This window comes from Vulpes lagopus, chromosome 7, assembly GCF_018345385.1.
Source record: "Vulpes lagopus strain Blue_001 chromosome 7, ASM1834538v1, whole genome shotgun sequence".
Taxonomy (NCBI): domain Eukaryota; kingdom Metazoa; phylum Chordata; class Mammalia; order Carnivora; family Canidae; genus Vulpes; species Vulpes lagopus.
Window position 1 is genome coordinate 57606534 of NC_054830.1, and position 141357 is coordinate 57747890.

A 141357-nucleotide genomic window follows, 5' to 3' on the forward strand; every position below is an offset into this window, starting at 1 on the left:
AATATTCATCAACAGTTGAATGGATAAAGAAGATATGATACACACACACACAAAATGAAATATTACTTGGCCATAAAAAAGAATGACATCTTGCCATTTGCAATGACATGGGTGGAATTAGAGGGTATTATACTAAGTAAGCCAGAGAAAGATAAATACCATATGATTTCACTCATGTGGAATTTAAGAAACAGAAAAAAGAGATGAACAAGAGACTGGACTCTTAAATACAGAGAACAAATTAGTGGTTATGAGAGGGGAGGGATGGGTGAAATAGGTGAAAGCAATTAAGAGTACACTTATTTTGATGAGCACTGAGTAATGTTTAAAATTGTTGAATCACTCACTATATTGTGCACTGGAAACTAATATAATACTGTATGTTAATTACACTGGAATTAAAATAAAACAACAAAAAACAAATCCCAGTCATGATCTAAAACAAAAGCAAATAGGGGATGCCTGGGTGGCTCAGCGGTTGAGCGTCTGCCTTCAGCTCAGGGTGTGGTCCTGGAGTTCCAGCATCGAGTCCCACATTGGGCTCCCTGCACGCAGCCTGCTTTTCTCCCTCTGCCTCTCTCTGTGTGTCTCTTGTGAATAAACAAAAATCTTAAAAAAAAAAAAAAAGCAAATAGTGCCAACAGAAAAGAAGTACTAAGTGAAGGTGCTTTTCCCCACCTCACTTTAGAAGTAGTCACAAGTACTAGCAGTGCCTTGTGTATATTTCTAGAAACTTTCTAAGGATATGCAAGCATGTGAACATAGGTATAGTTTTCTCTCCTTATACAAATGGGATCCTTCTAAACAATGTTTGACAATGATTTTTCCCAACAATACATTTTTAGCAGAGCCAATCAGAACATAATCAGAACTATTTTATTTATTTATTTTTTTTATTTTTTATTTTTTTAATCAGAACTATTTTAAAGTGTACAAGTCAGTGGTTTTTAGTATAGTCAACTGTCTTACATACCCATCACCATTGTCTGATTCCAGGGCATTTCCATCATGCCAAAAAGAAACACTGTAGTGCATTGCCATGATTTCCAGTTTCCCCTCCCTTTCTGTCCCCTGGCAACTACTAATCTACTTTCTGGCTCTATGGATTTACCTTTTCTGGGCATACCAGTGGAACCCTATAGTACATGGTGTTTTATGTCTGGCATTTTCCCCTTTGCATGTTTTAAAGGTTCACTCACGTTGTAGCCTGTATCAGTACTTCATTCCTATTTATGGCTGAATAATATTCCATTGTGTGCATTCCGTCTACCCATTTGTCTGTTGATGGACACTTGGTTGTTTCCACTTTCTATTATGCAGCATTACGAATGATGCCACTATGACCATTCACAAACAAGTTGTTGTGTGAATGTCTTTTCATTCTTTTTGGGCATATGCTTAGGAGTGGAATTGCTGGGTCACATGAAAATTCTATATTTAACTTTTTGAGGAGCTGCCAAGCTTCCTTGCACACTGGCTTCATAGTTTTAAATTTCCAGCAGAAATGTATGAGAGTTCCAACTTTTCATTTTCACACTTCTCTTTCATTAAAAAAAAAATTGTTCTTACAGGATAAGGAATGTTATCTCCTTGTGGTTTTGATATGCATTTCCGTAATGAGTAATGCTGTTGAGCATCTTCTCATGTACTTATTGGCCATTTGTACGTGTCTATTTGAATAGACATTTGAGAGATGTGCATTCAAATCCTTTGTTTTTAAAGTGGGTGGTGTTTTTGCTGTTGAATCGTGGGTTTTTAAAAAGATATTCTATGCAGTAGCTGCTTATCAGATATATGATTTGCAGTTTTCTCCTATCCTGTGGGTTGCTTTTCATTTTCTTTCTGCTGTTCTTTGACTTAAAGGAGTTTCCAGTATTGACAAAGCCCACTTTATTTCCTTCATTGCGTGTGTTTAGTTTCATATCTAGGCTATCATCCCATAGTCCTAGGTCACACACACTGTTTCCTTCCAATAGTTTTTAGTTTTCTCTCTTACATTTAGGTCCTTGATCCATTTTGAGTTACTTTTTGTGTCTTCACCTGTGGATATCCATCCACTTGTCCTAGGACCCTTTGTGCAAAAGATCATTCTTTCGTCCAATATTGAATGGTCTATATTCTGGGACATGGATTCATACATAGATCTTGTATTCAAAGCACTTCTAATGACAAAGCATTCGTCAGTATTCACTGAGGTCTTTGCTGCTGGCTTCTGGGTGTACAGCTGTGAACGAGGTGGGCGCCGTTCCGGTCCGGGGCGAGTCCACACGGACAATGACTTCGCCAGGAAAGGGGCAAAGAGAACAGCAGCAACGGAGCGAGAGGGGTAACGGGCGGGGGCGCGGCCAGCCAGGCTGGGAGGGCGGGGCGGGGGCGGGGCGGGGGCGGGGGCGCGGCCAGCCAGGCTGGGAGGGCGGGGCGGGGCGGGGGCGGGGCCAGCCAGGCTGGGAGGGCGGGGCGGGGGCGCGGCCAGCCAGGCTGGGAGGGCGGGGCGGGGCGGGGCGGGGCGGGGCGGGGGCGGGTGCGCGGCCAGCCAGGCTGGGAGGGCGGGGCGGGGCGGGGCGGGGGCGCGGCCAGCCAGGCTGGGAAGGCAGGGCGGGGCGGGGCGGGGCGGGGCGGGGCGGGGCGGGGCGGGGGCGCGGCCTGCCAGGCTGGGAGGGCAGGGCAGGGCAGGGCGGGGCGGGGCGGGGCGGGGCGGGGCGGGGCGGGGCGGGGGCGCGCGAGCGGGGCACAGCTGACGCGCGCCCGTGGAAGGCCAGAGGCCAGGCTGGGCCGAAGGGTGGGGCGGGCCGGGACCAGGGCGGCGTCCCCGAGAGGAGGGCCGCGAAGCCGGTTCGGATCCGCGGCCGGCGCTGGGAGGCAGGGCGGAGGGGCTGCGGGCGGAGTCCGCGGAGGGGCGGGGCGGGGCCTCAGGCAGCAAGGGACGAGGCTGGGGCGGTGCGGGGTTCAGTGGGGGCGCAGGGGGAGGAGTGCGGGCGGGGGGGCGGGGGGGGCGCGCACCGGGTCCGTCCTGGCTGTGGCCTCGGGCACGACACCCAGGCTGCCTGCGCCTCAGCGTCTCCACACCCGAGAGGGTGAAGGCAGTCGGCCGCTGCGACTAACCCATTACCAGGCGGCAGACACGCGGGGTGCGGCCAGCGAGCGTCGCGCCCCGCGGACGGAGGACGAGCGCAGCCCGCGGGAGCCGGATTGGCGGAAGCGCCCCCGCCCCCGCCCCCGCCCGGCAGGAGCCGCGGACGCGCCTGCGCGGCGCAGACCCTTCCCAGCCCGGCAGGCCTCGCGCGGCGCCCCGCGCCTTACGCGCACGCGCAGCTCGGGCCCCGACTCCCGCCGCGCTCCGCACCCGGCCTTGGCGTCGCCCCGTCGCGGCGTCGCGCACGGCTGGGCGGGGCGGACCGCGCTTCCTCCGAGGCGGCGGCGGGACGCCGCGGCTGGGCCCGAGATGGACCTCCCGAAGCTGCTCGCCGCGCCGGCCGCGCGCGGGGCCCAACATGGCGGCGGCGGCGGCCCCGGTAGACTCCGCCGCGGCCCGGGGCCCCCGCCCGGCGCGGGCCCCGCGCGCCGCCGCCTGCTCCTGCTGCGGGGCCCGGAAGATGGCGGGCCGGGGCCGCTGCGCGGGGAGGCGGGGGCGGCGGCGGCGGGCCCCGGGCCGAGCCCCCCGCCCCTCGAGGACGGCGGCGACTCCTTCGTGGTGCTGCTGGAGGTGGCGCGCGGGGCGGCGGCCGAGGCCCCCGGGGGGCGGGCGGGCGGGCCCGGCGCTGGCGCGAGTCCCCCCGGCCGCCCTCAGCAGGGCCCCAGCGGCGCGGGCGCGGGCGCGGCCGCCGCCCCCGGCTCCGGCGCGGGCCTCGCGGGCACCGTCACCATCAACAGCCAGGACCTGCTGGTGCGCTTGGATCACGGCGTGTTCACGCTGGCCGCCGCGCCGCCGCAGCCCGGCCCGCCGCCCCGGGGCCCGTCCGCGCCGCCGGGAGAGGAGGCCGCGAGCCCGGCCGAGGGCCGCCGCGGCCCCCAGGGACCCGGCCCCGGCGCCCCGGGGTACCGCTGCCCCGAGCCGCAGTGCGCGCTCTCCTTCGCCAAGAAGCACCAGCTCAAGGTGCACCTGCTGACGCACGGCAGCAGCCAGGGCCGGCGGCCCTTCAAGTGCCCCCTGGACGGCTGCGGCTGGGCCTTCACTACCTCCTACAAGCTCAAGCGGCACCTGCAGTCGCACGACAAGCTGCGGCCCTTCGGCTGCCCGGTGGGCGGCTGCGGCAAGAAGTTCACCACCGTGTACAACCTCAAGGCGCACATGAAAGGGCACGAGCAGGAGAACTTGTTCAAGTGCGAGGTGTGCTCCGAGCGCTTTCCCACGCACGCCAAACTCAGCTCCCATCAGCGCAGCCACTTCGAACCTGAGAGGCCCTACAAGTGTGACTTTCCCGGTAACTGCGCGCCGCGGGCTTCGGGGGGCTCCCGGGGCCCCAAGCTGCAGACTCGGTCGCGCAGGGCGGGTGCGGCGTCCGCCCGCCCCCGGCTGCTCGGTGGGGCAGGATTTACATTCCGTGGGCCAGAGTGAGGGGCGGGAGCGGAGCCCTGTGGTGTCTGTGTCCCAGTTCTCTCCAGGTGATTTCGGTTTGACACTTCCACCCCGCATTACCATGGGGACTCAGGAGCCAGGGAGCGCCAGTAATTACAGCCTGCCTTCCCCTCGGTGGGGGCAGCAGGCCCCTCCTAAGGTGCTTCAGGTTAATGAGGGCGATGAAGCATCTTCCTAGAGGTTTGCCTTAGGAGTCAGGTGTCTGTGTTCTGGGATCTTTCAAGAGTGGAGTTCAGTTAGCAGGTATTTACGTGGCACACGCTCCAGTGTGGGAGGGACACAGATGACTCTGGCCAGATGCAACACCCTAAGGCCCTAAGGGAATAGTCACAGGTGTGTGGTGCAGTGCAGTTTTCTGGCACTTTATGCTTTTATTTCCTTTGGACTTCACGGTCTTGGGAAGTTTTAAAAATTAGCCTCGTTTTATAAATGAGCGGTGTGAGGCCCCGCAATGTGGATAAAATCCAGTGGAGGGTGCCTTCCTCTCTGTCCTTGTCTATACCTGCAGGCTCGGAAAGCGTGAACTCCACCAAGATAGGTTCAGCTGGTCTAAGAGGGAGTGTGTGCCTCCCCAGGAGGAAAAGAAGATTCCTGCCTGGGAAGGAGTTGTCTTGTGGCCTCTGGCTGGGGTGGAAGGCAGTGCTGGTGGGTGACACTGCAAAGCCAAGGCAGGGAATGTGGGCCACCATAGTGGTGTGAGGTGGGGATTAAAGTTGGAAGGGTGTGCTTCATTAAAACAAAACCTCACCTATGTGTCTAGCATGCACCCTGCGTGTGTATTGATGTATTAAATATGTGCAGTGCTCTTACAGTAACGCGTATGTTATAAAATACGCTTAAATATAAGGATATAAGGATTTTGAAAAGAAATGAAAAACACGTATCAGTGGGTCCTAATATTTTTTTCTTACATACTTTTGGATGGTATTGTTCATCCCTCTTCATGGAGAATATTGATTTGGAGCACTGTTTCGGAGCCTTTCTCATTTATACGCTGAATGTCAATGGCTTATACTGCGCTCCCTAATAAAATGCACAAAGAGCATCATTCCAAGTATAATGCTAGGAAGATTAGGGATCTAGCTTGCTTTAGGGTGAGAAGTCCCCCTGAGAGTTTTGGGTTGGATGATCAATGGTGTTCAACATGGGTGGGTTCAGGGGAGGGACCAGTGAAGCCCCATTCAATGTTCTAGACCAGAGTTCACTGAGGCAGTGGGAATGGTGGGGGGGGGTTCCATGTAGGAAGGATTGCAGGGGCAGGATCAAAGTACTTGACTATTGATTGCAGGGAGGGCGGTTCTTGCTAAGGCAGAGAAATTTACTTCTTGGGAGAACGTGAGTACACCAAAGCCCAAATAGAGTAGGGAGGGAGGGCAGATTTATGCTGAGGAAGAGGAGGATTTTAGGGCATTTAGGAAGTTAAGCATTTCCCAGTGAAATGTTGGCAGGGAAAGTAGGGTTCCTGGGACTAGCGCTTTGAGGCAGTGATGTGCAGCATATATCTGCTTGGCACAGTGGTAGCATGTTAAAGGCTCTGGAAAGAGCTGCCGCAAAGCTACCTGGTCAGCATCTTGCAACCTGGTATTTTCTATTCTATTTAAGCACTGAACCTTTTTGTCAAAGGAGAGCCAATTGATGGGGGAAGTCTGGGGATTGCTGAGGTAGGCTCCTTTCTGGTGGCTCAGCTGGGGTTGAAGATGGGAGTGAAAGAAATGGTCATTATGAATGAAGATGACCCTGGTAGCCTCCTTTGATGTCAGGGAATCCTGGTGAAATAGGCAAAAGGAGAAGCAAGGTGACAGCAGGAGCTGCTGTCGTGTACACAGGATGTCAGGGAGCGCATTTGTAATTGTAGAGGACACAGGCTCACCTGTGGAGGCGGACGAGTCTCAGAACAATGGTTTGTGGCCCTTCCAAGTTTAACCCTCCCAGATAGTTTCCTTGTTCCTTAGTATCTAATTTCTCTCCTTGGCTTTTCTTTGGCCTCACACAGACAGCGTTGACATTTGAGTTCAAAAAATGTGAGAAAGATCCATGCTATGGAAATGGGAGCACGTGGCTGTGATTGGAGGACTTTCCTTTGATCGCTTGCTTCATATCCAAGTCACATCACAACACGCAGGTGGCCTGCGTGTGCTTATTGGCTGCCCTTAGTCACTATTACAAAGCCAGATGTCAGTGGTTGTAACAGTTATTGTAACTTTCTGGAAGTGCTTCTGATTCATTTTCTCTCATCTGCTTCAGTGTGAATAGTGTCCTGGAGCGGTAACTAGTTTAGCTGTGTTATGTGATTTTTTTGTCACACCAGTGAGCAGGGTTTGTTTTCTCTTCGTTTAGGCTGCGAGAAGACATTCATCACAGTGAGTGCTCTGTTTTCCCATAACCGAGCCCACTTTAGGGAACAAGAACTCTTTTCTTGTTCTTTTCCTGGGTGCAGCAAACAATATGACAAAGCCTGTCGCCTGAAAATTCACCTGAGAAGTCATACAGGTAATGAGCTAGAGAATACATTATTTGCACCTAAGATTTGTCTTTGTGGTAGCTTGCATTTATGCTTATGTGGTGTAATTTTTTCTTTTCTAAGGTGAAAGACCTTTTATTTGTGACTCTGACAGTTGTGGCTGGACCTTCACCAGCATGTCTAAACTCCTACGGCACAAAAGGTAATCTTTATGTTTTGGTTGAATTACCAGTAAAGACAACGAATGAGTTGTTAGTAGTAGAAGTCTATGGATTAAATATCTGTCTTTTTTTTTTTTTTTTAAGTTATAAGAAATGGAGCCCATTGTAGATAGTTTAGAAAGTTCAGAAAGCTATGAAAAGAAAACCGCTCAGAATCTGATCACCTAAATGTCAGTTTTTCTACATATGCTGCTTTTTAAATGTAGTTTATGTGCTTTCTATCTCATTCGATGTGTAAAACAAGTTAACATTGTGGAAGAAACTTTTCTGATGTCATTACAAACTTTCCGTGCTGGTAACGATGCTCTTGGGGGGCTTTCCCTGCTTGCAGGTGATGTTCAGCACTTTACAGATGTGTCTCCTTTAACCTTCACAAAAACTCTACCTTCGATGTTCTTATTCTCCCTGGTTTGCTTTGGGACAGAGATTGGGTTGTCTGTCTGTGCTTGCACAGCTGCGGCAGATTTGAGGGGTTTCAGTACAGCAACATTACTTAGGAAAGGACAATGTTTATGCATGGACTTGAGGGGGTCCTTTTAACATTGCAGTTGTTTTCTGTGCATCCTTCTCTTTGCCCTCTGTAGCTTGGAAACCACGTTTGTTATCAGGATTTCTAAACATTAGAAGTAGCTTCAGCAATACATTTGGGACCCAGCTGCTCCTAGATGGAGCAGCGCTAATTGTTGTGTTTGACTTTCCCATCAGCCTTGTCATTAAAGTCAAATTTCTGATTACAGGGTTAGCTAAATTGCAAACCTTCCCACATGGGCTGTATAGAATTAAGATTTTCTCTGAAATGTAATGGATCATTTTCTTTAAATGCTAAGAATTTGTAATTTGCAGAATTTTAAACAAAGAATCACCTCTGAGGTCTGGTGTTTCCACGTTGTGTTGTAATCACCGTTCCCTGTTTTTCTTTTCTGGCAGGAAACATGATGATGACCGGAGGTTTACCTGCCCCGTTGAAGGCTGTGGGAAGTCTTTCACCAGAGCAGAGCACCTGAAAGGCCATAGCATCACCCACCTGGGTACAAAGCCATTTGAGTGTCCCGTGGAAGGTACATTTTAATATATTATTTTGAGCTATAAACTAGTACATGTCCTTGTTTTTGTAAGTTTAAGTTGATTAAAGGTAAGTTTTAGACAAGGTGAGTATAAGTTGCAGCATTTGATTTAAGTGGCCAGTTTTTTTTTTTTTTTTTTTTTAATTTTTTTTTAATTTTTTATTTATTTATGATAGTCACAGAGAGACAGAGAGAGAGAGAGGGGCAGAGACACAGGCGGAGGGAGAAGCAGGCTCCATGCACCGGGAGCCTGATGTGGGATTCGATCCCGGGTCTCCAGGATCGCGCCCTGGGCCAAAGGCAGGCGCCAAACCGCTGCGCCACCCAGGGATCCCAAGTGGCCAGTTTTTATTTAATTACTCTCTCTTGGGAACAGTGTGTTGAAAAGAACAGACTTTAGAATCCAGTCTGGTTTGACTCTTGGTTCTGAGGTGCTCTCACTAGATCTGTGGCTCTAGTTATTACCGGTTTAACTTGGTGGTTGTGAGGATTAGGTGAAATAACATGTGAAAAATGGCTGTTTTGGCATCTGGCACCTATCACAGATTCAGTAAGTGGTAGCTATGTGATTGGACAGCAGTCAAGTTAGTCTAGCTTTTAAGAAAAGCATTAGGATTTTAATGCTTTTTAAGAAAAGCATTGCCTCTGCTCTTTTTTTTTTCCTCTGAAACATGGAAGGCACGATTCATTGGCCAGAAGTCAGCTCTGTGGCTTGGCTTCTCTGTGCTGGCCCTAGTGTAAGTGCTGCAGATGTGCTAGAGGGGCAGAGCAGGTCAGTGTATGGTTGTGAATCTGATTCCTGGCTCCTCCTGCCCTAAGTTGATGATACCAGGCTAGCTTCTATTTTCCTTATCTGGAAAAGACCAATTTGAAGCTAAGACCAGTTCCTAGAATAACGTGAAGATAATACAGGTAGTTTAATAAAGACACAGTTCCCCCTGTATCGGAGCTCCAGTTGGGGCACACCAGGTAGGCCAGTAGTTATAGGGTGCTGTGGGACCACAAAGGTTCCTAGGGTGGGGGCATGGGAATGGTCTCCCAGTCAGCTGCAAAAGGAGGCAGAGCTAGCTAGGGGTAGAGGAGGCAGGAGAGGCCAGTGTAGGGTGTCTCCCAGAGTGATGAGAGCAGCAGGCTGGGTGCTCGGGGCAGGGGTGTGATGGGACCGTGTTTGAGCTCAGGCTGCATCTGGTTTCCTGAGGAGATGGCCGGTGCCCGCCATGGAGCTTGGCAGTGGGAAGGTAGAGCAGGCACAGGTGGGAGAGATGGGAGTTAGGCAGTGTACCAGCAGTACCTGGTAATGGATTTGGGAGGAGGGCTTGAGGGTGAGGCAGTAGTTGGGGCCAGCATCTCACTGGAGGTGGACACACAGGGCCCATGGTTGGAGGAGCACAATGTGCTGCATGCATTTTAGGTGCCCACAGGCTTTCCAGCTTCACATACTCAGGAGGCAGGGATACACTGCTTGCTGAACTTGGTGAGGAGGTGGGCTGGGAGTGCGGCAGGCAGCATGTAGTGATGATTTAAGCCACAGAAGTAGATGCAGTGCTCAAGGATCGCTGTAGGCTGAAGAGAGGCAGTGTGGTGTGGTGATTGAGGACCTGAGGCTTCCCGGACTCCAATACCAGGCCTGCTACTTAGGGTGTTCTGTGACCTCTGACAAGCAGCTCCAGCGCTCTCTGCCTCTTTTCCTCATCTTTGAAGTGATCATAAAACCACACAGGGTGTCGTGAGAGGGCCCTGCTAGGTCACAGGTTTAATCAAGGCATATAGAAAACAGCAAATGTCACCTATTGTGATTGTTATCACTGCTATTTAATAAAAAAGGCGTAGGACAAAAACTCTGGGGACCGCCACAAATTCAGGTGGAAAAGAAGAAGGGGAACCATGGGAGGGGCTTAAGAACCAATGGGAAGAGTGGTAGCATTAGCAGCACTGAAGCCAAGAGAGGAGGATGTTTGGGAAAGGGGAGGAGTCAGTCCTGAGTGCTGAGGTGCGACAACTCGGTGAAGACCCTGGGCTCCTCTGGCAGAGTCCGTGGGGTCTTGCAGGGTGAGGGTTGAGGTTCAAGGTTCAGTGGAGAAGCTTACACAGAACCCTGCTCCAGTGCCCTGAGCGGTGGAGTAGGGTAAAGCAGGAGGTAGTCTGTGACGGAGGGAAAGAGGAAGGGTGCTAGATGGCTACAGAAGAAGGGGTGGCTTCTGCCTTTCAGTAGCTGTGTCCTGGAGAGCTTTGAGCAGGTGGAGGCAGGTGCAGAGGGGGTGACCAGTGGTGCTTGATTGAAGAGTGCTCTCCTCCTGGGGGAGGAGGTGAGGGCCGGAGTCCTGGGAAAGGATCCTAGAACCTTTTCTTGGATCGGCTGAGAGTTCTTGAACCTGGATGACTAGACCATTCTTTCTGTTTTTGAAATGTTTGAAATGTTTCATAATAGAAGTTTAAAAACAATAAAAAGTCAGAAAACCACCACCACCCATCTTTCATAGTAACATAGGAGACAGGGTAGGGTTACACAGCAGGGAGTGTGTATGAGGGAGGGCGGGATGGCTGACTGAGGATGGCGCAAGCGTGCGTGGGGGCGGTGGCAGCGGCCTCTCTAGTACGTGTGGCGCTGCGTATAGAGTCAAGGTTGGGAGGTGTGAGTTGAGGAGATTCCCATGGCATTTGTCATTGAGGGCCACTTCTGCCCCTCCTTGGGGTGGGGATAACTTGGTATAAGTGTGGAGTACTGGGTATTAATAGCTTTGATTTATTAAGAATAGATAAAAATCTTGGTAGATAATGTTGCAGTTAGGAAAAGACAGCCATTAACACACAGGGAGAAATGGTCACATTCCTGGCCACCAAAGGATATACAAGTGAAAATGAAGTATATTTTGTTTCCTATTGAGTTAGCAAATATTTTTAAAAATGGAAACCACAGGCACACCTCCTTGTTGTGGTTGATCCCTGTCCTTGGCAAAGTAGATTGGTAGCAAGTGTTTTTGGTGCCTCTGCTCTATGACGTGCCTCCCTAAGCCTGTGTTGAGGAGTCCCAGCTGGACAAGGGGGGGCGAGGGACACTGTGTGTACAGAGTATTCCTGGGGACTGTGTGGAGCAAAGTACACATTGCCAGCAGTGTACCTCAGGGTGAGACTGGAGGCGTCTGCTCTCTTGTGTGTTTTCCAAATGTTCTCATGAGCCTGACCTGGAAACAAGCTGGAGGTTGCCTTTGAAAATGAAGTAAGTTCAAAACTCCTTTCAGAGGCAGCCAAAATCTTTAGTCATCTGGCTGTATTCTATCTTCATAGCCTCTTTTCCTAAAATAGGCCTCTCCCAGGCCCTAGACTCCAGCAGCTCCACCTCGCCATCCCAGGAAGGTGCTACAAGTGCTGTGATGCTTGTTCCATTTTCTTGGACACTGTGCGAGCACTCTGTAGGTTGGCATTGTTTACATGTAGTCTTTATAGCCCTTGTGAGGCAAGTGCCATTCCTGCTTTACAGAAAACAAAAAGATCCAGGAAGAATAAATAAGGCCACATGGCCAGTAGGGGCCGAGCTAGAGTTGGGCTCCAGAATCCAAGCTCTACCCACCCTACTTTGTGGCCTCCACACCTCAGCAGCTCCCTTGGCCCACACACCCTCCTGCTCTGCTGTGTGTCCCCTTATCATTTGTCAAGTTCTAGTCACCTCAAATGCTGCCTACCTCTTCAAACCTTTTTTTCTCTCAAGAGGTATGCTGTTTCTTCTGCTGCTAGAACACTTTATGCATGAGCACTGGTTTTATTTTGCCCTTTGTTAGGACAGTTGGGTGTTTATATGTCCATACCACGCCACAGGCTTGTAGCTACCAAGAACTGTGCTTCCCAACTCTGTGTGTACTCGTACAGAGCTCCAGCAGTGGGAGGTAAGGGGAAGGTGTTGTTTTTAATTTGTCTTGTTTTCCTTCTGACACACGCGCCGGTCTGTGGTCTTCCTGACTGGCTAAGCTGTTGAGTAGTCAGCAAGGCAGTTCCCCCTCGAGGCTCCACTTGTGCTCCTGATTTAGGGTCATTTGCTTCATCCCTTTGGGCATCAGTTTTTCAGTGGTAAAATAAGAGGAAGTGGCTTTGGTGATCTGTTGTAAGATGGTTTCCAACTCTAAATAGGGTTCCAGTTTTTACAGTAGTAGCTAAATACAGATGACTGATACAAATTTTTAGCAGTTGAACGTTTAAGTGGTTGTTTGACATGTAATTTGACTGACTTTCCCCGGCAGCCTACGTCATGGGTGAAGAAACAGGTCTAGAGTTGGCTTGTCAAGGTTATGTGTCTTCTACACAACTGATGGAGAAAATTTTCCTTTTAAATACAGTTTGCTTTCAAATTTAATTCCTTGTGTCAGGGAGGAAGAATTTTCTTCTGCTATTCAAAGTTGTTCTAGGTGGACTAAATTAAACCAATGTGAGCCGATTAACAGAAAATAAAATTTAATTTCATGTGTGTGGAAAACCCACACAGACATGAGATTCCAAAGACAGGCAAAATGAAGTATATATGTCATCCTGAGCTAAAGAGAAGGGTGGGTAGGGATCTGGGACTTTAAAAGGGAAGGTAAGCATTTCACAGGAAAATGAAAACTAGTAAATTTTTGGTGAACAAGTGCTTGCTGGGCCCACAGAAACAGTGGGACGCAGAGAAGCCTTTATCAAATGGGCCTTGCTGGGTCCTCCCTGTCCACCTAGTTGGTGTCATAATGTAGTTCTCTGTGGTGGTAGCTGGAGCAAGTTCTCCATCTAAATGCTTTTAGGCAGTAGGCAGAGAGATGTCAAAATGTATTTCTGAGTCTTTTGGGCCTTGATTGTTCCTAGCTGGCATAATCTGCATGCCAGGGAGGCCCAGCTTGGGGCAGCCTGCCTTGTCCCTTATGTTTGTGATGCTGCCCCAAGGGGTATTGTGTGTCTTTCCCTGGCCAGTGGCCAGAGCTTGGACATACCATTGTCTTAGGACTGTGTTGGGAGGAAATGTCAGCACCAGTTCCTTAGGAATCTTCACTTTTACCACTCATCGTTCTTTTCGTTCCAGGGTGCTGTGCCAGGTTCTCTGCCCGTAGCAGCCTCTACATTCACTCTAAGAAACACCTGCAGGACGTGGGTGCTCCAAAAAGCCGTTGCCCAGTCTCCAGCTGTAACAGACTCTTCACCTCCAAGCACAGCATGAAGGCACACGTTGTCCGACAGCATAGCCAGCGCCCAGGTCTGCTCGGTTTACTTCCCTCTTTGGGCTCTGCAAAGATGTGTATGCTTGACATATGTCAGTGGAGCCAAAGCTTGTCCTTCCGTCCTTCGCCCCTTCCAGAAGTTGCGTGGTTAGAGTTAAAGTAATTGAGCACGGTGAAATCTGAACTAGTCCATGGACCATGGCTGTGAAGCCTAGTGGCATTGGCATCTTTTGGGGTCTCTCCTGCCACTTGCCTCTGACCCTTAATCCCTCCCTTGTTTCTGAAGTGCTTCCCTTGAGGAGCATTCAGTCTTCTACTTGTGTGTGTATCTATCTATCTATCTATCTATCTATCTATCTATCTATCGGGGAAATATTTATGTATATGTATTTTTATTTTCAGTGTTTTACTTGGTTTGCTTTTCCTAGCACGTCTTCTAAAACTGTTTCCCTCTGTGAGTTTTGAGCCTGAATTCTGAGCATTCCCGTCCCCTGTTTCTCTTCACTCCTTTCTCCCTGTCCTACTATGCTCTCTGAACACTTCCGTCTCCTCTCCACCATGGTGAGGAAAAGTTCTGGAAGGCCAGAGTGGTGTTGCACCTTGTGAGCAGGGGGCCGAGCTTGAGCGCCTGCGGAGGAGAGGGCAGAGAGGGAACCACAGCAGTAGTCGTAGTCAGGGGATTCTGGGCCCCTGAAGGCCTAGTCATCTAGCCACAGGCTGAGTGGGACTGACAGTCTGCCTCTTGTGACTGCACACACAACCCCTTGAGCAGGACTCTGAGGGGTCTGGGCAGCTGTGCGCTGCCTCTGCCCCGGAACTCCAACTATCTTGCCCCCCTGGGGCGTGGTAGGGTTGCTGTTCCTGGCAGGGAAGGTGCTGGCTGGCCTTACAGTTACTTGAGCCTGCTGCCTCCCTGCCACCTGTGTGACAGGCAGCACTAGCCTTAGGGCATAGCCACTTCCTAGCCGTGTGATCCAAGCCAGGGCACAGGCCCTCAAGCCTCAGTCCCCTCGTCTATAAAACAGAAGAGAATTTGCCTAGTTCTCCAAAGGAAATGTCCTTCGTCTGGCTTCTTCCCATCCTGTTTAGATGTGGTCACTTCATTCCTTTGGCTTTAATAGTAATTGCCATTCTGCCTGGGATTTAAAGAAGCTGCCCTTCTAAACTCTAGGTGTTGGGAGGACTCCTGTCAGAGGCTGTCACCTCACTCACAGAATCCTCAAGAGCCTAAGGTTGGCGTTGAGAGGCCCTCAGTGGTCGGGTTGTTGCTGCTGACTCTGAGCTGGCACTATGGCATACCTGGCCTCTTTGCTCCTGGACTTGTGCAGTCAGCGACAGCATGACTTATCCCACATGAGCTTCCTTAGGCTCTGTGTCCACATGAGAACCTCTTAGGGGCTCTGTAGTGCCTCTGTTGCCCAGGCTGAATTCATAATGTGCCATCGACTGACTTGTGTGTCGTTCTTCCTTGCCATGGTCAGGGAAGATAACGAGGTGGTGTCCCGGGGCCAGCCTGGTGAGAAGCGTGTGCTTGGGAACACCTGCTGTTGTGGATGCTGCCAGGGGCTTTGTCAAGCGCTGGACGGGCTGCTGCAGTCCCCCTTCATGGCAGTCCCAGGGCAGGGGCATCTTCACTGCTCTGTCCCTGATGAAGCTGAGCTGGAAAGGAGAGGGACTTGTCTGGGGTCACGTAGACCGAGAAGTGCTGGAGCGAGTCTGGACCATTGTAACCTTGGTCTAGATGATCTGTAAGAATTAACGTTTACTAATTTCTAAACATCGGGGCCTTGTAATAGCAGATGTCTAGTAAATATCTGGATTTCAGTGCTAAATAGGAAATTTTTGAACAAATTAATGTCTCTTTACACTGAGATGATTATTTTTTCGTCCTTATGAAATCCTGAAGATGGGAATTTTTGGAAAGTTTTGAAAAAGTTTTCCATTTTTAATTTTCTAAAGAATGTCTGCCATTGTTTTAAAGCTTTATTGGTACTGAGATACTTAGTAAAGAAGCAATATACATTTATCAGTACTATTTTTAAACTTTGAAGTATGATAAGTTAAGAAGGTATATTTGGGATTTGGTGATTAATTTATTTTGGGAGGGTTTGTATTTCTTTCATAGGTTTACATCAGAACTCTAATAGGCACTCTGAGCTGGTGTCCACAGCTGGCAAGTAGGAGTTTGGGATCAGCTAACAGTTGGGGTAGGAGGAATACAGCCGGAGCACTGAGAGAACCTTTTCCCTCTGGCCAGGCACTGGCATGTTCTAGAAGCTTCAGGTAGAAATTTCTTGGGAAGGGTTAACTTCGGGGCCCTGTTTGGTTCCTTTACCCAAATACTTTGTTCTCCCATATTCTTCTTTGCTTGGTGCTTGAAGAGTCCTAGGATATGGGATGATTGATTGGGTGTACTGGTGTATAAATCCCTGACTTGAATATTCACTGGAAGTTTTTAGATTTTATTTTTAAGTAGTTTCTACACCCAACGTGGGCTTGAACTCACAACCCTGACCAAAATCAAGAGTCACAGGCTCCACCAACTGAGCCAGCCTGGCGCCCCTCAATTAAATTTTGCGAAAGTATGCCAATGCTCATTATTTCTCTAAGGGTAGTCTGACTGTTTAAGTTACTTAATTGAATAACAAATACTTGTAGAGTGAATTGATCAACAACTGAGGCTGAATGAACAAATAAGACTAAAGAGGTATTTACTAGAATTATTTTTTGCTGTAATCATTAAGTACTGCTTGGAGACCAGTTGCCAGTGCCTGGTGCTGAAGGGACAGTATGGATCAGATAGACTCCCTATCCTCAGGATGATTGTGGCCTAGGGGGAGGAAGGAGTGTCAGAGGTTGGAAATACAGTGGTAGGGGGTGAAGGGGAGCCCCTCAGAAGAAGTTCCATGGAGAGGACATAGCTCCAGAGTGCCTGGGGGGCTGATGTCTTAGTTCTCTGTAATCCCTAGGGTTGGGACCTTGAGCTAGGGCCTTGATCCCAGAGCACACCAGACGGGATAGTTTTTTTTTCCGCCCCCAGATGACTCAAATTTGTTTTGGAATGATAGTTGTGGAGTGAAGCACAGATTTTTGATGAGATGTGAGCTGATCAAGCTGATTCCAAAAATATCCCAGAGTCAGAGTTTAGCTTGTGTCTGGCTTCTGAAGATTTGTGTTCTGTGGCAGGTTTTACAGGCTTCCGAGGGCAGTTCTTGTCATGTAGCAGAAAGAGCATAGGCTTTGGAGCCAGAAAGACATGGATTCAAGTCTTGCCTCTTCCTGTTACAGTTGATTTGACTTTAGGAAATGTTATTTAGACACTCAGGTCATTTCCTGTCTGGAGAAATCCCTGTCAGCTCAGGGATTTGAGACAATGTGTATAAAATGCCCGATAGGTTTTAAGGCAGTGCTTTTCTTCAGCATGTGGCCATTTTGGATGCAGCAGGTATGGGAGGGGTAGATGTTACCTTGATGGGTTGCTTGCTAGCATAACATCTCAAGCACAAATGAAACTTCCAGGTCTGCTGAAGGACATAAAACACCTGGTATTCATTTCGCTTTCAGATCTCTTCCCTCAGCTTGGAGTTCCGAGTTCTCTCAAGCACAGCAGCGATCTTGGCAGCCCAGGCCAAAGTGAGCTCAACAACATAGACCTGGCAGCGCTCTTCTCTGATGCACCAGGTGATGGTGGTGTTGCGGCCGGGGCCTCCGACGAGGCGCTGAACTCTGGCATCTTGACTATTGATGTTACGTCTGTGAGCACCTCGCTTGGAGGGAACCTTCCTGCTAACAGTAGTTCCTTGGGGCCCATGGACCCTCTGGTGTTGGTGGCGCACAGTGATATTCCTCCAAGCCTGGATAGCCCTCTCGTTCTGGGGACAGCAGCTACGGTTCTTCAGCAGAGCAGCTTTAGTATGGATGATGTGCAGACTGTAAGTGCAGGGGCATTAGGCTGCCTGGTGGCTCTGCCTGTGAAGAACCTGAGTCCGGACCCACAGGCTTTGACCTCAGGTGGTCATTTAGCAGACAGCACCAGCACACTGACCTCACCAAGCCCTCCGCCTGGAAAGACCAACAGCCCGGAACTGCTGACTCCAATTAAAGTGGAATTGGACTCGCCTCCCGGCCCCGACACTGTCAGGCAGCAAGAACGGAGCCGAGGGACGCCCCGGTCGGTGTTCTGCAGCCCTGCAGGAAAGCACAGTCCTCAGAAAGACACGGGGCTCGGTGCGGGGACCGGCAACTTCTATTTGGTATGAAGTGCTCTATTCAGTCACCACCGCATAACTCGCTTCTCTCACACTCAGTTTTGAGGATGTTCTGGATTAATCGTTCATGTGCAGACATTTCTTAATGGTTTGCGAAAAGACGGAGCCCTGGACTACAAGTCTGGAAATCCAAGTCTGGAATTCTGATCTTGAGTCTGGAACTGACTAGGTTTTACGACCTTGAGGAAATCACTTATCCTGTCTGAGCCTAAAATTCTCATTTATTTCTAAAATGAGGGATTTGGGCTAGATGATTTCTAAGGTCCTTTTGAGTTCTATGATTCTGTGATGATGTTTTTTTTTTTTTTTTTTCCCTTGGAAAAAGAAAGGGGGGTATTTCATTATGTTGAAATGTTCTGCCTTTGTGCTTTTTCCGGAATAACAGGTCCTTAGACTTACTAATGGCCAGAGGAAGAGGAATCATGACATCAGGTTTAATAGAAACTTTAAAACCATGCAAAAAGTTCTTAAAAAATATTAGAATTAAAAAAGGGAGTGGTTGTGATCTTTTTTTCTGGAGGGCTATAAGAGTACTCCAATTTTGAGGCTCTACAGTTAATATACTTTATATTTATGTCAATTAATACATTTAATATAATTTAATTTAAAATAATTTAATTAAAGATTCTTTGGGGAGAGTATTTTCTCAGTCTCAGATGGGAATGATCAAATAAGTTTTTTCTTTGTGGCATAGGTTAAATTTGATGGTGATATTTATATTGTTTAAAATGTTAAATCTTACCACAGTTTTTTAAAAAAAGTTGAATCCTTTGAATTAGAATCAGTTGTGAGGGATGTGGTAACCCATCTACCATGAGCCTTTCAGTCTGAGAGAAGCACCTTTTCTGACGGCTCTCCCTTGTTTGTGGCAGAGCTGTCCTCACCAGCCTTTGCTTAGGTGGCCAGAGCAGTAGCTAAGCCACCCAGGAGACTTGGCCAGGATGGGAGATGACCGAGGCTCCGAGGTCAGTGGGGAGGTAGGGCCTGTGTGGAGGGCCTTGGTACCTCGGGAGACCGTGGTTCTTGGTGCCGCTGCATCTCCAGAGCCGTAACAGTGGGTGGAGGCAGGAGGAGCCACCATGACCTTGATCCTGACCCCTTGTTCATTTTCTCGCTAGCTGTGTGACGTTGGGCTGCCTCGATTCTCTGAGCACAGATGGTGTGTGGTGAATGGGTTACAGGTATGCCACAAGCTGTTGAGGGCTATTCTTTTTCTTTTTGTAGTGATGAGGGTTAAACTGCTTTTCTTACCAAACATTCACAAATTTACAGACGTGAAGTTCCATTTGAATACTGTTTGGCGCCCTCAGTAACTGTCCTGAATTCAGTCATGTAGTTATTGTTTTGGTGTATATAAAATTTTTTGAGTCCAGCACCTGCCACCAGAGCGGCCTCTATAGTGGGTATTTGAAGTAGTACCTCCCGTACAAGTGTTGTGTGGCATGTTCTGGAAAATGTTGAGAAGTGCTACAGTTAATTAGCCCTGAACCACCAAGGGAAGGCTGGTTGTTTCAGACAGCAGAGAAGTGTGTAACTCCTTTTATAACAGTTTCTGTGTAAAGTATTTTAATATGTTTAGATTTTGGAGGAATAAACTTTGCTTCTCTGGATAATAAAATTATGTATATTGTTCCAACTCTTACTCTGTTCAGTTGTTACTATAATTGCATGTAGCATTTGATTCTCCTTGAACCTGCTGGAGATCCTCAGAGATTATTGGACTCTACTCTGTTCTGGAGGCAGACTTAGTGCATTTCCGTAGTTCCCTTGCTACCCCTCCTTTACCATGTGGCATGAGTGACTGACACCCTTTTCTTTGGTCTCAGGAAAGTGGGGGCTCAGCAAGAACTGATTCCCGAGCCATTCAACTAGCCAAGAAAAAAAAGCAGAGAGGAACTGGGAGCAATGCAGGTGAGGCTGTGTGTGCTGGGGGACTGAGGGGTCTGGATCACCCAAGGCCTTCGTTAAAGACAGGAGAAACACACAGAATAGGTGTTTCTGTGTTCGTTGTGTTACCTTTATGTTCACAATGTCCTTTATCAACTCTTTAGTTTTATGTGAACTTTAAGAAAAAATTACCAGCAGAAGTTCCAGCATCAGCATGGACATGTTTAATTTATCCCTAAGAAGCTGTGCCGTTAGTGGTCGCAGATGCCAGTGTCTGCTGCCTAGCAGGGTGCTGAGGTAAATAACAGGCCAGGTGTCAGAAGAGCAGAGGTGCGAACCCGATGCTAATTGGTCATTGGCCCCTGACCTTGGTTGGCTCTGGGGAGAGCCTGGGGACAGGGCTGCTGCTGTCCCAGGAGCAGGGTTCCATGGAGCCAGCCCTTGGGTGGCACGTAGTGTGATGGATACCCAGTTCAGACATACGTTGAAATCTTGTCATTTTAAAATGTCAGTGATATTTTTGAATTTTTAAAAAACACTCTGGACCAAACCAGACCTGCTAGTTTCTGTGACCTCATGCATCTATCCATCCATCTGTCCGTCCATCCAGAAAGTGGAATAGTGGGATGCAGTTCTTAAACTGGTAAATCCTTTTGTAAAGGTAACTGATTTCTTCTAATACCATTATCTGCAGATTTTCTATGTCTCTTCATCTAGAATTTGTTTTTTAGAATACTAAAAGGTAGGGGCGCCTGGGTGACTCAGTTAAGCATCCAGCTCTTGGTTTGTGCTCAGGTCCTGATCTCATGGGTTGTGGGATCAAGCCTTGTGTTGGGCTCTGTGCCCAGAGGGGAGTCTGCTGGAGATCCCTCTGCCCCTCCTCCCACATGCATGTGCGCATACTCTCTCTGAAATAAATCTTTAAAAACAATATCAAAAGGTATGTAGTATTAGCAATATAGGTTTATATTCTGTTCTTAACGTCATGGCTTCTTTAACTGTTTTGTGTTAATCAGTTTTCTTAAAAGCAGATATAGCCCTATAATGGATGTTGTTCATGTCTGTATTCACTGTGACTTGAGAAGGCTGAAGTGTGCAGATGGCACTTGTACAGATAATAAAGAAGGTGTGTGGCGGGGGGCGGTGCGGGGAAGAGGTCTGTAGAGTGAAAGAATTCAGCACGGACTAAGCGAAAGGAGCCAGTTCCCTTTAACTTGATAGATCTCCGTTCGAAGGAAAAAGAACACTGGGCATTCAGGTATCTGGTACATGTTACACTGATTTCAGTGCTTTGCTTTTGGGGTGACATCTGCAGAGATGGTTTTATTTATTTTTAATTGTTGTTATAAATATTTCAGCATTTTTAAATCAGAAGGACACTTAAAAAACATAGTTGCATACTATTATCACTTTAAAAATAAGAGTATTTCATTAATATCTATCTAGCAAGTGTTCACCTTTTCAGTTTTGTTGGATGCTGTAAATGGTTTTTATTATAACTATTTGCTTAAATCAGAAGCCAAGTAAGTCTCATATTACTATTGGTGGATATGTTTCTTAAGTTTCTTTAACATCTGTAGGTTTCTCCCTTCATTTCTCTCCCATGTATTTGTGGAAGAAACTGGATGGTTGGTCTTTCAAGTTGGTGAGTCTAGATTTGGCTGATTGCAGTAGTTTGACAGGTTCCTGTGTCTTCTCTGTTCCCCAAATGTCAGTAGTTACAGGCCTGATTGAACTTTGATCTGGTGGGTCAGCTGTTGGGAGTTGACACAACTCCTTTGCCAAGTGGTGGGGTGCTCTTCCAGAGGTACCTGACATCTGGTGGTCAGTCTGTCCTGCGGCACAGGTTGGCAGCCTCTGATGACCAGTGACTGGATTTAATAATTCCTGAGGGTTTGCAAAAGGTATTTCTCATTCCTTTCTTGTTACTAGCTGGAATATTTCTGTAAAGAGTACCTTCTCATCCATTCTTTACCTTGAAGTACAGTCCTAATGAAATGTCAGTATAAATGTCTGAATCTCTTTTTTCATCAGTTTTCAAAATGATGAACTGTTTTCTTTGCATCCTCCAGTGGTGGTCGGAGTATTTTTTATACAGTCATTGATTTAAACATTTTATAGACTGTTAAGGGGAAATAGAAATCTGGAGCCTGCCACGTATCTAGCCTTCAAATATGTACGTGGTACAAGAATCTTCTTGTATTTGTGAAGGCTTACACCTTTGCTCCTCATGTGTCTTCCTTGAAAAGCCCTCATGAAGTCTTGTAATCAGCCAGGAAATAGAGGAATGATCCCTTTTACAAAATCTTGGGGCCAGCTGTTTCCCTGCCTGTTCTATTTTGCTAGAATTTCGGGCTTGCAGAAAATATGATTCCCTAGTTGGCCATACTCTGTGAATATTGTCATTCACTGTGTTTTCCAGCTGTAGAACCCTTCTCCCAGCCTCCCCTCATAGGACCATGTCCTATAGTCCTGGTGTGTTTACCTGAGTTCTAGGGAGTGGGCTGCAGGCTTTATCTGAATTTGCCACCCCCCTGGGGTCCCTCTCCTGTTCCAGGATCCTGTCTGGATCCCAGGTTGCATTTCATTGTCACGACTACTTTAGGCTGTTATGAGAAATATTGGACTATAATCAGTATTTCAGTATTTATTTTACTGCTCAGACTGTTCCAGCTTTGGCCACTGGGAGCTCTTTCGGTTGGACTCTTGTGCCCCTTCCAATGTGCCCTGGTTTTTTGTGAGGGGTCATTCCCTACCTTCTGGCACCATCTTGTGTTCTCATTACCCCAGAACAGGATCCAGCCATTTCCCTAAGGAGCACTGTTCTTTTTATTAGAAAAATTTACTAGAAACCAAGGTATGATGAGTGAAATAAGTCCGTCGGAGAAGGACAATCATCATATGGTTTCGCTCATACGTGGAACATAAGAAATAGTGAAAGGGATTATAAGGGAAAGGAGGGGAACTGAGCGGGAAAAATTAGAGAGGGAAGCAAACCATGAGAGACTCCTAACTCTGGGAAACAAACAAGGGGTAGTGGAAGGGGAGGTGGGCGGGGGGATGGGGTAACTGGGTGACGGGTACTGAGGAGCACACTTGGCAGGATGAGGACTGGATGTTATACTATATGTTGGCAAATTGAATTTAAATTAAAAAAAAAAAAAACCAAGGTCTGGGCCCTCCATGTGGTTGTTGCTCTTCACTACCCGTCATTGTGTCTAGTCCCTCCCAGCAGGCAGTGCTGGGAAGTATCTTCATGTACATTAACCCATGCTGGCCTTGTTTTGAATTTAGAATATTTTACATTTCAGAATAGTGATAAGGCCATACATTCTTTGTTTCTTAACACGCCTAGTTCCTACATCAGCACTTTTCAGTTAAATATATTCATTTAATACGAGTTCAGGTCAGATGTTGCCTCGTAATTATTTTTGGTACCAAATTTAGGGAGGGAAATGTAGGTTTGGGAGGTTTTTGGATTTGGGGATTAAAGGATTGTTGTGTTAGAAGTCTAAGAACAGAGAAGTTGCAGGGAAACAGGACTTCGTGGAATTAAGTCATTTAAGCACAGTTGAGATTTCATTGTTAAATGTGGTTAAATGCAGAGTGCACATATTGATTCTTAGAAAATGTGCAATCTGAATGATTTGAAAAATAAGGTATTGGGTCTGAAATTCAAGGCTATTCCCTTTGGGTTGCTTTTGCATATAGAAAATAAAATTGTGCCAGTTTCTCTACCTTTAGTACTGTGGCTCCCATCCTCAAAATAAACCAAGAATATTTTGTCAACATAAAAAGTAAAGAGAAGCTTTCATTCTTGAAGCTGATAGTGAAACTTTTTAAAATTTTTTCATCAACTGCAGGACTGTGAATAGATGTATATCTTTCTGGTCTCTTAAGAGCTGGGCAGAGGAAAGAACAAGTAGGACTTAGACGAAGATGCAGTAAACAGCAAAACTATGTGTCTGTGTGACAGTGAAAGTGTAAATGTGTGACTGCCTTTTTTCTTGACTGAGTCAAATAGCGAAATTCCAATTCTGCGTGATCTAGAAGAGGCACACCCTGAATGGAAATATTTTAAATTAAGACCAGATAAAACAAAAATCACAAGGGGTTAATACTAATGTTAGACTACTAATGTCAGTGTGGAAGTCAAAGGAAACAGTTGGGGCAGAGAAGATTTTTCCTGTTTTTGGTTGCTGTTCACATGTAATCAACTGCAAGACTAAGATTTGTAACCATGCATGTATTTATATGAAAACTTATAATATCAAACAAGATGAAGTAAAAACTGGTGGAAATCTAGGAGAATTGAATAAATGAAAACCTACCAATATTGGAAGTGGGTAATTGAAGTCATTTGCAGATCAAGCACAAAAAAAGACAGGAAAGATGTTTACAATGGGATTAATAAAGTTGATTTAATAGATCCTACTCCATAACCATGGGATATTAATCAAAATTAAACCAAACAAATTAGGCCCTTAGGAAAACCATAACAAAGGCTTTAGGGGTATAAAACCCAACTTGTCTTTACATGTTTTTAACTGTACTGTGGTAAAATAGAAAGTAAAAATTACTTGGAAAACAAGAACTTACTAAATTCTGGTAAAAGAAGAAATAAAAGCTGATTAAGAATAGTTACAGAAAAACTGGATTGCCATCCAGTTATGAGTGTGAATCGAGCCAGCATCTTCTCTGCTCATTTTCTCCCTTGTAAAATGGTAATAACAGCACCTACTTAGGATTCTTGTGGGGATTAAATGAAGTAATACAGGTGAGGTGCTGAAAAGCACTCAGGGTCAGCTTCTTGTTGCTGTTGTGTATGCAAGCAGGGGGTGTGGCCAGAGCCAGATTCAGGTTTATGCCCAGATTGCCTGCTTGTTACATGTGCAGAGGAATCTAAGTGGAACAGCTATTATTTCAAGATGGAAAAAGAACAAGCCTAAGGAGAGTCAGATCCAGATTTGGATGCCTGAGTGTGCAGCCTATTCGTAGTTAAAATCGTTCTGTGTGGGCTGAACAAAACATCCTGCAGTGGATGTTAACTAACCTGTTAGTTTCTATCTCCATCTGAGTGGTTTTATCAAGAGAGAAAATAAATCATAAGTGAATTGCACATATTCAGTGGAGAGTAAATAATCATGTAAAGTATATGGTGATAAATTGGAGTACTTGCAGGAGAATGCATAATTTTGCAGAAAACCAAATCACCATTTTTCAAAAATAAGAGTATAAACAGTTCAACAACTGCTGGCTGAGGTATTTCAGAGGCTCATGCTTACCTGATGGTTATACAGATCGTTTCTACTCTTCCGTGGAATACGTACATTAAACGGTATTCAGGGCTCTGTGGAAAAGGGGAAACTCCTTATGATCTGGAACCCAAAGCCTGACAAGGATACCTCTCAAAAGGAGAGCTATTGATTAATGACTTGGAAAAATACATGGGGAATGTTCTAAATATAATATATGTACAGTTTGGCAAAATATTTTAATATCCTGACCAAGTGAGGTTTAATCCTACAGCTTGAGAATGATGAATGTTAGGAAGTCTGGTAGTTGGGTTATATTATTTTTCCCAATGGATTTTGTATTTATTGAAAAAATTGGTATCCATTATTGGTAGAAATAAGAATGTAATAAAGATTTCGTAGCCCAAACTAAGAGCCAACATCACACTGACCGGTGAGTTACCGAAGGCATTCTTCTATATGCATGCAAGGATTGCTTTTGTTACCATTGGTGTTAATGTCGCTCTGGAGGTTCTTGTCATTGAAATCAAGAAAAGTAAGAACTTGTAGGGAGGAGATAGTAACTTAAGAGATGATTTGACCACTTATTGGAGAGCCCTAAAGAATCAGTTGAAAAATGGCTAGCACTTAAGAGACGTTTAAGTGACTGCTTGTAACATAAATGTATAGCCATCAGGAGTGTACTGTGTGCAGCAATAGCTAGTTAGGAAATGCGGTGGAGAAAATACCTCATTCACAGCAGCAACACAAATTCCAGAATAAGGAGGAAACTTCATAAGTGGGAGGACATAAAGGGGGAAGAGGAGACAAAACTTCACTAAGAAAAGAGAGTTCCAGATGTCATGCCTCCTTCCTTTTGGTACCTGTGCCTGCTGAGTGCCATGCGGGGACACCATTGCTCATGTTCTCGAGGGGGAGGGGAGCTGGGCAGGGGGAACTGAGCTGGGGTGGGGGTGGGGAGGACATCAGATAAACAAAAACAGTAAATGATAAATGTGAATAAAACAAGGAAATGGGTCTGTGATGATTTGCAGTTTTTAATAGGGTAGAGAGAGTCCTCAACAGAGGAGGAGATCCTTGATGGAGGGGAGGGAAGTGAGGAAGGATGCCATGTGGACAGATCTAAGCAAAGTCCCTGTGAGCCTGAGGCTGGAGGGTGTTCTCGAAGAAAGGCCTTTGTTGTCAGAGGGAGGAGGCCTACAGAGGGGGGAGAAGGGGGGACCTTTTCGGAAATAATCTGAGAGCTGGTGAGAGCCCAGGCTGTTTAGGGCCTTAGGTCATCGTTGGAACTTTGGCTCTCACTTGGAGTCAGATCAGAAGACATAGAGACATAATTAGAAAAGTGACATGATCTTTTTAAAAGGATCATTCCAGCTGTTCTGAAAATAAACCATAAGGGGCAAGGAGAGCAGATTGGGGTTCTTTGCAGGCCCCAGTAGGAAATGACTATGGCTGCAGGCACGTGGGCTGCCAGTAGGAAGAGGTGGGTAAATCCTGGATCTGTCTTAAAGATGGAGACGACAAGATTTGCTGACAGCTGTGGAATTCGGAAGAGAAAGAAGTCATTGTTGCAGACATGCTAACTCTTCCCACAGTATTTGAAGCAATTCCATTTGAAATTCCGAGGAGATTTCAGAGTACTTGGTGTAGGGAACTACAGGCAGGGATTCCTGAGGACCCACAGGAAACTAGCCTGGTTGCCCTGCATTTGCAGGGACATCTCACAAGTGACAACCGTTGAACCTGTGGTGGTCCTGTGCCCCTTAAGCCAAGACAAAGGGACATAACATTGATACACAGGCCTGAGACCTACACTGTTTTATGCGTCAAGGTGGCTCTTCTCGTTGTTGGCAGATGAGTGATGGCCTTTTGGGAGAAAAGCTACTAAAATTCCATATAGGATAAAGAATGAAGGTGAGAAGTTTAAGGCTTTTTTAAAGGCATGGAAAGCTGTGTGGATAGCCAGCTCTTGCTTTGTCCTCATCTGTGTGCTTTACATGATTTAGCTCGTGTTTCATCTTCATAGTAGCTCCCTAAGGTAGAGACTTACCACCAGCATGCTCTGCAGCTGGGTCACCAAAGCCACTTTCCCTTATGCACTCACTGCTCAGAGGGTATGGATGCCCAGAGCAGAGCAGAGGCACAGGCCTTGGAGATCAGTGGACACTGAAAGGTTTTCGTTAACATACACAGCATGAAATGCTAAGAAAGGTGAATCCTTTCTGGAGATGGATGGAGATGAGGCATGAGTAGGCGCTGTGCAGAAGGCTGTTGACCAAGAAACAAGCATCTCCTCTGTGGGCAGAGGGTTGTGCTTGGTGCTCAGAGTCAGGGTGTGCATGGAACACGGGGATACAGTGTGACATTTCTGGATGGCCACTTGATGCTGTTTTCAAGAGCTAGAAGCTATGGGTAATGTTCAATCCTGAAATGACTACTTGTAACTTCTCTCGAAGAAATATCCTGGCATCTACATAAAGGTACATGTGCTAGCTGCTGCCAGGTGTGGAACTGTGTGTTACTAAATATTTATAGTTCATGTCTGCTAGTAAAGCTGCACACTTCCTGCATATTTTTGGTAAGTCCCTGCTTGTAAGAAAAGCTGACATGTTGTTGGTAGACACATTTGTGTTATGTATTTGCATAGAAACGAAAATGATAGAACATGTACCCTTGTGTGGTTAGTGTTTTTTTCTGAGTGTTAAGATTATGAATTTTTAAATCATTTTTCATCACTTTTATTTTCTGTATTTGAAAATACATTAACCTTGTAATTAATAAATATTAACCCCCCATTTAAGAAGTGGGAGCCAAAACAGCTGTCATCCCCCTCCCTTCCCAGGATGGAGCATACCAGTAGAGGTTTTGGGGTTGCACCTGGGGCTCTTGGGTGGGCTCTTCAGCTGCTTCACCTGGAAACTGAGACATGTAGTCTGGAATTGGTTTCCTTCCCAGAAGGGGGTGATGAGAGAGCCGCAGGGAACACAGACAGGGGTCAGGCAGCGCGGGCTGGGCCCCTGTAGCTCCTTTAGCATCACCAGCTTGTCTAGCGATGGGCATGCAGACGGAGGGCCAGGTGATGTACGTACGTGGTGCCACTGGAATGTTTGAATAACAGGGTTGGATTGAGCCATGAAATTAAGTCAGTGATCAATTTTTTATAATATGTATACACATATTAAAATTTTTTAAATTTTTTTCCTCACATTGAAGCAAAAAAAAAATCTTTGGGCATCTATCACTAGGCTCCTCCCATTTCTTCCTCTTGCTGCCATGCTGAGAGCAGAAGAGCCACACTGAGGGAGGGAGGACAGGAGGAAGGTCCCAGTGCAGGCTGTCTGTTAACTGGGACACTGCAGCAGTTGTAACTTTTTTTACAAGAGAAATCTGGGAACATTCACACAGGCACTGGGCCTGAAAGAGTGGATTGTGAACTTGAGTGTCGTGAAGCTTCCCAGTGAGGTGGATGGGGAGTCTGGATTGCAGCTGGAGAAAACCCTCCCTGGTGCTGTGGGAAAACGTGTGTCAGAAGCACTCCGGGCTTTTTCACCCCTTGTCCCCTCTCCCCCCGTGCCCTGTAGGCTCCATTTAGGCACTCTGGATGGCAGATGGGGCCTGTGATGGAGCAAAGTGGATGGTAGGCTGTGGGGAGGCTGTCTGGTCTTGTCTTCGCTTTTAGGGTCTGGATGGTTTTGCTCTAGCTGTCCATGGTAGTTCCCTCTGCACTGCGGACCTTCACATACCAGGGTTAGAGCCTGCAGGTTGGGGTAAGCACAGCATGTTTGCCTTGAGCAGCTCTCCAGAGAGTGAGCCTCCTGCCAGTACGCTTGTGGCCAGGGCCATGCCCATCTCTGGTCATTGCTCCCTTGGGGCCGAGGTTCCATTTGGTTCCTGGACCAGAGCTGTGGTGTTGAGGGCTGGCATAGCCAGATATCTGAAGCAGGGTAAAGGGGCTTGGTGGCCACAAGCCTGTTGTGGTGGGTGGTGGAGAAATGTAACCCACCTGTCCCTGAATGGGCTGTGAGTTGAAGTGTCTTGCACCTGGACAGTTAGCAGGTGATAAGGATTTTGTCGCTCCTGACCATGGAGGCCTGCCCTTTATTGACCAGCAGCTGTCACTTACTTTGTTTCTGTTAGCTTTATGCCTGCCCTGTGCTGTTCCTGCTGAAGTGCATGTCTTGCTTCCTTTCTATCTCCTTGGTAGTCACCTGTTCCCCTGCAGGTCCTCCCACCTTGCTGTCAGGTGAGCATGGAAGTCTGACTCTGGCAGGTGTCTAACCCTTGTGAGGAGGAGGCCTTTATTGAACATAAAAGTTGTGATGGCTGTGCCTCACGTTTCCGGAGCTGTGCTATCCATGCTGCCACATGAGGTGATTCATGGTGACAGGGCCAAGTGTCAGAGTCTGAGGGTCAGAGCACCAGCTTAGTAGTCAGGAACATTGTTGAGACCTGCTCCTCTGCTTGTGGTGGCTGTGGGCAAGTGCCTAAACTCTCTGGCTCCAGCATCCTCTCTGTTATGGGAGACAGGACCTGTCCTAGGTAGTTTTGCTGGGGCACAATAAGGAAAACAGTGGCAGGGCTTTGTGTATACGTGGTTTCAGACCCCTGGCTCTTAGAGCTCAGCTGACAGAAGTGGGACCATGCCGTGGGAGCCTAAGCCTGCCATCCTTGGCCAAAAGTATGTGCTCTGGCATGGGTGAACTATGGATGGTGCTGGGATGCACTCTGTCCCATAGCCAGCTGTTACCCTGGGAGCTGCTGCATAGCCTTTTTTTTTTTTTTTTTTGATGTTTTATTTATTTACTTATTTATTTATGATAGTCATACACAGAGAGAGAGGCAGAGACACAGGCAGAGGGAGAAGCAAGCTCCATGCACTGGGAACCTGACGTGGGATTCGATCCCGGGTCTCCAGGATCGCGCCCTGGGCCAAAGGCAGGCGCCAAACCACTGCGCCACCCAGGGATCCCCTGCATAGCCTTTTTATGTGAACTATAAGTCACCCTGCCCAGCATGCAGATTTGAAGTTCACAGCCTCAGAAACTGTCCTTCCTAGGCTCCCAGCCAGGGTTGGCCAATGGAAGTATTGGCAGGAGATTAGGTGGAGGGAGGAAGGAGGAACCAGGACCTTGTTCTCATTCCACTTTGGTAGTTCTATGACAATGGCTGTTTCCCCCATGGTCCCAGTTCTTGCTGGGCAGCCCCGGACCCAGACGTTGTTCTGGATTCTGTGCTGACTGGGGTGTTTGCTCCTTAGTGCGCCATCACTGGTATACTCACTGGCGGCATGGAATCCCTCTGGTGCAATACCTAGAGTGTTCCTGGGGCCCTGATGGGACCCTGACTAATGCCCTGTAAACAGTTTCCCCAGGACTGTGACTACATTATGGCTGCTAGATTATCCCAAACCTTTCCCAAGGCCTCTTGGCACTACTGGCCCCCTCAGTGTTTCTACGGTGCCCTGTACTGTTTCATCACTGCATTTTGAATGTAGGTCCATCTGTATGTCCCTGAGAAACATCTGTACTTAGAACATGGGCAGCCATCATAAACTTCATGGTAAGGATCACCACTATGGCCCAGTACCCAATGGAGTAAAGATACAGTCAGTATTTGTTTAAAGAATGATAAGGCACGAATTGATAGCTAATCACTGGACACATTTCAAGTAAGAGCTATCCAGTTAGCATACTCCAACACTACACTAGACGGAGGTAGAACAGTTAATTCAAGCTGATTGTATGCCCAGCGTTGTTCTGAGGTAGTTCTCAGAGCAGCCCTGTGCCGTGCAGCTCTATACAGTCCCATTTTCTGGATAAGGAAGCTGAGGCACAGAGATTAGGTTGGTGGGGGCTGCGCAGGTGATAAGTGACTGCCCTAGGGGTGGAATCCCAGGCTGACTGGCTCCAGAACCTTCAGTCAGCCTGCCAGCTCTACAGCACACAAGAGCCGCATGGCTCACCCTTGGTGAGTGAGGTGGACGTGGAACTCCTGAGTAGAATACTAGCACTCAGGAGTTCTGGATGATCTGGGCTTGTCCAGGGTTAGGCAGCTGTCTGTATAACTTGCCACATTAGAAAACCAAAGGAAAACCACGTTATCTTCACTAATGCCAAACAAGGCAGTTGATAAAACTCATCGTTGCTGATTTTTAAAAATCATAAACCTTAACTAGGAACTAAAAAGATTTCCCTAATAATAGAGAGCAAGTTAGAATAGCAGTCAACGTTTTCAATGAGGAGATGTGTTCCTATTATAATTGGAAGAACCAACCAAGCCAACACTGCAATAACATTGGACATTTTTATGGAAGCTTTAGAAAAAAATAGATAAATAGGAAGATGTGACTACCTATTGATGATTATTAGGCTTAGAAGACCCAAGGGAATAGACTCAAATAATTACAAATAAAGATAACTAATTGCACAAAACACGTTAAGATATATCCCATGAAGAGCTTTTCTATTAGAGTAATCAGAAAAACAATAATGAAAAATAAATCTCACTCATAATGGCAATAAAAGTAATAAAATATCTAGGATTCCCAGTGACGCATATGCCTGAGCCTGGATAAGGTCCTGTTTATAGCTTACTATGTACTTGGGATGGAACATTCAATTCTGTTAAGTTTACATCTTTTATTCAATTCCTTAAAAATCCCAAAGGAACTTTCTAAAAGAAAAAAAAAAAAAAAAAACACCTGCCAGTTTTAAGTTCATCTGGAAGAATAACTTAGTTAAAATCTCCATGCAAGATTCGAAAAAGAGTAATAATGGGGCAGGGAGACCACTGTGCTGGGGACCCAGGCCTGTGGAGGAGTGTTGGTGCTGAGACTCGGCCGGTGCTGTGACGGAGACAGGTGGGGCGGCCGGAGCTTGGGCATGCAGGCTGGCATAAGCTTAAGATTCACATTCCTTCACCGGTTCGGTAATGTTGGTTCAGTCTTTGGGAAGAAGAATGGTGGATTTCTTAGGCACTTTCCCCTGCAGTCCCACCACCAACCACTTCAGCCTTTTGATGTTAAACGTTTAGTGTATAAACCATGCTTGTTACTTATTTCAATGATACATGTATACTTTTATCTGTTCTTTGCTGTTGAACATGAATATTTTTTCTTGTGAATAAATCTGTTTTGTGGTATATCCTTTAATAGCCGTGTAGGAGGGATCTCTGGGTGGCGCGGCGGTTTGGCGCCTGCCTTTGGCCCAGGGCGCGATCCTGGAGACCCGGGATCGAATCCCACGTCGGGCTCCCGGTGCATGGAGCCTGCTTCTCTCTTGGCCTATGTCTCTGTCTCTCTCTCTCTCTCTCTGTATGACTATCATAAATAAATAATAAAAAAAAAAAAAAAAATTAAAAAGAAAAAAATAGCCGTGTAGGACTGAACACATCCAGAACTGTAACAGCTTTAAGTCCCAGCACCATCCAGGATATGTAATGGGTCCAGCCTCCCATCCTCAGGAGAATTGGGGAATAGGTACTTACATACTTCACTGTGTTCTGTGGTTCAGTGAGGATCCCCAGCAGAGAAAGCTTGCACGAGACCAAAGTCCTATCCCTCCACACACACCCCTGGTGGGGGGAAGCAAGACATCGGAGCCAGTGGTATGCAGGATGGAGAGCTGACAATCTTCAGTGCAGATCCCTCCCAGGCTGAGGATGCCACGAGCTTGAGTTGGCACTGGGTTGTGCAGCTGTCAGTATAGGGGCATTGTCAGGAGGTGTGTGGGCAGAGTGCTTTGCCAGAGCCAGGCTGTATGCTGCAGGCCTCACCTATTCTGATAGTGACTCTCTGGGGGGATCATGCTGCGGTGTGGGTCACGGATGAGTCCGTGGGGACTCAGGACTATGCATCGGTATACTCTTGCTCACTTGACTATTTCATCCCCAAATAGGGTTGTCTTTTAGGTCTTTCTACCTAGATGTCAACTTGCTGACTAGCTTTATCTTTCTCTTCTGTCTGCTCTTTCAGGTTATCTGCACAATCCAGTGTTTCAGATAAATGTTGAGATTATTGAAGCAAAATTCAGTTCATTATGAAGATGACTTGCCCCCTAAAGTTTTCTAGATTTCCACTATGAGGAATTTTTTGTTTCTTGACATCAGTTTATGAGTTAAGTTAGTCACATTACATTTAATGCCATGGCATCTTTTACTTAAGAGGATGGCTGCATGGCCATTGTGGGGTTCTATGTAGAGACTATTTGTTGGCTTTAAGCCTCCAGCATCCTGACTCAGGAAGGGTGTAGGTTTCAGCTGATTTACATGTTGACAGCACACTACCAGATGGCAGAGTAGATTGTCTGGAGTCATGTAACCCAGCACCCTGCTCCCATGGATCCAGCTGGTGAAGGCATTTTTTCTTCTGAGCAGGGAGTCAAGAGGCCGGGTGTGGGGCGTTCAGCGTGCCAGCCTAGGTTCCCCTCTCCTAATCCTGCCTTCTTCCCTTGCAGCTTTCTCAGGGTGCCTATGGGAAGTGTTCAGCCTGTCTTCTAGGACCTGGGGTGGATGAGAAGACTTTGAAAGGGAGGGGAGCATGGTTAGTTTGAAGGGGATCTGCTTTCACATTGTCATCTTCCATTAGTAATCTTTGAGACTGCATTTGGGTCCAGGACTTCTGCAGGCTCTCCTGTTCGCCTTTGAGTCCTACCCCACCACCAAGCTCCCTGTGGTGAAGCACTCCAGGGTGTGTATAGGAACAGTCTTCCAGAGCCACAGATCCAGGACACTTCAGAGTGCTGGCTTCAGGGAGGCATCTTGTATGGATTCACTCATACAGGCATCAAGACTGCCTCGGGCCACTGTGGCCAGCTTGGCCTTCCTCATGCACAGGTTTTAGGAGGGTATGTTGAGATGTTCTGAACTGATATACAGTATAAAGGGGGCCCTGGGTGTGTGAGCTCTCACCTTTCTCACCCTTCTGCTCTTGTCCTAGCAGGAACTGCTTTTAAGGAGAATCCCACAAAAGCAGCAGTGTGCAGCAGTGTTCATGTATATAAACCTGAGCAGTTTTTTTGGCTATTGACATTTCATCCCTAGAACAAGTCATTAACCAGAGAAGGTGCTAGAGCACTTCCAGTTAGAGGCAGTGATTCTTCTCAGTGCCACTGTGGTGTTGGTAGGACTACCAGATTGTCAGGTACTGGATTGAAGGAACAGATTGAAATGAGAATGTGATGGTGTATGCTAATACAGCTGTTAAAACCAGTTTAGCTTATAATGTGTCACCAGGTATTCTAGTTTTAGTCCATCTTATTTCCTGTTATAAAATTAATGCCTCTTGCATCGTTTTAATAAAAATACAACCAAATTTTGATTACTGACTAGTTTTTCCAGCAGTGTATACTGATTTTTATGGAAACTTGTAATGCTGATGTCTGGCAAAATTAAATGGCATCCATTTCCAATTTTGACCACATGATTTTTACTTAAATTTCCCATTGTTTGCATAGCATACATGGTAGTACACATCTGGTGAAGGGACACAAGGCTTTGATCATACTTCTTGCTTCATAGGTAACATATAGAATATGATCTACACAGCTTTCATTGAATCATTACAAGATATATGAGAAATGGCTCAACATGATCTTGTTTTTATTATATAAAGCTAGATAATAAATAGTGGATATACATATTTAAGTATTGCTTGCTTTTAAAAGTAGCTTAAAAAGTGGAATCCGGGCAGCCCTGGTGGCGCAGCGGTTTAGCGCTGCCTGCAGCCCAGGGCGTGATCCTGGAGACCCTGGATCGAGTCCCACGTCAGGCTCTCTGTATGATGCCTGCTTCTCCCTCTGCCTGTGTCTCTGCCTCTCTCTCTCTCTGTCTCTATGAATAAATAAAATCTTAAAAAAAAAAAAAAAGTGGAGTCCAAGATGGTGGAGTAGGAGGCCTTAGTTTTGTCTGGCCCCAGGAATTCTGCTAGATGGCTGTTAAATCATTCTGAACACTTGCGAACTCAGCCAGAGATCTAAGAAAAGAATAGCTGCAACTCTACAAATAGACAAGTGACTACTTTCTGCCAAGAATGACAAGATGGAAAAACTCGCCTCAAAAAAGAGAACAGGAGGGATCCCTGGGTGGCGCAGTGGTTTGGCCCCTGCCTTTGGCCCAGGGCGTGATCCTGGAGACCCGGGATCAAATCCCACATCGGGTTCTGGTGCATGGAGCCTGCTTCTTCCTCTGCCTGTGTCTCTGCCTCTCTCTCTCTCTCTCTCTCTCTCTCTGACTATCAGAAAGAAAGAAAGAAAGAAAGAAAGAAAGAAAGAAAGAAAGAAAGAAAGAAAGAAAGAAAGAGAAAGAAAAAACAAGAGGCCGTTACTGACTACCAGAGACCTAATCAATATGGACTTAAGATGTCGGAACTGGAGTTCAGAGTAACAATCATAAAGATACTAGCTGGGCTTGAAAAAAACATAGAAGACACTAGATCCCTTTTTGGAGAAATAAAAGAACTATAACAAGTCAAAATAAAAAAGGTTATTTAATGAGATGCAATAAAAAATGGAAGCCCTAACTGCTAGGATAAATGAGGTAGAATAGAGAATTAGTGGTATAGAAGACAAAATGATAGAGAACAAAGAAGCTGAGAAAAAGAGAGGTAACTACTGGAATCACAGGAGGAGAATCTGAGAGATAATTGATACCATAAAGCAAAACAATATTAGAATAATTGGAATCCCAGAAGAAGAGGAAAGAGAGGGAGCAGAAGGTATATTGGAGCAAATTATAGTGGAGAACTTCCCTAATCTGGGGAAGGAAACAGGCATCCAAGTCCAGGAGGCACAGAAAACCCCCCTCAAAGTCAATAAAAAACCTCTTTTTATGTTATACCTGACATATAATAGTGAAACTTACAAATCTCAGAGACAAGGAGAAAATCCTGAAAGCAGCTCTGGACAAGAGGTCCATAGCCTACAAGGATAGAAACATTAGATTGGCAGCAGATCTCTCCACAGAGACCTGGCAGGGCAGACAGGACTGGCAGGGTATTATTCGAGGTCCTAAATGAGAAGAACATGCAGCCAAGAATACTTTATCCAGCAAGGCTCTCATTCAGAATAGAAGGAGAGAGAAAAAAGCTTCCAGGACAAACAGAAACAAAAGGTATTTGTGATTGCCAAACCAGCCCTACAAGAAATATAGAAAGGGATCCTTTAAGTGAAGAGAAAGCCCAAAAATAATATAGACCAGAAAGGAACAGAGACGATATACAGAAACAGTGACCTTATAGGTAATATGATGGCACTAAATTCATATCTTTCAATAGTTACTCTGAATATAAATGGGCTAAATGCCCCAGTGAAAAAAACACAGGGTATCAGATTGGATTTAAAAAAGACCCAGTATGTAAATGCTGTCTGTAAGAGACTTTAGACCCAAAGATACCTCTAGATTTAAAGTGAGGGGGTGGGAGCACTTGGGTGGCTCAGTGTGTTAAGCATCTGTCTTCAGGTCTGGTCATGATCCCAGGGTCCTGGGCTCGAGCCCCGCATTGGGCTCTTTGCTCAGTGGGGAGCCTGCTTCTTTCTCTCCCTCTGCCTACTGCTCCCCCTGCTTCTGTGCTTGCTCTCTCTTTCAAATAAATAAAATATTTAAAAAATAATAAAGCGAGGGGGTAGAAAGCCATTTATCCTACTAATGGAAATGAAAAGAAAGCTGAGGTAGCAGTCTTTACATCAGATGAATTAGATTTTTAAACCAAAGAGTGTAATAAGAGATAAGGAGGGTCACTATATCATCATTAAAGGGTCTATCCAACAAGAAGATCTAACAATTTAAATATTTATGCCCCTTACATGGGAGCAGCCAATTATATAAGCCAATTAATAACAAAAGTAAAGAAACACATCAATAATAATACAATAATAGTAGAGGACTTTAATACCCCATTCACTGCAATGGACAATCATCTAAGCAGAAGATCAACAAAGAATCAAGAGCTTTGAATGACACACTGGGCCAGATGGACTTAACAGATCTATTCAGAACATTCCATCCTAAAACAGCAGAATACATATTCTTCTCGAGTGCACATTGAACATTCTCCAGAATAGATTACATATAGGGTCACAAATCAGGTCTCAACTGGTACCAAAAGATTGGCTCATTCCCTGCATATTTTCAGACTTTGAAACTGCTTTGAAACTGGAATTCAATCACAAGAGGAAATTTGGAAAGAACTCAAATACATGGGGACTAAAAAGCATCGTACTAAAGAATGAATGGGTCAACCCAGGAAATTAAAGAAGAATAAAATTCATGGAAACAAATGAAAATGAAAACACAACTGTTCGAAACCTTTGGAATGCAGCAGAGGTGCTCAGGAGGGAAGTATATAGCAATACAAGCTTTTCCCAAGAAACAAGAAAGGTCGCAAATATGCAACCTACCCTTATACCTGAAAGAGCTGGAGAAAGAACAGCAAATAAAGCCTAAGCCTAGCAGGAGAAGAGAAATAATAAACATTAGAGCAGAAATCAATGAAGTAGAAACCGAAAGAACAGTAGAACACAGCAACGAAACTAAGAGCTGGTTCTTTGAAAGAATTAAATTGATAAACTCATGGCCAGACTTATCAAAAAGAAAAGAGAAAGGACCCAAATAAATATAATCATGATGAAAGAGGAGTGATCACAACCAACACCGAAGAAATACAATTTTAAGAACATATGAGCAACTATATGCCAGCAGATTAGCAATCTGGAAGTAATGGAGGCATTCCTAGAGATGTATAAACTGCCAAAATTGAAGCAGGAAGAAATAGAAAACCTGAATAGACCCATAACCAAGAAGAAAATTGAAGCAGTCATCAAAAATTTCCCAAGAAACAAGAAGAGTCTAGGACCAAATGGCTTCCCAGAGGAATTCTACCAAACATTTAAAGAAGAATTAATATATATTCTTCTGAAGGTGTTCCCAAAAACAGAAATAGAAGTAAAACTTCTAGACTTTTTCTATGAGGCCAGCATTACCTTGATCCCTAAACCAGAAAAGACCCCACCAAAAAGGAGAATTACAGACCTATATCCCTGATGAACATAGATGCCAAAATTCTCACCAAAATAGGATCCAACAGTCATTAAAAGGATTATTCATCACAACCAAGTGGGATTTATTCCTGGGAAGCAAGAGTGGTTCAGCATCTGCAAATCAGTGTGGTTACACCACATTAAAGAAAGGACAAGAACCATATGATCCTCTCAAGAGATGCAGGAGAAGCATTTGACAAAATACAGCATCCTTTCTTGATTAGAACTCTCCAGTGTAGGGATACAGGGAACATTCCTCAATATCATAAAAGCAATCTTTGAAAAGCCCCCAGGAAATAACATTCTCAGTGGGGAAAAACTAAGAACTTTTCCCCTAAGGTCAGGAACATGGCAGGCATGTCCACTGTCACCTCTGTTCAACATAGTACTGGAAGTCCTAGCCTCAGCAATCAGACAACAAATGAAAAGGCATCCAAATTGGCAAAGAAGTCAAACTCTCACTTTTTGCAGATGACATGATACTCTATATGGAAAACCCAAGACTCCAACCCCAAATTGCTAGAACACATACAGGAATTCAGCAACATGGCAGGATATAAAATCAGTGCACAGAAATCAGTGGCATTTCTATACACTAACAATGAGACTGAAGAAAGGATTAAGGAGTCAATCCCATTTACAGTTGTACCCAGACCATAAGATACCTAAGAGTAAACTTAACCAAAGAGGCAGAGGATCTATACTCAGAAAACTATAGAACACTCAAGAAAGAAATTGAGGAAAACATGAAGAAATGGAAAAATGTCCCATGCCCATGGATTGGAAGAACAAACATTGTTAAAATGTCTATACTACCTAGAGCAATCTATATATTCAGTACAATCCCTATCAAAATACCATCAACTTATTTCACAGAGCTGGAAAAATAATCCTAAAATTTGTATAGAATTAAAAAAGACCCCCGAATAGCCAAAGAAATGTTGAAAAAGAAAACCAGAGCCGGGGGCATCATAATGCCTGACTTCAAGCTGTATTACAAAGCTGTGATCCTTGAGACAATATGGTACTGGCACAAGCACACATAGATCAATGGAATAGAATAGAGAACCCAGAAATGGGCCCTCAACTCCAAGGTCAGTTCATCTTCAATGAAGCAGGGAAGACTATCCAATGGGGGAAAAAAAGGACAGTCTCTTCAACAAATAGTATTGGGAAAACTAGACCATTTCTTCACACCGTGCACAAAAATAGACTCAAAATGGATGAAAGACCTAAATGTGAGAAAGGAATCCATCAAAATCTTAGAGGAAAATATAGGAAACATCCTTTGTGACCTTGGCCACAGCAAGTTCTTACTAGACATGTCTCCAAAGGCAAGGTAAATGAAAGCAAAAATGAACTATTGGGACTCCATCAGAATAAAAAACTTATGTACAGCAAAGGAAACAGTTGACACAATGAAAAGACAGCCTACAGAATGGGACAAGATATTTGCAAATGACGTATCAGATAAAGGGCTAGTATCCAAAATCTAAAGAACTTCTCAAAGTCAACACTCAGTGAACAAATCATCCAATCAAGAAATGGGCAGAAGACATGAATGGATATCTCTAACGAACGTAAAAATGGCCTACAGGCACATAGTGCTCCACATTACTTGGCATCAGGGAAATACAAATCAAAACCACAGTGAGATACCACCTTACACCAGTGAGAATGGGGAAAATTAACAAGGCAGGAAACCACAAATGTTGGAGAGGATGCGGAGAAAAGGGAACCCTCTTAACTGTTGGTGGGAATGTGAACTGGTGCAGCCACTCTGGACCTTAAAAAGTTGAAAATAGAGCTATTGTGTGACCCAGCAATTACACTACTACTAGGTATTTATGCAAAGGATACAAATGTAGTGTAATGATGGGATACCTGCATCCCAGTGTTTATACCAGCAATGTCCAGTGTAGACAAACTATGGAAAGAGCCAGAATGTCCCTGAACAGATGAATGGATAGAGGATACACACACACACACATACACTGGAATACTACTCAGCCCATCAAATAAAATGAAATCTTACCATTTGCAACAACATGGATGGAACTAGAGGATATTATGCTAAGCGAAATAACGTCAATCAGAGAAACTTATGATCTCATATGTGAAATTTAAGAAACTAAACAGGATCATAGGGGAAGATCAAGACAAAATCAGAGGGAGACAAACTGTAAGAGACTCTTAATCATAGGAAACAAACTGAGGGCTACTGGATGGGAAGTGGGTAGGGGATGGGGTAACTGGGTGATGGGATGAGCACTGGGTGTTGTATGAGACTGATGAACCACTGACCTCTGACCAATAATACATTGTATGTTAATTAATTGAGTTTAAATTTTAAAAGAGCTACATTACTTGATGCTTTCCTTAAGCGATTTCACAGTGGTTTTCATAATACCCCTTAAACCATGCTTTGGTGTTTATTTGAACTGAAAAGTGAAATCGGACCTTTTGTGAGGCAGGAGCAGTGTCCTGATGGTCCAGACTGCTGCTGCCAGCTCTGCGTGCACGGATCCCGGCGAGCTGCACCGGAGTGCTGTCATTGTGATGAAATTACATCTAAAGCACAGGAGTATTTTATTTAAAATGTTTCTTAATTGGCAGAAGTTGAGAAGTACTTAGATGCAGCCGCCTGAGCCTCCTGGAAAAAGTCACAGTTCTCAGTGCTTTTATAGTACAATGTTGCTTTTGATATTTCATCATTATCAAAGTTTCTAATAGGTTTTGTTATTTTGGTTGTGTTTGCATCACTAATAATTGCAGTGGTAACTGGGTTTTTCAGATGAAGATTTTAGCTCTAGAAAGTATAAGTAAGTCTTCAAACGAACTCTATGTGCGTGTGTGCATGTGATGCGCGCTCGGGTGGTGCAGGACCTGAGCCTAACGGCACATTCCGGGAGTTGAGAGGAGTAGCACGCGGTTCAGGGAGAATAGGAAGTGATGTAGAGTTTCTCGCTGTTAGAGAAGAGCAAGCGGATCCCGCCCCAGCACTGCACCTTGCTGGCTCACCCAGGTGCCAGTGCTGGTCTGCGGTTGGGCCGCCCACAGGGCAGTTAGGAGCACGGAGGAGGCCAGAGCTGTGCTCACAAGGGGACTGGATTCCCTGAGGCCCAGGCGCTGACGGATGGAAGGGGAAGCAGGTGCTCAGCTGTGCTGGGTCTGCGTTTCCCTGCAGTGAAGGGGGCGCCACACATGCTCCCTGAAAACCGAGACTTGCCACCAAGGTGAAGAATCCCTCAGCATCCAGGAAGGAAATAACAGGCCCCCCACCAAGAGCTGTGTCTGTCAAGTGCAAGGCTTAGGGAGAGTGATCCCAGAGTTTCCTGGCAGCCAGGTTGTCCCGTGGGTGTGGAGGCCGCAGACAGCCCTGGGTGGGAGCAGTCCCGAGCTTGTGGGAAACTCTGCTGGGGCAATGGGCAGGAGCAGGCGGGCATCAGCGTGGGGCGCCCCCATAGCACATGGCGCAGCTGCAGAGCTTGGACCTGTAGGCCAGTGCTGGCACTGAGACTACAGGAGAACTTGCCGTAATGGAGCCGGTGCATCCTGTGTGCCAGAGTCGACCGTTCCTGTTTAAAATGGAAACATGAAAAAATAAATAAATAAAAAAAGAATAATAAAATGGAAACTTGGAGTACAGAGACCTACACAAAGAACACAGCCTCTCATGTTTTTCCTCTTTTCCCTGTTAATGTCATGAAAAATCGTGAGAAATTTTCACGAAGATGTGTTTTCTGGAAGTTCAGAACATTCTTCAGTTTCACCTGTTCCTTTTCATTTTATTAAATCCAAAAAAACTAAATGCTTTTATTATTATTAGCCTGTGTGAGGGTCACTGTAAAACTGTATGAAGTCATTCGTGTTCGCCTGTCCTGGGCTGCCTGCACATAGCCGTCACCGCACCTGAAATTCCGTGGCACTTACTGGGACCCAGGCACTATTCTGAACTTGTATCACATATTTCCTTAATCCTCCCAGAACTTTGAGGTAAGGAGTGTTGTTCCCATTTCACAAGGAGGCCAGAGCTTAGGCTGCTGTCCCAGGTCAGACTGTGGCGTCAGTGGCCACTGGTGTGGGCTTTCCTGCTGCTCACAAACCATGCGCTGTCAGTTTCTGGGTGCTCGGATTGTTCCTTTCTTCTTTGTACTTAATTATTTTGAAAAGCATGTTCTTATTCAGTCAATGAAGTGATGACTCTTGATTGATGCCCAAGAATCACTCTGAAGGAAAAGATGGGGGAATTTAAAACAAAAAGGTCCAGCAAATTAAACTATGGTATTCATGATTTTCATACATGTACTGACCACAATAATTTATTCCACTATTAAGGCATATAATATTAAAAGATTAACAGTCAAAAAAAAAAGAAACAGAAAACGCCTGAAGGATTTGGCAGCTTATTGAGCACCTGCTGAGGGCCTGAGGGTGGCTGTGCTAGCCAGCTGTCTTCCCTCTTTCCCTGCTGCGGCTCTGCGGCTCTGTGTAGTAGTTGCACGCCATGGTCTGGGGGAGCTCTTGTTCTTGGGGTTGCAGGGTAAGGAGGGGCCTCTGCCCCCGTGGAATGAACACCGCGGGTCTGATTGCCGAGTGTCCAGAAGACATGGGTGTGAGTTTGCTACGTTTACTAATCAAAATCTTGGTGTTTTTCACCATGACTCTGTGGACTGGTTTGGAGTATGCAGGGCTGAGCACAGTGATGACGGGGAGGCTGTGCCCCCAGAGTGTGACCTCGGCTAGGGCAGGGCTTGAGCAGCCACCCACACTGCATGTGTTGGTTTGTTTCATTGTAGGAGCCTCAGGGCCCGCTCAGAGGAAAATGAAAGGTGGCATGGCCAGTCCTGCTCACTGCCACACAAACCCAACTGGTTGGTTGTACGGGAACCTAGTGGTGCCCAGTGGAGGTGTGCCAGGACCAGCTCCAGCAGCCGGTGTGCAGTGCGTTCAGGTCCAGTTGCTGCAGGTAAGAGCCAGTGAGCCCAAGGGCTTCCAGTCTCAGGGAAGCTGCCAAGCTGCTGGCCGGGTGGGACTGGGGGGAGCCTGTCTTCGGGTCGGTTTCCTGAGTTTCTACTCCTCTGGAGCTCCTCCCTCTCAGGAGCTGCCCCCACCCTGCTTCAAAGCATCCCTAGTCCTGGGTGAGGACTGTCACCCCAGCTCCCTCCCTCCCATCCTGTCCCGCGGTGTTTGTCTGAGCTCTCATGGTCACCAGGACTGACACCTGACTGTCCCCACACCTCCCGTGTCTGCGGCCCGTGAAGTCTGTGCCACACCTCCCCGCTGGGGCTGAAGTGGAGGTGCAGCCCTGCTCCGGCCTCGGGCCTCCTCGTAGCTGCCGGTGTCTGGGGAGGGCTCGCAGTGCAGCTGAGGATAGAGCCTTTATGTGTTCAAGATACCGGCTTTCCCCCACTCCCCGCCTGTCTTCCCTACAATATGAGCCCCTCACAGGCAGGCCAGCCACCTCTTGGACTGTGCCGGGGGCACCACGGGCACCTGCAGCTGACAGCCACTCACTCCCTGAACACCCACTAGACACAATGGGTACACCTTGGTTTCCAGTCTCATTTTGGAGGAACTGGAAGAGGAACAATAAATTGAGGCTGTTTAGGGGAGAGAAGAGCCCTGCCCTGATCACGTGCCACCTCTTCCCTGAGCAGTGCCTGTGTTCTCTGCACCCTGGGGCAGCTAGGGGAGGCACAGAGGTATCCGAGACTTTTGAGGGCTGAGCTGGCTCCGAATGGGGAGAAGGCCGGATCCATGGGGTCTCTAGTTCTGGGAGAGGCTTGTCAAGGAGATAGGACTGTGCCACTTGTGAAGAGTCTAAGAGGGGCAGGGAGGGCTTGGGAGACGGGGCCAGGGAACAGCCTTGCTCTTACAGAAAACAAGAAGCTAACGTGGTGGCAGTGGGACCTAGGAAGCTTAGGCTCAGGTGAGCAGGAAAACAGGTCTCTTCTTGCCTGCTCTGGGGCCACGGCATTAGAGCAGTAGACAGGTCAGGGCTCTCCCCAGATGGGGGCTGTGGGGCGGGGGGAGAACCAGCAGAGCCCTTCTGAACATGGTCACGGCTGGCAGGTGAGACCTGGGGAAGGCAAGACTGGAGGCTCTGAGTCTGCGACTTCAAGGAAGCTGGTGCCATTGCAGCAAAGGCACTCATTGGAAAGGGAGAAGTGCTGTTTGAGACCCCCAGTTGAAGATGTGAGCCTTGAGGCAGAGAAATCTCACTTTTAATTCTCTACCTTTCCCTTTCCAGCCAGTATTGTCTGGGGCAAGTTACCTAAGTTCTCTGAGCCTCAGTTTTATTGTCTGTGAAGTACGAGTGGTCATGCTCAGCACAGGAGGTTCGTGAGGCTGGGAGAAGGTTGGGCGATGCTGATGGTGACAGTGGCACCAGCTTGAGTGGCTGGGCGGTGGGCCACCATGGGCTGGGCCTGCACGTGAACACTGAAATGTTAGATGGTGTACCTTTTCCTGCTTGCCTGATTAGGGGCCTAGGAGCCTCCCCTCTTGGGACACCAACTTGGCTGTGGATCGGGGCAGAGATGGGCCTTCTCTTGCAGCATGGGGCAGCTGCTGGTGAGCCGGGGGGCGTGCAGAGAGGGCAGTGGGAACCTCTGCCAGTGTTCAGGAATAGCCTACAGGAGGGAAATCAGGGCCTTGGCTGGCGGGAGGTTCTGAGCATCAGGGAGTTCCAGGGAAAGGCCTGGGAGTGCGGAGTAGCCACATGGCAGGAGGGATGGGCCGCAGGCTGGAAACAGGTAAGAGACTGAGCACCAGGAGGAGGGGCAAGCAGCCCCCAGCCCCCGATTTCAGTTATTGGGTCCTCAGGCCTCAGCTGGCGCCTGCTGTGGCCTCTCCTGGGATCTGGTGGATATGTATCTGAGCAATGGGAATCCTCAGGCCAAGGTGAGGAATGGTGCTGTGCTTGGTAAATGAGACATGCCATTGCCTCCCTAGGATGACCCCTCCAGTGAAGCAGCCTCACCGTTGGTCCTCAGCCCACAGCCTTCTGCCTTCCACCCCCTGTATGCTGTCGATTTGCCCATCTACGTCCTCCAGGTTTGGACGCCTTACAAGTCTTTGGGTTTGTTAACAACTCTTTGGGTTTGTTAGTAAGATTGTCATGAAGCGTCTGGCTTTCTGAGACTTGTCACTGAGGTAGGGCTCTAGTGGAAACTCACTGGGTTGGTTGCCAGGATGTCTTGCTGCTTTCTAGAAGACGTAGGTAAGTGACCAAGAAATGAAAGACTGAGAATAAAGCCTCAATAAAACTGAGGCTCAGGTTTGCTCACCATTGTAGCCCCTACTTGTAAATAAGGTGAAGTTTAATATATTATTTAAATAGTTCATATTTAGAAATTCTAGTCAAGTTTCTCCTAGGAGAAAGGCTGTCCAGTTTTGGGTTGTTGTTTTTTTTTTTTTTAAGATTTATTTATTTATTTGAGGGGATAGGGCAGAGGAAAAGGCAGAGAAACCCAAGAAGGCTGTTCTGAGTTTGGAGCCTGACATGGGGCTCAGTCTCATGACCCTGACAGTAGACCTGAGCCCTAACCAAGAGTTGGATGCTTAACCGACTGGCCAGCCAGGTGCTCCCAGACCAGCCACGGTTTAACCTATGGGAAAACAGACCCAGGAAGGTTTGCTTAAGTAAGTGGATGAACCACGTGTAGGTGGCAGTGGGTAATTTAGATTTGGCAATAAAATAAAATAAAATAAGTAAAATAAAATAAGATAAAATAAAATAAAATAAGTAGCTTATCAAATTTCTAATAATTCAGCCTTAGATTACTTATTTCTAAAATCCATACATGTGGTAATTTTTTCTTGTATTCAAATTGGGCTATTCAGCATTTTCCTTTTTTTTTTTTTTTAATTTATTTTTTATTGGTGTTCAATTTGCCAACACATAGCATAACACCTAGTGCTCAGCCCATCAAGTGCCCCCCTCAGTGCCCGTCACCCAGTCACCCCCACCCACCTCCCTTTCTACCACCCCTTGTTCGTTTCCCAGAGTTAGGAGTCTCTCATGTTCTGTCTCCCTTTCTGATATTTCCCATTCATTTTTTCTCCTTTCCCTTTTGTTCCCTTTCACTATTTTTATATTTCCCAAATGAATGAGACCATATGATGTTTGTCCTTCTCCGATTGACTTACTTCACTCAGCATAATGCCCTCCAGGTCCCTCCATGTCGAAACAAATGGTGGGTATTTGTCGTTTCTAATGGCTGAGGAATATTCCATTGTATACATAAACCACATCTTCTTTATCCATTCATCTTTCGATGGACACGGAGGCTCCTTCCACAGTTTGGCTACTGTGGACATAGCTGCTAGAAACATCGGGTGCAGGTGTCCCGGCGTTTCACTGCATCTGTATGTTTGGGGTAAATCCCCAGCAGTTATTCAGCATTTTCCTTAACGTCTAAAACAGATATTGAGTAAAGTGCTGGTGCACAGAGGGGGCTGGTGGGGCTCCCAGACAGCTGGAGTGGGGTCCCTTCAAATGCAGTTGGGGAATGTGTATTCAGAAGACCTCACAGGTGTTGACTCCATTCTGTGTGGTATTCCCACTCATGAGATCGTTCTTAAATCTGGTACTGTACTAATAATTGGCCGAAAGATATTCACCCTTGCCTTGGATCTAATGCAGTGGGAGAGTTGTAGCAGGAGGAGGGGGTGAGTAGGTGGGTGGTGGTGCAGCCGCTATTGCTGCCCACGGGCAGCTAGGAGTTGGGAGAGGTGCCATAAAGTAACCTGGGACAGTCACGTTGCCCAGAACACCTGCAACATAATAGTATTAAGTTCACTTTGTCTTCTTTAGTGCCTGTTTACACTAAAACTTCTTTCTTCAAGAAATATGTGCTAAAATGAGGGGAAAGCAAGTTCTTTTTGATAAAGTAAGGGGTGCCTTACTGGCTGGCTTTGCGGGTTATGCTGCTGGTTGTGTGGGGTTGCCGGGCCACCTTCTGCAGGTGGCTGTGCGCCGCCCCAGCCCCTGCTCTGCCCCTCACTACTCTGCTTGGTTTTTCAGGAGGTGCTTCCTGCAGCTGGAGGGGCTGCCAGGCCCGAGGATATGCAGTGTGCAGGGAGCACCATCAATCTGCGAGACCTGCAGTGACGGCAGCCCTCTGCCCCGGGGGTGACACCTCTGGTCTATGTCCCACGAGACTCCATTACGTGGTCGTGCAGTCCCCATAGGGTTTCTGCTCAGAAGGCTAGCCGAGCTCCTCAGAAACCTATGGGCACGTTTCTCAAAAATGTTTTTCTTATATTTTATCAGGAACCATTTGGGGGCTGTATTTGTTGAAATTGCCTTATACGAGCAAAGTGCTTCGTTGAGTCAAGGGACTGCCTTCAGGGCAGAGCACATGGCTTTCCCATACTCGGCCATGCAGGGACATTTCCTGTCCCATTCCATCTGCACCATGGAGCACCTGCTGCGTTAGACAAACAGACTTACGCGGGATTGGGGTAGAGTACAGAGTCCCTAATCAAGTACCACGTATTTGTAGTAAAAGCCAGTGGGATCTTTCAGCTTCTGTGTTTTAGCGTTTGGCCTGAGGGGGATCTGGAAACAGTTTTCCCTTTCTGAGAGCTGTTTCCCAGCCCCCTGGGTGGTGTTTGCAGTTGGGCTGATTCTGTCTCCCTCTAGGGCAGAAGCGGGCATGTTGTCACCGTGAAGCCACCTTGGAATCCCCATGTCGACAGAGCCCACGGACAGCTGGCGTGTGGGGTGATGTGGGGTGCACTGAGGCCCTGTTAGCAAGGCCTCCGCACAGACCAGACTTAGACCTTATAATTTGGGGATGGATGGTAGCGTTAACACTAAATTCTTCTAAATTCTGTTTTTGGGTGTTCATGTTTAGTAATTTGTCCAGTTTCTAAAGTCGTGGCCTGATTACTGCTGACGTGTAGGATGGTGACAGTGGCCTGTGTGCTTGTCACGGTGCACGTGTGCATGGACTGCATCCCTGTTGTTTCCAGAGTACAATCTGTCTTGCAAAGGAGATGATCTGATAACCTTGCACATATTTATTTGTTTGCTAGCAGGACTGGCCGCGGGTCACTCAGAAGTGCTGTTTTCCGCCTTGTGCCTATCAAGGCACATGTCTTTTGAGAAGCTGTTTGGTTCTTGGACGTGGAATTGTCCAGACTCTGCCTGTTTTGTGTTTCTTCGTGTCTGGAGTTGTCAGCCTTTGACAATGACCCCAGCACTCAGGTGTGAGTCCTCCCTGTATCCTGCTCTGAGGTGCTGTCTGTTTGGGTGCTTTTCTACCCACAGGAACTCGGGCCCCATTTATAAACAGTCTTTACCTGCAGAGCCCTGTGCCAAGTCACAGACTAAGGTTTTGTGTCTGCCTGGCCCCTCAGCCTCCCAGTCGCCCAGCAGCCCTCTCCCTGCATGAGAGCCAGCCTGCCTGCCAGGGTGGCCTTAGGGGCTGGTGGCCACCATTGTCCTGGTGGGAGTGGGGCCAGGCCATGGGAACACTCGCTTCGGAGTATGTTGCTAGACCTTCCCCCGGGACATCTCCCCCTATGGAGTGATTGGTACTGACTGGCAGTTTTCTGGGCTCTGGGTTCCTTGGTGGCCAAGGGCCCAACTTCTAGTACAAACGAATAAAAGTTTTTGTATAGTCACGTACTAGTGGTGTCGCTTGGCTTACTTCACTGGAATGTGTGTGTGTAGTGTTGACATGGTGTTTTGTCTTCTGTCGATAGTGTAACCCTCTCGTCCACCCAGCTTGCTGCCTCCTTTTCTGGTCTTTGCACATCAGACCTCAGCGTGGGCTTGGCCCGTGTGTCTCAGACGTGCGGGCCAGGCTGAGCTCCTCCTCCCAAGCTGGGGCTTGGGCTCCAGGGATCAGAGGGCTGGGTGCGGGTGTTGGAACCAACCTGCCTCCTTAAACAGGGCATCAGGCTACCACGAGGGGGAGTTTATTTCACACGCATGAGGAAGCGTACTGAGGGAGGCCAGGTGGGGGGCATGTGGACACGGGGACAGCTGCTGCGGGCCAGCTGGTGGCTAGGTGAAGAACAGCAGCTGTTCCTCCTTGTCCTGGTCCATCAGCACGTGCTCGGGCTCCTCCTTTGCTTTGAGAGCAGGGGGCCGGGAGCGACACACCAGTCTCCTGCCTCTCTGCAGGGCAAGCAGACTCCGTGAGCAGGTGCCCCACGGCTCCAGGCCCCACGACCCCCAGCAGGCGCCACCTAGGTCAGGTGCTGGTGTCCTGAGCGTGCCTGGAGGCTGGTGGGCCCAGGCGGTGTGGCCCGGGACGTCCTGGCCTCTGCAGTCTGCCCGCAGGCTCAGGGCTGGAGCTGCCCTCAAACTACTCAGGCCTGAGTACCCCCAGTGTTTCCAGAGCCTGTTCCTGGGCTGCCGGCCCCGAGATGGGTGAGTGTTGCGGGGGCACACCAGGAAGCACACGGGGAAGTATCTGGCTAAACAGAGGGAACCCGCTTCCTTTGGGGGACTTGTGGGGAGACCCCACAGTATGTGTTGTCCCCACGTGACGGCATGGGGGGTGCTGCTGTATGCAGAGAGCAGCCCCTCGGCCTTGTGTCTGCTGGGGGCCGGGGGCTGTTATCCAGGCTTGGGCCTGCACTGGGGAGTGCGCCTCCTGCTTCCAGGGCCAAAAGAAAGTTCCTGGCAGGGCAGTCAGGTTGGGGACCCCTTGGGTATGGGTGATGAGCTGGAGGGGCGGGGTCTGGCCTAAGCGTTGGTGGTATGGTGGGCCCCTGAGGAGCTGAGCTGTTCCTGCCAGCTCCTGGAGCCGAGGGCTGCACCAGGGCAGGGCCGCGAGGGCACCAGCCAGTGCAGTGGCTGACCAGGATAGGGCAGGTAGCCCCACTGGAGGACGTGCAGGGGAGGCGGGGCCCGAGATGTGGAGGGCAGCCCTACGGGACAGGGGCTGGTGGGGGCCGGGAAGCCAGAGACCCCACTCTAGCCTGGCCTTACTCTGGGGGCCCTGCCTTGCTCCCAGCACCTCAGCAGTAGCACCTGCAGAGGGGGTGAGCCAGGCTTGGCCACAGGCCCCCGGCCCCTCCTAGCCCCACTGTGCCTGGTCGCAGGGCCCTTCCCCAGCAGCGACTCCCTGGGGCCACCCTGCCCACCTTCCTCTTGATCTCAGCCTGGGCCCGAGCCCGGGCCCGCTGCATCCGCTCCTCCTGCAGCTGCTTCTGCATCATGACCTTCTCTTCCCGGAGTCTGGGTGTCCATGACAGCACGAGATGGATTGAGGACTGGAGGCACCTGGGGAGGCTCCCAGACCCCCTTCCTGGCTCCTTGTGTGCAGCCCACAGTCAGGCCATGGCCCTGCCTCTGGAGAAAAGTGCCCCCACTTCCCCCTCTTCCCTGCCAGGCAAGGTTGGCTTCTGCTCCTGTTTCTTCGGGTTCCTGGCTCCGGAGCATCAGCTCATATGCCCTGGAGGCCCACGTTCCCTGGTCACTGGTCTGCCTGTGTGTGCATCTGGTCATCAGACCTTTGCCCAGTGCCTGCTCCCACCAGGGTACAAGACGAGGGACACCGAGGAAGAGCCCCTGTGCTTGTGAGAGAGACGAGTGGCCCTTTGCACATGTGTTAGGGCCCTGCAGGAGTGGGTGAGCGTGGTTGAGGGCACCCCCTCACGGGCACCCCCCCCCCCAGTCAGAGGAGCCAATGGGTCTGTGAGGAGCTCCCTGGGCCTCCCCTTGGAGGATGGCCCCATGCTGCCTGTGTCCAGCTGACACTGCCACTAAACTGGGCTTTCTCAGCTTTGGCTTTCATCTGCAGCTTTGCTCCCCTGGGCTCTGGCGATGCCAATCTGTCCCTCTCCAATCCAGTAGGGAAAATGGCCATTGCTGTCCCTTGGCCTTGGGGTGAGGCCATGCTGTCCACACCCTCACTTTGGCTCCTGGGCTCCCTGGATCCCCATCATCTCCCACTTCAGAACAGGAGCTTCCCTCACTGGGGCTAAGTTTGGTGCCCTCTCTGGAGGACCCCTGGCTTTTTCTCAGCATGGAGCACCAGGGTGCTGTCTCCCCTGGTTTGGGAGCTCTTTGAAGACAGGTCTGTACCTGGCCTCTGTCCTCAGTGCCAGCCTGGAGCAGGAGCAGGGGTGTAGAGGGCATCTCCCTGCTCAGGGCCCTCTCTGCCATGAGAGGCACCTCTGTAGACCACACCGGGTGGGGCGGGGCCTGGGCTCTCACCTCATGCGCCGCTCCTTCTCCTTGGCCTTCTCAGCCTGCTCAATCTTGATCTGCGGTACACGCTCCAGGTTTTCGAGGAGCTCATCCAGGTGCTGCTCGATGATGGTCAGCATCTGCACGGTGCCCAGGTTGGACTCCTGCTGGGTACCGATGCAGTGGTGGTACACGTCTAGCACTTTGCGGTTCAGGCTCTCCAGCAGCTTGTCCTACAAGGCAGGGGGGCCTGCAGAGGGGCTGCATGCCCCTGTCCGCCCCACTCTGTAGCCTGCTGCACCCAGGGCCCTCGCTGTGACATGGCAGCGTTGCCTGAGCCCTGCCCAGCACACTCAGGAAATGTGGGAGAAACAACTTGGTTGCTTGGAGTTTTCCTGGCCAGAGCTGCCTTTGTCCCCCACTGTCAGCTGGATGCAGCAGGGTTCCAGCTGCCGCTGAGGCTTGCCCCTGTTCCTCGGCCTCCCTCCACCAGGAGTGAGTCTGTCTGGCAGAAGGCGGGAGGCCCCGGCCTGCTGGATGTGACATCCTGTGTGCCTGGTTCTGGCACACGGTAGGTAAAGTCAACAGTAATGTGAATTAGGAAGCTGGGACTGTGCCAATGGTGCCAGCCCGGGTGCATTGTCAGGAGGGATGTGCCACTCCGTGGAACATTCCTGGCCCTCTGAGCCCTCAGCATTCTCTTTCATGCTTGGGGACATGCCTCCTTCCTCCTGACAGGGTCACCTTCTGGACACTTGTGTTGAATGAAAGAAGGCAGGAATGGAGGGAGAGGTGCTGGTCAGCTGAACAGCCCAGGGGCATAAATACACAAGAGGGGCTCTGGTTGGGGGACCAAGGACCTCTTCCAGCCAGCGTGTAAGGCCAGGTCTAAGAGCCTGGAAGGTGGCGAGGCAGGGCTGCCCCAGAGGTGCTCCTGAATGGATGGGGCCCTGGGCTGTGGTCACCCGCACACCCTCCACACCCACTGCCTGATGGCTGCTGACTGGGGGCCTACCTCCTGCGCACCCTTATACTCGCCGAAGTGGAAGACGCGGGCTTTGAGCTCTAGCTCGGCGGCCATCTCCTCCTCCTTGTTGATGGACATCATCAGCGTGGTGACCCAGTGCTTCAACTGGTTGACCTCCCTGTCCCTGGATGGGGGAACGGCAGGGCCCTGCCCACTCAGCGCAGCTCTTGGCACTTCACCTGTCTGAGCCTGACTACCCTGCCTGTCCTGAGGGCTTGAGGGGTCGTGACCACCAGGCGTCTGCGTGCCCAGGGCCAGAGATGCTGCTGACATATGGAGCTAAAGTTTAAGATCTTTAACAATCAACACTACAAAAAAGTAACAGCTTTATTAAGGTCTAATTCACATACCTATAAAATTCTCTTAAAATGTACAATTCAGGGGGGCCTGGGAGGCTCAGTCTGTTAAGCACTGGACTCTTGATTTCAGCTCAGGTCATGATCTCAGGGTTGTGAGACTGAGCCCCACGTTGGGCTCCACGCGCAGCAAGGGGTCTGCTTGTAGATTCTCTCCCTCTGCCTCTCCCCTGCCCCTCCCCCTGCTCATGCACTCTTCTCTCTAAAATAAATTCTTTTTAAAAATGTACAATTCAATAGTGGTCGGGATATTTACACAATTGCACAAACATTGCCATCATCTCATTTTAGAATATTTTCCTCACCCAGAGGAACCCAGTCCCCATGAGTAGTGTGGCCTTTGTGTCTGGCTCCTTCATTCAGCTGAATGTTTTCAGGGTCCATCCATGCTATGGCATGTGTCAGAACCATTCTTTTATAGGACTGTGTGACAGTCCCCTGTGTGGATGGACCACATTTTGTCGAAATGGACATTTGAGTGGTCCTACCTTTTGACTCTTGTGAATTATGCTACTATGAACATTCATAGATTTCTGTGAGGACATGTTTTCAGTTCTCTTGTGTGTGTGTGTGTGTGTATGTGTGTATATATATATATATATATATATATATATATATATATATATATATATAATTTTAAGATTTTATTTGAGGGACATAGAGCATGAGTATGGGGAGGGGCAAAGGGAGAGGGAGAAGCAGACTCCCCACTAAGCAGAAAGCCTGATGCAGGGCTCTATCCCAGGACCCTGGGATCATGACCTGAACCGAAGGCAGATGCTTAACCAACTGAGCCACCCAGTACCTTTGGGCATATATTTAGAAATAAAATTCCAACAATCAACTTTTAAGTGAAATAATAAACTTAAATAATAATACTAAATAAAAATCTGCCACAATCATGGCAGACACTGACCATGTATGTTGGGGTCTCCCAAGCAGGAATCTCTGCTCATAGGGCTGATGTGGGACCACCCAGTGTGGGCAGCTGCATCTGGCCAGTCCACCAGTAGTGCCTGGGAGGCCCAGAGGGACCCATGGCGATTCTGTGGCTCTTCCCCCATTTGTTGATAGAACCCACTGCCATTTTCCCAACCCTAAGCTGCTCCTTTGCCCACTGTGGGTCCCATGGCCTATCACGTGCACCAGCACAGGGGTGCAGGCCACCCCCACCACAGGAACTCTCCAGGCCACACTCCCCTGCCTGTGGGGTTGAGGGCTGAGACCAGAAACTTGTGAGCTGGTCTGGCTAGCTCTCCTGGGGTCATGCCCAGAGGTGGATGGCCAGAGAGCCCACAAGCAGCACACACACAGCCCACCCACCCAGGTGCTGTGGGGCTCATGCAGGTCCTCATGCACCTGGGACAACAGCAGAGAGCATGTCCTGGGTGTCAGGACCAACTTTCCTCCAACCAAAGTGCCCCTTGTAGGAGTGGTAGTCCTCCCCAAGGATACATGATGCATTCAGTTTTAACCTTTTTTTTTTTTTTTTTTTAAATCCTTCACTCTTAGTGCCTAAACTGGTAAGTAATCCTACAGCTGGCATGGTGCTACTTTGCTTTTGCCCTCCTTTGCTATATGGATGTGGTAGTGGTGGTGGAGGGGTTTTCATCATTGTTCTATTTCTTATCAGGGTAACTGGGATAAAAAGATACCTTTTGCCTACTAGTTCTCTTTAGATATAAAAATTGTTGGGTCACAATCTTTTCTCCTCAACTAGATCTCACCAATTTACAGGAATGCAAAGACCTAAGGGACATACTGCTCAGCATTGATCCTCAGACTACCATGCATATCACCTGCATGTTTGTCAGAAATGCAGATTCTAGGAGGGATTCCAGTGCACACAGAGTCTAAGGAGCACTTCATTACTGGAGAAGTGACCTGGCTTCTTCAACAGCCAGACTGCAGGAGGACAAGATAGAGAGGAAACCTATAGATTGAAAGGAATTTAACAACGCAACCAATTGCAGAGCATGATCTATTTGGATTCTAATTCAGACTAAGTCTAGAAACTCCATTTATGGATTATAGATATTTAATATTAAGGATTACTGTTTTTTTAAATGTGATAATGGTATTGTGATTGTATAATAGAGTCCATATCTTTTTAGAGGTATTTACTGGAATATTTACAGATGAAATGATACATGCCTGGAATTTGCTAAGAAATACTACAGGAGATGAAGAAGTTGTTGGGTCTAGGTAAAGGGAGATTGGCTTTGAGTTGATCACTACAGCAGCTGGTGATGGGATCCTGGGGACTCATGATACTATTCTCTCTACTTTTGTACATTTGTATGTATGAGATTTTCCTAGAGCTGTTGGGATGAATTACAGGAGTTATAACAAGTTTTTGAAAGCTAACAAGAAATGAATTGAGATTATGAATGATCTCTTCATAAATACCTAGGAATATATAGTCAGAAAGCTTAGTATACTTGTATTAAAAAAAGAAAAACAAAAAAAGCAGACACCACCAAATATGAATAAAGACCAAGCAAAGAAAAGAGTTACCATATTCCTGCAGAAATAGCAGAAAAAGAAAATAGCAGAAAAGAAAAAAAGAAAAAGAAAAAAGAAAATAGCAGAAAAAGAAAAAAAATCCAAAACAAACAGATTTGAAATGGAGAAAGCAGAGTAGGAGCACCATGAATCTGTCTCCCCACTAGACAATGATTGCACTGGCAGAAGCTGATATAGCCATTTTGGAACTCTAGAGCCTGTTGAAAGCTTGCAACTTCATGGGAAGTCTTGGACAGTAATGGTGGTTAGAGCCATTTCAGCCCTAAGCCCTAAGCCATTTCAGCCCTAAGCCCTAAGCACACTTACCTAGCCACTACTCCCAACCATGTGGCAGGTAGCTGTTCAGGTTTTCTGGAGCAGCTAGCACACAGCCTACTGGAGCTAGGGTGGGCAAAAAAGGACCTTGTCCAAATGTTGGGGATCTGTGCTCTGATCCCTGATTGGTGCTTTCGACCACAGAGGTACAGACAAATAGGCCAGCAGCTGTTGTTTCATTTCCCTTCATTGTTTCAAGCCACCCCTAGCCCCACTTGACTTCCAGGGGATTTAAAAGGCTAGTGCCCTTTTCCCCCCCTTCATTTTGGCTTTTTTCCCTTTGGAGAGCCAGACTTTAAAGACCAAAGACATACAAAAACAACAGCATATATGGGAAAAATTAGAAAGTGACCATGCATGCCCAGGGAAAGTCTCAGAAAAGACCTAAGTGTATACCACAGGATGGTTCTCAAGACAGAGACAGCCCACAGGTTTCAAAGGGAACCAATACACATGGAGTAGGAAAATGAAAAATTCTCTAGTATTCAAAGGCTGATCTGAGTAGGGAGAAGACAGAATCAGTAATCTTGAAGATAGGACACTGGAAACTATCAAGGCTGAGGAATAGGAAGAAAAACATTGAAAAAAGGAAGCAAACAGACCCTAAGGAATTAGTGGGACATCATCAAGAGCATGAATACATGCATCATGGGAGTCCCAGAAGAAGAGAAAAGGGGGCAGAGAGATTTGAAGACTAATGGATGAAAATTCAAAAATTTGATGAAAGACATGAATATAAACATCCAAGAAGCTCAAGAAACTCCCAAGTAAGAGGAAACCAAAGAGCCCCACACTGAGACATTATTATAATCAAACTATCACAGGATAATGAAAAGCCAAAGCTGAGAAGTTTGAAAGCTGCAAGAGAGGAGCAAATCATTGTATACAGAAGATCTTCAAGAAGATTATCAGCAGATTTTTCCTTAGAAACTTTGGAGGTCAGGGGCAGCCCTGGTGGCTCAGAGGTTTAGCACTACCTTCGGCCCAGGGCACAATCCTGGAGACCTGGGATTGAGTCCCACATCAGGCTCCCTGCGTGGAGCCTGCTTCTCCCTCTGCCTGTGTCTCTACCTCCCTCTGTCTGTCTGTCTGTCTCTCTCTCTCTCTCTCTCTCTCATGAATGAATGAATAATAAATAAATAAATAAATAAATAAGGTCTTAAAAATTTTTTTAAAGAAACTTTGGAGGTCAGAAGATAGTGGACTGACATAGTCAAAGTGCTCAGAGAAAAAACTTAACTAAGCATTCTATATCTGGCATAACTGTCCTTTAAATGTGAGGGAGTGGGACGCCTGGGTGGCTTAGCGGTTGGGCGTCTGCCTTCAGCCCAGGGCATGATCCTGGAGACCCCAGATCAAGTCCCACGTCAGGCTCTGTGCATGGAGCCTGCTTCTCCCTCTGCCTGTGTCTCTGCCTGCCTCTCTCTGTGTGTCTCTCATGAGTAAGTAAATAAAATCTTTAAAAAAATAAAAAAATAAAAGTGAGGGAGAAGCTAAGACTCTCCCCATGAACAAATGTGAAGGAGTTCATTGCCACTAGATCTGCCCTCCCAGAAATACTCAGAGGAGTCCTGCACAGTGAAGTGAAATGAAATCAGACAGTAAAGCCATATGACATTAAAAATCTCAATAAAGGTATAATGTGGGCAACTAGCTTTAAAAGCTAGTAAAAGTGTAACACTGTAGTTTTTGTAACTGTACTCTGTTTTCTACATGATTTAAGAGACTAATACATTTAAAAGAATTTTTAATGTTTTAGAGCACACAATGTATGGAGATACGAGCTTGTGACGTCAGCAACAAAAGATGAAGATAGAACTGTAAGGGAGCAGAGTTTTTGTATGTTATTGAAGTTAAGGTGGTATAGATTCAAATTTGAGTGTGGTAACCACAAAGAAAATAGCTATAGAATATCCACAAAAGGAAATGAGAAAGGAATTCAGACATTTCACTACAATCAACTAACCACAAAGAAAACAGTATTTCAGGGCATGAGGAACAAAAACTATAAGGCATATAGTAAACAAAATTACAATGACAGAAGTCCCACCATATTATTAATTACTGTAAATGGGCTAAGCTCTCTCTCTCTCTCTCTCTCTCTCTCTCTCTCTCTCTCTCTCTCTCTTTTTTTTTACCAAGGGCTAAACTCTCCAATCAAAAGACTGAGACTGGCAGAATGGATAATACATGATTCAACTGTATGCTGTCTACAAGAGACTCACTTGAGATCCAAAGACACAAACAGGTCAAGAGTGAAAGGATGGGGAAAGATATTCATGCAAATAGCAAACCAGAAGAGAGAGCAAGGGTAGCAATATTAGGATTAGACAGAAAAATTTACAGGAGACAAAGAAGAACATTATATATTAATAAATATCCAATACAATAAGAAAGTATAATAATTATAAGCATTTATGCACCTAATAACAGAATACCAAAATATATGAAGCAAAAACTGACAGATGGAAGAGGGAATTAATTCTACAATGACAGAGGCCTCAATATCCCCCTTGCAATAGTAGAAGAACAAGCAGACGAGATAAGGAAACAGGACTGAAGCATCAAATACACCATCTGGATATTACAGGCATACACAGAAAAAACTACCCGACAACAGAGGTATACACTCTCAAGTGTGGATGGGGCATTTTTAGGATGTCCCAAACATTAGGGCCTCAAACTAAGTTTCAATAGATTTTAAAAAGATAGGTATTATACAAAGTATCTTCTCTGCCAACAACTGGACAAAGTTAGGAATTGTTAACAAAAGCAAAACTGGAAGATTTCACAAAGTTGTAGAAACTAAAGAACATATTTTTCAGCAACCAATAGACCAAAGAAGAAATAAGGGAAATTAGGAAGAAACCAACAAACAGGGATCCCTGGGTAGCTCAGCAGTTTAGCACCTGCCTTCGTTCTAGGGTGTGATCCTGGAGACCCAGGATCAAGTCCCACGTCAGGCTCCCTGCATGGAGCCTGCTTCTCCCTCTGCCTGTGTCTCTGCCTCTCTTTCTGTGTCTCTCATGAATAAATAAATAAAATCTTAAAAAAAAAAACATAGATGAAGAATACAATAGAGCAATACTTACAGGGCACATAGCAAAACTTAACAGTGCTAGAGGAGAATTTACGACTATAAAATTTACATTAAAGAAAGAGAAAGATCTCAAACCCACAACCTGACTTTACAACTTAAGGAACTTCTAGAAAAAGAAGAAATTCAACTTGAAACTAGCTAATGAAAGGAAGGAATTTTTACAAAATTTGGAGGAGAAAAACAAAATAGAGAATAGAGAATCAGTTTTTCAGTAAGATCGATATAATTGACAAACCCTTAGCTTGATAGACTAAGGAAAAGAAGACTGAAGTTACTAAAATGAGAATGAAAGTGGGAACATCACTACTGATCCTACAGAAATGAGAAGGATTAGGAGAGAGTACTTTCAACAACTGTGTGCCTCCAAACTGGACAATTGACAAATTCCTAGGAACACAAAAGCCACCAGAAATAGAAAATCTGAATAGTCCTATCTATACCTAGTAAGGAGATTGAATCAGTAATCAAAAATCTAATACCAATCCTTTTTAAACTTTTCCAAAAAATTAAAGAGGAGGGAACACCTCCTAATTCATTCTATGAGAAGAGCATAACCATGATACCAAAGCCAAAGACACTTACAATAAAAAAAAAAAAACTACAGACCAACCTCTCTGATGAACATTCATGCAAAAAAGTCAACACATGCTCTGCTAGATCCTGGCTGGCATTTAGGATTCTGGAGGAAACAGGTGACAGACCTGTGAACATACAGAATTCAGCCAAATATTAGAATGATTATACTGTACTTATATTAGAAGGATTAGAAGCAAGTGGGATTTATTCTGGAATGCAAGGATGTATTATCAATCAAGGTAATAGATCACATTAACTGAATAAAGGAAAAATACCATGTGATCATCTCAATTGATACAGAAAAGGGATTTGACAAACATAAAATAGCAAAATAGGGATAGGAGGAAACTACCTCCATATCATAAAAGCCATATAAGAAAAGCCCACAGCAACATCATACTCAGTGGCCAAAGATGGAAAGATTTTCCTCTAAGATCGGATGGTAAGGATGCTTGCATTCACCACTTCTATTCAACATAGTACTGGAAGTTCTACCAGAGTGATTAAGTAAGGAAAAGAAAGAAAAGACATCCAAGTTGCGAAAGAAGAAGTAAAATCATCTGTTTGCAGATGATATAATCTTCTATGTAAAAAACCCTAAAGACTCCACCACAAAGCTGTTGGAATTAAATGAATTTAGCGAAGTAGCAGGATACAAAGTCAGCAAAATCAGCTATCGTTCTATACACAAATAATGAGCACTCTGGAAGGAAAAATGAAACCAGTCCCATTTACAATAGCATCCAAACAATTCCACTTGCAATAGCATCCTAAAGTTAAAAACAGAAATACCGTGTGCTCCAGCAATTACACTTTTGGAATTAATACCCAGAGGAATTGAAAGCAGAGTCTTGAAGAAGCATTTGTGTACTCATGATTGCAGCAGCAGTATTCACAGGGGCTGCAGTGTGGAAGCAACCCAAGTGTGCATGGTGGACGAATGGATGAACAAGATGTGGTCAAGACATAAATGGAATATACCTAACTGTAGAAAGGAGGGAAACTCTGACACATGCCACCACACATGAACGAACCTTGAAGGCATTAAGTGAAAGAAGCCAGCTACTAAAAGTCAAATATTGTATGATCCCACTTCTGTGAGGTATTTGGAGTAGTCAGACCCTTTATGACAGAAAGCACGGTGGCTTTGCAGGGACCGAGGGGCAGGAGGACGGAGACCTCCTAGTTAACAAGGGTAGAGCTTCAGTTTTACGAGACGGGAAGAGCTGGGGAGTTGTACAGTGAGGATGGGTGCACAGCAACATCAACGTACTTAGTACCACTGAACCGACACAAGTGGTTAAGATGGTAAATTTCATGTCATGGTGGCTTTTATCACACCAAAAAAGGAAAGAAAATGAAATAGAGACCCCTTTCACCCTCAAATACAAGAGTGATGCTCTGCTAGACCCCAGCTGGCATTTAGGTTCCTGGAAGAAACAGGTGACACATGCTTAGTTCTGGTTCCTTTATGGGTACCTGGCTTTTTTTTTTTTTTTTTTAAGTGAGGAGGGGCAGAGGGGGAGAGAGATTGGGAGAGAGAATCTTAAGCAAGCTCCATGCCCAGAGTCGGGGCTGGATCTCACAACTCTGATACCATGACCTGAGCCAAAATCAAGAGCTGGATACTTAACTGGCTGAGCCACCCCGGTGCCCTGTGGGTACCTGTCTTTTTGCTTGTTTTCCTCATCTGCCTCGAATCGTGGCTTCTTTGGCTGATTCTTAAACCCCACAGGAGGGGCTCCCTGCCCGCAGGCCTGGCCCTTGTTTCAGCACAGGGAAGTGTTCATCCATCACTACGCTGGCTTTTGCTCCTCTGTGTGTGGCCACCTCCTGGAATTCCTCCCGTGTGCCCCCTGTCCACGGTCTCCCTGGGATCCTATCGCTTCATCTCCTTGTCCTCTCCCTCAGAGTTCTGGGAGCTGTTCCCAGCTTAACATTGTCTCCCTTGCCTACTCGACTGCCGGCTGTGTCCAGTCCTCCTTGTGGCCTTGATGCCCATGGGTGTCTGCACCCAGTCTGCTCTGTGGCAGCAGGGCTGCAGCTTACTGGGAGGATTTAAGAGGTTTGTCCTGATTCTTCAGGATCCACTTTTACTTGGATTTCTCACACGCATCCCTTAATGAATGTATTTTCTCATGTTTCCGGTGACATTTTCCTGCTTACTTGTCCTTTGCGCTTCAAGTCAGTGCAAGTCTAATACCAGGGATTTGAGAGGAGTTGTGCCATTTTGATGGTGTGTCCAGATGGAGCCTGGGCTGGAGGCGGATGTGCAGGCTGGTTTCCCCTGAGCCTTGGGGACTCAGGTCTGAGTGGCAGCCATAGTTGCAGGTGCATCACATGACTGCCAAGACTCAGCCCACACAAGATCTCACCTCAGCCAGAGGTCAGCACTGGCATGTGCCTTCTGCAGCTGGCACGTGGTGGGCCTGGGGGCCCCGGCTGCTGCAAGACTGATCTTCATCTCCACCTCTGGCTCATTGCGGTGAGGGGGTGTCTGTGTTCCTTCCTGCGCATTTTCCGACTTACTGGCTGAGGAAGGTTCGGATGGTTTCCAGGAAGGGACTTAGGCTTAATTTCTCTTTCCTGTTCTTTTAGCCAATGTGTCAGAATCTGGGAGGCATTGGGTTGGACTTCATCTCACTTGAGCAGCTCTGCTCTTTCTTCTCCTGGCTCCCATCACCTCTCTGGCTGCTGGAAGTACTGAGCCAATGCTGGTGTTCGGGTTCTGCAGCTTCCCTTGGGCTTTCTGGGGTCCTTGTGCTCCCTTCTGTATCCAGGGATCCATCTTCCTGGGCTGGGCTTCCTTGGCCCTCACTGGAGGGACTGTGCAGTGAGCATCTCAAATCACAGCAAGGTGGGCAGAGAATGAGGCTAGGATGCAGCACACAAAATCCAAGGAAGTGCTCACCCTTGGGGTCACACGTGCACCTCTCTAAACGTTGTGCCCTGGCTACCTCATGCACCTCACCCCAGTCCTCCCTGGCCAAGAATGAATGATGCTGTTCTCTCATCCAAGGAGGCAGGACATGACTCATCCTACAACCCTTATGCACCCAGTCAATGTAGAGAAGTAAGTGACAAAGTCAGCCTTCAAAAGTCCTCAACTTGCCAGGAAATATTGAGATTTAATTTACCTATAATAAAATACATCCATTTTGTGTGACATTTGATGAATTTGACAGATTTACACACCTGTGCAAGGACCAGCATTATCAGGACAGAACATTTTCATCACCCCAAAAGTTTCCTCATGCCCCTTTGTATCAACTCCCTCCCCTGTCACAGCCATAGGTACCCAATGGGCTGATGTCTCCATTCATTTTCCCTTATGAGCAAACCTCTAAGATGGCCTCTGGAGACACCTGCTTCCTCAAAGGTGTTACTGGAATGTGGGCTGAGCCCAGCAGCTTGCTTCTAGCCAGTGGAATGTGGGATGGGGTGTCACCTGTGCGCTTAGGGTACATAAGACCATGTCCTCCATCTTGCTAGCAGACTCATTCTCTTGGCTTTTTGGCTTGCACACTTTGAAGGAACAAGCTGCTATTATCAGAGCTCGTGTGGCAAGAGACTGAGGGTGGCCTCTGGCTTACAGCCAGCAAGGAATCAAATCAGCCACATGAATGAGCTTGGAAGTGGCTTCTTCCTCAAGTGCAGTTTTGGGATGACCACAGCCCACCAGCCACCTGGATAGCAATCCATGAAAGGTCCCACTGCAGAGGACCCAGATCCCTGATCCACAGAAAGGGTGAAATAATAAATACGTGTTATATTAAGCCACCAAGCTTTGGGATGATTTGTTATGCAACTGATAACCAATATGGCTGGTTCTAGCACTGCAAATGAATGACATAGTAGGTCATCTTTGGTGCCTGGCTTCTTTCTCTCAGCATAATGTGTGTGGGGTTCAGCCACATTGTTGCCTGTGTTAATAGTTTTCTCCTTTTTTTTTTATTGCTGAGTAGATTTCTGTGGTGGTTAATGGCTTCCTTACATGTCCACGCCCTAATCTCAAGACCCTGTGGATACAGTATACTACTTTGCAAGGGAGACCAAGGTGGTAGCTGCACTTAAGGTTGCAAACCAGCTGACCTGGAGATGGGGAGATGATCCTGGATTGCCTGGTGGGCCCAGTGTCATCACAAGGGTCCTTATAAATGGAAGAGGGAGGCAAGAAAGAGAGTCAAGGGTGAGGGGGTGTGAGAAGGACTCAGCTGGCATTGCTGGTTTGAAAATAGAGGGGCATGGTGGCCTCTGGAAGCTGGACAAGGTAACAAAAAGATCTCTCCAGAGAGACCCCCTGCTGATGCCTTGATTTCAGCCCAGTGATACCTATTTTGGAATTCTGGGCTCCAGACCTATAAGGGAATAAATTTGTTTTAAGGCACTCTGCAGTCATTTGTTATAGCAGCAACAGACATTTAATGCACACAGCTTGTCCACTCCCTTGCTGTGGACATATGGGATTTTTCTTCTTTTTTCTTGCTGTTTATTTTTTTAAAGATTTATTTATTTACTTATGATAGACATAGAGAGAGGCAGAGACACAGGAGGAGGGAGAAGCAGGCTCCATGCCGGGAGCCCGACGTGGGACTCGATCCCGGGACTCCAGGATCGCACCCTGGGCCAAAGGCAGGCGTTAAACTGCTGAGCCACCCAGGGATCCCCTTGTTGCTGTTTTTTAGGGATTTTATTTATTTTAGAGAGAGAGTGAGAGAGTGAGTGAGCAAACAAGATGAGCACAGGGAGGGGCGGGGAGGGGGGAGAAAGAGAATTTTAGGCAGACCCTGCAAGGAGCACAGAGCCCAATGTGGGCTCAACCTCAAAACCCTGAGAACATGACCTGAGCCTAAATCAAGAATCAGACACTTAACCAACTGAGCCACCCAGGTGCCCCCAGCATGTGGGCTGTTTCTAGTTCTTGCCCTATTATGAATAACTTTGCTGTGAAGAATTCTGGGCTTTGTGTGTGTGTGTCTGTGTGGTCTCCAATACAGCCACTCTTTCTTCCAGTGTTGGAACAGATTTCTCATTTGCTGTTGTATAGGTTTTTGGATAGAGATTTCATCTTTAACAGCAGTTTTAGGTTCACAGCAAAATCGAGAAGGTACAGAGAATTCCCAAATATCCACTCCTCCACCTCCCTCCTCCACCATCAACATATATTTGTTACAATCAGTGAACCTACAGCAGCACATAATTATCACCCAAAGTCCATAGTTTCCATGAGGGTCCACACTTAGTGCTGTTCCTTCCATAGGTTTGGACAAATGTATAATGACAGGTTTCCATCATTAGGGGTATCATGCAGAGTCATTTCACTGCCCTAAATATCCTCTGCGCTCCACCTACTTACCTTGCCTCCCCCCAAACCCTGGCAATCCAATCTTTTGGATTTGGGCCATTCTAATAGGTGTATATAGTAGTATAGTTTTGAGCTGCAATTCCTTAATGACCTCTGATGTTGAGCATCTTTTCATATGTTTATTTGCCATCTGTATATATTATTTGATGATGTGTCTTTGGCCCTGTTCAGGTCTTTGGCCCACTTTTAAGTCAGATTGTTCACTTTTTTTTTTTTGAAGATTTTATTTATTTATTCATGACAGACACAGAGAGAGAGAGAGGCAGAGACACAGGCAGAGGGAGAAGGCTCCCTGCAGGGAGCCCGAGGTGGGACTTGATCCCAGGACCCTGGAGTCACACCCTGAGCTGAAGACAGATGCTCAACCGCTGAGCCTCAGGCATCCTTTATGGTTAAAATTTAAGAGTTCTTTGTATATTTTGGATAATGGTTCTTTATCAGATACGTGTTTCACAAATATTTTCTTCCAGCCTGTGACTTGTCTTCTCATTCTCTTACCTTTCATAAAGCAGAATCATTAATGTTCGTGGAGTCTAGCTTACCAATTCTTTCTTCATGGATTGTCACTTTGGAATTGCATCTAAAATTCACCAGACCCAAGGGCATCCTACGTTATCTTCCAGGAGTTTTATGGTTTTGCATTTTGTTGAAGATTTTTTACATGTATGTTCGTGAGAAATACTGGCCTGTAGTTTGCTTTTCTTGTAATGTCTTTCCCTGGTTTTGGAATTAGGTTAGTGTTGGTCTTACAGAATGAGTTAGAAAGTATTCCCTCTCTATCTTCTGGAAAACACTGTAGAGATTGGTAAAATTTCTTCCTTAAATATTTAGTAGAATTTGCTACTAACCCCATCTGGGTTGGGTGCTTTCTCTTTTGAAAGTTATTAATTATAGAATCAATTTCCTTAATAGATACAGGCCTATTCAGATTACTTGCTGCATATATTTTTAAAAGTATATGTGTATCTCTTGCTAAGATAGGGTGGTTGAGTTCACGGAAGTTAATGCATACAGGCCATGACTCTCCTGGAAATAAAGTGTTGGTGCTCAAGGGTGGATCAGCTGGCTAAAGACCAGCGACTGGAGTGCTTCTCCAGGATTCTGCTAATGCAAGTGTGTACGTGTGTGTCCTCTGGCCAGGTTTCTGGAATCTGGGAGGCTGCCTGCATTTCCCCAGCTCATCTCCCTTTCTCTGTCTCTGCTACTCTCAGCTTTCTAGGAGACATAATCTTGCCTGAGAGCTAGTGGTTTCATATCACCCAAAGAGACTCTGGGCAGGAGATTCTCCATGGCAGGACACAGGCCAACAAGACTCAAGAATATGACTCCCTTTGGGGCCTCAAAGCCCTGGGATGGCTTCCACCTTACATCTTTGCACTTGCTTTCTCTCTGCCTGGAACCCTCTTCCACCAGATGTATGTGGCTTCCCATTGCTCAGGAAGTGCCTGGTTCAAATGATGCTTTCCCCAAGAAGCCTGCCCTGGCCCTCCACTATGGCCTTCCCTATTACTGTCTCTCTTCTTCTGGCACATGTCAGTACCTACAAGTCACCCCTGTCTGCCTCCATCAAAAATCAGCTGCACGAGGCAGGGCCTTGCTTGCCCCAGAATAGAAGCTCACTCTTTGGGTGTGAAGGGATGATTCTTTGCTCCTGATGAGCTTCACCTATTGCCCCAGTCTGACACGGCCCAGCAGAATGCACCTGGGTGGGAGCCCCTTGATACCTCCCAGGTTGCAGGCTGCTCTGGGGTGGGGAGAGGACTAGCCCCATGTGGCTCCACCTACCTGACCTCTTCCCACCTCCTCCCCAGCTCTCCTGCCCAAAATGACATGCCTTCTCCCCAGAGTCAGGCTTCCAATTGAGCTTTCCAGAAAGCTGAAGCTAGAGCAGGGGCAGAACTTTGGATGGGAGGATGGATGGCTGCATAGCTCAGTTCCCAGTGGCTACAGGGGTCCCAGGATGACAGCCAGTGATGGAACCCTCTCCTCCCCGCACCCAGCCAGCCCTGGCAGGAGACCTACATGCGGATCTGGGTGTTTTTCAGGGTTAAGCTCAGATCATCCAGGGCCTCCTCCATCTCCTGTGTGTTCTGGATGAGGGAGAGGTTCTGCTCCTCTAGCTTCATGAAGACGTCCAGGAGCTGCTGGGGCTCTGTGAAGTACAGCTCCAGCTCCTGCAACCAGAGCCATGTGTGCAGGCCGGCTGGGCAATGCGGGGGGATGAGCTTCTGCAGCCCCACCCAGAGTGGGGCCACTGACCTCCCCTTCACTGTCTGGATCCTCGTATACTGTGGAGATGGAGTTTGACCTGCAGAGAGATGTGGGGTCAGGGCACTGCTACCCCACCTGGGGAGGCAGGGGAGCCAGAGGTCTGCTGGTTGTCTTATCCCATCCCCGGTGCTGAAGCCTCCTGGCATCACCAGGGTACCCTCCTGCCCCTTGTGCCCTCCTCCTCTCCATCCCAGCAGCTGAGCAGGCAAGGGCACCAGTTCCCCTCTCTGCCCCATAGCTGTCGTACAGCAGTCAGGGGACAGTTTCAAAATTCGATTAGTTGATGGCATTTCAGTTAGAATAAAACTCAGCCTCCCTGGGAGCCTGTAGGGCCCCTACTGTGCCCTCACCTCCCTCTGCTACCCTCGAAGTTACTCTGCTCCTGCCCTACCAGCTCTCTTGAGGTTTCTCCGGGGGCTGACCCTACCACAGGACCTTTGCATCCACAGCTGCCACTGCTAGAGTTGCTGGCTCCATTTGTCATTCTATTTCTACCATTTCTTTCCTGCCCACCTCCCCTATCTAGGTTTGCCCTTGGCACTTGTCCTTGACAGACTACTCAGAGCTCTCCTTTGATACCTGGACTGATCCTGAGCACCCTACATGGGCGGGGACCATCCTGCACTGGCCTCAGGGTTGCACTCAGTATGGGGTCCTGGAAGCCCCCGCTGGATGGGACCTGGCTGCCACTGACTTCCAAACCTGCTTCCATCGCCCCTCCTGGCCTCCTTCAGCCCAGGCCCTGGCCCTGGAGGTGCAGCTTCTGTTAGCTGAGAAGCAGGTGGGGCAGGCTCATAGCCAGAGGCATTTGGGCTCTGCCCCGAGGAAGCTGGCTGAGAACTGCCTGACTCCAGCCCTGACCTGACACAGGAGAGGTGCTAAGTGCAGGGCTCTGTGGGAGCCCAGAGGGGGAGCCCTGGAGGATTTCCCAGAGGAAGGGTCACAGTAACAACCAAAGCACTCACCAGGCTGGTGCCTCATACTGAACACTTGATGTCCATTTGGCAAATGAGCACGCAGCTTAGAGAACTGGCCACCCACCCAAGGTCTCCAGCAGGGTACTGCTGGCCTAATTGGCACCTGAGAATCTGCCCTCTGGATGAACGTAGTCTGGGGGGGCAGGCTGGACTTTAGCTCCCACTTGTCCTCTCAACTGAATGCCTTGTGCAGCCCGCAACCTGCTCGACTGTACTCAGTGGCCCTGGTCGCATGGCTAACAGATGGAGAGACCTGGATAGTGTGATCCATAGACCTCTCTTCCAAGGGACAGGCCCAACAAGGGGCTTTGATGGCGGGAGCTCCAGGCTGAGAGCAATCCAGTCAGAGCAAGCACGCATAGCTACCCTCTTGGAGCCTCTGTTCAACACTGAAGTGGAAAAAACAGTTCCCACTGGCCAGGCTTGCAGGGATCAAGGTTAACCGAAGGCATGTGCCCGGCCCCCCAGGGGTGGCTGGTCTCCAAAAGGCACCACATGATGCACAAGGATGAAAGTGAGCCTGGAAACTGGTAGCACTCAGGTCCCCTCCCAGCCCAAGATGCATCAGTGACACAGAGGTGGAGTGAGAACATCAAGGGGGGGGTGCACTCACAGAGGGGTGGAGCTCAGGAGCAGGTGGGTGAGAGACCACGGGAGAGGCCGTTGGAGAGAAGGAAGGACAGGGGATGGTGCACGTAAGGGGTGAGCAGAAGATACAGACCCGCAAAGGAGGGTGGCAGTGAGGCTCCTGAGCGCTAGACCAACTGTCCTCTCCAGCCCAGGTACTGCAACCCTTATCTAAGCCGACAGACTAGAAAGCTTCCAGAAGAGAGCACAGGAGACTATTTCAGTGACTTTGGGATTGGAAAAGATTTCTTAAAGAGGGCATAAAATGCACCAACCATCAAAGCAAGGATTGGCTAACTGGATTCAAAATGATCACAATGAGAGAGTAATAAGACAAGTCACAGGCTGGGCAAAGATATTCATACTATACTCTTACATGGAGAGGTGGCATCCAGATAGATAAAGAACTAATAGAAAACCAGAAGAAAAAGACCAATAGTCCAATAAAAATGTACAAAAATTGGGGCAGCCCGGGTTGCTCAGTGGTCTAGCACCGCCTTCGGCCCAGGGCATGATCCTAGAGACCCAGGATTGAGTCCCACGTCAGGCTCCCTGAATGGAGCCTGCTTCTCCCTCTGCCTGTATCTCTGCCTCTCTCTCTCTCTCTCTCTCTCTCTCTCTCTCTGTATATCTCATGAATAAATAAATAAAATCTTAAAAAAAGAAACCCTGAATGAAATATCTATATATTTTTAAATGTACAAAAATTGAACACTTTACAAAGGAGGATCTGAGTGACCATAATATTTGTCATCATGAAAATGTCATGAAGACCATAATGAGATAACACTACCCAGTATTAATCCTGTCTTCTCTTTTCCATATTCTGTTATGAATATTCCATTTTCACCCACGGGGCTGAGCTGACCCTGGACTGGATAGACCGTCCCTGCCAGGGTTGGCCAATTCCGACAAAGTAAAGAACACACCCTCCAAGTGCAGACCCACCAGTCCAGGGCTCAGATCCCAAGCTCTCACAGCCAGAGCCACTAGCCCCCTGTCCTATTTGCCAGATACCTGAGGACACCCGTCTGTACCAGAGCCCCGAAATCCTTCAAGCCCGCCAATCCTAAATCCGCGTCCTCCGCCTCACTCATTCTTTCCTGCAGGAACCGCAAGGGGGGGCTTCTGTGCCCCGTTCCCCAGCTCCCTGTGCCCCCAGACCCAGCCTCTTGCCTCCCCAATGCCCCCCTCCTCATGGGAACTGAGTGAAGGCCATCTTTCCAATGACATCATCTCCTGATGTGTTGGTCCCACTGAATGTCACATTTTCTTTTTTTTTTTTTTTTTTTTTTTGAATGTCACATTTTCTACCAAGACACTCGATTTGCAAACGCCGCCAGAATACAGAGACTGAGGGTACCTACGACAGCCCAACCCCAGGGTCTGAGCTTGCCAGGCGAGACGTGGGGCCACTGGAGCTCTCTTGCCTGCTGGCCGGAGCACGAGTCTGGAGGCCTGGGCACAACCGCTGCTCACCTCCACCCAGCAATCCCACTCTCATTTCCAACACACAGAGGGCTCGTGCTCACACATAAAAGTCCAGCAAGCATGCCGCAGCTTTAACCAAAATACGCAGCTATGGGGAAGAGCTCCAAAGGCCCCACTCGCCACGTGGAGACAGGACCCCGACTGGGGCCTCTTGGGAGCCGGCGTGTGAAAGCAGCACCAGCCAGCTTTTGCGCACAACCGCGCAGACGGGCAGCGGGAGAAGCCGGCCAAGAGCATGCTGGGGCCCTTCTCACGGCACCGAGCGTCAGCACAGGGAAGAGCCCCAGGGCAACAGATCCAAATAGTGCCAACTTCCTGGGTGAGGTCTGACCAAGGAGGGCCTGAGGGAGTTCTGGGCACCGGGAATGTTCTATGGCCGGGTCTGGGTGTGATTACACAGGTGCCTACATGTGTGAAAATTCAAGGATTCCCTTAAGATTTGTTCATTTTGTTATCTGGCAATAGCATCAATATAAGAGGGAAAAAATAAAGGAAGACTGACCATGTCAGACACTTCCCAGCCTCTGGAGGCTCTGACCTGAGGTGCCAGCTCCCCCTGGGTGTGGTACCCCGGTTTTCTCACCACCCTCCAGGTGGCACTGGGGCTTGGGGTGGCTGGCTGGGGAAGAGGCAGGAGGAAGTCTGTCTTGTGGTCACTTGCTACAGCTGGAGAACACCGGTGGCTGTGTGTGGGGTGTTGGGGACTGGCAGGGAGATATCTGGGAGGTGTTTAAGAGGCATCTGGTGTTCCTACAGTGGGTGCTGTAGGGGTTAAGAGGCAAGAGTCACTGGAGTTGGGACCTGTCCAGGAGGAGGCCTGGCCTTCAGCTGGAGCATCCAGGATCACTGACAGCTGTTAGACATTGAAATGACTCTGCAACACCAGCAGACCCACCCCTGCCCCAGTGCCCCCTGGGACAGTGGATTTTGTTCACTTGGCTAGGTCCAACATTATCCTACAAGTTTCGGTGAAGATACTTATCAGATGAGATGAGCAAATCAGTGGACTTTGAGTAAAGCAGATGACCCTTCATGGTGGGCCTTGTCCAATCAGTTGAAGGCCTCAAGAGAAAAAGACTGACCTCCCACAAAGAACAGGGAATTGTCCCAGCTCACTGCCTTCAGACTCACGTTGCAGCAACTCTTCCTCCCTGGGTCTCCAGTCTGCCAGCCACCTGCCTTGGCTCTCCAGTTTTGCCACTCTGGCCCAAGGGGGCTCCAGATTGCATGGGACAGGTAAGCACCCTGGCAGTGGCCCTGGCACTATGAAGGCAAGCGCCTCACAGCCATGCGAGACCCCCCACCCCACAGTCACACATCATGAATAAGGCCCCAACTGTACGGGAGACCAGGGGCTAGATGGCCAGGGGAGGCTACGGTCGGCCTCCACACGCACCCCCACCTATGCTGTGCACAGACAACGAGCTGCACAGGGCCAGCTCCCCAGTGAAAGGGAGGATGGGGTAAGAAAAGCACCTTTGCTCGTACTTAGGTTGAATGGCGGAAATGCCAGCGTTCTACTGAGCTGCCCAACAGCACAGCAACGTCATACGGTTCAAGGAACCGTTAACATAAAAACGGCTGCCAAGGGGCGCCCAGGCCTTGTCACTTCCTCTCCAGTCACGATCTCAGGCTTAGCAGGGAATCTCCTTAGGATTCTCTCTCTCCCTCTCCCTCTGCCCCTGTGCCTACTCACGTTTGCTCACTCTATCAAATAAATAAATCTTTTAAAAAAAGGGGGGGGGGGGCTGGAAGGATATGCAGTAGATAACAATTCCCACTGCAGTGCCACCTGTGGCTTCCTGGGCCAACAGTCAGGAGGTGGAAGGGGGCTGGAAGGAGGTGCACGGGTGCTGGGGGGCGCAGGCACAGGGTGAGCCTTCTCAGCTTGTATCTTTCTATATAGCTGTGATTTTTCTGAATGTATTACTTAGAAAACCCCTAAAACTAAACACATTTTCAGTGAGGAAGGAGGAGTAACTGGGGGTGACCCAGCAGCAGGGGGAGGTGGAGGGTTTGGCTCTGGCCTTGTAGGCAAGAGCAGTTTTATATGGGGACAGGTTTTCATTGGCTCACAGATCTGTTTGGGGTTTCTATTTGTCCCTCTCATGTTTTTAAAAAAGATTTGAAAATCAGTCACACTAAATCTGGGTAATTTTTTTTTAAAATCCAGATCTGGGGATGCCTGGGTGGCTCAGTGATTGAGCGTCTGCCTTCGGCTCAGGGCATGACCCTGTGATCCTGGGATTGAGTCCCGCATCAGGCTCCCCACAGGGAGCCTGCTTCTCCCTCTGCCTGTGTCTTTGCCTCTCTCTCTGTCTCTCATGAATAAATAAATAAAATCTTTAAAAAAAAAAACATTAAAAATCCAGACTCTGGCTTCTCTTGAAAAGCTCTGGAGCTCTGGCCTCATTAGCCAGCACTCCTTCGGCACCAAGGGCTGGCAGAGCCTGTGCCCTTCCGCTCAGTGCACCCAACTTGGCTGCCCACACCTGTATATACTTGACTGTCCCATTAGCATCCAAGTGGGTCACCCTAGGCATAAGTTTATCAAATTGGACAGAAATAAAACTGTTCAGAAAACATCTTGATTTGGTGCTTAAGTCAGACTAGACACTCTGCATGTTGGGAACAGCCCCTCCTCATGGTCTCACTCTTCCCGGATAGGCTGGACTCGTCCTGGGCACCCCTGGCTTGGAGCCCCTAGGGAGCACACCCCCCCCCCCCAGGGCCCAGCCACTTTCTTACCCTACACTAGGCCCACTCACCCTTTAGGGTCCAGCCTGCTACTCACGCTGGGCTGGCGGCTATGCTGGAGGCTCATGGCACTGGACAGGATCCGCCCCAGCCGGGCCACCTGCAGGAACTTCCAGGGCTTCTTTGGGCCCTGCCCATCTGGAGGAAGCAGAGGAATGGTTTCCATGCACCCCAGCCCAGGGCAGGACACCTCCAGCTTGGGGCAGCCACGTACCTCTGGAGCTTGTTTTGCTCTTGATCCCTGGTCCTATAGGAAGCAGAGGAGGATTCCAGATGGCTCCCACCGGAGTCAGGCCTTCAGCAACACTGCCTGAGGGCAGAGGCTTTCCCAAGATGCCCCCAACCCTCTTTCCCTGAGCTTCAGAAAGCAAGCATGGGAGGGAAGCCCCTTGGTCTGAGTTAGCACAGGCCCTATCTTCCTTGACTGAATGTGTGGGCTGAGCCACAAGGCCTTAAGGGGCAGCTGCTGCCTCTGGTGGGGCTTTGCGAGGTCCCCAAGGGGCCCCGGCCTGGGGCCTGGACACCTCCAAGGCCACCGCCAGCAGGTCACGGGGTCTAGATGGACCCAGGGACCCACTCTCTCTTTTCCGCTACCTTTGTCTCCAATTGAGAATAAGAGGTTCTCTTTGGGGGGCTCGGTGGCCTCCTTGGCCTTTTTGAGAGCCAGGTGCTTCTTCTCCTTTTCTTCCAACCACTCTTTGGGCGACAGCTTGTAGAGGAAGTCCTTGTAGGTCTTGTAATGCTGCAAAGTGTCTTCAAATTTGGAGATTTCACTAGACCCAGGGAGGGGATGGTGAGGTCAGCTTCTGCCTGCTGGGACTCCCTCCACAGGGGACCACCTCTGAAGCCTGGTCAAGCCTGGCAGCAGCACTGTTGTGCCAGGGAGAGGATACCACCCTTCCGAGGACCAGTGGGGGCCAGATGTGCAGTTACAGCCCTCTGTGACCTTGGAGTGGCGGCTGACCCTGGGGACCCTGCCAAGTGAGCCCTGCCTCCCACTGGTGTGGCCCTGGGAAAGTCACTGAATCTTTTCTTGACCTCTGTCACCTCATTTGTAAAATGGGCAGCTGAGTCCCTGAGTCTTTAGGTTTGAGAGGTGAGGCTGTGAGGTTTGTGCAGTGCAGGGGCCCTTTTCTGCCTACAGGAGAGGCGTGCAGGGAAATGGTGGCAGAGCCAGCTCCCCAGGATCCCCCCTCTGAGCTCGCCTTTTGATGTTCACGATCTGGGTGGTCAGGTCGCGGATCTCAAGGATCTTCTCCATCTTTGCTTTGGTCTCCTTCTCAGCCCTGAGGGTAGGGTGGGGGTAGGGGCGGGGAGCCAATCGCAGACTGTTAAAGAGGGTGCACACCGCCCTGGAGGGGGGTGGGGGCGAAGGAGCTGCTGGGGCCAGTCAGCAGGGTAAAGGGTGGGGCGGCCGCGAGGTGCAGGCAGGTGGGGCGTAGGTGCACAGCCCCGGGGAGGGGGCACCGGGGCCGGGGGTGCAGGGGGCGCCGGGGGGCGCGGGCAGCCCCTCTGCACTGGCTCACGCTTTCAGGGCCTGCACGGAGCTGCGGTCGTTCTCCCGGAGAAATTCGTCGAACAAGGCAGCGTCCTTCTCCAGGGACTTCTCGGCCCGCTCCAGCTCCGCCTCCTCCTTGGTTGCCAGCATCTCCAGCCGCTGGATCTCGTTCCGCTTCATGTCCAGGGCATACTGAGGGCCAGCAGCGTGGGAGTCGGACTCCTTGCTGGGACTCCTTGCAGCCCCCATCCCCTGCCCTGCAGCTGGGCTTACCTGGATGAGGAACATCTGTCGCTTCTGGTTGATGTAGTTGCTCATGTTCTCAGATTCCATCTTCTTTTCTGCAAAGAGGGGAAGGATGCCTCTAGGTGGGGGGTGGCAGGGGTAGTGCGAGGGAGACCTCAGCTGGGCTAGGATGCCGCTCCTGGCAGGTGCTCTGCTGAGAGGCCCAAGTCATCCCAGGGACTCTGTTTATGTGTTGCACTCTGCATGGTGGGAGACTGGGCCAGGTGGGAAGTCCTTTCCTATGCCTAACCCAAGCCTCTCTTGCTGTAATACTCTTCTCACCTGGAGTGAGACTCTGGACACCCCTGCGCTGAACGTTTCACCCAGCTGGACCTAATTAGGCCAGGACCTGCATCAGGTGGTGAGACAAACATGGGGCAGCATGATCTCTATTTGGGGTGCTCTAAGCCCCCAGGATCCAATTTAGTTAGTAGCTAAGTCTAGACACCAGGGTTTAAGCCAGGTGGGAGGAAATTAAGGCAGGCATCTGGAGAGCCAGCAGAGAGCCAACACATTTGGGGCTGAAGGCCAGGGGAGCATTTCTCCCTCATCTTTCTGGGGAAGAAGGCCTAGATGCACCCAGACATTGGAGAGGCAGGGAACCGAGGAAAGGGCTGAGGAAAGTGGCTCTCTGTGTTGTCTCTCAATCCCTCTCCTTTCCCAAAGACCCTGATGTGACATGGGAGTCTTAAGTCTAGAAGCCTGGCAGAGACCCAGCTTGGCTGCAGCCTCCCTGGGCCACCTGTGGGCAGGCCCTTCCCTCAAGGAGACCCAGCTCCTCACTGCAAATCAAATGTGGAACAAGGACATGTTTTGTGCCTGAACCCCTTGGGTCCAGTCTTCCCCATCCAGACACTACCTGGCTCTCCCAGGTCTTAGGAGACAGAATGTAGCAATGTGCAGTGCTGTTCTCCCTCCTGCAGAGCTGGGCACACAAAGCTTAGGGGTTTGAGCTTAGGGCTCCCCACCCAAAAAAGCAAGTCATTGGGTCAGGGGTGGAGGCTGGGGGTCTCTTTAACATTCACATTCAGTACACAGGCAGTCCAGTTGGGTTCTGGGACTTTATCATCTGGGCTCGTAGAATATTCAGTACTTAAGATGTCCTCCTGGGTCATAAAATTAACACCAGCTCACACACACAACTTCCTTCTCACTATGTGCAGCATCTAAAGACGTTGAATCCCACAACCCACAGGTTGGCACTGTCCTAGGCCAGGAGAGGAGCCTGCTGTGCAGAGCTGGCCCAGGATGGCGGGGTCATTCGATGCTGAAGCTGCCATCTGAACTGCAGGGCCCAGTCCCAGACCGACACTACCACCAAGGGAAGCAGCTCTATCTTATTCGTGTGCAATCTGCATTCAGGCGCACGGTAACATTCCGAATGCACGCGTATTGGGGCTCAAAGGCTTTCAGATCTGCAGTCTGTCTGGAATAGAGCCGTGTGCAGGCGGGGGCGGGGGGGGAGTGTCATACACAGAAAGACCACCCCAGCCCTCGTCCCCACTGCATCGTAGCCCTGCCTCTCCAAGCAATTTGCAAGCACTGCCCACGCAGAAGGCAAGGCCCGATGGCGGGGCACCTTTGGTCATGGAGAGCTTCCACGCCGCGTTGTCCTGGAAGGCACGCAGCCGCTCCGCCTCGGCGCGCGCCTCCTGCTCCTGCATCTTGTCCTCCAGCTGCAGCTCGCGACGCAGGCTGGTGTGCTTGGCCGACACCTTGGAGGAGTAGGTCATCTTTTGGTGCACCCGCTGGACAGACTTCTGCTCGCGGTCCTGGTGGGCGTGGGCCGACGTCGGTTTCTACGCCCTCCGCCCAAGCCCGCGCCCCGCCTGCGCCCCTCGGTCGGCCGCGGGGATGCACACAGGCGGGGGAGGGAGGGGGAGGGGGGCGGAGGTGCGCACCTGGTGGGGGTGCGGGGGCACCAGGCCATGCACACCCCCTGAGCTCCGACGAGGCTGTGAGCTGTGTCTCTAGGGGAGCGCCCCGCAGCAGAGCACAGCTCCCGGGCTGAGGGAGAGGTGGGCAGAAGGCGCCTCCAGGGAGCGGGGTGAAGGCAGGGGTCGCCAGGTGAAGTACACGGTGCCCATTTGGAAGTGAGTGCAGTGACAAAGTCACTAGGATGATTCCTCCCATATCTGAAATTCACACTTGGTGTCTCACGCTGTGATTTGCTAGACCTGACACTCCGGGGTCCAGGTTCTCTGAGTTTCCAAAAGAAAACCCGAAATCCGCAGTTTGATCTGCAAGCTCAGCCGTCAGTGTGCACCTGGTAAGGGGGCGCCGGGGCTTTGCCCCTCTCCAGCTCCTGTCCACCCTGCCTGCCTCCTGCCTGTCTCAGGGCTGCTTCCCTTCCCAGCCCTTCACTTGGAGGATCCTGGGATGGGGGGGGCTCTCCTTCCCCCAGGTCTTTGGCTGCAGGGTGCCCGGCCCCTCCTGCTGCCCAAGCCCTGGGAGTCCCTGCAGGGCTCACTGGCTCAGCATCCTAGCCTGCAGGGTCAGGCAGGCCTTCACAAGTCCTCTTCCCTCGCCGCCCCCCCCGCCCCCCAGGGCATTTCTATTCCCTAAGGGCCCTGCAGGGTGGAACAGCCCATTCAGCCCCTAAAGGTGGCTGTTAGGGAAACCTCCTCTGTGAAGGGATTCAGCCTGAGGCCACTAGCTTGCCAGTCCATGCAGAATAACAAAGTGGTGACATGTCACCTGTTAGAATCCCAATGGCAGACCTCTGCGCTTAGAAGAAACTGGGCAGCTGCTTGGGGTCCATGTGAGATTGGGGACTCAGCTGGGGCAGGGGGAGGGGTGTCGGGACTGGAGGATTTACGAAGGTCGAGGCGACCTGGAAGCAGGGCCAGGCTGGGAGAAGAAAATCCAGTTGTGCACCGGAGAAAGAGAAAGGTTTCTAAGTCAACGTCAGGGAAAGTTGTGCAAGTGCCGGCCGTGTTCCCCACTTGGAGGCCTCCGAGAAGTGTGTGCTGCTGGGGATGGCTTTCGTGAGTGCCTAAGTGGGCACACAGCGTGGTTGGAGGGCAGGGAGCACATTGTTGGTGGCCGCCCAGAGCTTCTATGAGGAGGTCTGGGGTGTGGCTGGAAAACATGCATGTCCTTATGTGTCTTTGGTCATTGCTGGGGTGTCAGTGGGAGCCACCTCACCAAGGAATCTCAGATACTGAGCCCTGGGTCAGGGCAGACAGAGTCAGCCCTGAAGGGAGCCTGAAACACTGCCAAGCCAGTGCCCCGGAGAGCGTGTCCCGGAAACATGGCCCATGCTGACTGCTTCTCAGGGAAGATGCCCATGGGTGTGTCCTCCCAAGCCTGGCTGTGGTAATGCTTGCTTGCTCCAGCCATGCTACAGGGGGTGGGAATGGGCAAATGGGCCCTTGGATGGGGAGGCAAGAGAGACTATGCTGGAGTGCAGACAAGGCATGGGCTGGGAGTTGGGGCTGGCTGTGGGACTCCCAGGTACTGCTGAAGGGCACGCATGTCTCAGTGCGTGTGTGCGCATGTGTGCATGTTTGTGTATGTATTTGGCCTCCAAGAACTCCAAGAAGGGGGATCATGCAAGGCTGGAGCAGTTGGGGGTGGTCTCCTGGGGGAGGTAGGAAGGTCCCTGAGGTCTGAGATGGGCCTTGAAGGACAGGGAAAGTCTCTGGGGCAGATGGCATCTCATGCAAGGGACAGCGAAAGCAAAGCCTGGTGACAGAGCTAGGCCACCGCAGCTTCAAACAGCTCACTCTAACAAGACCGAGGAACCCTGTAAGACAGTGCGACAGGCCAGAGACTGGAAAGCTAGTCAGGCTTTTGAATTGATTTTTTAAAAATGGTGAGCCATTGGGCACTTGGGTGGCTTAGTCGGTTAAGGGTTCTGCTCTTGATTTTAGCTCAGGTCATGATCTTGGGGTCATGCGGTCGGGCCCCCATCAGGCTCTGTGCTCAACTTGGGGTCTGCTTGAGATTCTTTCTCTCTCTCTCCCTCTGCCCTCAGCCCGCTTGAACTCTAAATAAATAAAATGCTTAACAAAAAAATAGTGAGTTATTGACTATTCTAGAGTGAGAGAGTACCCTGAAGAAATGCTCTTCTGAGAAGGGCAGTCTGGCTCCACATGTGTGAGGGAGGGGAGAGTTGCGGGCAGACTTCAGTCCTAGGTACTCACTGTGCGAGACTTATTCCGCTCCTGATCTCTGAGCAAGAAGAAATCCACATCTCCAGATATGTGGAAAGGATTCGCTGAACGGTCAGGAACAGTCATGGACACTGGGGAGGGAGATACGTCACTGGAGAGATGAGCCAGCTCTTCCAAGTGGTGGCCCATGCCTCAGGAGCCCCGGTGCCCTCCCAGTCCAGCATGAGGAGCTTCCTTGAAGGCACGAGCAAGGAAGCACGTGCGCATTCTCTTTGGATCCAGCTGTGCCTGAAGTCCAACCTGGACCTTCCAGCTCCATGAACTCACCTGTCTGGTGTAACCTAGTTGGACTTGGGCTTCTGTCCCTGGCATCTGAAAGAGACCTGGTGAACACAGCCTCAGCTATGTCTCAGGCATCTGGCCCCCTGTCCCCTCTCGTTTAAAGTCTCAGGAACCCCTGTTGCATAGAGGAGAGAAGCAGGATGGGGGGAGTGATGGAGCCAGCTGGCAGGAGGCTGGCCAACTCCGGGGCCGGGGCACCAGCCTGCAGAGGGCAGAGGGCAGAGGGCAGAGGGCAGTGGGCAGTGAGCACTCGGGGTGAACAGGCCTTGTCTGCAGGGTTCCCTAAGAGCCTCCCAGTGGGAGGCTGAATTTGTGGGAAGTGATGGCACAGCACCTGAGGCCCAGGTGGGGGGCAGGGCAGGCATCTGGAAGATGGGAGGGGGGTGCCACGGACTCCAATTCTGCTGCTCCCCCTACCCCTATGGGTAAGATGTACTATCTCAGCTCTGCAGGGACAGGACCCTGAAGCCACCAGACTAAGGGCTAAAATATGGATGCTTTCTCCCCCATCCTCGATTTAGAAGAAACAGAGTTCATTGTAAAACAAAACAAAACAAACCATTCTTGGAAGTAAAAGAGTATGATAATCAAATAACTTCTCCACTTTGAAACAACTGCTGGTAACATTCTGGGGGTATTTTCCGCTAGTGCTTTCCAACACGTATTTTTAATAATTTCACATCTTTAAAAAAGACCATCATCAGTAAATGCCTGCAAAATTATGAATTCTTTGCAAGCCCTGTACGCAGTGATCAAAGGCTGTAGGAAGGCATGACCCAATCGGGCCTGGATAGGGACACCCACAGCAGCCCCAGCACTGCCCCAGATACCCGGGTGCCATTGCCGACTGGCTCCTGGCAATTGATTTCCCGGAAGGGAGGCCAGAGGCCAGCGGCTGTGAGCATTTCCAAGCTTCAGAGTCCTATCCGGCCTGCATTTCTGGAGGTCTGCCCGGTTTGACACCATCACCCATGAAAAGGGGAGCTGTGAAGAGGGTTTGAAGTTACGCTCTGAGAGTCTCAAAATACCTCTGCACAAGATCATCCTGATTGATGACCAAGAGTAGAGCAGCTGGCTTGCCCACCGCGTTGTGCTCAGGCCATCAGAGGGAACCAGGGCGGAGGCCAGAGGGCTGGGCCTTCTCCCACCAGTGCTCTCTGGCAGTGCCTGCCCCTGATGCTTCTCCTGCCCCGCTGTGTGGAGGGGTTGGGAGAGCTCCAAGTCTACAACTTCTGCGTGCTAGTCTTTCAGCTTCTCTCTAAGAATTAAATCCTGTCAAAATAGACACTTCTAGGGGTGCCTCGGTGGCTCCATAGGTTACACATCTACCTTTGGCTCAGGTCATGATTCCGGGGCCCCTGCTCAGCTGGGAGCCTGGTTCTCCCTCTCCCTCTGCCCCTACTTGTGCTCTCTCTCTCTCTCTCTCTCTTTCTGTGTCTCAAATTAATAAATAAATAAAATCTTTAAAACAATAAAATAATTTTCAAAGGTAGACATTTTTAGTATTTGAGTGAGAAGAATAAAGAAATATTATCTACTCCTGGGCTCAGCAGAGAGGAGGATGCCAGCAGGGCCTCCAGTCGGCTCTCAGCCTGGCTTCTGGAGAGGGTAGCATGTGGGAGGAGGTGTCCGAGACAGAGAGAGGTCACAGGGGTGGTGCTGGCCCCCAGGGCCATCAGGGACTGGCCGGGTAGGAGGGACAGAGATGGGACGGGGCTTGTGTGGCTTTGGTTTGCAGCGTGGACTCTTCATCCTATGCCTAATTATAACTTTCTTTTACACCGACTTTGATTCTGACACAGAGGTTCCAGAAGATACTGCCAAGGGGCCTCTGTCTGCTCAGGAGGCTGGAGAGGCAGGTGAAGATGGTGCAATGGGCTCAAGGCTTGCCTTGCCAACTAGGCCAACCTCATCCCCCAGAAATGATGTAACATAAATTTAGAAACTGCACCCAGCTCTGGACAAGAGGGGGTGACTGGCAAGGCGGGAGCTGTTGGGGAGTGCTGGACGAGGGAGGGTGGCCCGGCCAGGCCGGGCTGCCCTGCCGCAGGAAGGGATGAATGAAGTGACAGCTTTGGTCGCAGAAACGGGGGTGTGGGGGCCCCCACAGAACTGCCACAGTGAGCCGCCTCCTCACGTCCTCAGCACACTTCCCTGCACCCTCTGTGCATGCCTGGCCACTCTGGGCAGGGGCATTGCCTGAAATTCAGAATAATGAGCACTGAGCTTGAGTGAGAGAGGCAGGGACGAGTCAGAGTCCTGATGGCCCCACATGGCCCGTAGATGATGGGCTGCCCGTCCCACGTCCCCATCGAAAAGATTAATTATGATCCTTAGCAAGCACTGAGCATCTATCGTGGCTGGACCAAGGACTTCACCTGACTTAATCTTCCTAACAACCTCGAGGTGGAATTACTGTTACTCCCGGTGACGAGTAAGAGAGGCAGAAAGACATAAGTAAGCAGCCCACACTGTAGTAGCTACGTGGAGACTGGCTTCCGAAAACAAACTGCATTTGCAGTCTGGTGAGTAGGCAATGTTTCCGAATGGGAACATGTTAATGTGAAGGTGGCAGCAATCGAAGCAGATCATTCCAGAGATGCAAAGCTGGTTTAACATTTAGAAACCAATCAATGCAATATACCCCATTAACAGAATGGGGAGAAAATTTTTTTTTTATTTTACTTAGTCATTCATGAGAGACACAGGCAGAGGGAGAAGCAGACTCCCTGTGGGGAGCCCGACGTGGGACTGGATCCCAGGACCCTAGAATCACACCCTGAGCCAAAGGCAGACGCTCAACCACTGAGACACTCAGGTGTCCCAGGATGAGGGAGAAAATAATATGATCTTTTCAAGGGATGTAGTGAAAGTATTTGATACAATTCAAACTTGATTTTAATAACTAGTCTTAGCAACCTAGGAAGAGAAGGAGACTCCCCAGTCTGATAGGGGGAAGTATGATGAGCTGAGTGATGTCCACACCCTAAACCCCAAGCCCTAAAAGACTAGTTTCCTTTATATGGTAAAGGGGACTTGGTAGATGGGATGAAGTTAAGGACCTCGAGATGGGAGACGGTCCTGGACTAGACAGAGGGGCCTGATGGAATGATGGGAGTCCTTCTAAGACGGAGGCAGGAGGGCCTAGGTGTGCAAAAGAGTAGGCATGACAACAGAAGCAGAGGTGGGAGTGACAGCATGGAAAACTGGAGCATGCTGTGTTCCTGGCTTTGGAGACAAGGAAGGGACCAGGAGTGGAGTGTGCGGTGCCTATGAGCTGGGAAAGGCAAGGGAGCATAGTCTCCCCTGGAGCTCCTGGAAGGAACACAGCTTGTGGACACCTACCTTGCTTCTAGTGCTGTAAGATTCACGTCAGACTTCTGACCTCCACAATCGTAGGATAACATATTTGTGTTGCTTTAAGCCACTGAGCCTGTGGCACAGCAGCCACAGGAAAGGAATATAGGCGTCTATATAGAGAAACCTCGAGGGGAAATATTGCATGGTCCCCCACCCCTTCTCCCAAGGTCAGGAACAAGGCATGGACACTTGGCTTTGTACTTCTATTTAACGTTGTATGTAGGTAAGAAAAAGAAATTAAAAAGTATAGGATTGGAAAGGAAAGGCAAATAATGTCCTTTCAAGGTGACGTGACTGTAGATGAGAAAATCCAAAGAATCTACAAACAAATTATGGTTACGATTAGACTACAAATGATTTGTAAGTCTGATTAGAAAGTGAACACAAATTTTTTTATACTTTTTTTTTTAATTTTTTTATACTTTTATTTATTCATGAGAGACAGAGAGAGAGAGAGAGAGAGAGAGAGAGAGAGAGGCAGAGACCCAGGCAGAGGAAGAAGCAGGCTTCCTGCTGGGAGCCTGATGTGGGACTCCATCCCGGGATCCCAGAATCATACCCTGGGCTGAAGGCAGATGCTCAACCACTGAGCCACTCAGGCATCCCGAACACAAAACTTGTATGAGATACAGTATCTTCATGACTTGGGTCAGCAAGGAACTTTAAAACAGGACATAAAAAGTTCCAACCATAAGAAAATGATTGATAAAGTGAACTCCATTAAAATTAGGAACCTTGTGTATTAAATGGCACCCCCAAGAAAGGAAAAAGCAATCTCCTAAGTGAGGGAAGCTATTTGCACACTTAGAACTGGTGAATAATTTGTTTCCAGAATATGTAAAGAGCTTCTAGAAGTCATTAAAATAAAAGGACAACCCAATAGAATAGTGAGCACAGGCAGGGACAGGCACTTTATAACAAAGTCACCAGTGAACTATATATGGAAAGGTAATCACCCTCACTGGTCACAGGGAATATGAGATGCTAATACATATCCAAAGGGCCAGGTTAGTAAAAGCATCAACAGTGTGCCAACTGCTGGGGAGGACATAAGGCATCTGGAGCACTCATAGCTGTTGGTGGGCCTGTCAGCTGGTACAGCTGTTCTGGAAAACTGCTCAGCGGTATCTACTAAGGGTAGAACCACTACTGGCAATTCCACTCTTTCACATATACCAAGGAGAAAGGAGTGCTTCTTTCCCTAAATGGCATGCACAAGAATGTTCATTGGAGGATATTTGTAATATCGAAAAACCAGAAACAACCCAAATATTCAATTCCAGAAAGAATAATACACTGTCTACATATGCACACAATAGAACATACAAACAACGAAGAAGGGACTCCTGTGCCTGGTATTTACAGATGCATGTTGAGTGAAAGCTGCCAGGACCCCAAGAGCACAGAATGTGACCCTATTTATACGAGAGGTTTGAGGACAAAAAAAAATCATGAAGTGATTTTTTGGTGGGACGCCTGGGTGGCTCAGTCGGTAAAGCGTCTGCCTTCAGCTCAGGTCATGATCCCGGGGTCCTGGGATCGAGCCCCATGATGAGCTCCCTTCTCAGAGGGGAGTCTGCTTCTCCTTCTGCCACTCCCCCCTGCTCGTGCTCTCTCTCTCTGTTCATTCTCTCTCAAATAAATAAAATCTTTAAAAATTTTTTTGAAGTGATTTTTTGGTGATAGCAGGACAGTGCTGTCTCTGGGGGTAAGGGAATTTTTGGGCAGATAGGCGTGTTCCAGACGGTGAATGGGGTGGAAGCTACAAAGTTGTATACATTTATTGAGACTTATCAAACTGTACACCTAAGACGTGTGCATTTCACCTTATGTGAATTATACCTTAGTGAAGAAACCAAACCAAAATCCAGATCCCTCAACCCCTAATGTAGGGGTCAGTTCAGACACAGGCATCCATGGGTAGAGGAAGCTGTTAGGTGAAAGGCTAAAACAGGAATCTGAACCCTGGGTGGGAATCTGAACCCACTGAGCATGACATGGCCATCATCAAGGCAGCTGGATATATGGGCTGCTTGTGAGAGGTGGTGGGAAGGATTCTTTTTTTTTTTTTTTTTTTAGAGTTTAGAAGTGTAAGGGCTTTAGATATCCTACTCCACCCTCCAATTTTATTTTATTTTATTATTTTATTTTTTTTATATTTATTTTTTATTTGTGTTCAATTTGCCAACACATAGAATAACACCCAGTGCTCATCCCGTCAAGTGCCCCCCTCAGTGCCTGTCACCCAGTCACCCCCACCCCCTGCCCACCTCCCTTTCTACCACCCCTAGTTCGTTTCCCAGAGTTAGGAGTCTCTCATGTTCTGTCTCCCTTTCGATATTTCCCACTCATTTTTTTCTCCTTTCCCCTTTATTCCCTTTCACTATTTTTTATATGATGGGAAGGATTCTTGCAGACAAAATAGAATGTCAAGCATGTAGGGTGATGTCCAATTAAAGGAAATATGAGGACCCGAGAAACAGTTTCAATAAATGACAATAACCAGGAAGCAAACAGACACATCAGAACAGGGGACATTCTACAGAATAGGTAACACTATTCCTCAGTAAGTCAGAAAATGAAAGGATGTTGGGGAGGGGCTCTGCTAGATTTAAAGATAGTGAAGACCATCTGATTTCATTTGAATTCTGATTAGAATGAACCTTCTATAGGAAGACGTTTCTGAGATACTTGGGAAATTTCCTTGTGGCCCTGCGGGGAGACATCCCTATTTTTTAAAAATGCATATTGAGGGATAAAACAATGAAATGACACCCCTGAATTTTACTTTAAAATATTCTGGCAAAATATGGAAGCAACCCAACTGTGCGTTGATAGATAAATGGATAAGAATAAGGACACCTAGCGGGTATTATGCTAAACAAAATCAGTCAGTAGAGAAAGATAAATGTCATATGATCTCACTCACAAGTGGAATTTAAGAAACTAAACAGATGAACAAAGGGGAAAAAAGAGGCAAACCAAGAAACAGGCTCTTCACTATGAAGAACAAACTGATGATTATGAGCTGAGGTGAGGGGGGGGAAGACGAGTGTAACAGGTGGTGGGGATTAAGGAAGACGCCTATCAGGATGAGCACCCGGTGATGTGGGAAGTGTTGCATCTCTATATTGTACACCTGAGACTTACATAACACTGGATGCTAACTATACTAGAATTAAAAATTTTAATTTTAAAAATTAAAATAAAAATTATGGCAAGACAAGAAAAGAAAAAAAGCAAAAAAAAAAAAGCATGTATCATGCAACAAATGTGGGCAAATCCTCTCTACTGTCCAGTCTAGTGATGGGCATCTGAGTTCACTTCGTCTTAGTCTCTGTTTCTGGGCAGGTTTGGACTGTCAACGTTAAACGAAAGAGGAAAAGGGGGTGGGGGCTTGAGGGGTGGGAGCTCAGCCTGGGACAGGCAGGTCAGGAACACACTCACATCTGCACCCCTCTGTAGGAGGATTAGACTGGCCTGCAAGCCTGGGGGCAGGGGGGAGAGCCAAGAGGTGGCACAGCAGTGCAGGGGCACAGAGGAAGCAATACAAGCAGCTAGCTGCCCACCCTTCTTCCTCTTAACAGGTGGCAGCCCTGTGCCTTGTTGAAAAGCTATACTTCTCAGCCTCTCTTACAGATACTGATGGCCACACGACAAATTTCTGGACAATGGAATGTAGGCAGAAATTGTCAGGCAGGGCCTCTGGGAAGGCTCTTTTTCCAGGGATGGCTGAGTTGGCTGATGGGTGGGCAGTTTTGCTCTTCCCTTCACCCCTTCTCCCTGTCTGAAATCAGATGTGATGGCTGGAGCCGCAGCAGCCATTTTGTGATCACATGATCACTTTGCAGTTGAGAACCCTAAAGCTAAAATTGGCGGAGCAGAAAGAGTTGGGACATGGTCATCTGATTTCTTAGAACTGCTTTTCGTTGAGCCTCATGGAGCTCTGGACTGCCTCCTGTATTTCCCATTACTAGAGGAAAAATGAATCCTACTTTGTTTATGTACTATTATTTCAGGTCTCAGTAACCCAACTCTTTTTTTTTTTTTTTTTTTCAGTAACCCAATTCTTAATGCAAATGGAAGGATTTCCTTTTGCCACTGGCCCTGGAGACTATGTTGACCAGGGGAGATGTTTGACTCCCACCAACTTAGACTTCAGCTCCCAGCTTGAGGGCTATGTTTACCTTTTTTCCCATGTTTCTCCTTTTTTTCTTCTTCAGTGATTGAAGAAGAACTGTTTTCTGCGGACTCTAGGCTGTTATCTGAGGAGAGAGAAAAGTGAAGCTGTGAGCATAGCATGAGGCTGGGGAGAGGCCCTGGCACCAGCATCCTTGCCTGCCTGTTGAGTGGCCCTGGCAAGTCACTCAGCTTCTCTGAGCTTGTTTACAAATCTAAGACCATCATGCTGACTTTGCTGGCAAGTTGTGATAACCGTGCAAGAAAAGGGCCCACCTGTACATGTGCCTGGCACACGGGACATATTTTGTGCCTTCCCTTTTGCATCCTTCCATTTGCTCCTTAAGAAGAGTGCAGGAAGGGCACCTGGGTGGCTCAGTGGGTTAAGCGTCTACCTTCAGCTCAGGTCATAATCTTGGGGTCCTGGGATGGGGCCCCACATCAGGCTCCCTGCTCAGGGAGCCTGCTTCTCCCTCTCTCTCTGCCCTTCCTCCAAGCTTGTGCTCTCTTTTGCTCTGCTCTCTCTCAAATAAGTAAATAAAATCTTAAGGAAAAAAAAAAAAAAAAAAGAATGCAAGTCTGTCTTACAGGGAGGTCACAGACCCAAGCCCTCTGCCTTGTGGTGCTGCCCATACTTTTGCTGTGAGCCTCCCAGGTCTTCCCTCAAGACTGCAACAGAAGATCCAGAGAAACACCCATTTCCTTGTCCTTCAACTGATACCCACACAGAAGGAAGCATTTGGCCTGATACTTCCTCCAACCCTAACCCAGAAATTATTGTAACTTGGAAATTACAGTCTATGCAGCTGTGGAGGGTGGGGGCTGTTGGAGAGCCTGGGATGTGCTCTGGTGGGGAGTTCAAGAAGCCGGTCCATTTGGACCAGCTTGGAGGAGGAGGCCTGGGGTGATGAAAGCTAGGCAGGGCTTGAAAGGTGGGGGTAGGATGCTTAGGGGTGGCCCCTGAGCAGCTGGGTGACCAGGTGTGGGGAGAGTGAGGAGGGGAGCTGTCCTGTGGCAGGCAGGGAAGGTCAAGGGCCTAGGCTGGAAACTCAGGTGCCTGCAGATCAAGCTGCATATGTAATGGAAGGAGAGGGGAGGCGGTAGGGAGAAGGGAGGCCTGCGGAGCGTTCAGGAGCACAGGCTGCTTGCTCAGTCAGTACTTTCCATTTTAGTGACTCTGTGGTTCAATTTCCAGGTAGCAACATTTAACTAACCACATCATAAAGATCAGAAGATACCATAGATATTTAAATAGACCCAAACCCAAACCAAACCCAAATTCTAATAAAATTCAGCCTTAAAAAAAAAAAAGATTTTATTTATTCATGAGAGACACACACAGAGAGAGAGGCAGAGACACAGGCAGAGGAAGAAGAAGGCTCCATGCAGGGCGCCCGATGCAGGACTCCATCCCAGGCCTCCAGGATCATGCCCTGAGCGGAAGGCAGATGCTCAACCACTGAGCCTCCCAGGCGTCCCCAGCTTTTTTCTTAATTGTAAAAGCAAAGCACATATACAGCAGAGATTTTTAACGATGTTGTTTAATGTGTTTTGATGAACACTGATATGACATGTTGATAGGACGAGCAGTCCTCACCTGAAGCCCTCACCACCAAGTGGATCTTTATTCACCTGCCTGGAGGGATCATGCATGCACATTCTCAGATGCCCCTTTGTTTTTTCACTGAAAAACACATCTGCTTTCACGCTACAATATAGACAAACATCCAGGACATGGTGCTCAGGGAAATCAGCCAGTCACAAAAGGACAACTTCTTTTTTTAAAATTTAAAAAAATTTTTTTATTTTTATAAATTTAGTTTTTATTGGTGTTCCATTTGCCAACATATAGAACAACACCCAGTGCTCATCCCATCAAGTGGCTCCCTCAGTGCCAGTCACCCATTCACCCCCATCCCCCGCCCTCTTCCCCTTCCACCACCCCTAGTTCGTTTCCCAGAGTTAGGAGTCTTCATGTTCTGTCTCCCTTTCTGATATTTCCCAACATTTCTTCTCCCTTCCCTTCTATTCCCTTTCACTATTATTTATATTCCCCAAATGAATGAGAACATACACTGTCCTTCTCCGATTGACTTACTTCACTCAGCATAATACCCTCCAGTTCCATCCACGTTGAAGCAAATGGTGGGTATTTGTCGTTTCTAATGGCTGAGGAATATTCCATGTATACATAGACCACATCTTCTTTACAAAAAGACAACTTCTATGAGGCCCTGGAGTCCGTAAATTCCTACCCACAGAACGTAGGATGGTGGGCACCAGGCACTGGGTAAGGGGATGGGGAGTATTTAATGGAGACAGAGTTTCACTTTTATGTGGTGAAAAAGTTCTGGAGATGGACGGTGGGGACAGTTGCACACCAAGGTGAATGTACTTCCCACACCACTGAGCTGTATATTTGAAGATGCTCAAAAGAGTACATTTTGTTATGTATATATAGGTGACCACAATTTTTTAAAAGTTTTTTTTAAAAAAAAGACCTATCTGCCTATATACAAGTGTCGCTGCTCCTTAGCCAGGTTCCCCTGGTGGGTCCTGAGGCTATTTCCAGCCCAATGCGATTTCCAAACTGGTCGATGGTTACTGTCTATCACTGCGTTGAGTTGCACTGTTTCCCACACACCTGGAATTTTGTCAGTCTGATAGGTGATAAATGCATCTCAGTTTTAATTTGCACGTCTTAATTACGGAAGCTATTATGGCTTTGCAGATGTTAATTATCCCCTCACTTCAATCTGTCAGTATCCCGGGAGCATTTTTCTCTGCCTGGCATGTCCTAGTTCTTAAATGATCTGGAGAACCTTTATTAGAGGACGCTAGCTCATTTGTCAGAGCTGCGGAAGATATATTTGCTCCAGCTCAGATGACCGCTCCCTTCGGATTGTCTGTCATGTATTTTCCTTACAGGACATCCTCATCTTTGCTTTAGTGAAATGCTTTGGAGTTGTGTCTTGCTTAGAAAGGAATTCTGCGTATGAAGGTTAAATACATTTAAAAAATTCCTGTTTCTTAAAAAAAAAAAAATTTCCTGTTTCTTTCTTGCAAATTTTAAATTAAAAAGTCTTAAAAATGTAAGCCTCCTTGTAGAAAAATTCTCTGGGAGAAACAGGGGGAGGTGAGCTGGGTGCAGTGTCCTCATAAAAAGTGATAAAATTTTAACACCCCATCCCCCCAGTCATGGGAGCCGAGGTGTAGGCTCAGGGCTCACAAAGATCCTCCTGCCCGCTGCTTCCTGCGGCTCCAGGGAGGCCACCTGCTGACCTGCTCCCAAGGCAGCAGCCAGGGGAGCCACTTCTCTGCTCTCCACCTGCGTGCGAGAGGGATGGGCCCCACCGTGGGCTCCCGGTCTCCACCATCTCAGCCTTCACTCTGGGACTTACGGGCACCTCCCCTGCACCCTGGCAAGCCTGTCCTCCCCGCTGCCCACAGGAGAGGGCTGGCGCTTAGACAAGGGTGGGAGCGGGGGCAGGAGGAAGGGTGGATGCAGTGCTTTTCCGGAGAGCCCAGGGGCTACGTGCCTGATGGGATGTGAGCTCTGGGAGAAGGGAGCATGGGGAGAACCCCACCTGTTAGGTACGAACACCTGGGTACCAGCGCCGTCTGCTGAGGTGCCAGAGAAGGGAGGCAGGGGCTTGGGTGGAGCAAGAGGCCTGAGTTCAGGGGCCCGTGGGACACGCCAAATGGGGCCTCTGAAGAGGCCACTGCGGATGAAGGCCTGGGAATTGGCAGAGTGAGGACGGAAATGTGTCCTCAGATGGAACGGGCCCTGTTGATGGAGACGGAGGGTGGCCAGGGCAGTCCGAGGAAGCCGCTGGCAGCGCCCTCAGGGGCTGCCTGGGGACGAAGGTGCACGGTGCTCAGGAGGGGCTGGGCCGCGGGCAAGGGCCACCCTGGGACCTGCAGGACACAGAGGGTCCACAGGAGGACTTATCCGAGGGGAAGCAAGGAGGCCAACTGGTGCTCTTAACAGCAGGAGCCCTGCGCACACCCTGTCTGAGGAGGCCGAGGAGAGATGTGGCCCCGACCCTGAGCCGAAATTAAGAGTCGACTCCACTGGACTGAGCCCCGCAGGTGCCCCCGGGGCAGGACATCTTCAAGCACAATTCACAAACCCGACCTGTGTTTACAGGGTAGTGGCGCCCTTGCCGGAAATGGCCCCAGGGTCCTTGGGCTCCGGAACTCAGCCATCAGCACTGCCCCCAGCCCTGGATCCTGCTTGGTCGGTGCGGCCAACTGTGAAGTGACAGCATGTTACTTGGGAGGTGAGGTCACAGAAGACGTCTGGGCTCGCCCTGCCTCTCAGGGAACACCTGCTCTGGGCGAGCTCAGCCCTGGCCAAGGCCAAGGGCCATCCGAGCGAGCCTGCCCAGAGCAGATGCCCCAGACGGCTGCAGAGGAGACGCCCTGGGCCAGGATCCCCAAGCCAAGCCCCCATGAGCTCCTGACCCGCAGACACGGAGCTGATGCGTGTTTACTGTTTTAAGCTGCTGAGTTTGGGGGTAATTGTTACACAGCAGGAGAGATCCAGCACACCCTTCAGTGGCCTCCCAGGGCCTGTAGGTCCAGGAGCCCCATCCACACAGAGGCCTCTGCAGCTTCTCCTCTTGCTACCACCCTCCCCCTCCCTCATTACGCTCCAGGTAGCCTCTCACGGACCCTCCCACAGGCAACGCCCCGTGCTGTTGCCTTGGTTTTTTTCACCCCAGCCCCCTCAGCCAACATCTCCCTTGTCTGTTGTTTACCCCAGAAGGCCTCCTGGATCCCTCTTCCAGGACAGAGGAGCCCACCTCGCTCTCCCAGGGATGGCCCTTCCCTCTCTGGCACTTGCCCCACCTGCCGTTATGTGGGGGTCACCTTCCTTCACAAGATGGGAAACTGCGCCAGGACGGTGCATTGACAATGTCTTGTTCTTTCTGTACCTGATGCTCTAGCATCTAGGTCTTCCTGACCCCGCAGGGACTGGCCCACCCTTCCCTCCCGGAGCTGGCCCATCCCTAGAGAAGGTAAAGGAGTTGCCCAAGAGTGCACTCCGACTAATCCAGAGCCCACATGCCCACCCCCCACCTGCCCTATCGGGCTCTCACACCGAGGGCCCTTGCTCTCCTCAGCCAGGGCCAGGTCCCGGCCAACTCAGGACGGCACTATGCCGAAGTCCTGACATTCCTCAGACCAGTCACCCACCCTTAAGCCCGCGCACCCTGCTCCTTCCCGTGGCAACTGCAACAAAGGCCCCTGCCCACAGTCCACTCCCCTACCTCTGACCCAGCCTGGTCCTCCTGGGTGTGACCTTGCCTGCTGTGCCCTGCCCCCAGTTTCTGGGGATCTGGGAAGATAGCAAACTACTTTTCCAATGGCAACCATCCCCTTGTCTGCTGGGCTTGCCATACCGGAGTGGTAATGAAACCTACATTTTACTTACTTTTCATTTTTTTATTTTTATGTCAATTTTATTTATTTATTTTTTTATGTCAATTTTATTTTTTTATGTCAGTTTTAATATCTACATTATACCTTTACATTTCAATAGTTCTTCCTTGTTACATTGCTCTGTCTACATGGTGTACTCATGATTACTTTTTTTCCCCTTTTTTAGTTGACATACGGGGTTATATTAGTTTCACGTGAACAATACCGTGATTCAACACTTCCACACATCACCCCCTGCTCATGATAACAAGAGCCCTCCTTAATCCCCATCACCTGTTTAACCCATGCCCCTCCCACCTCCCCTTTGGTGACGATCAGTGTGTTCTCTAGAGATAAGAGTCCACCTCAGGATTTGCCTCTCTCTCTTTTTTACCCCTTGTTCATCTGTTTTATTTCTTATATTCCACATGAGTGAAATCATATATTTGTCTTTCTCTGGCTGACTTCTTTCACTTTGCATAATACACTCTAGTTCCATCCATATTGTTGCAAATGACAAGATTTCATTCTTTTTTTATGGCTGAATAATATTCCATCTCTCTCTCTCTCTCTCTCTCACACACACACACACACACACACACACACACACACACACACACCCCACATCTTCTTAATCTGTTCATCAGTGGATGGACACTTGAGCTGCTTCCATATCTTGACTATTATAGATAACGCTGCTACAAACATCAGGGTGCATGTATCCCTTCGAATTAGTACTATTGTCTTCTCTGGATAAATATCTAGTAGTGCAATCGCTGCATCATAGGATAATTCAATTTTTAACTTTTTGAGGAACTTCATGCTGTTTTCCACAGCGGCTGCCCCAGTTTGCATTCCCACCCACAGAGCACGAGGGTTCCTTTTTCTTCACATCCTCACCAACACCTGTTGTTTCTTGTGTTGCTGATTTTACCCATTCTGACAGGTGTGAGATGATAGGCCACTGTAGTAGTTTTGATTTGCATTCCCTGACCATGAGTGGGCGAGCTCAGCCCTGGCGAAGGCCAAGGGCCATCCGAGCATCTTTTCACGTCTGTTGGTCCTCTGCATATCTTTTTTGGAGAAATATCTGTTCATGTCTTCTGCCCATTTTTAAATTGGATTATTTGGTTTTGGGGTGTTAAGTTTTACCAGTTCTTTATATACTATGGATACTAACCCTTTATGAGATATGCCATTTGCAAATATGCTCTCCCATTCCATAGGTTGCCTTTACTTTTGTTGACTATTTCCTTGGCTGCGCGGAAACTTTTAATCTCGGTGTAGTCCCAACCATTTATTTTTGCTTTTCCCCCCCTTGCCTCAAGAGAATTATCTAGGAAAAAGTGAAATCTACATTTTCAAACGACAGGAACCATGCCTGTCCATCCCCAGCTCTCAGCACCAGATTGGTGATGTCAAAATGGCATCTGGGTCTCTGCGGGGGGGGGGGGGGGGGGGGGGGGGGGGCAGAGGAGTCTTTTTTTTTTTTTTTCTTTTTCTTTGTTTTTTTCAGAGGAGTCTTTAGAGCAGTGTCTGGGCTGGTGTTGAGGCCTTTCTGCGAGCTGGCGGGGGTGGGGCAGGGGGGCCCAAGGGAGATCATCACATTGGTGTCTGCTGGCCAATGTTTACATGTGCTGCAGCAGAGCCTACATTGGAGACTTGTGACAAACACAAATAAGACAGTGTTGGGGTTCCAATAATTTTGCGAATGTACCCAGACATGGATGGCTGGATCATGTAATTCTAGCTATACTTTTTTGAGGGAGCACCTTACCATTCTCCACAGCTGTGCACCTATTTACATTCCCCTCAGCAGTGCATGGGGATTCCAGTTTCCCTACTGGGAAAGTCGGGAAAGAAAGAAAGAAAGACGTAGGGACAGAAAGAAAGAAACCCTTTACTTTGGGTTTCTTTTTTCATAGCTTTCCTACTGGTGTGAGGTGATAGCTCATTTTCCTAATGACTGATGATAGTGAGCACCATGTCATGGACTCATTGGCTCTTTGGAAGATCTTCTTTACAGAAACGTCTATCAACTCCTTTGCCCATCTTTTAGTGTGGTTCTTGGTTGTGGCTGTTGTTGTTGAGTTTTAGGAATTCCCTATATATTCTGGATATTAATCTTTTGTCAAAGATTTCTTTAAATGTCTGTGTCCCGAAAGCCTGAGAGGGAAGGTCCTGTCTCTTTAGAGACAGGTCCCTATGGACAGACCTGGCAGGGAAGTCACTTGAGCTCCTGGTGGTGAATGAACAGAATGGCCAGCCTCAGTCCTGGCTTCTCAGCCACCAAACACACAGTGGGTTTGGGCGGAAGAGCTCCTTATCATCCACCGTGGCACCAGCAAGCCACGCCAGGAAAGCGGGCTGCCCTCTTGTTGTTGCCAGGCTGGAGGCTGCTCCACAAGATGCCACAACTGGCTTAAGTCTCCCAGCCTCCCCCCAAGTTCTGCCTGGAAACTGCATGTGTTCTAGGCTCCAGAGTTCCCATTTGGGATTCCAACAGTTCCTGCCAGCTCAGCAGCTGTTTTGCTGGAGAGGCTGATCGCCCCTACCCTAATGAGTATCTCTCACGACGTCCCCTCATACGTGGGTCTCCCGTTCTTTCAGATGCCATTGTAAATGGAATTGCTTTCTTAATTTCCATGTTGGGGTGCGGAAACACAGCTGACATTGGCGCTTTGATCTTGCACCCCGCAACCTGGGAGAACTCATTCATGAGCACTAGAGGCTTTCTTGTGGGCTCCTGGGGATTTTTTTCTATGTCTGATCCTGTCATCTGTGAATGAGATAGTTTCACTTCCTCCTTTCTATTTGGATGCCTTTCCTTCCTCCCTCCCTCCCTCCCTTCCTCCCTCCCTTCCTTCCTTTTGTTTTTAAGATTTTATTTATTTATTCACAAGAGACACAGAGGGAGAGACAGAGACGCAGACAGAGGGAGAAGCAGGCTCTATCCCAGGACTCAGTCCCAGGACTCCAGGGGATCACGACCTGAGCCGAAGGCAGACGCTCAACCACTGAGCCACCCAGGCATCCTAAGGATGCCTTTTATTTCTTTTCCTTGTCTAAATGCCCTGGCTACGGGGCATCTGGCTGGCTTGGTCAGAAGAGTTCTAAGTTTGAGCCCCATGTTGGTTGGACACAGAGATTACTTAAAAATAAAATCTTTTAAAAATAAATAAATGCTCTAGCTAGAACATCCAGCCCACAGTATTGAATAGCAGTGAAAACAGACATCCTGGCTTATTCCTGAACTTCAGGGGAAAGCTTTCAGCTAACAGAATTTTACTGGGGACCTGTTATGTGCCAGGCTCTGGGGAGACAGCAACACGCAGGACAAACACCTCTGCCTGGGTGGACCTTACATTCTACTGGGGAGAGAGAAACAAGGACCAGGGATGCAGGTGGGAGATGGAAGGTGATACCAAGAACAATAAAGCAGAAGGTGACATGTGAATAAATGCTTAAAGGAGGTGGAGGAGGGAGCCATAGGGGGAGAGCACTCTGGGCAGTGGGACAGCAGCGCCAAGACGCTGAGGGGAGTGTAGTGACCTGGCTGGGCCAGGGAACACGGGCAGTGGAGGGGGAGCTGTCTATTGCTTTTCTCTCCAACTGTCTGCATGGTCCTGCAGACGCTGCTCCACAAGCCCTGACTAGGGAGCCTCGGGTCTAGTCTGGGCTTTCACTGGCTCCTCTGCCTGGCCAGGTCTCTATCATGTGTCCTCCACCCTGTGCACTGGGGGTAAGGCCTTGCCTGGGGTCCCTAGGGAGGCTATGGTGAACCAGCACCTCTGCCTGTGTCACAGACCATGGTATCCTTACTGATCGAAGTCATAAAACCCAGAAACTGTGCAACCCCTCTCAGCATCTTAACAGAACTGGACAGTCCTCCCCACAGTCCATATGGCCCTACCCAAGTTGTTCAGACTGGCCTCTGTCTCTCCCTCTAACACTGCAAGCTTATACCAGCCTCAGCCTTTGCTGGCCCACCCCACTGCCTAGAATGCCCTTCCCCCTCTTCCATCCTTCGGGATTGTTACTGATAGGTTTCAAATGTCACCTCCTCTGAGAGGCTTTCCCTGACTACCTCTCCCATTTCTATACCCTACTCCCTGCCCAAAGCTTCCAGTAGGTTTCCTTTCTACTGCTTCTTGGCTGTTGTAAGTAGAGACTGGCTGTTTGCTTTGCAATGTCTGTCTCCCTCGTCATGATGTAAGTCTCACGAGGGGGAGGGTTTTATTTGCCCCTGAATCCCAGTGCTTAGAACACATGCCTGCATCCAGCTGGCACTTAATAAGGATTTGTGAATGAAGAACAAACCCAGAGCTCACTTCTCTGATGTCCAATTGCAGCAAAATCTTTCATCCTGACCCCTTAACCGCCCCTCCATGTGGACTCTGAGCATCTCCTTCCGGCTCCGACTTCACATACTGGGAGGTTAGCCGAGGCTGTAGAGGTGGGATGGTGGGTGTCATAATAGTGGGAGTGGAGACTAATGATAGCAGTATCACGGAACCGAGCCCTCAACCTGTGTCTCTCCTTACAGCTCACAGAGCCTGAGGATTGCTCCCATTTCACAGATGAAGCAGCTGAGGCTCACAGAAGTGCTGTGCTCCAATGAGTGTGTCAGACCCCAGTGCTCCAAACCTCGGTGGGGGTGTTCTTGGATGGGGTCCAGAAACCCTCTCTGTACCTGGCCTGGGCTCAGGGCCCAGAGTCCCTAAGCTCCTCTTTTTCTCAAAGGGCTCAGAGTCTTTCTGGCCCCTACCGTAGTACCCAGCTTCTGCAGCTGAACCCAGGATATCAGGCTCAACAAAGCTCCCAGTCTGAGCCCCTGGCTGATACACCCTCATCCAGGGTGACTTCACCTGCCTGCCTGACGAGGTGCCCCTGGCTGGCCTGGCCTGAGCTTGCTGTGGGTCTGTCCACTTGGCCGTGCCTGCCTGGTCTGGTTTTCTCCCAAGTGCAGAGACCCTCAACCCGCACCCTGGCACTTAGCTTTGGCGTGGCGGGGAATACCCCCTGTTTGCATGTCCCTGCCAAGGGAAGTGATATACCCATTCTCCAGGGCTACAGGGTACGCCCCATGTAACTACCCTCTTGGTACTGCAGGATGAAGCAATAGAGTCTAGAAGGCCTTCAGCAGTCTTGAGACAGTGAAATTATGTTGCATTGCTGTGTGTGTATATGTGTGTGTCTAAACTTGTTATCTAAAAAAAATAAATAAAAAATAAAAAAAATAAACTTGTTATCTGCAAACATTTCAAAGCTATCTTTTTTTTTTTTTTGGTAATTCCATTTCAGCCTTCCTTCACTTTTCAATTTGCTCTGGAGCAGAGTGACTGAGCACACAACTGCAATGGTGACGACACGTTTTGAAATGAGCTAAATGCCCATTAATATGGATTGGTTAAATAAATCAAGGTACACTCACATTATGGGATCACTTCTGCTCGCAACACTAAAAGTCTAAGGGAACTCTTGGTGTATTGATAAGGAAGAGTCTCCACAATGTTATGGGGTTAGTGCAAGAAACAAGGCGCAGGAAGCCTGTTTCTTGTGACTGTTTGTGTGAGAAAAGGACAAACTGTACCTAACGAATCTGAATGTATTTGCCTGTGTGCACAGAGCATGTGCGTGGAGCCGGTGTAGAAGGAGATGAGAGACAAGTGCCACTGGCCATCTCCAAGGAGGGGGTTCTGGCTATCTGGGGACAGGAGGGGCCTTTCAAAAGAAGGGGCTTTGAACATGAATTTTGAACCATGGGAATCCTTTACCTAATTCAAAGTTAAATTGAATTAAAAGCTGAAGACAGGGGGAGCCCTGGGGGCTCAGTGGTTCAGCACCTGCCTTGTGCTCAGGGCGTGACCCCCGGGGGTCCTGGGAATGCATCGGGCTCCCCGCAGGGAGCCTGCTTTTCCCTCTGCCTGTGTCTCTGCCTCTCTCTGTGTGTCTCATGAATGAATGAATAAATAAATAAATAAATAAATAAATAAATCCCACTGGCCCTTAGAGGTGGGTCTCTGAATTCTAAAAAAAAAAAGAATAAAAAAAGACTAAAGCAGTTAAGAGCCAGGTGACAGCAGGAAGCATTGCCATTCTGCCCACCTCAGCCCCAGGGGCCCCCAGAGGGCCCCCCCCCCCCACAGCTTCCCTCCATGCCTCCCAGCAGGAGCACTTGGCAGCAGTTGTGTGACTTCAGAGGAGGCAGGGCATCTCCCATAAGGGCCTGGGGCCAGCTGGTACTACCTCTGGGCTCGGCCCAGTGACCACAGCTGCAGAGAGGCTGAAAGCGACCCACTTCCACAGAGCCTGCTTTGGGGTGAACTGCGTTCCCTACCCACCCAATTAACGTTTTTGAATACTTGAAAGCCTAACTTCCAGCACCTCACAAGGTGACCCTGTTAAGAAATAGGGTCACTGCAGACATAACTTAGATGAGGTCATGTTGGAGTATAGTGTGGGCACTTCATCGTATATGACTCCTGGCCTTAATAAAAAGGGGAAATGGGCAACAGGCATGCACACAGGCAGAATGCCATGTGACGATGAAGGCAGAGCTAGGGAGGACACGTCTCTAATCCAAGGAGCACCAAGGATGGCTAGCAAACCACCAGAAATTTCCTAGGAGAGAGCTTGGAACAGACACTTCCTCTAGCCCTCAGGAGGAATCAACATCAATGCCAATGACACCCATGTCTTGGACTTCAGCTCCCAAAACTGTGAGACCACAAATATGTTGTTAAAGCCAACAAAGTGGTGGCACTTTGTTACAGCAGCCCTAGGAAATAAAACATGGAGTTTCCAGAGAACTGGCACATCTATGATTTCCGCCTCATGGCGTGATTTTGAATCACCTTAGCTCTCAGTTAAGTCTGGATGTCATTGTCCCAGGCTCCCGAGCCTGTCTTTGCTTCTGAGTCCATGCCAGCCCCATACTTACTGTTGTAAATCATGTCCTTGGAGACCATGGTAGGTACTATCTTGGACATCTGGGCAGAGGAATAAAGGCTCGTTGCAAAACTTGGTTTTGGCTATAGGCGATTCCAACCTGAGGAGTGACACAATGCTTGAGCCAGATGATCCCCAGGCCCTAAGCTCCCCTTTCCCCTGGGTGGCTGAGAACAGTTGTCTTTTACTGAGGGTTCACCAGGTGACCAACACCTATAGCTCCCTGCCTATCCTTTCTCCCCTCCTTGACGTAGATCTAGCTGCCCTGACTAATCTTTCTGTTTCTAGAACATGCCAGCCTTGGTCTGCCTCAGGACCTTTGCATATAACATCTCCTAAGCAAAAATTTTTCACCCACACGCAGCTGTGGAGGAAGGTCCTTTCCCTTTAGTTCTGAGCTCATGTCACCACTTCAGAGACACCCTCTCTTGCCACTCCATCCAAACCCTCTCTTGCCACTCCATCCAAACTGGTTTCCTTCTCCCCACCCCTCCATCTTTACTTTCTTCTCTGCAATTACCAGTATCTGATTCATCACTTAAAAAAATCGGTGCATTGCGTAGGCTCCAAGAGAACAGGGGTCTTTTCTCATTGGTAGCCAACGCACTCATCCAAGCGCCTGGCGTGGCCTTGCGGCTTCTTATCTATTCATTGAATGAATCTTTCATTGTGCAGAGGGGGAAGTAAAGCGGAGGTTCGGCGAGGTGTCCAAAGTCACACAGCAAGCAAGGGCCATTGCTGGGATTCCAGCCCGAAATTCCTTGGCTCCAAAGCCTGCGCCCTTCCAGCACCATTCCGCTAGCACTCGGGCAGCCGAGCGCAATCGGGCCGCGTCGGCGGGGCTGTGGGGCGGGCCCCGCGTCTGCGGAGGGCAGGTTGGAGCGGACGGCTGGGAGCTACGTCTGTGCTGACGCTCGTCTAGCACCGAGGGAGGAAGCCTGCAGAGAGGCCCTGCTGAGGACCCGGGGGCCCGCCCCTCCTCCGCGAGCCCCCGCCCCTCCTCCGCGCGCCCCCGACCTTCCTCCGCGCGCCCCCGCCCCTCCGCGCGCCCCCGACCTTCCTCCGCTCGCCCCCGCCCCGCACGCCACCGTCCCGCGCCCCTCCCCCGCGAGCCCCCGCCCCTCCCCCGCAAGCCCCCGCCCCTCCTCCGCGCGCCCCCGCCACTCCGCGAGCCCCCGCCCCTCCTCCGCGCGCCCCCGCCCCTCCCCCGCGAGCCCCGCCCCTCCTCCCGCCCCTCCTCCGCGCGCCCCCGCCCCTCCCCCGCGAGCCCCCGCCCCTCCCCCGCGAGCCCCGCCCCTCCTCCCGCCCCTCCTCCGCGCGCCCCCGCCCCTCCCCCGCGAGCCCCGCCCCTCCTCCCGCCCCTCCCCCGCGAGCCCCGCCCCTCCTCCCGCCCCTCCCCCGCGAGCCCCGCCCCTCCTCCCGCCCCTCCTCCGCGCGCCCCCCGCCCCTCCTCCCGCCCCTCCTCCGCTCGCCCCCGCCCCTCCCCCGCGAGCCCCGCCCCTCCTCCCGCCCCTCCCCCGCGAGCCCCGCCCCTCCTCCCGCCCCTCCTCCGCGCGCCCCCGCCCCTCCTCCCGCCCCTCCTCCGCTCGCCCCCGCCCCTCCTCCACGCGCCCCCGCCCCGCACGCCCCCGTCCCGCGCCCCCAGTCCCACGCACTCACCGGCCCCGCGCGCCCGTGCCAGCTCCGAAGCCTCCGCGCCGCCGCAGCTCCCCGCTCTCGGCTCCCGGGCCTTCGGTTTACGTCGCCATGGCAACCAATCTCCCCGGCGGCCCGGGCGCTGACGTCACAAAGCCCCGGGTCCCGGCCGCCCGGGGGAGCGGAGGGGGGCGGGCGGTCCCGGCGCTGAGAGCCCGAGGCCCCGCGGTCAGAGCGCCAGGGTCTGCGGGACGCGCCCGGGGTGCGGCCTGGGGCGGGAGGCTTCTCCTCCGCCCTGCTTCCTCCGCACCCCCTGCTCTCTTCCTTCCGTTCCCCGCTTCGTTTCTTCCGCGTGCACCTGGGGATGCAGGTGCTGCAGGCACCGACCTGTCCTTTCTGCCGGGGGTGGGGGGTGGGGGGGTGGGGGGGGCACACACACACACACACCTCTCCCCTGCCCGAGGGGCTGCTCCTGGGGCCAGCAGCAGCGGACAACGCCGACGCTGGGAGGGCCGCTGTTCTGCATCCCCTGGAGCCGAAAGCCGATGGGGTGGGGGTGCGGGGTGCGCGGTGCCGGCCTCCGGCCTCCTCCGGGGAAGACGATGCTGGCCAAGGCTTGAGGATCACTACTCAGAGGGTGAATGACTCTTAGGGCAAGACACGGAATGGCGAGGCCTAGCAGCAGACGGGGAGGACGGGGTTGATAAAGGGCGGGATCACCCATCAACTGAGGTGGCCACGGGCTCTAGGGTGTGCCCTCTGCCTCCTCAGCTCAGGTCCCCCGTCCTCCAGGACGGGAGAGCCCCTCCTTGAGTACTCACGGTGGTCTCCGCATGGTCCCACACGTCTAGGGAATTTGCAGGTTGACAAAGGCTGCTCGGAGCTGGGGGCACAGTCAGGGCCTGTCTCTCTGGCCCTACTCTGCTCTGGAGCAGCCTGCAAGCCTGTAAGGTGCAGATGAGGCCCCCAGCAGCCCCCAGCTCTGCCCAAGGCCGATGTAGTGGGCAAGGAGACCCGGGCCCCGCAATGTGGAAGAGCTCCCTTCCATGGAAGGAGTGGTGGGGGTCCCCGAATCACCACTGGAGGACAATGATGGTGGACAGTATCTACAGCGGGCTTGGCACAAGCAGGAAGGAGATTTTACCAGGTTAAGCCATATAGGAGATTTGCGTGTGAGTGTGTGTGTGCGCCCACATGTATGTGGAGGGGACTATTTGTTACAGCGGCTAGCTGTACCTGAACAGATAAGTGGTTTCCCTTTAGCCCCAGGACAGAGGCTCCTTACACTGTCATTTAAAGTACTGGGTGTTATTACTATATGTTGGCAAATCAAACTCCAATAAAAAAAATAATTTTAAAAAGGTCCTAAATGATTTAGCCCCTGCCCTGCTGGAGTCAGCTCTCAGCAAGCGCCCGAGGCACTTTATTAATTAGTGACTGAGGTAGGACAGCAGTTTCCAAATGGTTTATCTCAAATAGGTGTTCTGATGAGACTTAGGACTCTTGGGAATAGGTGACCCAAAGAGGGAAAAGCTACTGAGCATACTATCAATTCATTGTGATAACAGGTACGGTTATGAACTGTCATGAGTTATCTGTGAACCTTTGCAGAAGGTTTGTGAGGGCCTGGCCCTGTTCTCTGTGCCCATTTAATGCAGACCGCCTGTGAAGTAGGTCCTGTCGTTACACCTGCTGTCAGCAGGGAGATCGCATCACCCGGAGGTTAGGAAACCTGCCCAGCAGAGCTAGGGAGTCCCAGAGACAGGGTTCACAGGCAGTGGAGTTTTATCTTTGCTCTTAACCAGACACATGCTGACTCTCACCAGGAATTGTTTTATAATTCTATAGAATTATATAAATTATATAATTATATATAGAATTATATAAAGAAATTCTATAGAATTCTAAAGAATTATATAAAGAAAGGTGTATATATACACCTTGAAAAAGCCCAAGAACTCCAAAGGTGTGCTTCATAATATGGGTCCTGCACGCTTCGGGGGCACGACTCTGCTCAAAGGTGTACTTCACAGTAAAGACACATTCTCTACTTAATGTGTGTGCTCCTGTTTTTACTTTGGCTTGTTGGTTATTTAGAAGATTAGAGAACTGTCTAGAAAATGTGGTCTTTTTAAACTTATAATTTTAGCCTAAAAATCTAACTATAGGGTGCCTCGGTGGCTCAGTCAGTTGGGCATCTGCCTTTGGCTTTGGCCATGATCTTTGGGTCCTGGGATCGAGGCCCACGTCAGGCTCTCTGCTCGGCAGCGAGTCTGCTTCTCTCTCTCCCTCAACTTGTGCTCTCTCTTTCAAATAAATAAATAAATAAATAAATAAATAAATAAATAAATAAATAAATAAATAAATTCTTAAAAATAAACCCTAACTATTGACACAATTTGTAGATTAAAAGCTGATCTAAAAAATGCGATGGATTGATGGAGACACACATAGATGGATGGATGGACGATGAAGACGGATAGATGTGTGTTAGTTATAGAATCCAGGTGGTGGAGGATCCCTGGGTGGCTCAGCGGTTTAGCGCCTGCCTTTGGCCCAGGGCATGATCCTGGAGTCCTGGGATCAGGTCCCATGTCGGGCTCCCTGCATGGAGCCTGCTTCTCCCTCTGCCTGTGTCTCTATCTCTCTCTCTCTATCATGAATAAATAAATAAATAAATTTTTAAAAATAAAAGAATCCAGGTGGTGGGTACATGAGTGTTCATTACAAAACTCTCAGTATTTCTGTATATTCAAGTTTGAAAATTTTTGTAATAAAGTATTTAGGGGAAAAGCTGAGGATCCTCTTAAGGGAGAAACTGTATTCCTGATTTCATACTTCCCTTCCTCAAAGAAGTGTACCAGTCCGGGTTCTCGGCCAAGAGACATCGGTTAGAACAGGTTAAAGGAGGGACGCCTGGGTGGCTCAGTGGTTGAGCATCGGTCTTGATCCCCCTGTCCCAGATCTGCTTTTGGCTCAGGTCATGATCCCAGGGTCCTGGGATCGAGTCCCACATCGGGCTCCCCACGGGGAGCCTGCCTCTCCCTCTGCCTGTGTCTCTGCCTTTCTCTCTTTGTCTCTTAAGAATAAATAAATAGAATCTTTAAAAACAAAAACAAAAACAAAAATGGGTTGAAGGAGAAAAGGGAAGGCAGGGGATGGGTGGCTCCTGGATCCTGTGGGGGGACAGGAAACCAGGCCGGGAGATGCTATGGCCAGGGGCAGAGCCCAGAGCAGGCTGCAGGTGTGTCCTGGTGGAGACACAGTGGCTTTGATTCAGGGTGTGGTTGTGGGTGTCTGTCAGAACCTGGGTCACCTGCCAGCACCTTCTGTCTCATAGGCAGAACCCAAGAGTCCCTGGCTGAAAGGGAGACCGGGAGAGAGAGTTTCTATGGTGGGAGGTGGGGGCTCCTAAAAGGGGGGTCTCCCAACCCAAGAAGGGTGTTTAGAGGTGCAGGTGGCCTACCAGCTGGACAAGCAGCTGTGTCTGTTCTCCATGGCACCAAGTCTCAGCTTGTCCCTGCATCACCAACTCTGTGCTTTCCCCCCCCCACCTTTTCCCTTTCTGGGGAGATGTCCTTTATTCTGCTGGCAAATTCCTACTCATTTCTCAAGATCAGGTCAGGGGTTGTCTTCCTGGGAAGCATCTCTTTGTGAGGCCACAGCCTGCCTCCTCTAGATCCATCCCCAGACATTTTGTGTCCATGGGGGCTGGGCAGGTCTGGTGGGTGGGAGAGTGGAGGGCAGGAGATGTGGGGGAGCCAGGGCATTTGTCCCCTCCCTCTTCTCTCTGTGGTTCCTCAGGCTGCGGCTGCCTTGGGCAGGCCTGTCATGGTTCTAGCATCGGTCAGGAGCCCTGGGTCCCAGGTCCCAGGTCCCAAAACACCACCTCCCTCCTGAGCCTGGGGCCTGCTCTTGCTCATTTCTAGTGGCCTCTCTATTCCCATTTTGGCATCTATTTGCTTCCATCGTGTATGTAACCAATTCCCTGCATTAAATTCCCTCTCCCTGAAAGCCTTCAACGGCTTTCGTTTTCTGGACTGAAGCCATTAGACAGAGGCAGGAGAGCACGGTGGCCAAGATGATGGGCTATGACATCAGTCCTGGTGGGCTCCAGATCCTGGCTCAGTTGCTCACTGGCTCAGTGGCTTTGGGCAAGTTACTTAGTGCTCTGGGCCTCAGTTTCCCTATCCAAAAAGTAGGAATGAAACTAATGACGTGGGAGGATGTTGTGTGGTTAGCACAGAACCTGGCACCTGGTTGGCCTATATCCCAATATTACAGTAGGATCTGAGGGCTATGTCTGGCTAACAAGGTGCATCTGCTGTCCTGGTCCTGTCTGCACACAGGGCGTCCCCGCCAGGTGGCTGTGGTCTCTGTGAGGAAACTGAAGGTGGGACATGTGAAGCCATTTGCCTGAGACTACACAGCCCATAAGTGCAGAACTGGACTCAAACCCAGGCAGTCTGACTCCCTGGTCCAGGCTGTGAGGGGTCACCGTGTGCTCCTCCCACTGGCCTGGAAAGAGGCGGTGCTCCTTGGCTGGCTGAGGAGGGCCAGGTCATGGGGGTGGGGGCTGGGGCCATACTCTGCTGGTTGCTCAGCCAGGCAGCGTCCTGTCCAAGCCCCACCTGCACTTGTCTACCTTGGGGGGCTTGATGCCTGGGACCAAAGACCTCAAGTTGACTTTAGAGCCTCTTTCCCAGGTGTGGTGCCACCCACCACAGCCAACGGCTCTGGACAGCATGCACCACTGCCGCTGATACCTCTTGGATGTCTGGAGGCTTCCTGTGGAGCAGAAGGGAATAAACCTGCAGCAGGTGGAGACATGGCAGGATTTCAGTGACTTCCCAACCAGGACTGAGTAGACACCTTACTGGTAAGATACCTTACTAGCCTGGGTACCTTGCATCTGGATTTCCTTTTGATTCTTCCTTCAGCCTCTGATGTTGCAAGATGTGGAAGGAGACCAAGCCATGTCTTCCCTACCTCCCAATGTGTCAGAGCTTCCCACGGGCATTACTGACCATGGTGCTGCTTCCACTTTGCCCACTGCACATGGCTATAGCCCCAGTTCAGGCTGTGGTCCGCAATATCTCCATCTGCTGGGTATCAGGGGAAGCTGCCAAGTCCTGGCAGGGAGTCTGAAGCACTATGCCACTTCCCTTTTGGGGACCCCTTCTACCCTACTGCCCTGGCCTGGCATGGTTTTTATGTCATGGTCATCAGACTGCTTTCCCATCAGCTCAGATGGACAGATGATTTCATGGGCTTCTGGAGAGAAAACAAGAGTGACTTTTGGCATCCACATTTGACTACAGTGCTAAGTGGGATGATAAGGAAGGTCTTGAAGCCCAAAGTAAGATCCAGTTGGCTTGAGCATTCAGGGAAGGCACCTTAGGAATGTGACATCATTGGGACCAGATTAAAGGATGCATAGCATCTAAACAGGCAGATAGGGCCATGAGTGAGGGAACTTGAGGAGCAGGGGAGACCGAGTTTGAGTTCAGGGAGCACAAGCAGCCTTGTGAGGCTGGGGTGTCAGATGTGTGGTGACAAAGGCAGTGGGGAGCGGCAGAGAGAGGTGCCAGAAAAAGGTAGGCAGGTGTCTGCCAGGTCACAGAGGTGATGGGGATCTCCCATCCCTGCTCAGGGAGCAAGAAGAAGAAAAGCCACCATCAGGTTTGCTATTTTGTTCCATCTTTAGCTTCATGGAGAAGATAGTTTGGGAAGAGGTCCTAGGAAGTTGTTTCCAAGCATGAGATGATGTTGACTTATATAAAGGTGGAGGCAGTTAGGCTGGACTCAAACCCAGGCAGTCTGACTCCCTGGTCAGAGTGGCTGAATCAGGCTACATGTGGGATGCAAGGTCAGAGGCTGGCTGTGGGGGTGGGAGAGGTAACTGGACTCAGGCAGCCTGAACAAGTTGGCTGAGATGAAAATGGGGATGGAGGGGTGTGTACTCAGGTCTCCTTTCCAGAGAAAAGTTTCTAGGAATTTAGCTGACTGACAGGTTCCAGCTGCTCCACATCTGGGATGAAGCACAGCTTATCCATGCTTTCCCCAGGCCACCACCCCCTGGTCCCCCAGCCAGTGCCTGCCCGAGCACTGTGGGAGCCTTAGAGGCCATTTTCGCCTCGTGCAGGATTCCTCCAATGGGTGAGCTTTGCACCAGAGCTTCCTGTCAGCCTGGACAAGACTTTCTCAGAGCTGCAGCCTGGGCTCTGCCGACCCCACTTCCCTTCCTTTCTTTGCTCTCTTCCCAGACTCAGACATGACTCAGGGCATGAGGCTCTCCCCACTGACTCTGCTCCCCTTGCCCTTTATCCAAGCAGGCCTTTCTCCCAACAGATCTCTTATACCTCTATTTCTGTCTGGGCATTTCCTTCCCAGAGGATCTGCACTGACATGCAGAGTAGGGGCAATGGGGAGAACAGGGTGAGTTGCAGATGGCTGCGGGGTGCCTGCAGGACATCCCTGGAGTAGGTGTGGAGAGCCAAGGAGAGGGGCTTTCTGTCAGTGCAAAGACACTACAGCCAGGGGGAAGAAGAGTCCCCCTGCAGCAGAAAGGGAAAGCAGGGACCCAAAGTGGGAAGAAAACCAGGTAAGTGTTCTTCAGAAAGTCAAAGGAACAGAGAGTTTAAAGAGTGAGTCCCAGGACAATTCGATGATGAGGAAGGGGGGGGGGGGGTCGGGGGATGGCCTTTCAACAAGTGGTGCTAGAACAATTGGATTTCCACATGCAAAAGAGTGAGGTTGGGCTCCACCTCATCCCATACCAAAATTAACTTAAATGGAACCAGAGACCTAAATGTAAGTACTAAAATTCTTAGAAAAAAACACGGGAGTAAATCTTTGTGACCTTGAGTTAGGGGGCTCTTCCTTAGCTCTGACACCAAAAGCACAAGTGACAGAAGAAAAAAAGAGATAGATTGGACTTCATCGAAGTTAAAAACTTTTGTGCTGTAAATGGTACCATCAAGAAAATGGAAAGAATGGGAGAGAATGTTTGCAAAGCATATATCTGATAAAAGACTTGTATCACAAATATGTAATGAACTCCTACAACTTATTAATAAAAATGCAAATAATCGCATTTAAAAATGGGCAAAAGATCTCGATAGATACTTCTCCAAAGAAGATAGCAGATACCCAATAAGCACATGAAAAGATGCTCAGCACACCTACTCATCAGGGAAATGCAGATCAAACTCAAGGTGAGATATTATTTCACACCCACTATGATAGCTCTACTCAAAAAGATGGATAATAACAAGTGTTGGTGAGGATGTGGAGAAATTGGAGCCCTCATGCATTGCTGGTGAGAATATAAATGGTGCAGCTGCTTTAGATCACAGCCTGGCAACTCCTCAAAGAATTACATTAGACTTACTACATGACCTAGCAATTCCACTCCTAGGGATAGACCCAAGCAAAATGAAAACATGTCCATACGAAAACTCATACGTGAATATTCGTAGCAGTATTCTTCATAACGGCCAAGAAAAACAACCTGGATTTTCATCAACTGATGAATGGATCAACAAAATATGGTACACTCATATGGAATATTATTTGGCAATACAAAGAAGTACAGTACTGATAAATCCTATAACATCCAGCCTTGAAAACATTATGCTAAGTGCAAAGAGACAATCCCAAACAGCCACATATTGTTTTATTCCATTTGCAATGTCTTGAATAGGCAAACCACAGAGATGGAAAGTCTATGGGGGTTGCCAGGGGCTCGGGGAGGAACGGTGTTGGGGGAAGCTGGCAGTGACTGCTAATGGGAATAGGTTTTTTTCTTGTGGGAGATGAAAATGTCTACAGTTATATTATGGTGGTGGTTGCACAACTCTGTCAATATACTAAATGCATTTTAAGTGGGTGAATTCTTTGTTATGTGAATATCTCTAGAAATATGTTAAAAAGAAGAAAAAGAAATGCTCTCAAGTGGCTAAGAGATTGAGAAGTGCTCATTGGATTTATCAAATAGGAGACTCAGTGGTCTGGGTGAGAGTAGTTTCAGGAAGTGCTGGGCATGATCTGATGGGTGAGGAGGGAGGAGACATAAGGGTCTTGGCTGAGGCCCTGTCTTGCCTTTTGAGGGCAGGGCTGGCATTGACCCACAGTGGAACTAGGGGATCTGACCAGGTTCTTCCCTGCTGCTCTGCTGGAGCCTAGATCATCAGAGGCAGACCCAGTGCCACAGCTCAGAGTCAGATGGCTAAAGTTAGGGAGATTCTTTTTAAAAAAATTTTATTTACTTATTTGACAGAGAGGGAGAGAGAGAGCAGTAGAGGGAGAGGGGTAAGCAGACTCCCGGCTGAGCAGGGGGCCCAATGTGGGGCTCTATCCCAGGACCCTGGGAGATGCTTAACAACCTGAACCACCCAGGCTCCCCCAAAGCTAGGGAGATTCTGTGCATTGGCTGGGAAAGCTGCAATGGTATCATTCTGGATCAAAGGTTGTGCTCCACTGCCTGGTCATCACAGGTTTGGGGTGGGGTGGGGTGAGGTGCAGGTCCCAGGCAGTCTTGGGGATTGTGGTCACCCAGGAAGAGGAGCTGAGACCAGACTAGGCTTGAGGGCACAGAGGAAGCAAGATTGAGAGAGAGGGAGGGAGAGGAGAAAGAGGACAAGATGGAGGGACCATGGTGCTGAGGAGGTGGGGTAGGAGTGAGGGAGGGTTGCTGCTAAGGTTGGGGAGGACATTCTTTCTTTTGGGATCAGGAGATTTGAGGCAGCAGAGTGTTAGTTACTTCCTGGACTGTGCCCCACAGGAGAGCGTCATTTAGCTTCAGGAGCCAAGGATAAGGAGATTCTCAATAATAGTTCCTGACATCATTTAGGTTGCATTTTGCTTCAAGAAACAGAAAGCTCCATGAGAAAATGACTTAAATAAGAAGGCAATATCATCCCACACAATGAGAAGCCCCTCAAAACACTTGTCATATCTCCTGAGCAAAAAGGACTTTTCACACATCCCTAAACCAGTCCTAGCATGAAAAGTAGGAACTCTGTGGGAGACCCCAGTCCTGGGGCAGAAGAGGAAGAGGGCCATGGGGAAGAGGGCACATGCCTAGGCCCCATCGGTTGTGTCAGCAAGGAAATGGGGGGATTTGAATGGATGATGTGTTGATACCCCAGCCATCTGGTACTGAGGAGCATAGTGAATACATGGGGAGATCTCCACGCGTTGCACATATGCCAAGGTATCTTCCACCCCCTCTGTTCAGAGCCCACTTGGCCTCCAGGCCTCGGCTTCCATGGAATCCTGTGCCATAGGCACTAGCCTCTGGCTTCTGAGTCCTCTTCATCTGGCTTATCCCTGGCTATTCTATAAACCTCAGCCTAGGGGTCATTTGTTCATCCCAGACATTTGGGCCCCCAAAGTCTGGGCTGATACATTCTCACAGTGCCCTGTACTCCAATGGCTATTTTCACAAGGGCCTCTGTGAGTGTATCTCTTCTGCTGTCCTAGAGGTCCACAGGGACAAGAACAGTGTCCTGTGACTCCTTGGCCCCAGTACTTTGCATAGTACTTAGCACACAGAAGGTGTTCCATGAACATTTTGTCAAATGTCAATGGGTAGTGGATGGTGAATGGATATGAATGCAAAAATAAATATTTACATGAAAGAATGAAAATTCCTGGAGATGAATGAGTGGATGGGTGGGTGGATGGAGAGAGTGTGTGCATGGCTCCTGAGCATATGTTATACATATGTAGTTGGGTGGGTGGGTGGTCAATTGGTGGGTGGAGATGCAATGAGTGGGTGGACAAGTAGAGAGGTGGACAAATGGGAGGATGGATAGGTGGATGGATGGATGACGGGTATGGTGGGTAGATTGTAGGCGAGTAGAGACGGGCAGAAGGAGGGCTGGGCAGATGGGTGGTGCACGCTGTCCGCCTCTACCACAGGATGGCGCCCTGTACCACTTCGCATCCCGGGACTTGGTGAATGCCCTTCCTGCCCAAAGGGGACTTACAAAAGAGGAACCTTTTGTCCTAGGTAGTGGTGAAAGGTTCCCGGGTGACGCAGGCTTGTAAACAAGCTGAGGAGACGCTGCCCTGAGGGCTCACGTCAAGCGGGACCGCGCAAACAGTGCCACCACGACCTTGGCTCGCCCGCCTGAGGCCCGTGTCCAGCTGTCCCTGGTGCAGTGGGGCTGGGCTGCGAGTCCTGCTTGCAGAAGCAGCCGCCCCTTCTGGGGCTGCAGCGGGAATCCAAAGACTCCAGCCTGGAATTGCTGCAGAAAGGGTGTGTGTGCTGGGGGTGGGGATGCTGGCAGGGGGGCGGAAGCTGGCCGGGGTGTGGGGCAGGGTGTCTCGAAGCCTAGCAGTTCCTCTTGCCCACGTGCAAGCACACTTACATCCTAAGCTACCTGATTTCAGACCTAGTGGGAAACCTGTATCCTAGCAAACCCCAACCCAGTGCCATTCATCCGAGCCTTAGCTCCATCAGAACCTTGATTTATTTCAGATCCAGTTTCAGGCTCACATTTTGAAACTGAGCCCCGCCCACCCACCCAACACTAACTCAAGGAGTCTTTACACCAACTCTCCTGGGGCCCTTTAGGGCAAACACTATTCCTAATCCCAAACTCCCATCTTCTGATTCATCAGAGCACCCCTGAAAGCAATAGTAATAAAACTTAGTATGAATCACCTCCAAAACCAACCATGGATCATAGGTGCTTCAAAACACTGAAAAAAATAGACAAATGCACAGTACACCGTGGGTGCCAATGCCCTTCCACTCACGTGGTGCTGTAGGAAAGTCCTAGCTACTTCACATTTACCAGTGCCAAGATTATCACTCTTTCTCCTTTTGCCAATTTGTTGGGGAGAAAAATCTCAAGTATCATTTCAATTTGCGTTTCTCAAGGACTTAACTGCAACCTCCCCCAGCAACTACTTATTAAATATTAATGGACATTTATTCAAGCCGTATGATAAAAGCCAGCACTTCTCTGCCCCATGGCACCCCTCCCCTCTTCTCAACTCTTCTGGCTGTTTCTTCTGATATATTTCTCCATGTTTGTAAATAATATGTTTAAACTTCAGTCTGATTGAATTGTATAGAAATACCAGTGAACTGCCTATAATGGGAGGTGAAGATTGAACACCCTATGCAACCCTGGGTTCTGTGCATCAACTTCCCAGTGTGGTTGACTCAGGGATTGAGAACCATGTTTCATTTTTTTTTTAATGTTTGCACTTTTTAAAAAAGATTTTATTTATTCATGAAAGACACACACACACACACACACACACACACACGCACACATGCACAGAGGCAGAGACACAGACAGAGGGAGAAGCAGGCTCCATGCAGGGAACCTGATGTGGGACTCGATCCCGGGTCTCCAGGATCACGCCCTGGGCTGAAGGCGGTGCTAAACCGCTGAGCCACCCAGGCTGCCCAAGAACCCATGTTTCCTTGTCCTATTATGACTACATTGGTGTTGCTCCCCTTTGACCCTTCCCTGTACAATGTTTGCTATTCTCTCTGAAATTAAGCACTCTGTTTTCCACCTTCTTGGTTTTATCCATTTTTAAAATTATGAAATATAGAAATCATACAGAAGAATGTATAAAATGTAAAGTTCAAGAATAATTTTATTTATTTTTTAAGATGTATATATTTTGAGAGAGAAAGCGGGGGTGGGAGCAGTGGAGGGGCAGGGGGGGATCTCAAGCAGACTTCTTGCTGAGTGAAGAGCCTGATGTGGGCTGATTCCAAGACCGCAAGATCATGACCTGAGCAGAAACCAAGAGTCAGATGCCTAACAGACTGAGCCACCAGGTGTCCCAAGAATAATTTTATTTTTTTTTTTTAAAAGAACAAATATCCAGGCTAAGAACTAGAACTTTTGCAGCCTCTTAGAAATCCCATGACTTCTGCTATATGCTTCACCTGGTTTGTTTCGTTTTGTCATCCACATGTGAGTCCTTAGACAACAGCGTGTTTAATCTCACCTGGTGGTGAACATAGAAATGGATACAGAGACGCCTGGGTGGCTCAGCGGTTAAGTGCCTGCCTTTGGCCCACATGTGATCCAGGAGTCCTGGGATTGAGTCCCACGTGGGGCTTCCTGCATGGAGCCTGCTTCTCCCTCTGCCTGTGTCTCTGCCTCTCTCTCTGTGTCTCTCATGAATAAATAAATAAAGATCTAAAAAAAAAAAAAAAAAGAAATGATACACTTACCCTTCTTCTTTGAGGAGTTCTTTTTTGCTCAGCATTGGGAGATTGATCTACCTCAGCTCATGTGCATGTGGCCCGTTCATTTTCATGGTCATATGGAGCATTTCATTGTAAGAATATAATGCAATTGATCTATTTTATTGTTGTTGACATTGGGCTGTGTCCAGTGTTTTTCTTTTACAAACAATGCTCCTAAAACCAATTTTGTACATGTCTCCTGATGCACAGATATCAGAGTTTTTCTTGGGTACACACTGGGGAGTAGAATTACTGGGTCAGAAGCTGTGCATTTGTTCTGTTTTCCTGGGTAATGCCAAATTGTTTTCCAAAGTGATTGCACCAATTTATACCCCATGAACAGGGAATTGAAGTTCCCTTTGATCTGTTTCCATGCCAACACTCTGTATTATCAAGTTTTTAAAGTTTTGCTGATCTGATCTGCACAGTTAGCATGGCCATAACAGGATCTGTTTACACACAAGCCTGTTTCCAGGCTCTATTTTATTCAATTGATCTTTCTGTCATCTGTTCCATTCTATATGTCATGATCACAAATCCTTACAACCATTCGAAAGATCATTTTCTAACGGACAAACACAAGGATACTCCATCAGTGCCATAAACGTGTATGGTTTCCCACAGACATCTCTCCTGGAACTGTCCACTCTCTTGCTTTCACCAGGCTTCTGTACAGTTGTTGTCTTAGAATTCCCTTCTCCTCCTCCTTGTACTGAATCCATGCAAGCGGCAGCTTCTGCTTCTTTGCTCTACTTTCCTATTTTGGTGGAGCATTCCCTAGTAGCTCTCTGAGAGAAAGTCACAGGATGTAAACTTTTGAGAACTACATTTCCAGACATTCACCTGATTGATGGTTTTGCTGGGTACAGAATTCTAGGTAGGGATGATTTTTTTCTTCTGGGATGTCAAAGGCATTTTGTAGCCCCTTGTGACAGTATTTCTCCCAAATAGTCAGAGCAATATTTCTAGTCCCACTGGCAACTGTCTATCAGGATACAGAGACTATTTCTTATCCCCTCGGGCCCCCAGGGATCTTTGCAACTGCTTTGACAAGTACAATGTGGCAGAAGCAAGATTGTAGGACTTTCCAGGTTCCATCAAAAAAGATGAAAGGGTTTCTTCCTGGCTCTCTCAGGACTCTTAGCCCTGGAAACAGTGTCTGTGTGGTGAGGAAGTCCTGACCACATGGAGACGCCAGGTGTGGGTGTCCTGGCTGGTAACCCCAGCTAAGACTCAACCTGAGAATTTGCATCAATTCCCAGAAATATGATGAGCAATCTTTTGGATCATTTCAGCTCCCAGATTTTGAATCACTCTAGCTGATGCCAAGTGGAGCAGAAGTGTCTTATCCCCACTGAGGCCTAGTCAAATTGAAGATCTGTAAGCAAAATAAATGTTGTCATTGTTTTAAGTCACTAAGTTTTAGGGTATTTGTTATGTAGGCCGGTGCAACCAGAATTTCCTTATTTACGCCAGCAACTGGCTAAGGAGGCTGTTCCCTGATCCCTAAAGAGATCATGAGATATTCAATTCAGTTTTAAAAATTTCAAATTTCAAATCCGTGCCTTAACATTTGTCCCTGTTTATAGCACTGTACTCAGACTCAGCCGTGTGTTGCCTTACCCAAGAGTAGAAGGCACAGTGGTAGGTCTGCTTCTCTGGAAAGTTTGGCCAGATTTTGCTAGTCACAAGGAGGTGACAAGAAGTTGGAGAGTGATGCGCTGCAACTTTGGCCAGCACCGGCCCCCTTGTGCCCACCTGACCTCTGTCCACTCCAACTCTGGCACCAGGAGGACTATGAGCCAGCACAGCTCTTCCCTCCCAAGTGTGGACTGGAGCAGGAATTTAGGAAAGGTTTATTGAACTGGGCTAGAGAGTCCCGCTCCTAAGACTCCAGGAGGCAGGGTTCCAACCTGGGGGGTGGGCAGAGATGTTGGGGTGTGGCATATGGTGCAGCTTAGTCACAGCCTGGAAGGCAGTTGGTGCCCAGCAGACACTCCTGACCCAGATGAAGCAAGGAGAGGTCACCTTAGAGAAGAGTGTGGCTGCTGTGAAGGGAGCCCTAGTGAGCCCAGAGTGGGGTTGGGTGTGTGTGTGTGGGAAACCCCTGGTAGGGGAGCAGGCAAAGCTTAAGCTGCCTGGGTCATAGGTGGAGGAGGGTCAGAGCCAGGCAGGTGCTGGTGCTTGGGCTGAGGTTTGAGAGAGGCTTTAGAATGACCCCTGGGGGTGGCCCCAGGCTAAGCAGTGTGAGATTATTCCTTCAATCATTCAAGAAAGACTCATTGATGTCCTGGTGTTTCATTGCATCTGTATCTTTGGGGTAAATCCCCAGCAGTGCAATTGCTGGGTCCTAGGGCAGGTCCAATTTTAACTCTTTGAGGAACCTCCACACAGTTTTCCAGAGTGGCTGCACCAGTTCACATTCCCACCAACAGTACAGGAGGGTTCCCTCTTCTCCGCATCCTCTCCAACATTTGTGGTTTCCTGCCTTGTTAATTTTCCCCATTCTCACTGGCGTGAGGTGGTATCTCATTGTGGTTTGGATTTGTATTTCCCTGATGGCAAGTGATGCAGAGCATTTTCTCATGTGCGTGTTGGCCATGTCTATGTCTTCCTCTGTGAGATTTCTGTTCATGTCTTTTGCCCATTTCATGATTGGATTGTTTGTTTCTTTGGTGCTGAGTTGAATAAGTTCTTTATAGATCTTGGAAACTAGCCCTTTATCTGATATGCCACTTGCAAATCTCTTCTCCCATTCTGTAGGTTGTCTTTTAATTTTGTTGACTGTATCCTTTGCTGTGCAAAAGCTTCTTATCTTGATGAAGTCCCAATAGTTGATTTTTGCTTTGGTTTCTTTTGCCTTCGTGGATGTATCTTGCAAGAAGTTACTGTGGCCGAGTTCAAAAAGGGTGTTGCCTGTGTTCTCCTCTAGGATTTTTTTTAAAAAGATTTTATTTATTTATTCATGAAAGACACAGAGAGAGGCAGAGACACACACACACAGAGAGGCAGAGACACAGGCAGAGGGAGAAGCAGGCTCCATGCAGGGAGCCCGATGTGGGACCCGATCCCAGGACTCCAGGACCACACCCTGGGCCGAAGGCAGGCACCAAACCGCTGAGCCATCCAGGGATTCCCCTCCTCTAGGATTTTGATGGAATCTTGTCTCACATTTAGATCTTTCATCCATTTTGAGTTTATCTTTGTGTCTGGTGCAAGAGAGTGGTCTAGTTTCATTCTTCTGCATGTGGATGTCCAATTTTATAGCAGCAATGTCCACAATAGCCAAACTGTGGAAGGAGCCTCGGTGTCCAACGAAAGATGAATGGGTAAAGAAGATGTGGTCTATGTACACAATGGAATATTCCTCAGCCATTAGAAACGACAAATACCCACCATTTGCTTCGACGTGGGTGGAACTGGAAGGTATTATGCTGAGTGAAGGAAGTCAATCGGAGAAGGACAAACATTATATGTTCTCATTCATTTGGGGAATATAAATAATAGTGAAAGGGAATATAAGGAAAGGGAGAAGAAATGGGTAGGAAATATCAGAAAAGGAGACAGAACATAAAGACTCCTGACTCTGGGAAACGAACTAGGGGTGGTGGAAGGGGAGGAGGGCGGGGGGTGGGGGTGAATGGGTGATGGGCTTGAGGGTGGCACTTGATGGGATGAGCACTGGGTGTTATTCTGTATGTTGGCAAATTGAACACCAATAAAAAATAAATTTATTATTAAAAAAAAAAAGAAAGACTCATTGAGCATTCATCACCAGCCAGGCACGATGGGAATGCAGCAAAGAACAAAAGAAGCAAAAATCCCTCCCTCAAAGAGCTACCTTCTCACGGAGAAAGGGAGACAAGGCATAAAGAGCCTGACACGCAGTGGGCCAGATGGAGAAGAGGTGATGGATGGCGAGAATGCCGAGGCCTGGTGAGAGGTCTTGCAGGGGTGGGGATGGGCAGTTGTTATTTTGCACAGAGTGGTCAGCGGGGGCTTTCTGGGAAAGGGGACCTTGGCACAGGGACCTGAAAGAGGCGATGGCCTGAGTCAACCTCTTCCTAGGAGATGCAGAGTCTGGGAAGGGGCCAGTGTGGGTGAACCCTGAAGGGGAGTGGGAGGGGTGGAGGGAGGATGGTGGGTGCATAGGGTGCAGAGCAAGTGAGGGGGAGGGTGGGTGACAGGGCCTTGTGGGTCACACTGCCTGGGCTTTCACTGCTCTGAGTGAAGTGGAAAGCTGTTGGTAGGCTCTGGACAGAGGAAGATGTGAGCTGGCTCATGCTTTAGGAGGCTCCCTGTGGCTGCTGCCTTGGGAAGACACAGAGGGGTAGCGTCCTGGTTACATTGTAAGCATGTTGCTGGGGACTGGTCATGAGACAGAGAAGACAGTGAGGACCCAAGATGATTTTGTCCTGGGCACCAGGGAGGAGCCAGAGCACATGGTGAGTGAGCTGTGGGCAATGGAGTTCTCACTGTCCCTCTGCTCCTTGCCTGGGCTTGCTGGGTGCTGGTGGGACTGTAGCTCACCAGGGCACTCCCACCCTGACTAACACGGACTGTTGCTGTCAGTGTAGTGGTGCTGGAGAGAAAGAGGACTCAGACGTCAATCATTAGTTCAGTCATTTATTCACTTGGCAAACATTTACTGAGCTCCCGCTATGTGCCAGACACATGCTAGTGATGAGGTTTTGGAATATCGGTGAGGTCCAGAGCCAACGACCAAGAAAGAAATCTTGAGACATTTTTGGTGCAAAAAGGTGGTTTTCTAATTGTCTGTCTCTTTTTTCCTCAGTTTCCCTCTTTGCCATCAACTTGTCTTCTATGTCACTCACTGGTTCTTCCACCTCGTTAACCCTCGTCGTTAGGACTTCTAGTTTGGATTGCATCTCATTCAATTGATTTTTAATTTCTGCCTGATTGGATCTAAATTCTGCAGTCATGAAGTCTCTTGAGTCCTTTATGGTTTTTTCTAGAGCCATCAATAGCTGTATAATAGTGCTTCTGAATTGGCTTTCTGACATTGAATTGTAATCCAGATTTTGTAACTCTGTGGGAGAGAGGACTGTTCCTGATTCTTTCTTTTGAGGTGAGGTTTTCCTTCTAGTCATTTTGCTCAGTGCAGAGTGGCCAAAAACAAGTTGCATTGGGAAAAGAAGAAAAAGAGAGGAGAGAAAGAAGGAAAGAAAATAGAAAAAGAAAAAAGGATGAAAAAAAGGAAAAAAGAGAAGAAAAAGAGAGAAAAAAAAGGTAAAAAAAAAAAAAAGGGTGGGGGAAGCAATCAGAAATCAAAAAGAAAAGAAAAAAAAACCCACGGGGGAGTATCTTCTGATTCTGTATACTTTACTTCCTCTGTATCCTTGACTTCCCCTGGGACCTGTCCATCCAGCTGGTCTTCTGGGGGAGGGGCCTGCTGTGCTGATTCTCAGGTGTTAGCACTTGGGGGAGCTGCTCTGCCCCCTGCCTGGTGCAGGGCTCAGTGGGGGTTGTTCACCCCGTGAGGCCCCAGGAGGAACAGCCGCAGTGGCGGGGCCAGCTCTGGAGCCCTGGAGTCAGCTCCCGCAGTAACTCCGGGGCTCTCCATCTGCAGGGCATGGAGGCTCCGGGGCTCTCCATCTGCAGGGCCTGGAGGATCCGGGGCGGGGCCGCTGATCTGCTCAGCTCGGGGCAGGAGGGTCCTCGCTGTCCTGGGCCCTCCCGGCCTCTGCCTGTCCCGGGGGAGGCCGGATCCTGGGCTGTGTCCCGGCGCCCTGTGCTCCGGGGCCTGCGCTGTTGGATCCGCGCTCCCGCCCCGCAGCCCCCTCCGCGGAGCCGCCGCCCGAGCCCCTCCGAGCTGCTCCGGGTCCCGCCGTGCGCGCTGCAGCCCTTAGGGAGCTCGGGGCACTCTCCCGGGGCGCAGGTGCCTGTTAGTGTCCCCGGGAGCCCGAGGGCATCCCCGCCCTCCTGGGTCCTGCTCCACCTCCCTGCGAGCCCCTTTCCGCGGGGAAGGTTGGTGCAGCTCCTGCTCCTCCGGGACGGGGCTCTCCTGTCCTGGGGACACTCGCCCCGGCCTCAGCCCGGCTCCTCCTGGGCCCCTCCCCCTTGGAGGCCTTTTGTATTTCTTTTCCCCCCCGTCTTCCTACCTGGATAGAAGCCGAACTCTTCTCACTGCAGCATTCCAGCTGGTCTCTCTTTAAATCTCAGGCCGAATTCGTAGATTTTCAGGATGATTTGAAGGTTATCTAGGTAATTTGGTGGGGACAGGTGACTTGGGGACCCTACTCTTCTGCTGTCTTGCCCCTCCTCTCAAAAGGCAGTTTTCGGGATCCCTGGGTGGCGCAGTGGTTTGGCGCCTGCCTTTGGCCCAGGGCACGAACCTGGAGACCCGGGATCGAATCCCACGTCGGTCCCCCGGTGCATGGAGCCTGCTTCTCCCTCTGCCTGTGTCTCTGCCTCTCTCTCTCTGTGACTATCATGAATAAATAAATAAAAAAAAATAAAATAAAAAAAATAAAATAAAAGTCTTATAAAAAAAAAAAAAAAAGGCAGTTTTCTTAAAGCCCAGGGACGGGACCCATGCGCAGGAAAAGCTGCTACCCCCGGCCTGTGAGGGGTGGCTAACTATATACCTGGGAGTTGGGAGGGGTTTGGGGATAGCATGCTTTCCAAGGAATTTTGGGAGTAAGGTTTCCAGGACCTTGAGAGGGCCAGCTATTGTTGGGAAAAGGCCACTTGCTACTCTCTAATAAAACCTGAATCATGTGACCCTTCAGATGTGTGTCGGTGGGCCATGTGCTTGGGGGGGATGATTCCCAACACATGTCTTGGGGGTTTAGAGATAAAGGAAATTTTTTTTTAAATTTATTTATTCATGAGAGACACACACAGAGAGAGAGGCAGAGACACAGGCAGAGAGAGAAGCAGGCTCCATGCAGGGAATCCGATGTGGGACTTGATCCTGGAACCCTGGGATCATGACCTGAGCCAAAGGCAGATGCTCAACCATTGAACCACGTGGGTGTCCCAAGATAAAGGAAATTTCTAAAGGTTTTATATGTTAAAGTAGACTTACAGGCTCCTGGGGTTTGGGCTGAGATTCCCTTCTGCTCTGAGCAAAGTATTCACATCGAGGCAGTTGAGTCCGTAGAGGAAGGTCTATCTGCCTGTTCCAAGGGCTTGTCAGTGTGCCGCCCTGGGCTCATGCCTTGTCCTCAGTGGGCCCTGTTCCCCCATCCCTAGGAGCTGAGGTCTGCAGTGGCCTATGTCCCTGGAGCTCACAGCCGCTTGGGGGCGGAGATGTGGATCAGATGAAGACAGGCACAGGAGTGAGCCAAGGAGCTCATGGGCCAGGAGAAGCACCCAGAGAGGCCCTTCCACCCACCAGGAGGCAGGCCAGGTGTGCGGGAGAGGGTGAGGCAGGGAGGAGGGTAGAGGTGTGCCAGGGATGACAGACGAGGAGGAGCGGAGCAGCAGGGACAGGGGCAACCTGGAGCTTGCACAGAGGGCAGGGCCGTCAGAGCAACTGTTTACCCCCAGGTCTAAAGGCCGAGAAGGAGCCAGGCTGGCAGGTCAGGGTGAAGCGGGACCCAAAGGGCCGTAGCACGTGTGAGAGGCCAGAGCTCCCCGAGGCCCTGGCGAGCTCCAGGAACTACCCTGAAGGGTCAGTCAGCTTTCGCCCTGTAACAAACCACCCTAAAATGTAGTGCTTAAAACAACAGCCGTTGATTTTGCTAGTGATCCTGTGGTTGGGCAGCTTGCCCTGCACTGTGCTGCGTGGTCCTCTTCCTGGGCTGCGCACACTCACATGCTTGAGGCTGTTGGAAGCCCTGGCTGAGAGGGCTCCCCACTGCTCCCAGTAGCGAGCCTGGGCCTGTCCCAGGAGGTGACAGGTGGGGGTGTGAGTGCAAGTGGTGGGGCCTAGGAGCCCCAGGCTCAGGGCAGCACAACCTCACCGTTGCCACTTTTGTGGAACAGGGTGAGTTACAGTCCAGCCCAGACTGGGGGCAGCCTGGGTGGCTCAGCGGTTTAGCGCCACCTTCAGCCCAGGGCGTGATCCCGGAGACCCGGGATCGAGTCCCACGTAGGGCTCCCTGCATGGAGCCTGATTCTCCCTCTGCCTGTGTCTCTGCCTGCCTCTCTCTCTCTCTCTCTCTCTCTTTGTCTCTCATGAATAAATAAAGTCTTAAAAAAAAAAAAAAGGCAGCCCAAACTCAAGGGATGAAGTAGCAGCTCCGTGTCTGATGGGAAGACCTGCAGGGATGACATCTTACCTGCCACGGTCAGTGGGCTGGACTCTGGAGTGAGGAGGGGTGTGGTGTGGCTGTAGGGGCAGTCTGTGCTGTGCAAGGGGAAACTGCTTGGCTTGATCATAGGGACTTAATCTTATTAACATCTTTCAAAATTGGGATGATTTGGAGCAGGCAAGAGTAGATGTGGGAACGGCCGCTGTTCTGCCTTCTGGATGAGAGACAGACGGCGTGGACAGAGCCCCAGGGACTGGGGCGGGGTGGGGGGGGCAGAAAATAAGTGATGTGGGGGCAGAAAGAGGGTGGTGGGGGTGACTTTCCAGGATCTGGACCCCAGAGTTTCCTGCTAGATGACCCGGAGCCCACCACCAGGCCTGACCCTGGCAAAGGGATGCTATCTCACAAGCATGTGCCCATTAGGCCTGCAAGAGGCAGAGGCACTGTTTGTGGAGGCAGGAGTATGTGTGGCCAGAGCGTGTGCCCCACGGTGCCCGAGACTCTGGATGCAGCCAGGAAGGAAGGAGAAGCAGGTGGACGGTGCATCCACTTCCCTGTCACCCCGGGTTCCACAAACATCAGGGGAGCCCGCGGGGCTTGGGGGAGTCATACTGAGGGCTGGTGGTGTATCAGAGACACTTATGTGGAGGTGCAGATGGTGACTGGATTCGAAAGATCGAAATTCAGGAGAGAGATCCCAACGGTAGGTAGAGATGAAGGATGGCCTGACGCTGGGTGGGGTTAGGTAGGAGAAGAAGATGCAGGAAGATTCTTAAACTGGGTGCCCTGGTGGAGACCTCCAGTCACCCCAAGCATAGTGGCTGGACCCTGTGGGGTGAGATAGTGATCCCCTTCCCTGGCCAGTGACACCCTCTCCCCAGCCTACAAGAGGAATGGGAGCTGGGCAGAGCTGCTGGTGGGCCTGGCACTACCCAGGCAAAGGGGTTAGTAGCCAGTTAACTCAATTATGCGTCTTTATGTTTATTTTTTTAAGATTTTATTTATTTATTCATGAGAAAGAGAGAGAGAGAGGCAGAGACACAGGCAGAGGGAGAAGCAGGCTCTATGTGGGGAGCCCGATGTGGGACTTGATCCCTTGAAGGCAGCACTTCAAAAAAAATTGGGGCTGCCCAATTTTTATTATTATTTTTTTAATTAAGTGAGCTCCACACTGGGCTCGAAGTGAGATGAAGACCTGAGCCAAGATCAAGAACGAGAGGCTTAACTGACTGAGCCACACAGGTGCCCCTGCCTCTTTTACTCTCTTATGAAGAATCAGTGAGATACTTGCAGATATTAATCCAATTTTTAAAATGCAAATACCCTTGGGGTACCTGGATGGCTCGGTTGGTTGAGCATCTGACTCCTTCAGGTCATGATCTCAGAGTTTTGGGATTGAGCCCTGCATCAAGCTCCTCACTCAGCAGGGAGTCTGCTTGGGGATTCTCTCCTTCTGCTCCTCCCCACCCCATGCTGTTTTTCTCTTGAAAATAAGTAAATAAATAAATAAATCCTCTTAAAAAGTGTGAATACCTTTGACCTGGCCCTCCTACTCCTCTTACCCTGCCCAGCCCATTATGCTACTAGAGGGGCTGGCTGTGAATGGTGAGTCAAGTACACAGTGGAACTGCCTGAGATGTCAGGGAATGTCCCCTGTGTCCATATGGAACCGCCTCAGCGAGATTGTCAAGGAGCACGTGTGTGTGTGTGTGTGTGTGTGTGTGAGAGAGAGAGAGAGAGAATGCCTGGGTGGACACTCAGGTGGCTCAGTCGGTTAAGCATCTGCCTTCAACTCAGGTCATGATCTCAGGGTCCTGGGATCAAACCCCCAGTCAGGCTCCCTGCTCAGCGGAGGTCTGCGTCTTCCTCCCCTTGCTCTTGCACTCTTCCTGCTTGCTCTCTCTCTTTCTCTCTCAAATAAATAAATAAAATCTTAAAAAATCCACTCTGTGTATTAAAGATGGACATCCTTTTCTGCTTAGCATATCCATGGAAGTGGCCGCGGGGGTAGGGGGAGCTCTGGGAAGGGGTGCTGTGGGAGGGGGTGGAGGTAGGAGGGACACTGGCTCTTCACAGGACATCCTCTTCTACCTTTTGGCTTATTTGCTGTGTTCACGGGTTACATAGAAAGTCTGCTACACTGAAAAAGAAATATGTGGCTACTGTCCCAGCAGCAGGTGCGCCCAGCACCTCTCAGCCACGGCATGCAGACTTCCATTCCCTTAGTCCCTGCTTGGGCCTCAGCTCAGGATGGGCTCCTGGTGCATCCTGTTTTGAACGAGGGAGAGCCCACCTACAGGTCACGGGGATCTCGACTGAGAATGTGGCAGTCCATGCTGAGCCCAGGACCTTGGATCTGGGACTGACGACGGGATAGCGAACTGCACAACGTGCTGGAAGCAAGCCTTTCCACCTGGCCTGCTTACCTCTGCTCCACTACCTGAGCTCACCGTGCTAGGGACGCACTGGGCCCCGTCAGTCCCTGTCACCTCAGTGCCTTAGCATGTGCCATGCTCTTGGCTGGGAATGTGCTCCTGTGACGCAGCCTGGCTGGGCCCTTCCTTGCCAATGCCCTGGGAGAAGCCTGTGTAGACGTTGCAGCATAGCTATGCCTCTTGCTTCCCTTTTTTTCAGCCTCAGTCTATGGCTGATATTCTTCATCCACATGACGGTTAAGCTCCCTTCCTGACAGGTATTTGTGTAAGTGCCCGGAGTGTGGGTGATGTTGCTGTCGTCTGCTATCTGCTCCTCAGCACCCGCACACAGCTCCTACCTGAGAGCTGGCACACATACCTGTCTCCTCCACGACATCCCTTCTCATCCCTCCACCCATTCCTCATCCCCAGAGCCCACAGGAGTCAGTGCAGGGTGGGCAGGGATCCTCTCACTGCCCACCGTCCACCTCCCCTGTGTGGCCCTCCTTTCCTGGCCACCCCCAGCCTCACGGGGGACAGTGCCTGTGTGCACGGTCAGTGCAGGGAGCGGTGGGGTCCTGGCCAGGACATTCTCCCTCCCTGGATTCAGTGTCCTTATCAGAAGGACAGCAACAAAAACAGTCAAGAGGATGATGTGCTGAGCCAAGCGAGGTGAAAAGCCAGCAAGTGGAGAGCTTGCACAGGTCCCCGGAGGGGGCGGGCAGGGACGGGACAGCATGAGGAGTTGGCCACCTGGAGTGAGCTGTGCACATGGAGAAGGGATGTGAGCACCTTGCCTACAAATGTGGGGGCCCCCCAGCCTGCCCCAACCTTAAGAAATCCACCCTCTGGCCCAAGCTGGAAAGGAAGGTTTCAGGGGACACTGCTTATCTTGTCGCCCTTCCATGAACTCTGGTGTTTTCTTTCCTTTCCCTTTGATTCCATCCTTTTCTTTGGCTTTTGTTCTTAACTATGCTGATTACTTTACTAAAGGGACTCTATGATCCACTACTGGGTTCTAACTTGTAGTTGGACAGAGAGAGAGAGAGAGAGATGTCTGCAAATGACCATGGAGGGAAGGTGCGCTCTCCAGGCCTGCCTCTGCCCCGGCCTGTGCCCCTTCCCTGAGTGTGTTGGGGTTGCGGAGAGTGTCACAAATCTTCCTTCATCCTGCGGGTTGGGCTGCCCCCCCCCACCCCAAATGCCACCCCAGGCTGAACTCTGCCTCTGTCGTTTTGTGCAGAAGTTCCAGCATAATCCCCTTTAACCCAAATGACACACCTGGGTGGTGACACATGCAGGATGCCCTGCAATGGATGGACCAAGAGGGAGAATATTCAACAGTGGGTGAGCAGACCTGCCAACCGCCCCCCGCCCCCCGCCACAGGTGTCCTGCTCCCAGCCACTCCTCTGTCCCGGGCTGCTGTGACCCAGTAAGGGGGGCACCTCACTCAGCCTGCTGTGCTGCGGCATTCCGGCCAGTGGAGGCCTGTGCCCTCCCAACAGGTAGGTACTGAGTCTCCTCCTTGCCCGCCCACACCTGTGCTGAGCAGGGCTTGGCTTCAGGCCTGTGTGCTGCACACTTGCTCTCCCCACTCCGCCCCACCCTGCTCCCTCCACCACAGATGTGCATCTTGTGTTTTTCCAAGGGCCTCCAAGAGATAACAGAGTTCAATCCGGTCCCTGGCTAGTCCTGAGGTTCCAGCGCCGTACTCCCAAGGCCTCTGCCACTACCTGGTCCGAGGCAGTGCCAGCCCTCTCCTGGCTTCTCTGCAGCCACTCTCCACCCCATTCTCTGCCCTCTGAGCTGTCCTGGCACCTCACCCTGCCGCCCCCCCCCCCCATCGGTGTGGTTGGACCAGGAGGGGGCACTGCGGGTAATGGGAGGCAGCAGCTGAGAGGGGTAAGGCGTCCCCTGACCAGGTTCCTACCCACTCCTGGCCCCCACTTTCCCACTGCAGTCTTCCAAAGCCTCTGGCCTCAGCACAGTGACTGGTTGCTGAGCTGCCCCTCACCTGCCCCACTGCTGTCAAGAACCTTGTCATCACTTCACCGTTTGCATCTTCTTGTCCTTGGGGAGCAGCGGCTGGCTGACCCATGTGCCCCAGACATTGCCTTTTGCATACAACAGTGGAACAGTCTTTTTAAAACCTAAATCTGGTTCAGCCTCTCCCCACCCTGAACACTTGAGTGGACTCCCATTGTCCCGAGAACAGAAACGCAAATCTTTATTACCGTCTACAATAGCGTTAAATTGCCACTTGCAGTCCCTTAGCGGGTCAGGAGGTTAATTGCATGGGTGGCATTTCTTTCCTTTCTTTTTCCTCGCTCCCTTTAATGACATTAGAGCAGAGGAGACGGAGTAGAAAACACCAGCCCTTGCTGCAGGGAGCCTGGGCTAGGTGATTGGGTGAGACTTTAGTTTTGGTAAAGTGCAAAACTGGTTGAGCCAGACGGTAATGTCTCACTGTGGGCTGTGCTGCCAAATGCTGGAATCCCCGGCCATTCCCTCCCACAGACAGCTCCTCTCCACTGCTTCCACCTCATCGCCATGTCCATACTGCGCAAACCCCCCCACCCCCCCACCCCACCCCCGGCCTGCTCCCAGCTTCAGCTTCTTCTCAGTGCCTTAAACCCACAGGCTCTTTCCTGCCCGGGCCTTGGCATTCGCTGTTCTCTTGGCCTGGTTGCCTTCCCCTCTTCTCTTCCTGAGAATTCCATCTCATGCCAATGTCATCTTCTCCAAGTGGCCCTCGCTGGTTGGCCCACCTGGAGCAGCTTCCCTCTGTTGCCATCATGGGACATTGGTGCATTAGAATCTCCATGAAGACAGAACAAGCTGTTGAGTGAATATTATTAACTGTTTCTAGCACTTGTTCTCATGAGTAGTTATGAGGTCCATTCACTTGTCTCTTTGCTTCTCCCCACTAGAATAGAAGCTCCCAGAAGTTAAGCCCCTGCCTCCTACTAACTGCTGCATCCCCAGACCAGTGCATGGCACACAGTAAGTGCTCAGTAAATGCCTGCCAAGTAAATGAGTGGATGAACTGTTTCTGCAGCTGAGAACAGGGAGGTGTCCAGGAAGTGTATCCCAGGATGCCTTGCATGTTTGACACCCCTGGGTGGGCGCTGGGACTCAGGGCAGGGGGTGCAGGTAAGCAGAGCTGAGGGCCCGCGAGCCTTCATCCCCTTGCCTGTCCTGGGCGCTGCTCATGGCAGTGCTGATGGCTTGCAAGCTCTCACACCCCCCTGGCCTGACAACTGGAGCACCCTACAAGTCCCTGCTCCAGGAGACAGGTCCCTTCAGGAGGCAGAGAGCTCCTGGATATGCACCAGGAGAACCTCTGTCCTGCCTCTGCCACTTGCAGGCTGTGTCACCAGACACGTTTCCCTTAGCTGAGAAATCAGGATGGTAAGTAATACCTACTGTGAGGCCTGAGGGAGGCAATGCGTTCTGCAGTCAGCCCGCTGGAAGATGGCATGCAGTTTGACACCGATGACATATCATTCCAGATCGTGGGCAGAGTGGGTGCTGCTGGTTTGGCCAGTTGGAGAAGAAGCTCCCTGTCTCACGATAGCTCACCTATGACGTGTCAGTGGTGGTTCCTGAAACACCACCGTCTGGGCCCCCTTACCTGATAGCTTCTCCCGAATCTTATTCTGTACAAGCAATTGCCTCTGGGAAGGCTGAGCAATGTGGCTTGGCCTCACAGAAGAGAGTTTCTCTCTTCTTGAAGGTGGAGATTGTGTAAAAAGTCAACACGGGACAGGAGAAAGTGCGAATGCAGGGTGAGCAGGCGAGGATGGACAGGCATGGGGTGGGGAATGGCTGGCCTTGACTTTTAGACATAGGGGAGGCCCTAAACTCAGCACACACCCATCCGAATGAGTTCCAAATGGACCAAAGAATCTAATGAGAACACCGAACCGTGGCAGTAGGAGAAGGTGAAGTGTCACTGTGCAACAGGATGAAAATGTGACTAATCCATATGGAACCCTGACAGGAATTTGTTAAACCTGACACCAAAGGCAGTGTCCGTAACTGCATTTGGCTACATAAATCTAAACGAATCTTGCAACTCCAAAATAGTGGTTGGCTACATCCACGGTGCACAGAATTCAAGTATCCTTCCGTATAAGAGAAAGATCAGTATCACTATAGGAAGGAGAGGATAGACTGGGTGCACTACAAAGACACACAATCCACCAGTAAAATATAAACACAGGAAAAAATTCAACTTCCCCAGTAACCCAAGAGATACAAATTCAAACAATGGCACTTTTTAAAAAACCTGCCACACTGGCAAAAACTGCCACTTTGCATAAAGCGCTAATACTCAGTACTGACCAGGAGACGGGTTATGAGGATTGGGATTCATTGATGGCTGGGATCTAGATTAATATAAATTTTGGAAGACAAGTTGGTCAAAAAACATCAAATCTAAAAATACCCTTTCATTCAAAAATTTCACTTTTCAAACTTATCTTTAAAAAATAGTAGGATAAGTACACAAAGACACGTATTGCAGCTCTGTATGTGATAATGAAAAATCCAAAGAGGATTGCTGTGTTGTGCATTTGAAACTGATATATTGTATGTCAGCCATACTTCAATAAAGATACATTATTTGTAAAAAAAAAATAAAAAAAAAGATTTGCTAAGTAAATAAAGAACACTAGGCAACTTATAAAAGTAACTGCTATTAATCCATCCTTATTGGTACAGAAAGAAAGGCACAATATATTGTTCTGTTTGAAAAAGTCTCCAGAATCAACCCAAGTGTCCATCAATGGATGAATGGATAAGCAAAATGTGATGGAATATGGTTCAGTGTTTAAAAGGAAGGAAAGTCTGTCACGGGCTACAACACGGATGAACCTTGAGGACATTACTGTTCCTGAAAGAAGCTGGTCACAAGAGGACAAATACTGCACGATCCACTTACATGAAGTCCCTAGAGTGGTTAGATTCAGAGACAGAAACTGGGGTGGTGGGCGCCAGGGGCCCGGGGAGGGGGCAGGGAGTTTCTGTTTAATGGGGATGGAGTTTCAGTTTGGGGAGATGGAAAATTTCAGAAATAGGCAATGGAGATAGCTACACAGCATGTGGATTTACTTAGGGCTATCAAACTATACACTTAAGAGGCTAGAAGAAAAGATTTTATGTTATATGTTTGTAGCCACAATTTTCAAAAGTCTGTAAAATAGTATGTATGATGTGGTTTCATTTTTGTAATGTAGCAAGAAAATTTTAACAATGATGGGATTATGAATAACTTTCTTTCTTTTGTATCCCTGTCTGTATTTTCTGATCTGCGGGTAAGGAGAACATTTACTATTATACTAATACAAAAACTACGCAGAAATAACATATGAAGCTGCAGAATCAGACCATATTTTTTTCTGGTTATAAAGGTAATATAAATTCATTGGAGAAAATCTGGAAAAGTAAAAAATAGAATGCTGAAAAAAGATCACGGAGCCCGGAGCCTGATGTGGGGCTTGATCTCACAACCGGGATCATGATGCTGAGGTCATGACCTGAGCGGAAAGCTTACCCGTCTGAGCCACCCAGGAGCCCCTAAAAAGAGATCACTTGTAATCCCATTACTCAATGCAAATACTTTTAAAAATCATGGATGTAAATATTTCTCTATGTATTTCTAGTGTTTTCTATAAGCATATTTTTCTTTATATGATCATATATAGAATAATTGCTATATAAATTTTGCATCCTGCTTTTCTTCACTTTAACTTTTATCAATAGTCTTCTGAAACCCTGATTTATTTATTTTTTTTAAAGATTTTTTATTTATTTATTCATGAAAGAGAGAGAAGCAGGCTCCATGTGGGGAGCCCGATGTAGGGCTTGATCCCAGGTCTCCAGGATCACACCCTGGGCTGAAGGCGGCGCTAAACCGCTGAGCCACCTGGGCTGCCCCGAAAACCTGATTTAAATTGATAAGTGATATTCCACTGCACAGATAGGGTGTAGTTTATTATCACTTTCCTGTGGTCAGAGATTCAGTGGTTTCTAATTTTTCTCAGTTGTAAGCAATGTTGGGAAAAGCAGTCTTGATTATAAATCTGCCTACAGGGGGATCCCTGGGTGGCTCAGCGTTTGGCACCTGCCTTTAGCCCAGGGTGCGATCCTGGAGTCCCGGGATCGAGTCCCGCATCAGGCTCCCGGCATGGAGCCTGCTTTTCCCTCCTCCTTTGTCTCTGCCTCTCTCTCTCTCTCTCTCTCTCTCCCTATCATAAATAAATAAATCTTAAAAAAAAAATCTGCCTACAGATCTAATCATTTCGTTGTGATCAGCTTGTACACGTAGACTTACAGACTAAAAAGTGATGTGTATATTCCAAGGTGCTTTCTGCAAATGTGCCTCTTTCCACCAGTTTTAATAACTTAAAATATCCTTGTCAGTTGGATAAAAAGGATACCTTGGTTTAATATGTGTGTGTGTTTTTTTTTTTTTTTTATCAGGGGTGGGGTTAGAAGTTGCTCTATGTGTGCATTTGCATGCTCTGTTTACGTCTTGTCCCCACCTGGGTCACTGTTTTCCTTACTGTGTTTTGACACAATGAGGAGTCCCTCCCTGAATCTGGCAGGTGGCTAGTGTCAGCCCACTGCTCTCAGGGTCTTCACCGACTCTTGCAAAAAGTCTAGGACTCTTGCACAAAGACGCCTCCTCCCACCTTGCCTACCTGTGAAGCCCACCCTGTGGGTGCTGAGCAGCTGTCACTTCCCAGCCCCCACTGCTGGTTCCTTGCAGTTTGCTCGGAACCGTGAGAGCTAGTGACCCCCTGGTCCCATAGGACTGGCACCATGGGGAAAGGCAATGGGAACTTCAGGCTTGAGGTTGGTCTGAAAAACACAATAAACCTTGAGGACTTTACCCAGGCAGGAGTGACTCAGTAACTCCCTGTTACCCATCAACGTCTGCCTGCTGGAGGGAGGAGGGGCTGGATTTCACTAGGAAGGTGATCTTGACTGGTCTTCATTTCTGAATGTGAATTCAGTTCCTTCCACTGAAGCCTTGGCTGTGGAACTTTGCTCTTAGAATTTCCATTTGTTACTTCAGTTTGGTTCTCAGGTGTGTCCGTTCTGCTATTCAATCTTGGTTGAGTTTTCGTGAACGCTATTAAGTATTACATTTTCAAACATTCTTTCTTGTTCTCTGAGTGCTCCTTTTTCACAGTGGTTGGTTCGTATTTTACAGGTTCACTATTCTCATGGTGATAATAACAGTGCTTGCATCACTGAGAAGTGGCATGGCTTAAGTGAAGAAGAAGCTATAAGTGCCTGGCATACAGAGAACACTCATAAATGCTAGCCTTTAGCTCCGTGCTTGGTACACCACAGGCACTTAACAGAAGTTACCTAATATGGGGTGCCTGGGTGGCTCAGTGGTTGAGCATCTGCCTTTGGCTCAGGTCGTGATCCCGAGGTCCTGGGATCGGGTCCCAAATCGGTCTCCCCACGGAGCCTGCTTCTCCCTCTGCTTGTGTCTCTGCCTCTCTCTCTCTCTCTCTCTGTGACTATAATAAATAAATAAAAATTAAAAAAAAAAAAAAAGAAACCCAAAAGAACAAAACTCACCCATGGTCACAGAGCCAGGAAGAAGAGGGATGAGCATGAAAACTCAGGCAGTGGAACTCTAGGGCTCATATCAAGGTAAGATATATCCAGCCTCCACACTCACAGCTCCAAGTACCCCAAGAAACACTGCAGAACCCTTCCGTCTGGGGCCCTAGGAGCTTGAACTAGCAGAAGACCAGGGCTCTGTCTTTTCCTGGCCCCTTCCTCACTGCAAGGTCTGGAAGGACTGGGTGCCGTGAGGTGGGAGTGTTAGGCGTGGCCCAGCCTGAGTCTCTGTCTCATGGGCCCTGGCCCTGCCCCCAGGTTTATCCATGTGCTTCTCCCTCTGCCTGTGTTTCTGCTTCTCTCTGTGTGCCTCTCAGGAATAAATAAATAAAATCCTGAAAAGTTACCTAATGTATTGGCACTGGTCTATTTCCAAGAGAGTTTGGAAGCTCGAGGGCTCTGTCAATGGCCCGGGGCACTGCTTGCCCCCCCCCCCCCCCCCAGCTCCTGCTTCACAGCACAGTTGAGGGAACTACCCACAGCCTGATTTCACCTTTCCTTTCCCCATGGCTGTGTCTCAACTGCCTCAGAAGTGTATGGCTTCAGAGTCCTCCACTCAGGAGGACTAGGCTATTTTTTTTAAAAGATTTTTATTTGTTTATTTATTCATGAGAGACACACACAGAGGGAGAGAGAGAGAGGCAGAGACACAGGCAGAGGGAGAAGCAGGCTCCATGCAGGGAGCCCGATGTGGGACTCCATCCTGGTTTCCAGGATCACGCCCTGGACCAAAGGTGGCGCTAAACTGCTGAGCCACCTGGGCTGCTCCGCATAGGCTATTTTGATCAAACTTTTGGTGCAGAGGAGAAAACAGACTCACAGAGTGCAGGGGCCTGCTCTGGTCTGTGCAGCCACTCAGGGACAGGACTCCAGATGTCTGTTCCCACTGGCAGAGAGATACCACCCTGCCCCAATCTCACAACTCATGCACAATCTCGTTCCTTCTGCGTGGTGGCCTTAAAGGGCAGGCACCCCTTCTTCATTCCTCTTCCCACAAGCTGGAGCCTGGGTGTGGCCATGAGCCATCATGGGGAGAGAGGAGTGACCAGCACTGGGACCCTGGTGTTGAGGTGCCTGCTGTGCCACCCTGGCTCAGCAGCTTGGACTGGTGGGTGAGCATGAGATGGATTCCTCTCTTACTTACACCCCTGACATTTTGAGTCTCTGAATCAGTGTCACATCTTTGTCCTGACCCCCTTACCCCTACCCCGCAGTGGGCTGGGATGCTTGGCTCCACCCCAGGCCTGTGCCCACTTGGCTGCTGGTCATGACTTGGACCTCCAGAGCCATGACATTTGTTCCTTGCTCCCCTAGGCCTGCATGCAGCGGGATCTTCCAGAGGTGCAGGTGGGAGGGCAGGAAGGACTGCGAGACAGAGGACACTGAAGGGGTCCATGCCAGCGATCACTGCCGGGGAGCGCTCCAGCCATTTCCTGCCTTGGGAATCGCATCTGTGCCCCCACCGGCCCCCAACAGGCTCCCATCTCACATCTCGTGAGGGGGCCCTCTCTCCAGACCCTTCTCCTACCTCCCCTTCCCAGAATCTCAAAGCCTCTTCAGGAAGCAGCAGAAACCTCCCCCATTCCCACTACCTCAGTATCTTCTGGATTGGAGGCTGCGGATCACCTCCTGCTGGGTGCAGGATCCCTAGTAAGCCACCTCTCCATGCCTCTCTTTCTCCATCTGTAAAATGGACCCAGTAGGAGGGGAGTTAGGGGATTAAATAGAATCATCTGCTTAAAGAGATGAGCACAGTGCCGGGCACACGTCCCTGGCCTCTCCTTGTCCACCTGACTTTCACCCCAGGGTCTCCTGCTCTTTCCAACGAATGGGCCCGTTAAGCTGTGTCCCACACACAGCAGCAGAGTGGCCCCAAGAAGAAGCCTGCCTTTTCTGCTGACTCGTGGGCCAGCAGCCAGCTGGGTGATGCTACTTCCCCTTTCTGGTGCGCGTGCAGCAGCAAGAGCTTCGGTGGCCTGGTTAGTGCTGCTGGCCACAGGGGCCACAGGCTGCTGTGAGGTCTGGGATGGGGCTCTAGGTCTGCTGCATCCAGCTGTGCCAGGCTCCATCCTGAGTCCCTATAGGGAGATCGTCTCTGAGCGGTAGGGGTACAGGTTGACAGGGAGCAGCAGCAGGATAAAGCAGAAATTCATCCCGTGTCCTGGAGCCAGGCTCAGCAGCCGGGGATACAGAAAGAGGTTGAGAGGAAGGTCCGAATTCTACTTTTGTCTTTGCCACCACATTTGCTTGTGACCTTGGGTGAATCGCTACACCTCTCTGGCCTCAACTTTCTTTTCTGTAAAACTGGAAGAGTGGAGATGGGCATGCTGTGCTCTGTGTCACAGACTGCACGTGGCATGCAGCAGACCCACCCTCTTGCATCTGTTTCAGCGTGCATAGCTGGGAAGTGTCCGGTGAGGGCCTGGCACCTGCTCGGTTCAAGCTCTTTCTCTGCCCACCTCGTTAGCAGCCAGGGACTGGTCAGAATGCTTGGGACTCCTTGCTTTGAGGCAGGTCAGGCACCCATATCCTCCCCCCACATGTAGTGAGGGTGTCATGGATGTCAGCAGGAATTGGGTGACCAGGGAGGCTGGCCGCTGCAATTGGTCCTGTGCCGTCGTGACCCGATTCCCTGATGTGACCCTCACGGAGGGCCCAGGGGCAGGGTCTCAAAGGCCTCTTTTGCCTGGTGGCCTGGGTCATGTGTTAGGGCTGGGACAAATGTCCACCCGATTTCCGGGGACCCCCAGCTCCTCCTTTGGGATGCGGGTGGGGTGGGGGCTGCATTACCCTGCATCCTCTCTGCACTCCTTCCAGCTTGGCTGTGCCCTGCCTGATGTGGTGGCCACTGGCCGTGTGGTACAGAGCAGTTCCTCCGTCACAGAAAGTTTTAGTGCATAGTGCTGCTCTAGAGTCTATCCACCTTCACTCCACAAGCTGGGTGCTCGCAAGGGCCACTGAGAAGACTAAGAAAGGATCCGTCCCCCGAAGAACTCTTTCACTTGCTCATCACACCTTCACCGAGAGCCTTCTGGGTGCCAGGAGGGTATTGTGATAACAGACGGACCATCCCCTGCCTTTACACAGCTGCCCGATGTGCAGGTAGATAGAAGAACATCTGCTGGCACAGAGACCAAAGTAACATCAGCTTAAACAAACTGGACGACTTTTGGTCTAAAGGCCCACGCTGGTGGGATGGTGCGCTCTGTGGAGCTGCTTGGGTCTGTCTGTCCGTCCATGTGTGTCCCTCCTCCAGACAGCTTCGCTTTTGTCTGCCGGCCAGCATTCCAGCCAGCTGGGAGGAGGGGAGGACAGGTGGAGGGAGGCACGCCCCTTCCCTTTGCAGGGGAACTCAGAACACACAGCCATCACTTCTGCGCACATCCCACTGACCGGCTGCAAGGGAGCCTGGGGAATGCAAACTTTCTTTGGGGGCAGTTCTGTGCTCTGCTGAAAACTGGGACTTCTGGGAAGGGATGGATGACTATCTGAGGGCTGGCAATCTTTGTCCCAGAGAGAAAAATGTGAAATAAATGAATACACACATAGGTGGATAAATCTCAAAAAATGCTTTGAAGGAGAGGTACACAGGGTAGGGAAAATATGTGAAGGAGGTCAGGAAGGTTTCCCTGAGGAAGCAACATTTGAGCTTACAGGAACGAAGGGTAAGTGTGTTCACAACAAAGGCAGCAGTGGGTGCAAAGGCCCTGTGGTCAGAGGAAGTATGGCACACTCAGGAAACTTAAGAAGGCCTGGTCTACAAAAGAACTCACAGAAATTTTATATAGGGTGATTTGAAGAGTGAAGGAAGTCCCTGAGGATGGCCCTTATAAGGGAACTACATGGGCTGGGAGTCAGAGATATCTACTCTGCTCCAGGCACTTTTATTTATTTTTTAATTTATTTTTATATTTATTTATTTATTTATTTTTAATTGGAGTTCAATTTGCCAACATATAGCATAATACCCAGTGCTCATCCCATCAAGTGTCCGGGCACTTTTCTAAAGTTTCTGTGTACATTAATTCATTTCATCCTTGAGCAACCTATGAGATAGCTGTGAGATAGCTACCCATGCCAGCTCTCATCTTCAGAGAGCAGATGCCAAGAAGGGTGAGATGTACAAGCGGCTTGTGGGGAGGTGCCTGTGGAGGATGAGGAAGAGGAGGTAGGAGCAGGATCCAGTGAGGAGAGCCCTAGGCCAGGGCCTGGGGCTGGTACCATCAAAGGAGAGGGGGCAGGATGGAGGACAGGGAGGGAGAGCCTCAGATGGCAGGGCAGCATAGAGAGAGCTTGACCACGCCGGGTGGACTGCCCCAGCGCTCAGACTGTCCAAGGGGAGGCTGGGGGTCGGGTAGGAGGGACTGGCTCCAGCAGCTAACATCTTGGCTTCTGGGTGACGCTGCACCAGGCCCAGGGGTAGGGCTGCAAGGGGCTGCTGGTCGGCAATGCTCCCCGAGGCTGTCCTTTAATGACAGGGCTCGAGTGGGACACCTTCATGCTGTTGTCCCATATTATGGATGTGGTGGCAAGGAAGGGGAAACAACTCTCACAAACTTGCAGAGCACAGGGGTGGCAGAAGCAGGGCTTGAACCCAGACCCATCAGTCCAGAGTCCTTGCTTTGACCGAGGTGGGGCTAAGAGAATGTGTTGTCCTTGGGTGGGACAAGCAGGAGCAAGTAGATGCTTGGCAAGAGTCATGTCGCTTAGAGCCTTGAATGCCAGGGTAAGTTAGGGCATGGGCCTTTTACTGCACCATGGGGAGCCAGTGCGGGCTCTCAGACAGGACCCTGCCCTGGCTGGCCCCCTGTATCTAGCACGGGGCAGCAAAGGGGGTGGAGTGGAGACCATGGCAGCACAAGGCTTTTGCTCTGTGATGCCTGCGAGGTCCTCAGGAGGAGGTGTGAGGGGAAGATCTGGAGCTGGGGTTTGAGGGGAGGCTAGGGCTGCAGATGTTCCGTGCCTCAGGGATGTGCTTATGTCACACCAACTGGGGCCCTGCTGGTGGAGCAGACTGGTGGAGCTGGTGAGGCCGGCAAGCGCACTCAGGACGGGCCTGCAGGGCCATGTTGTCTTGTCTGAGCCATGTGGGTGCTGGGTGTCCTGGGCCCTGCCGTGGGCTCAGCCCTGTGACCAAGGCTCCTCAGCCAGGCCTCAGGAGCCTGCCAGGACAATGCTGGACAAGTGGAGGAGGCAAGTGTATGTGAGCTCCACCTCCACCCTGTCCTGGACTCTGCATATGCTTCCTTGGGTGACACACTTGCTCTCTGAGCGGCATTTCTTTGTCAAAATACTGACCTCTGAGGTGTTGTGAAGATAAAGTGAGCATCTGTGAAGTGCAACATGGGTACTGGAGACATCCAGCGAGGAGGATTGCCCCCAAACCGGCCTGAGGAGGAGAGATTTGGGGCAAGGATGGGGGCCGCGGGGGGTGGGGGCAGAGGTGTCCTGGGCACAGGTGAGGAGAGGACGGGCTTTGAGAAGCCCTGCCAGGTTCCCTGAGAGGAGCCGCAGAGGAACCTGAGAGGTTCCCGCACATAATTTTTTGGGAAAGAAGCTTGTACAGGCAGTGGAGCCGTTGGAAGGACACAGTCACCTGCTGCATTCCGCAGGGCACAAACCCAGCTTCACGTGTCTCACATCCTCGTCTGTTACCAGTGTCTCCCAGCTGCCAAACCCTCTGAGAAACCAAGGGGTCCCTGTTCATGGCCTGTGAAAAGCCTCTGAGGGCACAGAGCGGGGGCAGAAGGGCAGAGAGAGAGCGACCCGAAGGGGCCGCACAGAATGTCTAGCACAGGGAGGGGGCATCGTTCGCTTCCAGTATAGACACAAAAGAGACACGCGTGTTATTTACAATTAGGTCATAGGAAAACCCAAACAGAAATGTTGAGTGGGACTGAGGCCAAGTGGGATTCTTCTTTCTGTTCTACGCCTTTCTGTGGTGCCGGAACACGCAGGTGTTGTTTTTAAAAGAACTACTCAAATGAGTGAGTGGCCTGGATGTCAGTCCAAGGAGCCTGGGCTTGCACCTGTAAGGGGTTGGAGCCTCCACACCCCTGGTTCCGTCAACAAGGCGGCTACTGTTCTGTTTGTAGGCTTTCTTGCATTTTCTGGTTGAGCACGCCCTGGAATGCCGCCCCTCCCAGGAACGTCACTCCCTATTCACCACACCAAGCTCCATGCTGCCCTGTTGGAGCTTCTTTACCTCCTGCAGCACCACCATCCTGCTTCCCCGGGGGCGGGGTGCCCAGGCTCCCATTTCACAGCATTGCCCAGCACCCCTACAAAGATAAGTCTGAGCTGATATCTGAAGGATGAGTGGAGTTAACCAGGCCAACATGTGTGCTGGAGAGAGGAGGAGAATGAACCAGACAGGAGGCACTCTGTAGAAAGGCAGTCCTCTGAGACTAGCCTGGGGTGTTCTAGGTCTCTTTTGGGGGAAAACTGTTCTTCTCATTTCTCCAGTGACCAGTTTCTTAACTCATTTGGGGTAGGTTCCTCAGCCCTGCCTCATGCCTCTCAGGTTGACCCTGTTTGCTTTAAGTCATTAATTCAACAATTGAGCACTTACTGTGTGCTTGACGCTAAAGATACGATAAAGGGAACAAAGGGACAGAAATCACTGCTTAGGTGGGGCTTGCATTCTATTAGAGGAGATCAAACACAAAATAAAATGTAAAATGTGTAATACATTAGCAAGGAATAAATGCCAATAAAAAGGGGAAACAAGATAGGGGAACAGGAAATATTAGGGAGAGTGTTAGATTGGGTGGTTAGGCAGAGGTCCCTGAGAAGATAACATTAGAATAAAACCCTGAAGGAGACCAAGGGAACCACATAATCTGTGGGGAAAGAAGCTTGTACAGGCAGTGGGAACAGCATGTTCAAGGGCCCTGGGGTAGAACTGTCCCTGGTATGTCTGAGGAACTGCAAGGAGGCCAATGTGGCTAGAGTGATGGAAGCAAGGGGAAAGGAGTAGAGTAAGGTCGGGTATGTAGTGGAGATGAGGGTACAGATCCTGTAGGGCACTGGAACGTTCTGAGTTAAGGAGAGACATGATCTTACTCAGGTTGTAACAGGAGCATCTTGGCAGTCCTTCAGTTTTCTCCCCAGTTTTTTTTTTCTTTTTTTTAAGATTTATTTATTTATTTATTTATTTATTTATTTATTCATGGGAGACACACACACACACACACACACACACACACACACACACACACAGAAAGAGAGAGAGAGAGAGGCAGAGACCCAGGCAGAGGAAGAAGCAGGCTCCATGCAGAGAGCCCAATGTGGGACTCGATTCCAGGTCTCCAGGATCAGGCCTTGGGCAGTGCCACACCACAGAGCCACCCAGGCTGCCCTCTTCCCAGTTTTACTGAGATATAATTTACTGAGCTATACTTGCAGCACCGGAGGAGTTTAGCATGTGCACATGATGGTCTGACTCACATTTATGGTGAAATAATTACCAGAGTAAGTTTAGCTAGTAGCCATCATCTCCCATGGATACAATAAAAAGGAAAAGCAAAAAAAGAAAAAAAAGACTTCCTTCTGGTGAGAACTCGGGGGATCTACTCTCTTAGTGACTTTCCTGTATATCACACAGCAGTGCTGCATGTCAGGTTGCATTGACGGCCCGGGGTTATTTATCTTATGCCTGGAGGTTTGTACCTTCCGTCACCTTCTGCAATCCCCTCTCCCCCCACCCTCCGCCTCTGGGGACCACAAGTCTGATCTCTTTTTCTATGAATCTGTTGTTTTTAGTTGTGTGTGTGTGTGTGTATTTAAGATTTTATTTATTTATTCATGAGAGACACAGAGAGGCAGAGACACAGGCAGAGGGAGAGGCAGGCTCCCTGTGGGAGGGGGATGCCGGACTGGATCCTGGGACGCCGGGATTGCGCCCTGAGCCGAAGATAGGTGCTCTGGTGGCTCTGAGCCACTCAGGTGCCCCTGTTGTTTTTAGTTTCTAAGACGCCACACAGAAGTGAAGTGACACAGTATTAATTGTTCTGTGCTCCTCAGTTTCTCATCCTCTATGTGCTGAAGCTGCTGCAGACACGTTTCGTCCTGACACCAGCCTGGGTTTGGCTCCCGGTGGCGGCAGGCGCGGCATCCCTGGGCCCGCCAGGGTGCACGGGGAGGGCCCCACGACCCAGGGGAGCCCCGGCAGGGACTCAGGAGCCCAGACCCGCAGCATTCTGGGCAGCCCAGCGCAGCGCGGCCCGGCCCGGCCGGTCCAGGTCTGGCCGCGAGTTCCAAGTCCGGCGGTGTCCTGGGGGGAGCGGGAGAGCGCCCTGCACGCAGGCCGGGGCGGAAGGGCCGCGCAGCGCCTAGGAGGAGCCCTGCCCGCGTGGCCCTGGGGCAGGCGGACGGGCTCTGCGTCGCCGCCCCCTGCGTGCCGGCCGGGAGCCCCTGCAGACCCGGCGCGGCGGGGCACTCGTTGGGCCTCGGGGTCCCCCCCCGCGGGCTGTCCGGCGGCTGCGGGCCTGCGGGAGCGTGGAGCGCCGGGAGGCTTGGGGAGGCCCAGGCCCGGGCGCGGTGGCGCGGGGAGCCCGCCCGAGCTGGGCCAGGGGTGGGGCCGCCCCGCCTCGGGACCCTGTCCGCGGGGCCCTGTCCGCGCCTCCCGTTGTCGCCGGGACCGAGCTGCCTTCCAAAGCGCCTCGGCGGGCCGGGCGGGCGGGGGCTCCGGGGCGGGGCGGGGACGGGGGCTCCGGGAGGGGCGGGCCGGGGCGGGGCGGGGGCGCGCGGCGCGGGCCAATGGGGCGCGCGCCCGGGGCCGAGCCTCCTGCGAGCCTTCCCGGCGCCCGGGGCGTCACGTGAGCCGCGGGGAGCGAGGCCGAGCGGGCGGCAGGCGGTCGGGCTCCGCCGCAGGGACCCGCGGGCAGCGGGCGAGCGCCCCGAGCAGGACCCGCGCCCGGCCCGCCCCGGAGCCCCAGGACCGCCGGGCCAGGCCGCTGCCGGGCGTGCGCCCAGCTCAGGTGGGAGAGGCTCGGGGGGGCCGGACGGCCGCGGGGACGCTGCTCGGGGCGCCCGGGGCCGGTCGGGGCCGAGGGGCGGCGGGAGCCCGCGCCCGGTCCGCAGCTCCGCGCCGGCGCCGGGAGGGTCGGAGGGGCCGGGCGAGCCCGGGGACCCGCTCCCGGCCGTGGGCACTGCCCCCGCGCGTGCGGGCCGGCGCTCCCATATGGCGGGGCCGGGGCCGGGGCCGGGGCCGGGGCCGGGCCTGGCGGGCGGAGCCGGCGGGCGGCGGGCGGCGGGCCGGGCCGGGCCGGGCCGGGAGGGGCCGTGGCGCGGGGCTCCTGCCGGCCCCCAGCCGTGGCCTCGGGGAGGGGGCGCGGGCCGCCTCGGGGGTCCGTGCCTCCGTGCCGCGGCGGCCCACGCGCGAGCGTGTCAGGCCCCGGCACAGCCGCGCCGCCCGCCCCACGCCCGCACACGCGCGGGCACACGACGGGACTCAGCCCTGCGCCCTGCGCCCTGCGCCCTGCGCGCACACCGCCCGGCTCGCGCCCCCAACTCCGACCGCCTGCGCGGAGCCCCCTGGTGCGGTCCGCGGCGAGCAGGGCTGGCGGGGCCGGGGCAGAGGACGGGCCACCCCACCGCGGCCGTCGCTTGCTGGGGTCCCTGTTTGCTCCCCACCGTGGTATTCCCAAAGGACCCCCCCCGTGACTTAGAGGGGATCTTCTCTCACCCTGTCCCTGGGCAGCTGACCAAAAAAAAAAAAAAAAAGCTTTAGTCCCTCAAATCACCTTTCTCCAAGGACCAGGTGGCTCCTGGGAGCCCCTGCCGTCCTACAGGTGGGAGGACGCCTGGGCTCTGCGACTTTGGGGGCCTGCGGATGGCGCAGGGAGCCGAGACTCTTATTTTGAAGGGCGGCCCCCACCCGCCACCCCCGTGATTTGCACGCTGACCCAATGGCGAGCCCTTGGCCGGCGCTGGGCTTGTTATCAATTACATGTTGTTCCTGCAGCCGCTGTGTCCCCGGGAGGATAAACAGCAGGCCTGGCCCGGCCGGGGGAGGGGGCGGAGTCCGGCTGTAGGCCCGGGCCGGTGCCCGGAACAGCGCGTCCCCTCCCCCTGCGCGCAGCCAGTGCTTGTGGCCGCGCCGTGTGCTGCCCTGGGTTAGCGCCCCAGCCGGCTCCCTGCAGCCCTGGCGGCCCGTTCTTGTGTCGCTGGCGCCTGCGGTGGCCCCAGCGCCCTTGCTCTGCTCTCACTGCCTGAGTGTGCAGCCCCAGCGGCTCAGCCCCGCGGGAAAACTCTCGTGCCTGACCCTGGCCCTGCTACTGCTGGAGGAATCTCCACACCCCTCCCTCTTGCCTGCCAGCCCCAAGCATCTCTCACCCACTCAACCGGCTCTTGTTTTAGATTGTGGGATAGTGGTGGATGGGATAGTCAGAACAGCTTATATTTTGGTGGGGAGGTAGACAGAAAACACGGTACACAAACACATAACCAAGATAGTTTGGGGGGGGGGGCAGCTGCTGGATGATTTCACAGAGGGTGGTCTGGGGAGGCCCCCCCAGGCAGTGACTTCAGAGCTGGGGTCCAATCAAGGCACTCCCACC

At 49.8% G+C, this 141357-nt stretch overlaps 3 protein-coding genes across 5 annotated transcripts in view; 2 read left to right on the forward strand and 1 right to left on the reverse strand.

The window, feature by feature from the left end:
* The first annotated feature begins 2787 nt into the window (after positions 1-2787).
* ZXDC (ZXD family zinc finger C) lies at positions 2788-48579 on the forward strand. Of its 3 annotated transcripts, XM_041762859.1 has the most exons (11): positions 2788-4421; positions 6914-7066; positions 7161-7239; positions 8186-8316; positions 13361-13531; positions 17061-17749; positions 18883-18945; positions 19591-19675; positions 42737-42906; positions 44895-44996; positions 46969-48579. In XM_041762859.1, the coding sequence occupies exons 1-11, from the start codon at positions 3443-3445 to the stop codon at positions 47053-47055; spliced, it is 2709 nt and encodes a 902-aa protein (XP_041618793.1). In that variant the 5' UTR covers positions 2788-3442; the 3' UTR covers positions 47056-48579. The 3 variants fall into 3 exon arrangements, 2 of the variants coding, with proteins under 2 accessions (XP_041618793.1, XP_041618794.1); XM_041762860.1 differs by lacking the exon at positions 18883-18945; XR_005988983.1 differs by lacking the exons at positions 42737-42906; positions 44895-44996; positions 46969-48579 and having other exon boundaries at positions 17061-18945; positions 19591-19640.
* CFAP100 (cilia and flagella associated protein 100) lies at positions 48572-100413 on the reverse strand. Its single transcript, XM_041762866.1, has 17 exons — positions 100304-100413; positions 98637-98744; positions 86275-86352; positions 78416-78516; positions 75847-76039; positions 74256-74323; positions 74011-74174; positions 73690-73770; positions 73079-73257; positions 72699-72731; positions 72496-72622; positions 66621-66669; positions 66384-66535; positions 52112-52247; positions 51124-51329; positions 50049-50142; positions 48572-49074 (listed from the first exon to the last, which is right to left on the reverse strand). Exons 2-17 carry the CDS (start codon positions 98683-98685, stop codon positions 48961-48963), a joined length of 1824 nt encoding a protein of 607 aa, XP_041618800.1. The 5' UTR covers positions 98686-98744; positions 100304-100413; the 3' UTR covers positions 48572-48960.
* A 39230-nt stretch (positions 100414-139643) lies between these two features.
* KLF15 (Kruppel like factor 15) overlaps positions 139644-141357 on the forward strand; it is a 14176-nt gene continuing 12462 nt past the window's right edge. Inside the window, exon 1 of the mRNA XM_041761942.1 lies at positions 139644-139776. The gene's annotated coding sequence lies outside the window, so the exon portion shown is untranslated. The remainder of the gene's footprint in view (positions 139777-141357) is intronic.

What these genes read in the sequence shown, in the direction of transcription:
- ZXDC (XM_041762859.1), top strand. Translation starts at nt 3,443, where the DNA reads ATGGACCTCCCGAAGCTGCTCGCCGCGCCGGCCGCGCGCGGGGCCCAA. An exon ending in TCACCTGAGAAGTCATACAG is followed by an intron (nt 7,067 to 7,160) that starts GTAATGAGCTAG and finishes TTCTTTTCTAAG; the next exon opens with GTGAAAGACCTTTTATTTGT. An exon ending in GTGTGGTGAATGGGTTACAG is followed by an intron (nt 18,946 to 19,590) that starts GTATGCCACAAG and finishes CTTTGGTCTCAG; the next exon opens with GAAAGTGGGGGCTCAGCAAG.
- CFAP100 (XM_041762866.1), bottom strand. Translation starts at nt 98,685, where the DNA reads ATGTCCAAGATAGTACCTACCATGGTCTCCAAGGACATGATTTACAAC. An exon ending in GGAGAAACATGGGAAAAAAG is followed by an intron (nt 78,517 to 86,274) that starts GTAAACATAGCC and finishes CTCCCTCCCCAG; the next exon opens with TGTCCATGACTGTTCCTGAC. An exon ending in AGTATAAGGGTGCGCAGGAG is followed by an intron (nt 51,330 to 52,111) that starts GTAGGCCCCCAG and finishes CCTGCCTTGTAG; the next exon opens with GACAAGCTGCTGGAGAGCCT.